This window comes from Camelus dromedarius, chromosome 4, assembly GCF_036321535.1.
Source record: "Camelus dromedarius isolate mCamDro1 chromosome 4, mCamDro1.pat, whole genome shotgun sequence".
NCBI classification, from domain to species: Eukaryota; Metazoa; Chordata; class Mammalia; order Artiodactyla; family Camelidae; genus Camelus; species Camelus dromedarius.
This window is the reverse complement of record NC_087439.1, coordinates 67,832,939-67,976,189: the sequence shown is the minus strand read 5'-3', so window position 1 is coordinate 67,976,189 and position 143,251 is coordinate 67,832,939. Positions and strand designations below refer to the sequence as shown.

The following is a 143,251-nucleotide window of genomic DNA, read 5'->3' as shown; positions in this document are numbered from 1 at the left end:
CCACCCATATTAGTAAGAGAAAGATGTGTTTGGTTCATAGATGCTTGTGATAGGCTTGAATAGTGGCCTCCGAAAGACATCCACATCCTAATCCCCAGAACCTGTGAAGATGTTACCTTACATGGCAGACGTGATCAAGTTAAGGAACTTGAGACGGGGAGATTACCCCGGATTATCCTGGTGGGCCCAGGGTAATCACCACGATCTTTATAAGAGGAAGGCAGGAGGTCAGAGAGGAGAGAAGATGCTACATCGCTGGCTTTGAAGATGAAGGGAGGGACCACGAGTCAAAGAATGGAGGCAGACTTTAGAAGCTGGTAGACGCAAGGAAACGGATTCTCCCCTGAAGCCTCCAGAAGGAACACAGCCCTGATTTTAGATTTCTGACCTCTGGAACTATAAAATAATAAATGTGTGTGGCTTTAAGCTACTAATTTTGCACTAATCTGTTACAGTAGCTACAGGAAAATAACACAGTGCTCTATACCAAAAACTTTTTCCAGATGGAACCTGGAAAGTTCAGCTGCCTTGACCCTGAAGCAAGATGCCCAGACTGAGCCACAGCACAAGTGGAGAAAGAATGCAAGACGATGGCACTTTTTTTAAAAGAAAGATTTGGCATCATCTGCTGGACTCTGTTTCATGATCAACTAATAACGAGATCATTTGCCATCTGGTCACGAATTGCACCTGCAGGTGTTTCCAAGCATAGCAGGAATTTTTTCTCTTGGAATAAACTTTAAAAGTTCTCATTTTTCTTTTGTGCCACTTCTCCCATTGTTTTTATTGACTTTTACTTACATTTTTGCGTATTTATATAATAATACTGACAACTATCACATAGCACAAGCCTTCTGTGTATCAGGCACTGGCCAAAGTATTTACCTGCATGCATTCACTTAATCGCCACAAGAACCTGTGGGAGTATATACTACAACTATGCCCATTTCACAGATGAGGAAACTGAGGCACTGAGAATAAATAACTTTCCCAAAGTGACACATCCAGAAAGAGTATGAGGCACCCTTCAAAATCAGGTCATGTGGCTCCAGAGTCCATGAGGCTAACTGCTGTGCTATCTTGTCCCTTATAACAATGAACTTCCTCAGAGCTAAGACCCACTTTTATTCTTATATTTACCTCCCCACTCCCACGCTGCCATGCCAAGTACATTTATTGAGCTCCTGTTATTGCTAACGCTGTGGTAGACACTTTCACATAATCTCTACTATAACCTCAAGTGCCTTGTCCTACAAATACTAAAGTGGGAGAACCCCAGCTCTATTGTCTTTCCAAACCACCCTGCTGAATTCCAGACTGAGAGCACTGGAGTTGGAGTCAAGAGCCCTGACTGGAGTCTTAGCTCTTCCGCTTATTACCAGCTGTGCTACTAATGCCAATCTCCTCACTACTTGGGTCTCTGTTACTTCACCTCGGAAATGGGGGTGATGAAACGTAGCCTGTAGGCATTTCAAGCTTCTCCCGGATGGGGCTGGTGATACATCACAGCTGGGACACAGAGCTAGTTCCCAAGGCAACAGCCGTTGTCTGAGGCTGGCTGATAAAGCAGAGCTCTGGAGGGCACTCTACTCTTTCCAGAGTGAAACCCAGCTCTGGCCCCCCTTCCTGGCCTTCTCCAAGAGGAACCACCATCCAGTTGGAGATCTTAGAGATGACTTCCTCCCTGGGAGCAGCAATGCATCACCTGCCCCAACTCCCGTACCATTCATTTGGTGCACATGCTGTTTCTCCCTCCCTCCATCCCCCAACCAGGGTCTCACTGCCACAGGCATCAGCAGCAGCTTAGAGAACCTCACTGTCACATGGGGATGGGGGCAGGAGGCTAATGCCTAGCTGACCCTTTCCTTCATTGTGGTTCCAGACACCTACCCAGGCACTGAAGGAAATGTGAAGATGAAAGGCTACGGGACCTTCTTGTCTGAAATAAAGGAGAGGGTCCCAGTGCCTGGGAACTAGACATACCACCGATTTCTACTACTTCTCCAACCCAAGGATAAGGGAGAAAAGCAGCAGCCCAGGGCAACCTCCAACCTCAGCTCCAGGAACCAGGAAAGATTCTCAGTCACCTACCAAATTATTTAAAACATAATTCGAGAGGCCAAGATGGCAGAAGAGAAACACTTGAGCTCATTTCCTCTCATGAGCACACCAAAAATCACAACTATCTGCAGAACAACCATCACTGAAAAAGACCAAAACCTACCAGAAAAGATCTTCCACAGCTGAAGACAAAGAAGAAACCACAATGAGGCAGGCAGGAGGAGCGAACTCACAATGTAATCAAGTCCCATGCCCCTCAGGTGTGCAACCCACAAACCAGGGAATAATTATAGAGCAAAGGTTCTCCGGCAGGAGTGAGAGTTCTGAGCCCCACGTCCGGCTCCCCAGCCTGGGGACCCTGAATCAAGAAGAAAAATCCTCAGAGCATTTGGCTTTGAAGGCCAGTGGGGCTTAACTGCAGGAGCCCCAAAGGACTGGGGGAAATAGACACTTTACCTCTAAAGGGCACACACAAAATCTCACGCACACCAGGACCCATGGCAAAGGCAGTCATTTGATAGGAACCTGGGCCAAACCTACCTGCTGGTCTTGGAGAGTCTCCTGGGGAGGCAGGGGTCGCTGAGGCTGACCCTGGGAGGGTAGACGCTGGCAGCAGCCGTATTTGGGAGCTGGTTCTCCCATGTGGACGCTGGCGAACACCAGGTAGGTTCCTCTCTCGCTGGCTCCTCGACACCGAATTAACGCCAAGACCTGGCCCCGCCCATTAGCCTTTAGGCGCAGGCGCTGGGACCCCTATGGTCAAACAACTGATTGGCTGGAGACACAGCCCCGCCCATCAGCAGACCGGCTGCCTGGCCACCTCTAGACCCCGCCCTGCCCACTAACAGGCCATCACGAGCTTCAGGACACCCCCGACCCCGTAACTAACTGTGCACCACCCCCAACAGTTACCTAACGCCAGCTCTGGGATCTCCTGGCCCTGCAGCTAGTCTCCAGGACCCAGCTCTGCCTGCCAGTTGTCCAGCAAGGCTCTCGTTCAAATTCGATGGAGATCAAAAGCTTTGCACACATAATTCAGGATTTTAAATTGTTTAACTCTCTGGACATTATAATATGAAATTCTATGGCTTGCTTTTTGGACACTTTACTTTCAAGCACACTTTTGTTCCTCATTATATGTGAATTAAAATAGAAGATTGCCTCTATTATATCAGGTAAGAGATTCATAGCTACTTATGGACTTTACAAGGGCAGGCTATAATCCCTTGGTTACAACTGCTATAGCAGAACAATTCCGTCTGGCTCAGTGTTTCTCAGTGCTGGCTGCACACAGCATCATTTGGTTGAGACTAAAGGAAGTATCAGTGTCCATATCCCATCCTAACTAGGAAAATCAGAATCTCTGGGCCAGGCTTGGTTTTTTGTTTGTTTGTTTTTTGTTTGTTTGTTTGTTTTTAACTCCTCCGTTGGTATTACCAGGCAGCCAGGATTGGAATTTCTGGTTAAGAGCTCAGTCTTTGGAATCAGAAAGACCCACGTTACTACTCACTAGCTATATAGCGACAGCAGGTCCCCTGAGCATCCCTTGCCTTAGTTTATTTTTATTCATTTGCAGGCCAATAAGAACAGTAGCACTTCAAAATTTGTTCATGTCATGAAATACAGAGAACATTAAAATATTCGTAAGAGCATCCCAGGAACTCCAGGAACCGGTAAACAAATGAGGAGAGGTGACCTTCTCAGGTGCTTCAGCTCTCCCGAGGGCTGAGGGGATCAGTACCTATCCACACTGCGTGGCCTTCAAGGCGTGCTGGTGGGGAGGCTTTGCAGAGAAGGGGACGAAGGGGGATTTTTACCAAGTCATCCCGTCACAGACTATTAGAGTTAAAGGGGGACCTAAGAAAATGATCTCTTCTAACTCCTTTATTTCAAAGAGGAGGAAACTGAGGCTGGAGAGGTGGGGTGACTCACACAGAGTGCCAGATCCACATTGGAGGTTGCCTTCGGTCAAAATCAAACCCCTGGCCAGGAGGTGCTTACCCTCCCTTTGATCAGAGGGCAGTCACAAAACAATGCTTCCACGTCTTGTCAGCAGATCTGACTTAACATCACTCTGGCGATTCACCACGTGGATTCATCAGCCCCAATCTCTTCTTGCAGCCCAGGAGACTGACTGAGAGACAACTGTCTTAAAGCTCGGGTACCTGTGCAGAATGACAGCCAGCAAGTTTCTTTGCTCTTTTTCTTTTCCTTTTCAATCTGTAAAGCTGCAGTGAGTGAATGTGTACAGAATTAAAGCCAGGAGCGCGGGAACAAAGGTATCATCGGAGAGCCGCTCAAGACTGACAAGTTCACCGCTCAGCATGTTGAAATCATTTGTCTAGCTGAAGGATTGTTTTCCCTCCTTCAGGTTTATTTCAGTTGTGGAATGGTTGGGTTTGGGAAGGGGGGCTGTTTGGGTCCTGACACTTGAGCTGCTTCTGCACTGCTGATTCGTAACAGACCCTTGATTCTGGAAAGGCTGGTTGCCTGGTTTACTTACAACTCAACTCCTTCCCCCACCCACCCCCTTAGTTCCACTTCCCCACGCTGCATGGAGAGGAAAACCCAGAATGCAAAATAGAAAATGTGCTGGTGACAAAGAAAGGCCAAGATGCCACTGGTTACATGGGTTTGGAAGTGGAAGCCAGGTGCATTCTCTCCAGTATGGCTGCAGACTGTCTTTGAAACAGATGTCACCCACTCCTCCGCCATTCTCTTTGCCTAAGGGAGGCACTGAGCTCCAGAATGGGAGACAATAGGCATTAATATCCATTGGAATGACAGCTGTTTATGACTCGCTTTGCTCAGGACACGTGTCCCCCAAGCAGAATGATTAGCGCTCCGGCAGAATACGATATTTGTGGGTAATCAAAAGTGAATGACAAATCGTTTGGACTAAGGGGAGGCAGGGTCTTCATCAGCCTTTCTGGAAGTTCCCACCAAGAATAAAAAATGAAGTGAGCACAGAGCAGGAGCCTCCTTCCTACTCATAGCATGGTGGATTTGTTCAGTGTATCCTGGGAAAACTTAGCTACCTCACCAGGGTGTTATGAGGATTAATTAATGTTTGTAAAGTGCTTGGAATTCTGCTGAAGAAATGTACCTTGTCGGTGCAAATTATTATCATTCTATAGTGCCTTTCATCTCAGAATCTCAAAGTGCTTCCCCAACAATTAATTAAACCTGACTACACCCCTGTGAGGGAGGAGAGCATCATTCTGCCCTCACTAATACAGCAGAGTTTCTGCCTGAGTCATAGAGTCTAATGTTCAAGTTGCCCTCCAGGAAGGAGAGAGACCCCATTAGCGAGCATCCCTAAGTGCTTCATAATACATGAGTCACTAACAATGCAAGGCAAAGTACTGTACCTGATTCCGATAGCTGTAAGGACTTGTTTAATTTTGTTTTGTCCCTAATTGTCTGGGCTGCTTGTTTTATTTTTCTCCCTCCCCAGTAAAGCAATAAGGTGCTTGTCAGATGAGAGCCCAATTAGCAGCTGTAACAAGTTACGGTGTCCTGATTACACCATCTAATCCCATTCCTAAACACCTGTAATCCCAGTAACAGGTTGCACCCTTCTCCCACTGCAGACACCCCAGAAGAAGTTGACTTACCTTCTACAAAAAAAAATTTAATAGGATTGTTAACAGGATGGGCAGTGAGATGCCATGTTAGCAATCTCGAAGCTGCAGGCTCGTCTAACATGTGAGCATCTCAAGCATGTATTATAATTCTTTTTTCATTACAAGTGCAGTAATTCATAAGCACAGATCTTTTGTATTGGCTCCTTTTAAATCAAGTGAGCATGTGTAGCATTCTAGTGTGTGCTGGAGACAAATCAGCCAGCAGAGTTCTCACCAAATGTGTTTTAAAACAGAACTTTTGGCATCAGTTCTGGACAGGTTTTAAGACAGGAATTTTCTCAGGAGGCCAACATTCTAGTCCTGAAAACCTGGGAGGAAAATCATGATTTCCAACTCTAATCCTTTCTAAGGGGTTGAGTTGCTGCATGACCTCAGAAGCATTCCCTAAGCTCACATAAAACTCCCAATTTCTTTGATGTTCATCTCGGAGCTGGAAGACCTGGGTTCTCAGCTGAGTTGACCACTTACCAGTTATGTTACACTGGACAAGCCACTCACGTCCCTGAGGCCCCATTTCCTCATCTATAAAATGGGAATAATTATGGCTGTTCTGTATACTTTTTCATGTTGTTATGTGGCTGAGATCATTTTTATGTAGGAGTGCTTGTAAACCATGAAAGCTGTACAAGTGTAAGTGGCTCTTAGAGCAGAAGGCAAGTCACCATAAGAATCCCACAGTTATAGGATGACAAACCTGTTCGTAGTCATAATCACACTGAGGTAGCCACCTCCAGATGTGGCATACTTAACTGTTATCCATGCTAAGCAGCACTGATAAGGGAAATTGAAGAGCTCTAAGACGTGAAATTCTTGGGCCTTGTCAGATGGGTTGTAGAAGTTAAGGTTCTGTTGCTCTGGCTTCTTTTCCACTCCCCCACGCCCCCGCCCCATCTCCTAGTCTGCCAGTTCCACTGAGGATTCCTTCCCAGCACTGTGTAGTCATGATGGGGCTTCATGTACCAAGCCTCATCCACACCTCTCTACAAGAATGAACACATGACAGAAGTTAGCAAATCAGAATACTCCATCCTCTGGCCAAAGAGATGGGCATCCACTCAGGCATGGCTAATTGGAGTGTCTTTGCAATGAGTGCCATTCAGATGTTGGGAAAGAGAAGTCCTACTTCTATTGAAATTGCAAAGCTGGAAGGATGTGGGTTGCCTGCCACTTGAACAAAGCCCATTTGGGAATGTCACCAAGCAGAAGGGAGCTGAGGCGAGAGAGATGATTACACGTAGTAGCTGCAGTACAGGTGTGTACTGAGGGGCAGTGACTCCTGTGGTACAGGTGTGTACTACGGGACAATGACTTTACTCCTTGACAACGTTACTTGGGTCCTGGATCTAGCTGTGCCTAGGTGCCTAGGTAGACCCCTGATTTCCTGATTATAAGAGCCACTGAATTCCCATTTTACTTGAGCTAGCTTCCTGGTCCTTGTAATAGTATAAGACTTGATTAATTCAGGCATGAACTTACCAATGAAGTATGGGTGAGACTGATCAGTTAGTTCCCCCTTGGAGGAGGCTGAGCCATGTGACCCCAACCTCCATGACTGGATGAAACAGTTGCTTTGTGAATCTTTTCACAGAACCTACAGAGTTGATAAAAAGGTGATTTGAAATGACCGTGTTTTTTTTTTAAGTGATTGTAGTTAGCCTCCTCACAAGTGAGTTGGTCATCACTGGAAATTTGGAGTCCATTCTCTCTGCCTCCTTCTCATAAATTAACCCATATTATCAGCCAGTAACTCTTCTCCTGACATTAGTTCCTCTGTTTGGGCTCCCCCTCACTTCCACCCCTGCCCCATCAGAAGTCTTCATTCTCCTCTCCTGGCTCCGCCATTTGCATCAGCTTATTCTCTGTCAGGTTAGGTGCTGTCCCATGACTAGACTGAAAGCTCTTTGGGGACAAGGTTGGAGCCCCTAAAAGTATAGCACACTGCCTGATATGTAGTGGGATTCTGCATTTACTAAATCGATAATGGCTGTGACCTACAGCTCACTAGATTTAAGGGAAAGCTGAGGCACAAAAGAATGACTTGTTTATTCTGTTTATTCTGAGATCAAGCTGATTGGTTAGGCCAGTCAAAATATTTAAGTGTAACTGGTGTGTATGTGTGTGTGTGTGTGTGTGTGTGTGTGTGTTTTAACTCATTCACAGGCTTTTTGCTGACTGGGCTAGGGTATATATATATATATATACTGCCAGGGTACATCATTATGAGCCCCATCTCTGGTTCCAGATAGCCTGAGTTTGAATCCAGACACACTGTATGATATGGGGTTAATTATTGCCTTTCTGCATCCTACTTTCCTTATCCATAAAAATAGGCCAAAAAAATAAAGTCACATCATTATTGTAAAAATTAAATTGATTTGCGCCAGTATGAGTTAGAACAGTGCCCAGATCCTAGCAAACATTTAATAAATGTAAGATAGTATTAAGAGTGCAATCTAGAGGGGGAGGGTATAGCTCAAGTGGGAGAGCCCATGCTTAGCATGCACAAGGTCCTGGGTTCAATCCCCAGTACCTCCACTAAAAAACCAAATAAATAAATAAACCTAACTATAATTACCTTCCCCCTGTAGTCCTCATTCAACTGTCAGGCCGGGGTTGTGGGTACAGAGTCCACCAGCACCTCTCTGCTACACGAGGGGCGCTTGAGAGTTCTTGTGACTGTTCTGTCTGAAATCAGGGGCTTGTTTCTCCACACTGTCCTAGGGGGCTGGGCAGCAGGTGGAAGGCTCATGAAAGTCTACAATGGTGTGTCAACATGGTGAGTCACAGATGGCATCTGAGATGTGGTTCTGGAAGCCAAAAAGAGGAGACCGAGGGTGCCCACCAGGCTTCGTTGGGAATCACAGAGCTCTTCTTCTTGTGCTTGTCAGTGTTCTTCTGGCGTGTCGCCCTTGTGCACACTTATTTTTCTTTATCAAATCCCGATGGTAAGTTCTCACGCTCTCGTTTTGGACATACACTTTTACTTTTTCACCAGTGTTTCTCCCCACCTAGCCCTGACCTGATCTTCATTTGCATCCCGTTGCGTGCATAAGTTGTGCAGGAGTGTCAAACAGATGAAATGATTCACAGGGAGAGTTTATATGTCCTCAGAGGCCTCCCACAAGGTAACTTCTGACCCCCGTGCACTCCATTCATAGAGCTTTAAAATTTGTTCAGCTTGCTAACGAGTGGGAGAGTATTTACAGAGGAGGGATGAGTCAAACGGGGACCATGAACAGATGGAGAAAAGCCAGTCGTTATGCTTCAAGTACATTTCCCACATTGGAACGCACCCATCAAAGCCTGGCTGTGTCGACTGTGCAAGTCACCCACATAGTATGAAACTGGGTTAATTTACTACCAAGCGCTTTGTTTCTCCATTGCATAATCACTAATGTGCCTCCAAAGAGGCAGTGTTGGAATGTAAGCCAGGGCAAGGAGCCAGCCAGACACGAGTTCCAGTCCGCAGCTTTCCTGCCCATCCTCCAGGGCCATTCTGATCTATGACAGGGACATACCTGATGCCGCTCTTGTCTGTTGACTTATCTTCCATGTACCTCACTGGTGAGGTGTGTGTTTTACCGGCCAGGTTCCAGAGCATGCTGGAGACACATAACGGGTAATTGACCTGGGGCCTTAGGGTGTGGAAGCGACTCCCAGCTCCGCCACCCTGTATCCTGCCTGCTCCCTTGTGGAAATCGCTGCTCTGAAAACAGAACTCAGTGCAGCCTGAGAAGGGCCAGGAGAGGACGAACCTCACCGCCTTTCCCTCCAAGGCCTTGCTGTGCAATCTCCCGCGAGCTCCAGGAGCAAGTGTCAGCCACCCACTTAGCCAGCCCTAAACACCTCAGCTGCCTCTACGGGATGCGGGAAATTGCTTTCAGGGATAGATGCATCTCAAGAAATTTGGCTACAAAATGGATTTCTATAAAGAGAATTCCATTTTCTCCTGGTTTTCATTACAAAATTGGAAAATTTGTCACACTGGGGGAGAAAATCCTCTCTGGAGACTAAAATGAACATTTGGGATGAAGAAAACAAAATGTAAAGCCACAGCAAGGGCACGTCTCTCGTTGGAAGGCACTGGTGCCTGCTGAGAACCACCTCATGCTTCACTTCTCCTTTTAATCATTTCCAGCATGTTGCAGAAGTGTTGGAACTCATGAACCTCACACTCATTCTCAATCCCTATCCCGTCTCCCGCAAATCTCTTAGAATTGTCCCCGTGACTGAAAGTCCCATTTCCATGTTCTTGTACCTCTCAAAATTGGACTGTTCACTCCTATTAGTCTGCGTATGACACCAGGCTGCAACATAAGATTTTATTCATTCATTCATTTATTTATACCCTGCTTCATTCCTATAAATAATTTGATGTGGCTCACAGGGATAAAGATGATAAAATGGTATGTTTGCATTTCAGATTTCATTCTACTTGTTTGCCCTAATTAAGTCAATTTTGACATTTTAATGTCACAAGTTATAGCATTAAATAATAAATATTCATCTATTTGAGTTGAAAGAGTTTGAGAGGTTATCTAGTCCTACCTCTCACCTAGTGTAGCTTCTACCATTCTTGTCCGGAATGAAATGGGGAGATATTTCTGCCCCGACTGTGTGACAGATTAATGAGAAACTGCCCAATACTTTTCTCATGAGATGGTCCATGAGAAGTCCTCATTTAGGACGTGAAGCTTGGGGAGTTTCCTAGTGAGTGAAGAAAAGTTTGATTCTGTCTGGGAAGATTGTCACAAATAACCCAGGTCACTTCCCACTGCCCCATCAGACAGTGTGTTTTTCTCTCAATAGCTATACCTGAGGCATTTCTAGCTTATTTTCAGTTTTTCCTCCTTTTAATGAAGGTTCCTGGAAAAGCAAGTCACACACACACACCCCACACACATGCTGCCAGACAAAAACTGCTTACCTCAGTGTCACCCACTCTCTGATTCAGTGGAATTTCCTGGACTCTGTCCACAGAATCCCCGTGCCCCAAATTTCCCCTTTTCTGGGTCACTTCCTTCAGTTATTTCTTCTTTAAAAACTTTGTAACTATGAATAAGGCACCGGGTCCTTCCCTTTACAAGGGGTGACCACAGCTCCCCTTTGGGGCAGGGAAAACGTGGGCAGGGACATTGAACTGACAGCTTAGCTGGTCAGCTGGTTGCCAGAGACATCTCCTGATCTCCCTACCCACTTTCTGGGGGCCAAGGACACCTCCTTCTGGCAAGGACACATCCTCCCCCAGGACTGTAGTAAGTCCCATCCCACCCACCACATTGTTCAGGATCACAGGGAGCATCCTCACAATGTCTAGTGCATTTATATAATCTGCGTTCACTGGAGGATGCTGTTGTAAACCCAAGGTCTCCATGACTTACAGCACAAAGGTTTGCGTTCCGGTCCCAGCATGCTTCAGTCAGGCTCACCTGCAGCTTGGCTCTGCTCCTTGTATCCTCCCCGTGTTGGGATCCAGGCTGATGGCGACTCCTGGCTGATGCATGCCATGCTCACTTAGGGTAGAGGCAAAGAGCAGTGGTCCAAACTCACGCTGGCTCTCCAAGGGTCAGCCTGCAGGTGACCTATGTCACTTCCATTCACGTTCCAGCAGCCAAAGCACATTCATGGCTGAGACTGATGTCAAAGAGGTGAAGATGGACACCACAACTCAGAGAAGGCACTGCCCACCGCAGAGCAAAGAGGGTTGTATAGTCCTTCTGCAGCAAATGTGGTGAATAATTGAGACCAATAATACAATCTGTCCCAATTGGTGACACTGAAGTTTGGGGAAGGCTCCCACACCTTTGTTTATCCTTTTTTCCAACTATAAAGTATCATGGAATTTCACTGTCTAGCTTTCAGGGGCATCAGCTCACTGCTATTTCTTCAGGCAGCATTGAGTGTCCTCCACAGAATTTCTTGCCCTTCTTTATACCACACTCTTCACTGTCTCCCTCCCTCCTCACCACACACACACACACACACACACACACACACACACACACACACCCCTGAGTCGTCTTTATTCTCCCAAATCCTCTTCCTCCCCTTCACTCCCATGCTGTAGTCCTTCCCAAAGCCTCCTCCTTCTGTGCCTTGGAAACCTTTAGGGGAACGAGGCACAAATGCTCTTGCCCTGTTGAGTGAGGTGTGAAGAAAGCCCCAGGTCCTTCTGGTGAAAGAAAGAAGGAAAGACACCATTTGGGCTGGATGGACTTCAAGGGACACCTTGAAGTTCACGCCCTCTCTCTGAGCGTCTTTAGTTATGGTCAACCTTCGAAATGAGTCAGATATCTCACACTGCAAGAGTTTATCTTCTGCCAGTGGGTTGCCCTGAGTTTAGAAATGAGTCTAATATTCTCCCTGCTGGCAAAGCTTTCACACCTTCTCAGGCTAAAAGGATATCTGTCTCCTTCACAACCTTTGGTTACATATAAATTACTTTTCTGTTAACTTATCCTTGAGAGACATGCCCAGTGGTTGCACTTTTAAGATTTCTCAGTGCGTGTGCGTGTGCGTGTGCGTGTGTGTGTGTGTGTGTGCACGCATGTTCCCTTTTTTTGTTTGTTTGTTTTTGTTTTTGTTTTTTTGTTCATTTGTTTTCAGCAGTAAGTGAAGCACGTCCTGCCACTGGGTCAAGTGCAGGGTACCATCCACGTCTGTTGAACTGTCTCACCCCTCCACCTCCATGCTCTCTGCCAAAAGTGCCACTATTTCTATCTACTCAGGAGCTTCCTCCTGCCCAGAGGTGCCAGGTACAGATGAGCGTTTTCAAAGTCCTGTGTTCATGGGTGCTTCTCCCAGCATCGCACTGGTCCATGATCTCACATCACAGGTTAAGTCCCCAGCTATTTCAGGCAAATAGCCCAGGGTTGTTACTGCCCACTGACACTTCTAAATTTATCTCCAAAACAATGCATATGTGCACCAGGAGTTTCACTTTTAAGTTTGCCAAACTGTCTTTCTCCAGCCTGATCACTGTTTACATCACCGAGGCTCCCCAATGAAAAGACTCCTATATCAGAATGGAAAAGAACTTTGAGACTGGCCCAGATCAAGACCCTAGCGCCACTCAGGTATGCCGTTGTCTTGGTTTCCATCCAGAAAGGTCACAACCTTTGACCTTCATGATGTTTGCATTTCTTCCCCTGTGCCTAATCCTGCTGCTTTGGGACAAAGGGTGCTAACCTGTAAATTGTCCCGCTTTTTCTTTTAAAGGGTGGGGGACCATTGAAAATCATGTAAAGCCAACCAGCTCATGAAAGAACACACATGGAGACAGGGTTATTGACACAAATGGCCAGCGAGCTCCAGCTCCATAGACTTGTGGAGGAGAAGGAAGACGGATCTTCTAGGGAGACCAGTCTACCCCAAAGCCCTCATTTTATAGAGAAAGACACAGAAGCCCAAAGCGTCAAGTGAAACTTGCTTGCAGGGCTGGGGAATGAAAGAAAGTAGGCTTCTCATCCCTTGAAGCCACACTTTCTGTTTTACCATGTCCCGTCCTGGGGTTAATTTTTTTCAGTAATTTTTTTTTCAGCAACAACACAGCACCAAGATCTTTGAGATATTTCTATTTTTGAGAATGTTACATGATAAATAATGGATACTTACCCCATTTAGACAGAAGTTGGTTTATTTAACTTAGTTCCCATCAGAACTAGTAGAAATGACATTCAGTGGTTCTCCACAGCCCAGCACACCCTATCTGCTTGTTCCTGGAGCGCTCTACCACACCGACAATGTGCAAGTCATCCTTCGGGCGTGTGTCTTACTATCCTTGAGTGTCAAGCCTGGGTCCTTCCCTCTCATGTTCACAGCCTACCTGTGATCCGTGCTCACAGATATACTGAAAGACAGGCACAGCCCCAACCACCCCCCAGGAGCAATTAGGTGCTTAGTAAATGCTGTTGCATGGTGACATGTTTTTACTACAGTGGTGATGACTGTTTTTTTTTTTTTAAAATCAGCATCCTGGAGACAGACCCCAGTCTGGCCAGCTGATGCTGATTTGCAAGATTTCTTTTGGAAGCTGTTCCCAAGTCCTTCTGCCGGCGTGTGAGTAAACAGACCATGTGGAGAGAGGTGGGGAGAGCTGGAGTTTGGACTCTGAATGTTGCTCTGTGGTGAAAGTACAGAGCTTGGTGTCAGAAGTTTAGAGTTTAATTTCCTGCTCAGCCAACAACTCTTTGTGTGATAGATAGACTGGCATCCTGTACCCGTAGGCAGAAGGACTGTCGACACAGCTCTGGAGCAGGGGGGATCTGTTTATTTTTCAATTAGCCAAACGTAAAGGGTCTTGTCTGAAATACTTAGTGAGGATCTCAGACTTGACACCCCTTCCACTGACGGTAGGCATCTCTCTCCTCTTTAAATAATCCTCCCGTCACCACATTTTAAGAGAGTCTGGGAATTATTTTTATCAACTCTAACAAATATCACAGCAACATTTGCTCATGTTGACTTTTTAAAATTGTTTCATTGGATCTGGGGTTTCTCTGTACATGTTACCCTTGAACAGAAAGGATCAAAATACAAAAGCTGTGGTAGCAGTATTTCTGATGGAATTGCCCTGGTGAGTATTTTAAAAATAGCAGCAGAAGAGGCTTTGATTTTTATTCCCATCACAATGTTGCAGGAGAGTCTAAATACTGCTTTGCATTTGTTTAACTGAAAGCTGCCATTTCTCAGTGTCGGTGGCGTGTTGCATCTCAAAATGATGAGCGCAGTTTTAACTTCAGCTACCACAAAAAATTATGAGTCTTAGCATATTTTCATGAGACTGTCATTGTTGAAATGATTCTATGAGAGATTCAGCAAGGAGGGGAATCTGCAAAAGCTGGAATTACGTAGAGAAATGTGTGGGATGGGTTTGCATTGGATATGACTTATACTTGGCCAAAAAAAAAAAAGAAAAAGAAATGTGAATACATTGAATTTTCCCAGTCTGGGCAAACTCTCATTAATAATGGGAGTAATAAAACAGCAATAACCATACAAATAAAAATTACCATAAAGTGATGCAAAAGCCTTTCATGATTTTTACCTATTTGGATCTAAACAGTAGTTTCAGAACTGATTCCAAGCAAATATGCTTTTGTTAGTTTTTAGGTCAATCTAAATGTATTGGGCTGGTCAATGCTGGGATCTTTATTCACTTTAAAAATATGGACTTCCTTCAAATAGTGCCTTCTTTTAGATTGTTTATGATATACTCTGATTCACAAAAATGTGATCTCCTGTACTATAGCTCAAGAGCACATTTTTGCATGAACCAAGGTGCCCCACGATGGAAACACAACCACGGCCGTGGTGTTGGCCTGCTCTGGGTGAGCAGCTGCTCTGTGACTGGGACGCCGGGGTGCTGCTGTTTCTTCTGGGTAGACGTGTGTCTGCTCTGCTTCGGAAAGGCAGGAGGGGCTGGATACAGAAGATTGGGTGTAGCAACCCTAAACTCTGAGTCAATTTGCCTGGCCACGGATTTTCAGGCAATTAAGTAAATGGACTTGAAAATTAACTCATGGGCACGTGCAATGGGCCCTGAGCGGGTCCGTTGGCTCTTGCCTTTCTTCAGGATGATGTATCATTGATTTCTCAATGGGATCGCCTTGGTCTGGTTCTCCCATCCCAAGGGGTGTCAACTTTCCAGGCAAGAAAGGAAGGAAGACTTGGGTCATCTCTTTCTAATCAAATGTATGATTTTAAAAAATGATTCTGCGACTGAGAAGCTTACTACTTAAGCCACTTAACTAAGGGGAAAAAAATCTGCATTGAAGTAAAATTCCTCCTGCTTTGAAAAAGTTGACTTAAACGAAAACTCCCAAGGCCACTGTGAGGAAGGCAGAATTATCTGGCTCCCCAAGGACAAAAAATAGAAAACTTTCACAACTAATTCTTTTCTTCTTTTAAACATCCTAAAGTTCTATTGAATTACAGTTATAAGTAGGAAGAAGGCAGTTTGCCCTACTTGAGAGAAGAACAAGTTAAGCCCCCCCCACCTTTTTCCTTAAAATTGTAACAGAGATTCTAAGAATTCTAAAAAAAGGAAGTTCCTAGCACCACCAAGGCAATATAATTTTGAATTTGGTTTGTACGTTTGGCTTTTTGGAAAACATAATAAATTATGTTGATAACTTTAGTAAGTTATTTGGTAATTCATACTGCTGTATTTATTTCAAGACCTAGTGCATAAACCTCATGTTTCCTTTCATTCAAAAAGCCTTTGTCCAGCACCGATCATATGCCTGAAACTGGGATAAACACTGGGATCCTCTGATGAGCAGTGCTACTATTTATTCAATAATAAGTAAAATCAATCAAGAACTATGCTCCATTGGGCTCCTGCTATAAAAATTGAATAGAATCATAGAATTTGAGAGCTTAAATATATTTTAAAGATCACCTAATCCAATGCAACTGATAGAAAGAAATGTATTTTACATGTGACCCAGAACACTTGTGTTTATGTATGTTTGAAATATATATATATATAAATGAAAACAAGTTTAATGAAACAATACACACTCTTACATTATTCTGATCTATTGCATTTTTTTTAAAAAATATTGATCACAAATTTCTAAGTTGACTTCATAACCCACTAATGGATCTCAACCTGGACAACACTAAGGTAGCAAAACTCCTTATCTTAGAGATGAGAGATTGAGCCTGTGCTAGGTCACTTGCTTATTATAGAGCCTTTGCTTAATGGAAAGACTAGCCCAGATTTCCTGTCTGCTGTTTACTGGTCTCTACCACATTATCTTGTTTTCTTTTCCTTTTAGAACTCACTATCACCATCTGAAATGATCCTGCCCATTGTTGGCTTGGGTGTCATCTGTCTCTCCTACTAGGAAGTAAAGCCTCTGAGAATAGCCGTTGTCACCGATGCACTTACCAGTATTCCACCCATGCAGAGCCTGGCATATATCGTGTGCTCAATAAATATGTTTTGACTCATTAAGGGCTCAAAACTGGACCCTGCTTTAGATTCACCTGAATAGTTTGGTAGAGCCATTATTTTGGAATAATAACATGCCTCATATGAAGGAGGAAACAGAATCACAGAGTGATGAAAGGATTTGAAACAAAGCCCCCGCAGCATCAACAAAAAAGCTAGAACCAAAAAGTAGGTCTCCTGACCGGGTTCAGATCCCCGAGTTCCCTCTGACATGTCTGTCGTCTCACATTGTTAACCCAATTACTAATGTTATTAGAACGACTTGCCCTGGAACACAACTCACCTCCAAAGTGCAACTTTTCCATTTGTCAAGGGCTAGGGGAGCTCGGCGTTGGGGAAGATGAGGTCTGTGACAATAGCGTCAGTCGGGTATAGCAGCAGGAAAACATGCTTCCAAATGTGTTGAAAGGTCAAAAATTACATTTCCTTCTTCTAAATTATGATCAAATCAAATGGGAAATCAAATGGGGAGTGTTTTTACATCCTAGATTCTAGCCAAATTCTAACAAAGAGGCAAACTGGCTTTGTAATTGAACTTTCGGGGACTTGTTTAAAGGGAAGAAAATTGCTTCTGGTCAGAGAAGTTTTTGTTTAGCCAAGTTTCCAGGACTTTCAAACTTGTTGGAAACTAAACTCCAGCACTCCATGTCAAAGAAAAAGAGAATGAGATTGGGGGGGTAGTTGGAGAGAGCTTCTGATTTTAGGCTACAGGGGAAACCCCAAATTCTGCAAAATGACCACTTTGAAATAACTCATATTGCAACTTACCCCAATTCATCAAAACTCTAGTGCCCACTTGAGAAAACCCAGCTTCACCGGGCACAGGGTTAAGGGGTTCCTCCTGGCAAATGCACCTCAGGCTTCTTCTTAGTAACCCCAGCAAGCCCAAAGTGTCCCCTGCCCATCCTGGCTCTTCAGTAAATACATGAGTCTAACAACAGTGATGAGTGATTAAGAGCAAGTGCCTTTGATCCTAAAACAAAAGTTTCCTCTGGATTTTGATGAGTGAAAGTGGCTGTAGAGTTTGGGAGTGTTCTGTCTTCCGAATCAGACTTAGCAAATAATAAATACAGGATGCCAGACACTCCATGTTTTATCCAGTGACCCTAGAGCAGGGTTTCCTCAAGTTCTTGTTGCCTATTTTAAAGCTGAGGAGGGGAAGTTTGGATTAGAAAGGGAAAAGAAGACTAAATGAAAAGTGACCATATTTATTGTGCTTTAGAAGCAATTTTCCATTTCATATTATCCCAGCATAAATGTTGCCCCTGCATTCCATTCACAATGAAAAACATCAGGGTACAGAACTCCCAAGAGGGGTGGTTTCTGCCTAATGTACCCGGGGGAAAGCCTAGAAAACATTAAAGCAGTAGCCAGGAGCTTTAATGAGGTTAACCTGCTGAAACCAGGGGAGGTTTGCCTGAACTACACCTGAAAGCACTTTGATTATGGCATCAGCTTCAAAAGAAACACGGTCCCTCATTTCTGAGCTCTGCTGCACTGAGAAATAGAATTGCACCTTTATATTCAGGTTAATTTTGCTGCCTTGCTGAGGGCTGAGAGCATTCTTAAGCATTCTGAGGATGTAAGGGAAGGGGGCTGCTCCTCCCATCCCCACCCCTCCCCACATCACAAGCCCAGATGGACAGAGGCCACTCTGAACCCTTCAGTTTGGAACAGGTCCTAAGAATGTAAAGTCCAGCATGATAAATGACTTCCGGCTCAGAAAAAGATAACCTTCCACTTTCTGCTAACATTGAGCAAATTTAGGTGCTACAGGTTTGCTTTTTAAAAAAAAAAAGAAAGGAAAAAAAAAAACCCTCAATCCCTAGCCTTTGTAAATTTCTCCTTTCTTAACACATATTTCTTTAGCTTTTTAATATTAACCATTTCCTCCTCCATTTCCTTTTATTTTTATAATGTTTTACATTTATTTATTTATTTATTTATTTATTTATTTATTTATTTATTTATTTATTTATTTATTTATTTATTTATTTATTTTCCTCTTCCTCTGATCTCTCTCCTCAATTCCTTTCCTTTCACATCTCTTCCTCTTGGATTTTGGTTCTGCATTTTCTCCTGTTGTTTCCTTTTCTGGTCACAGCTGCCCCCTAATGGTTGTCAAGATCATTACTACTTAGGGCTTAGAGGAGAGAGACAGGACGGGAAAGAGAGCTGGAGAAAAGAAGCTGGGGGAAAACATAAAATATGGTTTTGCTTTTAACGTGGAACATAGTCTCAGTGTCTCCAGAAGGCTACCCCAAACCTGTTATCAATGGGAAGATGAACTGGGGAGGTGAACTGCAAAACTGTGGGGCAGGGTGGGAGGAAAGTTTACTTTTTCAGTATCTTTGGCTTGAATTTTTTTTTTAATGAGGTCCATGTACTACTTGTTCTCTTTTTTAAATTTTGAAAATAAATAGAATCCAATTCTGGAGATGGAGAAGGAGTAGGCCTCTACGAATTTTTTCTTGGTCCCTGTAGAAAGCAAGCGTCATTACAAGCCCACTCCCCATCAGGGATCTCATCCGGAAATGACGGGCTGATTGGCAGCTCAGTAAACTGCGTAGGAGTAAATATGAAGGAGGAGAGTGGGAACTAATGAAGATGGTGGGTGTGAATTAACCCACCCTGGAGGCTCCTCAGTATTAAAAGGTCAGCTCCCTGACTCTCTCCTTTCCATCATTACTTTCATGCTCAAATTAGCAGCTACTGCCACCATAATGTAACAATCACTTGACATGTAGATGTCTAATTAAGGCACCATAAGTCACAGGTTACAAATTTGAAAGCAGCAATAACCAAAAAAAAAAAAAAAAAAAAAAAAAAACAAAGCTTATGAATCAGTGGGGGTTTGACAAGATATGTGTGCATGTGAAGGAAGAAAGAGCAATGCTCACCCTGGGATGGAAGATGCACGTTTCTGAAAATTTTAGTCTATGAATTTAGTGAGAGAGTGGGAATCCTTAGCTCAAAATAAAATTTTCCTGGATGGTAAGGAAAATTCTGATCAGAACTCTAAAATTTCCCATCACACCACCTGTAAATGCCACGAAGTTACAAATAAGTTCTTGGCCTTTGTGATTGTCAAGTGGAATCTGTATGGGGAGGGGGGAGGGCGGGGGGGCTGGCTAGGAAAGGCCTTTGTCCAAAAATCCAAAAATGCCTGCTCCAAAAACCCTGCCAAGATGCCTAACACACTCACTCTTTGAGTAAAGGTACCCAAAGTAAATACTATGGTAATAGAATATCCAGTTAAGCCCGATCCATGGGTTTACATCTTCTTGGGGGGTAAATCAATTTCAGTGACTAAGGGTGGCTGTGAAATTAGGACTAAAATCAGTCTGAAATTCATGAATGAGGATAGAGTCAGGGGAGATCTCTTGCAAAAATACAAAACTAAAACGGGGCAGAAGTCATTCAAACCAACCTCTTCATTCTACATGTGACTAAACTGGTTCCAAATAGGTTATCGGACTTTTCAAGGACACCCAAGGGTAGTGGGGACCTAAGGTCATCTGCCCTGACCTCAAATGTCTACTGCCCCAAACTGCTTCTCTCCATTTAGGACTGGAGCTGAGGCCTAGAGCCTGGAGGACCATGAGGTCCCTGCTTCCCTGTGAGTGCTCTGGAAAAAATGTCCAGGAGAGCAGAGAAGGGGCACCAGGTGATAATATAACAAGCCACCCCTTCTCTTCCTCACCAAATAGACACAAGCATTTTCAAATGATGCCTCTCCTGAAACTGGGGTTCCCTTTTTGGTGAACAAGGGAGGCAGCCTCAGAGACTAACAAGGGTGTGAATTTCTAGGGATATCTTTGGGTTTGGTCTTTTGATGATCTAAACCTGAGCTGGCCGATTTGTCCAATAGCCCTTAAACCCACGTAGAATCTTTTTTTTTTCTTTGAGGGGATAGAAAATTAAAATTTGTTATAAAACCAAATACAATTTAAAACTCAGTTATCAGTCACACTAGGCATATTTCAAATGCCCAATAGCCATGTGAAAAGCAGAGACCTCCTTCATTGTGGAAAGTTGTATTGGAGAATGCTGCTCTAAAGAGAAGGGTTGATGGGGTCCTTTTCGAAGCATTGATGCCTCAAATGTATAAAAATTAGTGTGGCAGAGGAAGATCTACCTCATGCTTAAGCCGATCAGAGTAGTGAGAGCAACATGACTTCTTTAGTTTCCCTTGCCAAGGATCTCAGGGATGTTTGAATGAATTTTGCACATTTCACTTATTTTTTCCCCCTGCTTCTTTCATTCATTTCATCCCTCCTACCTGATCTAGTCTGAGAAAGAGATGAGGGACACACACAGTTTAGAGTGAAGGAGATTTTGATACTTTACGGAAGCCTGTGAGGATTCTAGGAACCCATGGAAAATAGTATCAAACAGAAACTACTAGGTGTGTTCAAATGTATTAAATAAAAGAAAAATGTTGATTGTTTAAAGACTGAGTTGGGGGGAAACCCCTATGGACCAGAAACCTGGACTTCAGCTTCAAACAAAAGAGAATAAAAAATGAAGACCTATTACATTTTAACTGAAGCTTTGCCACTGAGACAGATGCGGCTAAACATTAACTAGGGCACTGTTGTGAATTACAGATTAAGACACAATTATGTCTCATATCTCCCCCTTTCAGGGTGAAAGCTTGCTGATGTTAGGGCTCAGATAAGGGGATGCACCATGTGACAGGTGGCATCTATTGTGCAAGCATAAAACTTCTGGTGCTCTTGGAGCCTGTGTTCCCAGGAGGCAAGACCCAAACGTCTTACTTGCTTGCATACCTCCTGCGTAGTCATGCTTCCATGAGCATTTAATAAGCACAATGTGATGAACACAGATGGAAAACCATACCTGAAACAAACCTCTAGTAATAATCGATGCTTGAGTGAGTGGATGGTGAAAGGATTGGATCCAGCTCCATAAACCCCATTAGCTGACATTTTGAACAGTTTTTGCAAACCTCCTGCACCCATGAGGTGGGGTTCTTGGTGTTTCCAAAAGGCTCTTTGCTGTTCTGCTCAATAAATGTCACAAGGTAAAGCTGGAAATACCACCACAATGGCATTTTAAGGGACATGTTCTCGGTGGCTTTTTTCAGAAACTTGAAGCATCTAACCCCTATCTGAAAAGTGCCTGGAGATGAGATGTAAATAAATACTTGTCCAGGGGTCCTTCAATGGAAGTACATATTGAAGGCTATGTGCAAATATATCTCAGAACAAAGGCTCCCAATTGCTGGTCTGTTGAGTATTTGCATCAGAATTACCCAAAATGTATGTTAAAAATACACATTCCCAGATGCCACCCCAGCCTCAAGGAATCTGATCTGCAGGAGGGTGGTGCCCAGGGATCTGAATTTTTAACATTTGCCTTGGGTGACTGTGATACACCCTCCTCAGGTTGGGATGGTCTAGCTGGAAATGCCTATTTCACTGGGGTGTGGCTAGCTTACAGCTTTCTCTTAGCATCTTTTACAAACCTGTTTTATGTTCCCCACATCCCTTCTTGTCAAAGGAATGGAATGTAGGATGGGGTTACCTATTATTATTTCACAATTAAGGATAATGATTAAAACGTCCTAGGTGAGTCAGTGATGCCGCCAGGAATCTCGACTTCACTAGTTAGCTGTTTCCTAGTCAGTCTGATGTTTCTGTTAACAAGCCCACTGTTTACTTGCCTTTAGTAGGCAGGCTTCTCTATGGGTCAAAGATGTGGACTCACAAAATAATGAAAAGTATGGTGCCTGGCTCCTCACCCCTGCACCTCTGGTCAAAACCAAACCAATTGCAGCCAAACCCCTGAGATTCCAGTCTAGGCAAAAACTGGGGCTGGCAGGTCTGAGCCAGTCCCAGTCTGGAGAATTTCCCTAAAGATTCATTTTCTATAGGGCACAGATTGGATTTGCGTTTAGTTCCCAAGAGTCCTTGGAAGTCTTGGACCAAAGTCATTCTAAGTCTTCCCTGGGTCTGTGGTCTCTTGTTCAGAGTGGTCTGGGGGAGATCTGGTCTCACTCTGAATCTTCCCTGGTCTGATAAAGGGCTGTGAGCTTCTGGAAGTAAAAGCACCGCCAAAAGTGCTACTGCCAATACTGTTACCATTATTTATTGAGTGCTGCCCCCTAGAGGATTAAAAATGGTTTGGCTGCTGGGAGTCCCCAGGGCTCTAAACCAAAGACTCACCCTCTCTACCCAATTGCAGGAAATCAGGACTTCACTCAAGTGGACTGATGAGAAGTCTTGCAACAGTCACACAGAAGACTCCTGGGAAGTAAGTTAGCTTCATCTTAATGACATCTCTGAAAAATTCAAATCCATAATGCTGAAAATCAGGTCCAGGAACAGAACACTGAAACTGACCCTTCTCCCTACCAGACCAAAAACCCTCGAAGCAGCCTGGTTAAGGACCCTCAACCCTGAGACCCTAAAAGTACAAGTCCAGAGTTTCATTCCTATGGTTTCCCAGTGGGCTTCAGTTTACTTTTTCTTTGTCTCCCCTTCACATAAATTCTGGCTATAATGTTCCTGGAAACAGAAATCTTTCATACTGAGCACTTGCTAGATTGGCTTGGCATGCCTGGTGAGTGGTGGGGGGAGGTGACACTAATCGACTCTATTCATTCAGCCTCTGTCACTGTAGATAATGCTATTTGTCCTTAGGTTAGCATCTTGGCAATGATATAAGCTGAGATCTCCAATGAAGGTTCAAAATTCAAACTGCCTTGTATACTCCATTAAGTATCAGTGAGCAGTGGTCTTTCTTTCCAACTGACTTTTTTTTAAAGTAAATCTGGAGCTTTTAATAATGTGGATGTTCTCCCAAGTCCAGGAAGGAAAGAGGGAGAGAAGGAAGGGAGAGAGAGAGAGAGAGAGAAAATGAAAGGAATGAAAGGTAGTCCTCAGGCCAGCTAGGGGATATGCTCACTGGAAGACTCACCAGGCCTCGGTTAAATGCCCTTTCAAACCTGGCATCTGAGATGAACAGTGTGATATGCAGCCTGTGGATTTACACAGCACTGGAAAATCCTTCCACGGCTTGGTTCAACTGTTTGCAAATCACTTCTGATTCAATTTTGTTTTGGTTATCTCAGTGTAAATAACAGTTAAGTGGGAGTTTCAGATTTTTCAAACACTAAAAGTGATAAACAAAGCTAATGGCAAGTCCAGATAAGGGGGAAAGCCACCCAGAAGAATCCACAAGTACAAGCAAAGAAATACATGGGATAGTGAGATGTGTGTGTGTTTCTTGTCACGGAAACTTTATTTTTCTTAATCTGCAGAGTGGCAGGAAAGGTATACGCAGAGTGTTATTTAGACTTGTTCCTGTTAGAGGCTTTCTGATAATGCAGTAATAGGTGCCTAGTGAAGCAAGACAGTTTGGAAGCCACAAAGCCATCCCCAGAAACTAAGATACAAGTGTTTTCCCAACTGTTAACTCGTAGCTCAATCTAAACAGTTTTCACGCCTCCATTTAAAAATAGTTGGCGTAATGCTGTTTTCTTTCTCTCAGCGTCGTGACCACATTTCTATGGGGAAAATGTGAATAGAAGTAGCTACAGTAGCATTTCGAGAAGTCTTCGGGTACCTGGACTTTTTTGGAGGGTTGGGGGAATCCGATTCTATTACCTGAAAATTTTCTTTTAAGGAAGTGTCTCCTTTTCTGATAGTTACAAGTTAGGGGCGCTGGGAAAACTAAATCCTCATCCAGAGAGGAGAGGAGTTATGTTTGGGACAAAACAAAGGATCTGAGTAGTAAACAGCACGGAGTGTTTGGGGTTTTATTCAGCCAGGGCTGACCGTGTGTGTCGCCGCCACGCATTGCTGCCCGTGTGAACGCATGGCTGAGCTGCCGCCTGGCTCCCTACTCCAAACACCGTACGCCACCCAACTCTTCTTGTAACGCCATTGCGCGTGGCATTGTGTTGGGTTCTACGTGTGTGGCACCGGAGTCAGGGGATTGGGGAAGAAAAAGAATTTCCTCCGTTTCCCGCGGAGTCTCCCTAGGGCGGGGGCGAAGCGGCCAAGGGCAGCGCGCCCTGGAGGTGCTCGGGGGCGCCCCTTCTCCGGGGCATTACGCACGGGCCGCACGGAGTAGCCCAGGCGCGAAGGTGCCCAGAATGGGCGGGAGGGGCCGAGTGGGAGAGGGGCGGCTGGGCGGGAGCTGCCTGCCTTAACTTTGATCCGGCCGCGGCCGGGGGAAAGCCGCCGCCGCCCCGCCCGAGCCGGGTGCCGCGGCGCTCGGTTCTGCGCCGCGCGTCTCCGCGGCTGCCTCTTTAATCAGGAACACAGAAGGGGCGGGCCCTGAGCCGGCGCGTAATCGGATAGCTCTGCCGCGGCTCTGACATCCACATGCTGCTCGGCCTGAAAAGGCAGGGGGGAGCCGGAGGGGAAGCAGAGAACGCGAGCGAGGAACCAGCCCGCAGCCCGCCCCCAGCACATCCTCAGACGCGCAGACACTCGGCGAGGCGCTGGGCGAGGTGGAGGTGAGGGCGGGCGCGAGCGAACTCGGAGAGGGGCTCGCTCACTCCCAGGCGATCCCAGGCGCCGCCGCCGCCGCCGCCGCACCAGCAGCAGCAACAGCAGCCACAGCAGCAGCAGCTTCCTTCCTCAGACTCCCCTCGTGAGGCTGGCCGAGCGGGTGTAGCCGTTGGGGGAGGCTCCGGCTAGGGGAACCCGGCGAGGGCAAGAGCTGGGCGGCTGCCTCCCACTCGGGCCGTCCGGCAGTGGGTGCCTCCGCCCGCGTGTCGGTCCCGGGTGCCGGGGGATGTGTGTCAGTTTACGCCTCTGAGATCACACAGCTGCCTGGGGCCGTGTGATGCCCAAGGCAAGTCTTGGGTTTTATTTTTATTATTTTTTTCTTTTTTACGCTTGGCTTACGGGAAACATCCGTGATGTTGTAGGATAAAGGAAATGATACTTTGAGGAACTGGAGAGGACATAGATGCTTTTTTTAAAGAGAGGAAACCCGTCCTGTCTTCCCAGCTTGCTCCCTCTTTGCTGATTTCAAGAGCTACCCTCCCGGTGAGGTGGGGATCCGGCAAGAATAAAGGTGAAGACGGGCCGCCAGGATCCAGGAGGGAAACATTGACCAGTAGAAACCTTTACAGAGGACACTGTAAGGAAGAATATAAGAAAGAGAAAAATACAAAGACATAATTATACCAGAAATCTACAAAAACATCTCTGGAGAAAACAACCTCCAAAATGGATATGTTTCCTCTCACCTGGATTTTCTTAGCTCTCTACTTTTCAGGACACGAAGTGAGAGGCCAACCAGGTAAGCCCTTCAAAGTTTTTTTTTTTTTCCTTATTCATTTCAACATGCCTTTACCTTTAAAAGCTACTGCGAATGCAGGGGGCCACACGCAATGGCATAGAAGGAGGCTCGCTCAATACTGAATTATTTAGAGAGAGATCCCAGCCGGCCCTCCCTACACCACCAACGCTGCTAAAACCCAACTTTTCTCTCCTGCTAAGGAGTGTGTGAGAGTGTGTGTGTTTTGAAACATAGACAGAATTTGGCGGTGTTCAGATGTCACATATGGACTGAATCAAAGGTTTAAAAATACTACAAAGCCTTTGCATTACAGTTTTTGGGAATTTTTTTCCCTGTCTTGAAGCAGAACACATCTCCCTTGAGTTTCTTCAACCTAGCCAGCGAAATATAAATCATTTGCATTCCCTCTACTTAGCTACATTGAGCAATGTTAACTGAAGGGCTTGGGAAATACGGGAGTGTAGTTTGGGTTTTCCGATGCTGTGGATGCTTTACAGACTGTGTGGATGAGCCTCAGAAGCATAGGGCTCAGGCTGATGGAGCAAGTTATCTTGCGGCTGAGCTCAGGGCTTGGGCTGGGCTCTGCTGGCAACCAAGGTGGTTGGTCGACCAGCTCTCTTTCCCGCATCCATGTGTTTTGTGGGGAAGTAAATCATCTGTTCTTTTAAAAATTATTATTAGATAAAACAAACTGTATGACCCTTGAAGGTCTCACTCTTGTGAAGTGGTAAGAAACTTTTGAGCGCAATTTATTCTCAACCACTGCCAAAAAGGGTGTGTGAACGGACTGCAGAGAAAAGCACTGCAAGGCCCAGAACAGTCTGAGCCAATATTTGGGGGTTGGCGGGGGGGAGGCTGGCTTGGGGTCGGCTTTCTGAGAAGGGCTCTCCGGTTCCAGGGAACCCAGTGGGGTTTGTTCTGGCTTCCCCACACCACTCTCCTGGGGAAGCCTCTCTCCCCTCTGACAACACTGCCTGGAATCTGACAAAACTCTAAGAAGCTGCTACAGGTGATTGAGGATGGGGAAACCATCCCTGGAGGAAATAGAGAAAGGACAGAGAAAAAGCCTTCCTGAAGTGTCCTTACCCGGAGGTACTTCTAAGGCTGCCACCTCAGTGGTAGGACTAACCTCAGGCAGCCTCCCGGGTTCTACCTCATCACAGCGGGCTAGTGGGTCCTGTGGGAGCCTGGGACTCTGGTCCACAGTCCCCAAGAGCCACACACGCCCCACCTGAAGCTTGGGTGTTTATCTGAAGGGGAAGGAAGATTCACAAATGCCCTTGTTATCCAAATCCACACGTTTGCTGCTGCTTCTCTGCCGTAACTGGTCTTCAGAGCAGCTGCAAATCGTATCAAAGAGATGGGTGCAGGCCCCACTTGGGGAGATTTCCTGTGGCTCCCCATTCCCTATTGCCTTAATTCTAAATTCCCAGCTTGAAGCAAAATTAAATTACCTCTCACAGACCTGAAAGCTGAGTAAATTATGTATGTTTGTGTTATTCGCTGTGTGTGTGTGTGTGTGTGTGTGTGTGCGCGCTTAAGATGCCCACGGTACATTATGTATTCAGGCACGGACGCTGGTAGGCCCTGGAGCGCGAGTACGCGCACACTGGCGCACACACCGGCGCGTGCGTGCAGACACACACACACACACACACACACACACACACACACACACACACACACGTACAACTTAAGGTTCCGTGTGCTGTGCGGAGCGGGAGGGGTCGTGAATACTCTGAGGCTATCTCCTACCCCAGATGTTCGCACATCTGTCCCCGAGCGCTGCGCAGAGTGTGTACGTGTGTGTGCGACACCCGCTCAGACCCACTCCCGCTCTGCCACCTGCCTCCCGCGCTCTCCGCAGAGCCCCCTCCCACCCTAGCCTCGGGCGCGCTGCGTCACTTCTAGAGAAGCCCAGAGGCGCGGAAGTACGGGCAGGTCACCCTCTACGAGGCCTCAGGCAGCCTCGGACCCGGGGTGGGACCTCCTGGTGGGATGCGGAGCTGGGACCCGCCCGGGGTGGATATTTTCCAGCCCGCGGAAAAGGCGATCGCAAGCCGCGAGCCGCTCGGTCTTTCCGTCGGAGAAGCCGACTGGCACCGGGCGAGCTGGCAGCGGGTAGCAAAGGGCGAGGCCCAGCTAGATCTCTGACTCACCGGTGCGCGCCGGCCGGAAGGGGATCGGGCCCAGCCTGCGGCAGCGGCTAAAAACCCATTCCGAGAAGAAGTCAGGGGCAAAGGGAGGGCGAAAGGTGCCAGCCAAGGAGCAATTGAGCAAATAACCTCGCAGACACCATGCGCGACTTCTTGTACTCTCTGGTAGCTAAGAGGCCGCGTGGGTGTCGCGCACCAGGCTCCGCCAGTCTTTGGCACGCCAGCTGCCCTGCTAGATAGTGCCGCCGCCCGCCTCCCTCCTGTCCCGGCTCGGGACTTGGGGTAGCTCCGCGAGCCCGGCTCGGAGCGCCCCCTCCTGCTTCCCGCGCTCCATACTGCACTGCATTCCCCATCGCCGCTTCTGGAGAGCCGGCTCTGCGGGGGTGGAGGTCCGAGCGCTGGCCCAGCTGCGTTGCGGGAAGCCGGAGTGGGATTCTGAGCCGAGGTCGGAGCGGGGCGGAAGGAAGGCAGCTGGAGCCGCGAGGATGCGCCCAACTTGCGCTGCCTCTGGTAGCGCCGCGCGCCGGGCGCCCGCCAGTGCGGGCGAACAGGTGAAGAGCACGCGGTGCGCGGGCATCCACGTGGTGGGGACGTTGTGGCCCCCCCCCAGCCCAGCTACCCCCACCCACCGCTGTCTCTGACGCCGCATCGATCTGTTTGGGCTGCGCAGCAGAAACAGAGCCGAACGATCCATAAACATTCTATTAGGGAAAAATATTCCCAGGGAAAGCAAAACCGAGGCTCAAGCCTGGGTGAAGTGGCCGCCTGCAACTCCTCCAGACTTGTCCCCTCCTCCTCCTGACTAAGGACACCCCCCGGGAGACGCTTGCGGCATTTCCTCATTGCTGCCCATTGCCAGAAAGTTAAGTCGCTGCTGCGGTTCTCTGCCTGGGAGAAACCTCTGCAGTAGCGGCGAGTTCCGCCTCCCCTCCCCCGCCGCCTCACTCTTTGCTTTTCCACTGGAGAAAAAGAAATATTCGCGGCCAATGCTTCATTTTCACTGATTGATTCCTTTTTAATATCAACAGAAGTTAATGGAGGCGAGGCGAGCTGTAATTAAACGGCTGCCTCCACCCTTCGCCTCGGGCTCGCGCACCGCCGTTTTCCCCACCAGGTCCCCCGCACCCGGTGGCTGGGTGAGGGGCGCCCGCAGAGCTAACGTCTGGGGGCTGGCGAGGGGTGGTGGTGGAATGAACCGGTCGCCCCTCCGGGAACCGTGGGGATATGAGGATGGGAATCAGCTTTCCGAGCCAAGTTTAGGAGATTCGGCTCAAACGTGTCGCCGCTTCTGCGGCTCCAGTTGAATTTCTCTGAAAGGGGAGGGGATCCGCGCTCTGGTTTATTGGCGTGTGCTGAGGCTCCTCTCCCTCCCTCCGCCTCCCTTCCTTTCGGTTTTAGACAGAGAGGAGAGCCCCCTGGCGCTAGCCATTCCCGGTCAGAAACTCTCCTTTGCTGGACTTACTCGTGGTCCGCGGGGAACTGGGTTTTGCTAGGAAATAATTCAGGCCCTTACAGTGGGTTTCTAAAGATAGCGGCAACTCCCAGCCCTAACTAATGTTTCCCCACCTCCGGCACACACCGCTTGGGGCCAAAAGAATCCGGACCCTGTAACCAACGACCTCCCACCCCTCGCCCCTTGCCTGTAGAGCTTTGATCTGTACTTGGGTTTTAACACCATTGCCATGGACACTGGCAGACACGGTCAATTCAACCTTTCGTCTGGACTGGATGATCAGATAAGAGGTGTTAAATTGGCTGTGGGGGAGAGGTCTAGGTTCAAACAAATCCTGAAAGAGAAGACAGGACAGGCTAGGCGCTGGATAAGAGTTTGAAGAGGCTTGCTTTTTTAGCCTGTCTCTCCAGATTGCAGGATGGCTGTGGGTAGGCATAAATATTTGCAAGCAGAGCTATAAACTCCTGGATTCTGCACAGACAGCCTGCTCTAGGCTCTGGGGACTGGTCTCGTCCCCGCATATAGTGGGTACCCAGTCAACTTTACCCCATAAGCAGCCACTGGAGGTGGTGAAGCTGGGGCCAGTTGCCAACGGAGCACACAGTGCAAAACAGTGGAAAGTGGAGCGCTCCCAAGGAGGGCTGCAGGGCAAGCCCCTTCTTGTCCAAGTTGTGCCTGGTAGAATTGTGAATGCCCAGGCAGCGCTGCAGGTCTGGACTTTCATGTCATGCTGTGGAGCCCTCAGATTAAGCCACAGAGCACCCAACTGGCAAAATGAAATGTTGGAAGGCTGCAGTGCCTAGAACCCCGGGCTATCCAGCCAGGACTCCTGCTGTCTACCAAATGGCTCTCATCTCCTGCTGTTCAATATATAGTTCACATGCTGCAATCGAAAGGCCAGTTCCTATCTTCCCGCTGTAGACATGGCTTGGAGTCCAAATGCCAATTCATATGCAATGAGGCATGAAAGCAAATAACAGTTGGGGAGAGGCCCCTGGGGGTCAGTGGGAGAGACACCGTGGACTCGATGGTTCTGAGGACCCTGCCTGGTGTTTTTCTTTTCACTCAACTGTTCATTAAATCAGTCAAGAGAATGAGCTGACTTTGGGTGACCCGAGTATGGGGCACACTTGTTAACAAAATTAACAGAATTCAGAGCCAGGTTCACTGGAAAAGAATTTTCAGAATATATTCCCCAAAGGTTTAGTTTGGAAAGACTTTAGGAAACAGAGATGAGACTTTCCTTTTATAAAAGATGGAGCAGAGGCATGATAACTTTTTAATTTCTTGCACTGACGAGAAAGGGCTTGAAAAGTGGCATCTGGGTAGTAGTTTGTAGTATCATTAACATATACGAGATATTTTATCGTCTGGCCATCATTTGCCACTGAATAATCTTTGAGGCACCCTTCTTGAGTGGCAGACTTGTGTTTGATCCCCAGAAGTGAGTCTTTGTATGGTTCCTTCCAGGTAAGAAATTTACTTTTTTTTTTTTTTATTAACCCATTCCTGGAAGATATTGCAGAAGTTTGTGCTGGGGAGCCTACAGCCTTTTTCAAAGTTTTATCTGCCTTGATGAGAAACTGCTGAAGGGCTTAATGCGCTCATTAGCTAACAGGATTCAGTGGGGTTGGATTCCAGGACACAGTGGCCTTGTAGCATGGCTGGCCCTTCAGGAGAAAGCATCTTCTAAAGGTTTAGGAAACTGTCAAGTTTAGATAAGGCTGAGCTCCAATCCTTCGGGACCTTGGTTGTATTAATAAGGAGAAATTAATTTTTAACCACTGGGAACATTGCCAAATTATGTGACCTTTGGCAGACCAGCTGTGCTATAAAAATAAATCCCCCATTTCTGAAAATGCTGCTCCTATCCAGTAGAACAACAAAACTGTGGCATTTAGGATGGGGAAGAATGGCAATGAGGAGCCAAGAAGAAGCCCTCGGATGTTGTGACACATAGTTTCAGACTTGAACACCCTGTTCACACCCCCTACACCCTCCCCCAAATGCACACCCTGGTTTCCAGAACGCAGGGAGGAGGGCCAGGATGACAAGGACCCCAGTGCCTGTGTACTGGGAGTGGAAAAGGTGTTAAGTGCTTTCAGCCCACTCACACCCCAGCCTCAGACACATCTCTCATTGTTCACACACGGATTCCTCGCACCGGGAGAGAAAACGGAGTTCTCAAACAGGCCAAACATTTATCTTTCCCTCCATGCCACTAAATTCTGTCACCGAAAAGTTTGGGGGGAGACCTTCATTGGCCTTCCCAGCTTCCGAAGCATTGGAGTCAGACCTCCGGGTTTAAAATCCAGTGCGGCCACTCGCCAGGTCTGTGATCCAGAATACTTAATCTCTCTGTACCTCAGTGTCCTTATCTGGAAAATGTGATAATAATAGCTCCGTTATAGGGTGGTTGTGCCACATGAGATGACACAGTACTGTTCAGGACACATTAAGCCATCTATTCAGAAGTCATTTAATCTTCCAAACAGCTTCAGTAGGGTTCACAGTATCTGGTGATCATAGAATGGTCGAAAGCACACTCTAACACCCTTGTGATAAGTTTATGTTATTTGTATGAGTTTTTTAATAAGTAAATAATTACTCATTCTCAGCTCTTACCCCACTAAACCTTTGTCTGGTTTTATAAGCGTCAGATTAGCTCTCGGCACACTGTTCTTCAGAGGGGATGCTCTCTGCTGGAGAAGTCTCATCTTAGATTTACATCTCTTTGCATTTTTTTTCTCACCTTGGTCTTCCACTTTCAGTTCTCGCCTCTACTGATTTTTTAAATCTCTCTCCTTTTCTTCCCCTTCCTCCTCTTCCATCCTTCATCCCTGAAAGTGTGCTCAGCAGGGAACGCTGCGTGGAATGGGCTCCCTGAATGTGTAATAACTTCTACTCTGGCATTAAGGCCCTTCAGCAGCTGAACTCAAAAAAAAAGTCATCATAAAGACAAAATAGCTTTTACCCAGCAAGACTCTTAATAATCCCATTTCCCTCTGGGTCTTCATAAAAGAGTCATGATCTAATCCAGGAAAAAAGGGAGGAGGCTGGGAATAACAGAAGGAAAGCGGGCAGTGGATGGGGCTGGCCCCCTTAATGCACACGGCCAGTGATACCCTGCTCACCGCCTCTCCAGATCCCGTGATAGCCAGTGATCCGGGTTCTGGCCAGTCTTTCAGCGAAGAAGATAAAGGGAATTGCAAATTACTGGACCAAGCGGCAGCAATCATTGCTTTGATAAAGGGGAAAAATAAAACAGATGTGCCTAAAAGGCAAATTGGGGGCATAGGAAGGGAGGAAGGCAAATTGGGGAGGGATGGGTAGAGAGGAGTGAATGGAAACCCAGGAAGAGATAATCTGTTCCCGGCAAACAGTTTGGTGATGAAGCAATACTTTGAATCTTCCTGGTGCTACTGACTGAAAACAAATCCCTAGAACTTGCCTTTGGCAGGGTGAGTGGCAGCGGGGCCAGGGGTGGGGAGCGTGTGGAGTGAGGGGGCAAGAAAACCCTCAGCTAAATTAATTTTACTATTATTAGAATTAAAATGTAATATCCTTTGAACTCCATTGTTATTACACAAGGTTACTGTGTCCCACGAGACAGAGCTCACGCTAGCTCCACCTTGACCTATGACTAGGTATTAGGAACCCAGACAAGGTATCTGAATTCTCGGTTCACCAGAAAAAACATTTGCATTTCACAGCAGCTGTGGATTGGGAAGGAATGGTAGTAGCTGGATAAACAGAACAATTTGTGACAAAGCTTTCTTTCTTAGAATTTGTGATACCTACTGATGCTTTTGGTATTACCCTAATGAACTAATTCATTAATTCATCAAGCCTCGTTGAGTCTGACCTTTGGGCAAGGCTCTGGGTTTGATCCTATAAGGTCTACCAAAGATGAATCAGGTGGTCCAGCAGAATGGATGAGGCTCTCGCACATCTTAGGAGATGCTGAGGAGCTTCAGCCTCAGAGGCTGGGAAAGCTTACTCCTGGTGTGGGAGACCAGGTGGGGCGGAGGTGGCATGCGAGCCTGGACTGGGAGGGTAGGTGGGATTTAGAACGGGGAAAGGCATCCCGGGGGAAGGGGAGGTGGGAACAGAGAAACGGACACTGGGTTTGTTTGGGGAACACTCAGAAGCCACAGTTTAGACGGTGTGGAGGCAAATAATTGCAAATAAGCTTGGAAACAATCGCTTGGGCCAAATGGAAGGACCAAATTGTTAGGCCAAGGGGTTTGGATTTCATTTACTAACCAATAGGGAGCCATGAAGGTTTCAACATAAGCCTTCAGTTAATCAAAATAAATGAAAAAAAATTATATTACCTTTTTGAGAGACCTTAAAATTATTCTTCTTCTATTTCCTTCCCCAAATGTCTGTTGAAATGGTCAAGAATTGTAATCTCAGATCTCTCATCAATGGCATCAAAATTGCATTTGCAATGAGGGCTGGGAAAGAGTGGACATAAATATAAACTAATGATATTATATTGGCTGCCCTATTGGAATTGCATTTGTTTATGATATAAGATGACAAATAACAAGGTTACCACAGGTGGCATGATTCGAGGTCAGGGGAGGTAATCACATCAAATGTACATTTTAACGATTAGATGAAGGTTCATTTTTAGAATCCAGATTGAGGGAGAGAGAGTTTCCAAAGGCCCTATTTCCAGACCCAATTTCCAGTTCTCTCCCTGGTGAATTCGTTGGAGGTGTTTTAGAAGAGGAAGTTTGCCTCATTCTTTACTCCTTTTTCCACGCTCAGGCACTGGCTTCCTCTCCTGCTCTCTGGTTTCTCTCCTTCCTGCCCTCTCAGATGGTTCTTTTATTCAGATTTTGAACTTTATCACTGCAGAAGTTCACAGGGATTTCCATTTGCTGTGCCTTCAGGAGTGTATCACTCACTGCCACCCAGCACCATAAATTGAATAGATTGCATCCCTTCCCAGTTGCCTTAGGAAGTGGTCAAACAGCCACATTCCTGGGCTGATGGATTGGCTCATTTCTTCCCAGCTTAAGCCAAGATACAGATTTTATGAGACTGTCTTGTGACAGGCTGAAGTCGCTTTGAATAAAACAAAATCCAACCTCAGCTCAGAGAAATCGCTCTTAAAAAGCAGCTTATCCAGGGTTGGTGAGCAAAATTTGGTTCCAACCCTGAGCACAGGACTTAGATGATTTGAGCAAGAGATTAGAAGAAACTCTTTTTTTGATTTTTGGCCTTTCCTTTCATGCATCACTGTCATTGAGATGCTCACACACAGAACTGTGTATCCCTAATGTTTATAAATATGTAGCCACACACTCAGTTAAGAAAAGAAGCTCATGTCAGTAGAGCTAACGTGATTGAAAGAGACATTTGAACTCTCCATAATGTAAGACAGATAGGTTCATTCGAAGAATCCCGGAGTTTTATTTCAGGCTTACCAAGCAGATGAAACAGGAATTAACACCTTGTGTAAATATCTTATTGTCTAGAAGGGTAGAGAATCTTTTTAATTTGGGGTTCATCTATGGGTTAGAGGATCTTTTCTCCTCCTCATTGTATAGGCTTTGAACTTTAAAACTAGAACTGACCTTTTAGAACCACACCCCTTATTTTATAGAAGAGAAAACAAAGGCTCAGAGTTGTTGACTAACTTACCCAAGGTCACACAACTTGCTAGTGGGGAGACCACACTTGAACACAAGGCTTCTTACTAGTTAAGTGGCAAAGTGACAACCTTCTCTTTTTAAGTCAGAGAAAGAACTTTTTCTTTTCCTTGCTACTAACGATTAAATAAAAACAATACTGTGGAAAAAAGGAACAGGATGGGATTAGGCTGTGGATAAAGAATAAATTATAAAGTAAATAAAGTATATTATTTTCAGGAGAAATGAGAGTGACTGCTTTTCTCTACCAGGTGCCCTTAGGTATATATATGAAATCGATGTCTTCTAATCCTTCTATTCTTTCTCTTTAACTTGGCATTTTAAAGTAGTAAGAGTGGGGAGGGTATAGCTCAAGGGGCAGAGTGCATGCTTAGGATGCACGAGGTTCTGGGTTCAATCCCCAGTACTTCCTCTAAAAGTAAATAAACCTAATTAATTAAAAAACATTTTTTTAAAGTAACAAGGGAACTGAGATCAGTTCAGTGGGTTTCAGACTCTGTTCCAAGAAGCCCCAGTATTCTTACAGAGAAGCCCCCTTGGTGGGGGGACTTGGAGACAGAGACACTGTACTGATTCTGGTTCCCCCCATCCCTACACCCAAGAAGAGCTCCACTCTTAGCTGCTTTGCACATTGGAGTTCTGCATAGAGTTTTGGTCAAGGAAAACAACAAACACCTTTAAAAAGAACTTTGAAAACGACACACTTCATTCAGCCCCCTCACAGAATTACAGTCGAGGAAGGTCACACGGAGTTAAGCATCCACGTGCTGCCTCCCCTCTTCTTGCTAATGTCAGCCCCCCTCCCCTCCTAGTAATCTGGTCCCCTCACCCCAGACCCACCTTTGACAACAATCTGACTCACTAATCCCAAATCCAGCCAGCCTAAATTCCCCCGTTTTTGCCAAGGACTTTTTCCTTCAGTTCAGCTAAACCAAGTGATCTGATTATTCTACTGTGGGACAGCCCGCAGGCTGTTGCCTGGTGTCACTGGCGTCTCTGGTGGCCATCGTGAAGTAAGCCACTGTAATCTGATTATTTAAAAGTCTTGGCTGTACAGTGTTCCTTTAAAACAAATCCAAGTGAATTTCCCTAGGAAACAGACCAGATTTTTTTAAAAGATCTTCTTTTAATCCTTAATAAATATGTCCTAAAAATAAAATATTACTGAGGAACCAGTGCTTCATCTTAAATTGGGTTCTGTAGGAGGCTGAGTTCCTTCTGAAGCTGGCAGAGTGCCTTAGAATTGTAAGTCAATGGGTACAAAATCCCTGTATCTGATCCAGGGCCAGGTTACCCCCAGGCAGCATCAGATGGTACTTAGGTCATCAGCCAACAAGGGCACCAGAGACAAACAAAGAGAGAGACAAAGAGGAAGATATGGATGTCAGAAATAATCTGACCTTTGATGTGTCAAATAAAAACACCTTAGTAGTCATTGCAGGGGGGAAAGAAAATCAGACCTTCGTGACTTTAGAACTTAGTATTCCCTTGATTTCAAATTACATCTGGGGATCACTTGCATCCTTTCATCCCTGGGCCTCTGAGGTCTTTATCTGGCCTGACCTGGCCCATCCCATAGGCTTCCCTCCCAGATGTAAGAGAAAACTGCTCTGAACAGTCCAGGCCTGGATTTGCCTACTTCTCTTTGGAAAACAAGTTTGCCCCAGGTGAAAGGTATTCACAAAATAGTTAAAGAAAGAAGTCCCTTGCCGACTTGCCAAACAGGCTCAATAGCTGCAACTTCACAGGGTCAACCTCCCTTTTCTGTGTGGAGATTGGCCTAAAGGGGTTTGCCCTTGAGTTCAACTCCCTTTTGGCTGGACCGGAGTCCTCTGAAACAGGACAGAGAGCATTTATGCTGTTCCTTTAGGAACACAATAAAGACCTCCCAAGCCACGGATGGTGTAGCTCTTCAGAAGAAAGTCTAGCTCATTTCTCCTGGGGGTGTGTTTGCATTTAAGAAATGAAGGGTCCCCACACCTGGAAATGAAAGATCCATTTTCAAGAGGAGCCGAGGAGTAAGTGTGTTTTCCTTACAATTGTTACCGATGATAGATTTCAAGAATTCAATTCTCTCCAAGAAAAGCAGAGATGGAAATTCTAGTATTTATCTTGGTGGATAGATGTCTTGTGCAAATGATGTGTGATATTTTATGAGAGGGTGTGAAAGTGTGTACCGGACTGAAGTGTGAATTTCTAATATGTCTATGTACTGGATGTATGTTCCATATCTATGTTTGTATGTGTTTCTGAGTGTGAGTGCCAGCCAAACAAGAACGTGAGTTTATAAATGTTTGGATATTGAGAAGGTTAACTACATGCAAACAAAGCAGATGTTTTAATGAGTTCTTAAATATTTTAATAAGTGCCTTGATTTTCCTCAGATAAAGAAAGAACAGGAAAAAAGGAAACGAGTTACTCCTTTTTTTCTCCGGTTAAGTAAGTTTTAACAGCAGAAAATGCAGACTGTTGGCCATGAGATATAGATAGTTTAACTTTTTTTTTAAGTTGGGAAATGATTACTCCTAGCAGTGTGGGTGAGAAATGAAACCTTTCTATGAGGAACTTTCCTGACTTTATTGCTGATCATGTGTGCCTGGTCTAATTGCTAAAAGCTTTAACTTGGAGGGCAGGGAATTTCGGGAGAGAAGTTCTTCTTTCAAGAGTAATGGGAGAGAAGTAGGGAAGGATGACGAAAAGAGGGAGAGAGTTTGGATGATGTGGTTACTACACTGGAGCTCAGCTCGGATTCCCTCCGATGAGTTCCAAGGTGAAAAGTGTGGTTTCCAGTGAGTGGGGGGCAGGGCTGCAGTTTTCAGCAAAACAGTCAGTAGAGGAGCTGTGCCCAGTAGAAAATTTCCTCTCCTGCCAGCTTGGTAGGAGCAGCTGGTTATCACAGTTTCCACACCTCCACCTTTACAGAGGGCCACTCTCAGCCCCATTTCACGTGCATGAGCCATGACCAATGGGCCACAGTCTGACCTGCTGGAAGATGTTGGCTGCCCAGCGTGGCTGAGTGGTGTGGACACCCGGAAAGTCACTGCAGGGTGGGCTGCTGAGAACAGGCGGTACCCTGCTCACTGCTGGCCTCATCTCCGTCTGGGCGGGAAGGCTGGGCCCATTGTCCTCCTGACTGGGGAGGGTGCAGGGTCATTAGTTAGAGGATGCTGTGGTCTCTGCTAGCCGGAGGAAATGGCCTGCTTTTGTTTTCCACCCAGTAGGAAATGGAACCTGAATCCATTAGATTCTGGGCAGTTCAGCTCGGCACAGTTTGAGCTCTGGGAGGCGCGATGCCTAAAAGGCTACTTGTGTAGGTTTGTGTACCCCCACCACCATTGTGCAGTGCGCCCATCTTTTATGCATTTAGAGCCTGTCAGGCTGGTAATCTAAAGCAGAGGTCTGGAAGACGGTAATGCCAGCAGACACGGGGAATAGGAGAGTGCACCTGTAGAGTTAAAAAATGCATGACCCTTTCCCTCAAAGAGGGAACACAGGAGAGAGCCCCGTCCTGTAGGGTAGCTGCTGAGATGGAATGCATAATTCACGGGCCCATGCTGCTCCATGCAGATGGCGATATTAAATCGTGATTGATGCTAAGAGAGGCGCACATCTTCGGAAGGTCTCTGAGAGGCTTCTGAATATTTCCAGGTCTCTGGTGCCTTCCTGGCTTCTGTTCTACTGCAGTATTAAGCAAAACCCCCCATATCCCAGGAACCCCCTCCTGAGGGTGACAGAACCTCACTCTCAAATACATGAAATGCTTCAAATGTCATCGCCCACCTTTCCTGCCTTTGAAGATCACCCCCTTCCCTCCTGGCCCACAAGAAGCTGTTTACCTCCAGCCGGGCACTGCTGGGCAAGGGGTGGGGGAGGGGGCAGCACTCCCCAGCAGCGGCCTTTCCAATGGCTGGTGCAGTTGGACAAAGCAGCAGCACACTCTGGTGGCGGTGACCAGGCAGGAGGGACCGCGGGCAGAAAGCAGGGAGAAAACACAGGCGTCCACTCGGCACAAAGCACTTTTGTCAAAACTCTGAGGTCAGAGCCAGTGGATTCTCTAATGCAGATTTTTCCACTTGGTGTATAATGAAATAATAAATCAAATTTGTGGTGTATATGAAATTAAGTGTTTGGGAGTTTCGCTTTTTCTTTCTTGAAAAAAAAAGTTGAAATCACCCTCTAGGGCCTGTTCTGGCCCAAAACTAAAAATGCTTCCTTCGCATCACATGTAATTGTTACCAGGCTCACTGTGGGTCGGCACCACAAAACCACTATTGTCAGTTCCCAGAGTCTTCTTGCTGCCTGGGCTGGGAGACACCAAATAACAAGAAGGATTTATGAGATAAAGACAGAGATGAGCGGTTTGAATGAGAAGGAGATGGGCCAGGCAGGGGAGACAGGAAAAGGCAGGGAGGCATGTTAAGTTTACAGCTTTCTTGGGGTTTTTTTGTTTTTGTTTTTGTTTTTTAAATCTCAGACCATGTAATTGGGAATGTTTATGACCATTTTCTGGAGTATTTTCATTTGAGGAGTGTGTGTGTGTGTGTGTGTGGTTGGGTGAGTGGTGGGGGCGGGGATGAGCTGAAATAATCTCTTCCACTAAATGAGTAAGTAGGTTAGTCTTCTGGACTGCCATAAAAGGTCTGTAAAACAGTTTTAATCAGCCACTGGTAGAGAAGAGAAACAAGGAGAGGAAAAAAAAAAAAAACCCCAGGCTGTAACATATTTGAAGTTCTTTGCTTGTGTGTCTTCTTTTCCAGACCCACCCTGTGGAGGTCGTTTGAATTCCAAAGATGCTGGCTACATCACCTCCCCGGGTTACCCCCAGGATTATCCATCCCACCAGAACTGCGAGTGGATTGTTTATGCCCCTGAACCCAACCAGAAGATTGTCCTCAACTTCAACCCTCACTTTGAAATCGAAAAGCATGACTGCAAGTAAGCGCCATCCTGTACAGCTGACATCCACGAGACACACCCTCCCGCCCCCGCCCCCCTGGCTCCCGCCCAGTCATGGCAGCTCCCCAACCCCAGGACCTGCTGTAGTGGGGCCTGGCCCCTGAGGGAGACCTCAAGAGGTTTATTTCTTTCAGGGGAACTAAAAGCCTAGTTGATCCCCTAGTATGAAGGAAAGCGCCTTCTTGAGTGAAGAGTAAAGAGAATACACCCTAAACTCAAAGGCTAGCATGGAGGAGAATTCCACGTGGGGGAGGGGGTGGACTGAACAATGCCAGCTCTTGACTTGGGGATTTACTTCCCCCTGGGAGGTCTCCCCATGTCCACCATCACTACCACATGTAGGAACCCCAGCGGCTTCCTTAATAAAATAGTAGCCAGTTCCCCAAGTGGAGACTTCCTCTGCGTCCAGCCGTGGAGGATCAGGCTGTTATTTTGTGAAGTAGCAGCTGGTTTTCTTAAGAAAGAGAGTGAAACATCTCAGCCTATACTGGTAGGTCTAAAATTCGCACTGGTGCTTGGTATTAGTGCTGTGCAGGTTAGAGTCTCAAAGCTGGTGTCAGGGACTTATTTACAGTCTTCTAATTGCTTTATGAACATCCATCCATTTGGTTCTCTCAATGGCCCTGGGGAGGTGGCACCATGATGACCTCCATTTTGCAGATGAGGAAACCAAAGCCCAGAGAAGTTAAGTAAGTCACCTGAGGTGACTCAGCTGGGCCCACAACATCAGTCCTGCCACCTTTGAAATGTCTAGCTTAGGAGAGACCCAGTGGGTGTTTAGACGCCTGCGAGTGCTTTAGAAATGCCCTGTTAACACCAAGGTCCCTGCCGTCAAGGTGAGGGAGGAAGCAGCATTGTAACGTCAAGAACGTGAATGCCCTTTGTGCTGTCCGGTGGGCTCCATCTTAGAGTCTTTCGTCACTAAAACAAAAGTGAGAGTTTTCCATGCAGGAAAGAACATGCCAACAATCCTGTCCTTCTCCAAACACGTGCCTAGAACATGCCACTGCTCTGATGGGTATTCCATGGCCCCTTATGATTCATAAATAGTCAAGCATTCTTCGTGACCAAGGCATTGTGAGGACTGAAAAGTTAATACAGGGGACAGCCGGCCGGGGAGGGGGGCCAGATCTGGGCCAGCGCTGCCTTGTGGAGGACACAGGGTCCTCTTTAACTAGTGCTAGACTGCCAGGCATAGGGGGGTCAGTGTCATCGGTACCCTCCTAGGACTCCTTTGCACCTTTGTAATGACTTTTTCCTAACCAGAGGTTGTCTTTCTTGAAAACCGAACGGTTTCCCAGATGAACCCTTCATGTGACAGTCATAAGATAGAGTTTTTAATCCAAGATCCAGTTCTGACTCAATGGAGGACATGGGGTAACTCATCAGTTCCTCTTTGAATGAGTTAAATGCACAGCCAGTGCACATTTGCACATTTGCACTCAAGGCTGCCAGTTCCCTGCCAGTGAACTTTACCAAAAATTTATGTTCAAAGAGCATCTGTATAAGGTATAAGGCTCCTGCTGTCTGGCCGGTTGGCACAAATTGAGGTGTAATGTACCGAGAGCTTAGGTCTGAGCTCGGAGAAATTTGACTAAGCACCTCTCTCCACTGAGGGCCAAAATCTGTTATGCTTATGCCTGCAAATCTCCCAGGGGAATTGCTAAGAGGTCAGCTCATGTATATTCATAGTGGCAGAGAGAGAAGGCAAGGCTTTTGGAACGGAACACTCAGGAGCTGGTGAGCATGGCTTAAAATATGTCAGGAAGCAAGAAAGGCCAGGGCAGCACGCTCCTGCACCGTTGGGGGCTGAGCCCCAGGGATGGGGCCATCACAAGGCCTCCGAAGCCCGCTGGTGGCAGAGGGACAAAGACGTTGCCTCTGGCTGGAGTTGGAGGAGGGGAAGCAGGCAAGTTCCAGGTTATTCTGAAGCTACTCGAGTTTACCATCCTTACTAAGTAGCTTTCTGTTTTTCTCCCCACTCCTCCATTCCATACTTTCAGCTGGAACTGAAAAGTTCAGGAAGGTCAGAAAAAAGTCTTCCTGGGGTCTCCTTCCCCCAGTGCCAAAGCGTCAGAAAGGCTCTGTTGGGGTCAAGCCTCCACTACTTAACCTCATCCCTACTGCTCTCTGCCTCCGCCCTTTCTCCCCTACTCCCCATTTCTCTCTTACTCTGATTAATTTTTGTACTTGGAAAGGCACATCCGGTTCCCTCCATCTCTCACCCTGCAAGGTATTTTTAACATCTTCCTTGCCATGTGCATTCAGAGTAAACGGGCTTCTTCCTCCTCCCTCTGCCTTGTTTGACTGTCTTGTGAAGGGAACAATTAATCTAATTGAAGTCCTGGAAGTTCTGTCCTATTGCTCCTCTCTCCCGCTCTCCTTTTCGTTCCAAGGGAGCTCCTGGGTTGGGAAAGAACTTACTAGCAAAGGAAATTAGTATTCTTCCAACTGTCATTTCGGGTGCATGTTTCAAATTGGATTTGGCTCTCAAAGCCCATAGGGTGGATACTTACCAAAACTTCCCAAACAGTCCTTCTGATGAGAGAATGCAGCAGCAACACCCCTGCAAAAAGGGAGTGAAAACAGGGGGTAAAAAAACAACAACGCAGCCCCACTCTGGAGTAAGGGCAGTGGTCAGCAGGCCCAGCCTTGCCCTCGTGTTTTCCCCTCTTCTTCCTTTGTGCAGGATTTACTGCAGAGATGGCCCCATGACCTGGGAATGGGCCCGGATGTGAGAGGATCAGATTGGCCAGTGGTCCCTAAGCCCTTGGCTCTCTGTCCCTTGAAATCCACATCCCAAAGGTGGAGGCCGTTGATGAATAAACCCCAGACAGACCGACCTTTTCCCCTAACCGTTGCTGGTTAATTTCATTTCATTTAAGCTTGCTGTCTGCTTGGAAACTTTCACTCACCAGCCCCAGCTTTGCCTGAGTCTGCCATCCAAGGCCACCATCTGCGGTGAGCTCCCGACTCCTCCCTCTGGCCATCCACAGGCATCCAAGCCCCCAGCGCCCATAGGCTGCTCTGGGGCCTCTTCCCCGACTTTGAACAGAAACCAGAAGCCTCCGTGGCCTTGCCCAGTCCGTGCGGCTGAGGGGCAAAAGGGCAGGACTCAGGGCCATCTGAGCACCAGGGGAGAAGCCACGTCATCCCCTGCGGTGGGGAGAGGCTCCTGTCCCTGCCTTTCACTCGGGTCATCAAGCCACTGAACATTAGGGCTTCAGAAATGTATGCACATGCACTCGAATACGTTTTCCATTTCTGAGATCTCAGAATATGTATTCTTGAAAACACCCACCTGCGTATGATACACAGCTTCTTCACGCATCCTCACACAGGCCGGGCACCCCACCCCCTCCAGGAGGCTCAAGTCAAACCAGAATCAGGCGGTAGGTACAGCCTAGTGGTAGAGTGCACACTTAGCATGCACAAGGTTCTGGGTTCAATCCCCAGAACCTCAATTTAAAAAAATTTAAAAAACTACTCTCCCCACCCCTCAAAAAATTTAAAAAACAAAAAACAAAACAAAACAGTCAAGAGTCCTTGATTTTGCCCGATCCTTTTAAGAGCTGGTCATTGCCAGACAAGTAGCTTGAAAAGCATGCTTCAAAAAGAGCAAAACCTGCTAGGAAGACTTGAAAGAACATTTCTTAGGCTGAAAAACCCACAAAGAAGTCTATACTAATGACTTTCTGTGTGTGTTCCACACAGTGAGATCTCATTTACCGTGCAGCATTGAAATTCCCAGATACTGAAACACTCAAGTTCCAAAACTTCCCGTTTTGAAAGATTCCTGAGGAAGAACGTCCTCAGTCATGTGCCACACTTCCTTGTTTTCTCAAATAAAAATAAAGGAGAGTCAACTTTTTCTCCATGATTCAGGCTTCTAATTCTAAACTTGACTTTTTGTGACAGAGGCTGGGTCATGTCATATGTGGATCGGGTAGATTTAAGTATGAGATTTTGTCTATCTTTAAACTCCCAGGCCTCAGTGTCCTCACCTGCAAACCTTCGACAATTAGAACTACTTTGCAAGAGTGCGGTGTCTTGTTTAGGCTGATGCACAATACATTAGCAACTGTGTTAGCATCTTTGTTCTTTGGGGAAGTTTGTGACTTTTCTGTCAATATTCTTGCTGTCACTCTCGGTTATGAGTATGCTCTCTGACCTGTTCTCACTCTTTTATGATGGCCATGGATTTTGCTTCAGGAGGCTTTGGTGTCTGTTGGGAAGTGTTCAGTTCTGGAATTGAAGCTTTGTCCCAAGCCAGTGCAATCTCAGGGCCCGCGTGTCTGGTTTGCTTGAGTCAGCTACGCTCACAGCAGTGCAAGGACTGGAGCACTCACTCTCTCGGGGACAAAGTGCATTAGCTGAGCTGCTCACCATCTTCCTTCTGAAACCATCGCACTGCCCACATTCTGGGTATTTGAGGTTTAGGGAATATTTAGCCTCTGCGTGTCCTGGATAAACAAAGAGCTCTTGGATTTATTTACGGCCATAAGAGTCCTCTAAATCTTAGAAGATGTGTCTGCTTCTCCCAAAGTAGGGGATGCTATCTTAGAAAGGGAGCACTTTCACAGGTTGATAAGTCAACTGCAGGAAACAGAGGGAACATGCCAGACCTCAGTAAGCTGGCGCCTCCCCGCCCAGCCAACGAGGATCCCCTGCACTCAGTAAACACCCTCCATTGTGGTCAAACAACCACATACACCTTACATCTGTATGAGACCCCGTGAGGGCCTGACACTCAAACTCCCCTCCCCCTTACCTCCAGCATCCTGCTGCACGCCCCCTTCCCTTCTCGTTTGTTGTCCTTGATTCCTCCAGTTCTTTTAGGGGCTCCTACTCCCCGAGCATTGCTTATTGCCTTGATTTGCTTGCCTTTTTTCCCCATGTGCAGTCACCTGTGTTCTGAGCATGTAAATTCTCCAAGGGAACAGACCACATGTTTCTTATCTCTACCCACTGCAGCGCTTAGTCCAAGAGGGGGCTGAGCAGGTGCAAGCAGATGATTATTTCAGTGATATTTTTACATTTGAGTTGCCTGGATGTAGGTCAGCATGGCAGGAACCCACACTGGAAGGCTGACAGAGCTGTCTTCCCTCGTCGTCCACCTTGTGATGTGACATGGTGACAGCGGGCGGTTAAGACATGGATTACAGAAGTTACTAAGCTCTCTGGGACGTGGTCTTTCGCAAGCGAAATGGCTATAGACCTTCCATTCATTCCTAGTTATTCAACATCTATTATGTGCCAAGCATGACGAGAGCCTTGGGGGTGCAGTGATGAGTCAGTAAATCATACTCTTTCCCTTATGGAACTTAGAGTTTGGGAGGAGGAAGCAGGTAAAAAAATACGGTTATTGATGATAAAGCTACCATATCTAGAGCATCGCCCGTGAGCCTGGCACTTTGCCAAGTCCTTTACATACATCATCTCATTTGATCCTTCTCACAAAACCTTGTGAACTTATTGTTTCTCTTCCTATTTCACAAATGAAGAAATTTGGGCTCAAAGAATGTAGGCAGCTGGCCCCAGGTGCCGCTTTTGGAAGTGGCAGAGAAGGGGTTTGAAGGCAGAGTAACCTACTTTGCAGTCGGTGCTTTTTCCTCTCATGCTCTATTGCCTTCACCAACCTCATGCCTTCTGGCAGGGACATGATATGGGCATGTTTTGTGAGCCCACAGCATTGGGATCCAGCCTCAGCTGAGGAGATCAGGGAAGGCTCCTTGGTGGAGGTGATGCCTGCACCAATCCTTAAGAAGTTAGCCAGGCAAAGGGGGAATATGTATGGCTGGTGGCCCAGGCGAGAACATCATGTCAAAGACAAAAAGGGGGGAGAATTTGATGCTTTCAGGAACCCCAGTAACAAAGGGCCATCCTTGTGACAAACCCCTCTCTCGGTGAAGAGATGCCTAAGCAATGCTATTTATTTTATTTCCTGGCCAGATGATTCCAGCAGCTCAAGGAGGGGCCGGGGTCAGGAAGCAGGAAAAGACTGAGATTATGGGGACTCTTGGCTGTCTGACTCTCCCTGGTCAGAGTTTCTACAGTTTCATACCCTATATCCAGCCTTCTCCTTTCCTCCCGTTTAATGCTTGAAAGTAGGGTTTGGACTGGGAAAGTCCAGGTAACACTCTGGATTAAGCCCTGCTCATCAGTTTACTCCTACGGAAGACTTCCTCTGAACACAACTCTCTTTGCTATGAATAAAGGGCATGAAGGCACATTGCCCAACTAGAGCTGTGGCTTCAGCTGGTGTCCGCCGAAGTCTCTAGCAATCAAAGCAGAAGTGAGAGTTCTCTGTGGTTCAAGAGGGCATCTTGCACTCAGGAGAGACCCTGGGGTTGATTATTTGTGACACTGTTACAGATTTACTGCTTGCCCAACCACAGAAATATTCTGATTCCCCCAAGGAACCCATGAGCAGCAATCCTTTCCTGTATTGCAACAACCCTGCTAATGACAGAAACAGATCCCCCTCCAGGTACGTGGTGCAATAAACGGGAACAGTCCTGCTGACTTGGGCTCAGCTGGCAGCCAAGCCCACACTCACCAACCTTGACCAAGGGCTCCACCCAGCAACTTAGCTCTCTGAAGAAGTGGGAAAAACACGGCAGACTGTTCTCCTCCGCCTACCAAGGTTAAAGAGCAGTTGGGACAAGGGTTATTTTTGGCAGTTTGTTTTTAAATATGCAATGTTGCAATCTCAGCTCTCCAAATGCAAGCTTCACTGTGGATATCCTTCCTAACAAACGCATTTTTATCTTCTGATTGAGAAAATCACTTGAGATTTTCTAGTACACAGTCCCACTTGTTCTGCCTCTCAACCCTGGCACCTTCTCTGAACCCAGAGGTCCCAGAAGGCCAGCATCTCACCCCATGTAACTCCATGTAATTCTCCCATCTAATTACACCGGGTGAGAGTCAGTCTTAAGAAATTCAGTGGGAGCTCTGGGTGTGGAGGGGATAAAAAGGAGAAGGAAATAGACCAAGAAGAGAAATTAGATTTTTTTTAAAAAAAAAGCAATTTGTGTGTTTTGCTGTAGTCATGAGTCCTTTCGGAAAAAAAAAAATTCTCTTTGTTTTGTCCTTCTTTAGTGGCAGGGCAATTGAAACCTTTGGATTAAGAGAAACTCAACAGATCATTTAATTCCATTCTTCTACTTCTGCCTGGATCAATCATCCCTGGAAGAAAAAAATACATTAGCTGCCCTTGTCTTTCCTTCTAGAAAAGAGCTTCCATAATCGTCCTTCATTACAAGACCTAGTGCCTCACAACTTACTTCAGTTGATTGCAGAGGAGAGGGTTGTATTTAATTTACATAATCAAAAAATTTTTTTTTCCTAGAAGGAAAATCCCTGAAAAATGTTAGCAGGTTCAAAATAAAATTTAAAACAAAAAGAAGAAAGAAAAACTGAGTTGGTCTTACGTTTAGGAGAGCAGCAAAAAACTACATGATAAAGGAAAATCCACACGATTTTTTATGCCTTTTTCCCCTGGCTTTGTAGCCAAGCATCTTGGCTGTCTCTATAAATTTTTCTGTTCTGCCCCATTAGGGACTCAATTGTACGTTTGTAGGTGGTGTGGAGGGACTGTCAGTTGGACAATAATAGCAAATATTTATTGCTCTTGACAGACATCGGGTGCTACTGTACCAGGAACTTCCCATGTTTTATTCTTATAATGACACTTTGGGGCTGGGACTACTATTACTCCCATTTGACAGATGGGGATACTGAGGCCCAGAGAGATCACGCAGGGAGTAATGGTGGGGCTGGGATTTGAAGCCTGCTGCCCAAAGCTGCCTTTGTATACCTGTGTCCATATGCTCAGAGCTGTCATCTGCTGTCCCAAGGCTTAGGCATTTGAGGCCTCTCTGATTTCCTTAGATATCCTTGACAACTCTTTTCTTTTTTTCTTTTCTCTTTTTTCTACCTTTTCTTTGCCTCTTCCTGCCGTGTGGTCACCTCTGGATGCCGACAGGGCAGTCAAGGAGAGAGACAGAGAGATCTTTCTGTGTCTTTAAATACAAGCTGGAGGCCTGCCTCTCAGTCAATTGTCTCCTGCCTCCCTGTCACCTACCTCCTACTCCTCTGGTCCCCTCCAGCCCCCGTCAGCATCCTCTTCAAATTCCCTGCCATCCCCGCCACCACCTTACTCTTCATCTGGAATCCGAAGATGTGAGGGCTAGTAATAGAGTGTCAGCGGAAGTAATTGATTCCTCACACAGAGAGAATTCTCCTGCCTTTAGTGTCAATGGAGCTGAACCGGCGTCTTGGAGGGTGAGCGAGACATGTAAACAGTCCATGGCTGAGCTGTCAGGGCAAAGCCAGATGCACCAGCGAGTGAGCGAGAGAGAAAATGGTGGAACAAATAATTGTTTTATTGGAAAGGAAAGGAGTAAATATTTCAGCCCAGGAACTGGCAGTTGGAAAGAGACGGTTGAGAGCTAGGAGCGGGAACAATCTGTGCTGCAGGTTTTAACGGGAGTTTTCCTTTGTCTCAAGGTAGGAGGTTTCACCCCCCCCACCCCCCATTATCATCATTATTATCATTAAAATGATTACCGTAACAATTACAGTTGATGAGCCCTCGGTTTTCTAGAGCACCTTTCATCTAAAAGTTCAAAGTGATTTATCGATGTGTCATCCCTTGGAGAGCCGTAGGAGGGTAAGATAGTATTATTATTTTTTATTATTGTTGTTTTGGTCTTCCTGCCATGGGAAGGAAACTGAAGTCCAAGCAGATACATGATTTAGTCCAAGCCTCAGGACAGGCTGCGAGGTTAAGTGTTGGGGTTCTGACTTCTCTTCTGGGGGGTCGCTACTGCCCACAAGGGCCCTTACCCTCATGTGGCCCCACAGCTCGTCCTGGCCACCGACGCTGCCTCCCCAAGCGGTGAGGGCCCCGCTGGCCACTGCAAGATGGTAGCCATCCCACCAGCCAGCCATGCACAAAGCCAACAGCCTGCTCTGGCTGTGGGATAAATAAAAGTTCTTCAAGGTCTGACACACACTGCTTCCGTCCTGTGAGGAGGCTTCCTGCAACCTGGTTCCCTTTCTCGTAGAAGCTGGTGTCCTTTCTAGACAGATTTCTTCCTGGTCTTACAGAACCTGCAGCCAAGAACACCCATCATCCTGAACCTGCACAAGGGGCAGCCAGGTCTTTCAGAACAGAGGGACTTTCCTGTGATGGGGAAAGGCGGGGGCTTTCATGTGCACTGTGTGAACAGACCTGCTTTGGCCCTCACAGCCACAGTGCCTTCAGAACACAGCCATCTAAGCAAGCCACTTACCCAGTGGCGGTTTGGGAGGTGGGAGCAGTTCCAGCTGACTGGCCACCAAGTGCTACATTCAGAATCTCCACCCTGGCGTGGCCACAGTCCCTTCCTGCTTGAACATTAGTGCTGGCCCGTCATTTCCACACGACTGTGCTTTTTGCACAGGAGTGACAAGTTAGCCCCTGGAGCCAAGGAGAAGCCCTGAGCTCTGTCACCTGAAGCTCCGGATGCATGAAATGTGAGGACAGGGCCCATCACCTCTGCTACCTTCTCCCCAAACTGCCCCCTGCTTGGATTTCCACATGGCATGTTTTTCAGACAAGTTTTGTATTTTTGGACTTTTGTTATGGAGGCTGGATACCAGCAAAGGTGGAGAGAAAAATGATTGGGAACCTTCGTCCCTGGGGGGAAAAAAAACATAAAGGACTTTTTTGATGTGGTGATTGATTCCCTGGTGCCCAGCACACATCGTTCCCAGCAGGCTTCCATTTTTCGGACAGATGGGAAGGTTATGATTCACTCTTACAATTAGACCCTCTGGGAGCAAGGATTCGTGAGCGATGTCCCAGAGGGAACCATTCACCCGGCCAGGTTCAGGTACACTGCCAGCACACCAGGCCCAGAAATGCTGTACAATGATTCCCCCTCAGTGGGTTCCAGATACTTTCTGCCCCTTCTGGTCAGCCCTGAGAGGCACAGAGCCATGATCCCTGTACCTATTTATGAGATGAGGCAAACTGAGGCATGCTCGGTTGACCTAGGCCAGCTTAGGACAATTCAGCAAGTCTCTGATCCTGCTGGGATTCGCCTTCCCATCTCAGCACCAGGCTACTGGTGAATGGGCATAAATTGTACGCTACTCTTTTCTACTTTTTACTCTGATATTATTACAAAATATGAGCAAGGGGTCATTTAAGCTGACTTGGGAGAGTGAGGATTTTATAGATGCATAGACAGAAAGTAACACCCAACAGTCATGCTGAAAACAGCCTGCCCCAAAGCCTTAAAACTTCACATGTCTCGAAAATCATTCCTTACATAAGCAAACACATTCCATCCAAGCCGACCTCCAGAGTACTTGCTGGTCCAGGAGCAGAGCAGATGTGTGGCCACACGGCCCGAGGAACATGCTTGCTGGGGAGCTGGTCAGTGGAGGGAGTGGTGTGGAGCCAGAAGGTCAGGGGAGAAGTGGCGCAGGCTTTGTTGTGTGCCCTTGATTCTCTGAAAGTTCATCTACAGTGACACTTATCAGACTCTCTGTCTGCAGCGGCCGCCTTCCTCACGTTGTGAGGCGTTCTTGGCAGCCTGTTCCGCCAGGAACAATGAGACCAGCGGGGCCCTCTCCATCATCCTAGGGCTTCTGCGGAAAAACAACCAGCAATTATAAATAGATGTTATTCGTAGTTTCCATTTTCTTGCCTTCAAGGTTTTTTGGAATAATTCCTTCAGTTTGTTTTGGGTTGTTCTCTTCACATACTTCCTTTGCTGGGTGGTCAGATTTCCTCCCTTCTAAAGATCCCTGGTGACCCTGGCTGTTGAGGGGATTGAAAGTAAGCTCAAAATATCCTAGATCTGGGGTGGGAAGAAATAAAGGAAGAAAATGAAAGTGCCAATAGCCACTACTAAAAAGGCATCCGCCACCAATGCAAAACACAGACAGATGCAGTCTTGGCACTGTGTGAGTCCTTGGAGTTAAATAATAAATAATAATAATAAGTTAGATAGTACATAATAATGATGTGAAGTTAGCAACGGCAACAAATAATAATAGCAGCAGCAGTAACAGCTACCCTCTGTTTACCGAGCATTTACTACGCGCCGGGCCCTCTGCTGAGCTGTTGACAAGCATTAACTCGCCAGATCCAAGGAGGTTGAGTACCTAGGTGTTCCAGAGCCAACAAATGCAGAGTGGGGTGGGGGTGGTTTTGAACCCAGCCTGGCTGGCTGGTTCCAGAGCCTGGGCTCAGAAACATGAGATTGAAATGAATTCTCAAAAATTCAAGTGAGGAAGCGCTGCTGATGAGTTTGGACGGGAGGAGGATTTTTAGAAACGACCCTCCATTGTCACCGAGGTTACGGGGCCTGGAGACTGTCTCTAAATTTGACTTTCCATTACACAGGCGATGATAAAATAGCTGGTGCCTCCCAGGCACTTCCTACGGCACCCAGTGCAGCGCCGGGCTTCTATCTAACTTCATAATCCCTTGCAACAGTCCCAAAAGGTGGGACTTATTACTAACGTTTTAGAGATGAAGAAACTCAGAGAAGATAAATGCCTTGTCTGAAATCATATCACTAGTAAGTGCCAGATACTAGCTGGATCTGTCCATAAAACCCACGCACTGCATTTCCCAGAGAACACACACCCTTATTGACAGATACGTTTCTATGTAACAGTGATAAAATTTTTTTGTTTGATCACAGACCCCTTCCCTAGGAAAATGTGTGTACACGCAAACACACAAAATTCCCTCATAGGATTATAGGGGTTCCCCAAACTACTGAAACTTATCTGTGGACCCTACTGGAAATCCATGGGCTTAAAATATGTGCTCTAGCTGATACTTTAAGAGTGTATAAATACACCGGATACTGTTTTCTCACTCGATGGGCCATATGTTCGCATGTGGGTATGTATGTGCTCTTAAAAATACTCCACTTACAAAAATTAGCATGTTATCCCATCTGAACACTTACAAGCTAGATTTCTACTGGGTGAGTCTCGACACCATGAATTCCAAATCTACTCACTGCTTCTGCCGGTGATTTGTCTATTAAATTTGGCAAGTCTTATAGGCTTTGTTTAAACAAAGCAGCATGATAAAAAGAGCAAGATTCTGTGACATCTCTGAGACAGAGTGGATTCTTTGCACCTCGCACCTTCTAGTGTGATCGTATTCTGACAATCTGACCTTCCCGCTGCTCTCCAATAGTCATTCAACGATGCAGCCAAAGGACAGATGTGAGGTCAGTGGGCCCTGGAGTAAATCCTGCCTCTGAGCTTTCCGCATCCTGTGACTTTGAGCAGGTCACCTGGCTCCCTGAGCCTCAGTCTCTACATCTGCACGTGGACAGGAGTCGTATCAGTGTCTGGTGTGTATCAAGTGAGGGTTAAATGAAATAGTATCTAAACGAAGCGAGGGTCCAGCCCACTGTGAGTGCTCAGTAAATGAGAGCTTTTCCCACTGATGTCCCAGCTTCTTACTAAACGCGTGATACCAATGAAAGGGAGAGATTCAAGGAAATGAAATTGACTTCTTAAAAAACCTGAACTGACAGCAAGCTGATTTCTCCATAAAAGCTGAATGTCCCTACTGAGCCACAGACCAGGCCACCTTGCTTTGGGCCTGAACTGTCCAGAGACTTCAGCATTGTGCAGACCTGCCTCACAGCCTCTTGGGGTCTCAGGCAGCTTCTTTGTTGGGCAGTCATACATGACAGTGTTGTTTTCTCCTCCTGTTTTCCCTGCAGGTTTTAATGTAAGGATTAATAAGACAGTGTTTGTAGATGTCTTTGAGCTTCCTGGAAGAAAGGCACTCCAGGAGGTGATAAATTCTCTGGCCTGGATAATCTACTCATGAAATATGGAACTTTGAAAGTGTGAGAAAAATCTCAAATCACTTTGACAGCATTTTAATTATAGTTGATTTGTTTGCCGCTAATAGTGAAAATGCTGTCAGCATGATGTGAGATGTTTCTTCCACTCAAAATGGTATATTTCGTGTTTTTGAGTCATGAGGCAACATTTTGGTTTCCAGATACAACCAGAATAGCTCAGTGAGCTTGCTGGAGCACAAAGGCAGACAATAAAATGGACCAAACGTATCAAACCCCTCAGAAAGCAGAGTTCCTTCTTCTCAATATATAACACCAACCTCAGGGCCTTCATTCATTTATCTTCTCAACAAACAGTTAGTGAGCTGTCTTGTGTGCTGGGCACCATGTAGGTGTTATAAACTCATCCGTTAAAAGATGGGGTTCTCATTCTCATGGTGGCTACTGTCTAGTGCAGGACAGAGATCCTAAACAAATAATCAGGTTTATTGACAAGCCCTTTACAGATTGTGGTAATAGCTAGACAGGCGATGAGAGGGTGGTGAGGTAGAGAATAAGGGAATGCTAACTGAAGTAGGGGGCTCAGGGCAGGCTTCTCCGAGGAGGTGACATTTGCACTTACAAGCATAAGAAGGTCCCAGCCATAGCAAAAGCTAACAATGTGTTTCAGGCAGAGGGAAGAGCAAGTGCAAAGGCCCAGGGGCTGGAAAGAGCTTGCCACGTATAAAATGTGATGGCTTAAACATTTTATGATGCAAGGAGCGTGAAAAGAGGCATTGCCGGGTTGGCAAAGGTTGTGGCTTCAGGACTTGGGCAGCACAGGTGCTCGGACGTTCTAGACAAATCCCATAGAATGGGCACAGCATTCTTCCTCAGAGCAGCCAAGTACATACTCTCCCTAGGAGATAGAAGTCCCCTCACGAGCAGTTCTAGGTGGCGTCCCTAAAGGTGGACTCTGGAAGGGGTTAGACGTCACCGGCCGTGGGAGAAGGGCCTCCACGTGGTGAATCTTCCAGTGCAGGCTCGGCTGGCTAACCAGCCTCTGGTGGCCTTGCGGGGCAGTGTCAAGCTTGGATGCAGTTAGGGAAAGTAGAAAGCCTCTTTTCACGTTTGCCTAGTGGTGAGAAGAGATGAGACTTGTTTTTCATACCTCTCCTGCCGACTCTTAGAATTAATTCCACCGTCAAGATTCCCATGCCCCTAAACGAGGGTTTGGGGAGAGAAATTAAGACTTTGAAGGCGAGAAAGTACAGAAAGTGTTCTCTAGACAAATGTTCCACATGCAGATGTTGGAGTCTATCAGGAGAAAAATAAAAAGGCACCATTGTAGAAAGGAAAAAAAAAAAAAGGAACTGGGATAGAGATGGCGACTTCAGCTTCGGAAAGTAAATAAATAAATAAAATAAGAAAAGGTAGTGTTAAAGCTTTGAAAGGAATTTTTTCATCTGAGGGAGATTAGGAATAATGAAATGCAAACACAATAGTTAATACGTCTGTTAGCTGGTTTATGTTTCCTTCCGGAAAATGAGTAAGAGGGATGGCTTTTCGAGTTATCCTCCTTGACTGTCGCTGGGGTGAGCTCTGAGGCTGTACCCCAGACTCCTCTACCAAACAAATGCTAGATATTGGATGCTAGATGCAAAGCCATATTTATTCCTAAGCCTCTGCTAGCTCTACACAAATGAACCTGACAACACGGAAATTTCTAAGGAGATTGACTCCAGCTGTAGCAAATCCCTAATAATAAAAAAATTTCCCCAAATGAGTCAGTCACACAGGAGGTAAATGAGACATTCTCTGTGGAGTCAGCATGTCATTTGGCGTGTGCCCTTTATACAAAAAGCCCAGCCGGAGGACCTGGTGGTTAACTGGGGCTTGTCCATGGGGAGAACCCAGATCCTGAAGGGAAGGGGGATTTTAGCCACCAAATTGTCACCCTGGGTCGCTTTCTCTTCAAGCAAACCTGTTAGGAAAATCCAGTTTTCCTAAGAAATTCAAGTCAGGGCTGATTATTGGCTTCACAAAAGTATTCACCAGTGGAGTCCTTTAAATAGCAAGCTCGGAGAGAAAATGTATGATTGATTGATTGATACAAACCTTTTCCGAACGTACATTCCCTTCATTAGCTGTGTGTGTAGATGTGTAAGGATGTATTTGTAGCTGGCCACATTACTCGAGAGGATTTGGGTGGTATCCCCGTTGAGGACATTGGAGAAAGTTTATAGCTCTGACATACGCTGGGTTGCCTTGCTTCGTGGCTGATTCTGTTAATCCCCTTAATTACTCTATGGGTGATTAGGCAGCCAGGTAAAACCCTCCACTTCTGATGAACAAGCCAGTGGGATGTCAGGGCCCCTCTTTGTCCTTCCTGTAGAAATTGGCAACACGAAGACTGGAGCTATCTAGTGGTCTTTAAAAAAATGCTTTTCAAGCATTTATTGAGTGTGGGCGATGGCCCCGGCACTGTTCCAGGTGCTCTGATGCGCTTTATTTAGCCCTCACTGTGCTTCTGTGAGATGGCTGATGATTGTGGTCATGATGATGATGATGGTGATGGTATCTTTCATCTGCAAAATTATGAGAGCTGGATTATTTTCCTCAGCTCTTCTACTTTGACAAAATTCTGAAGGGAAATGTCTTCATTTTATATACTTTAAAGAAATGCAGGCTCATGGTGAGCAATTCAGATAATGGGCGAGAACAAAGAAGGAAGTAAAAATTACCAATTAGCCCACCATCCACATATCTCACCACTGTTAATATTTTAGTGTATCGTCTTTCAGACTTTTTCTGTATGTATATGCAAGGAATATGTATATATTTTAAAGCATGCTTTTTAAAACATCTACTTTTTTCAACTTAATAAATAGCATGGACATTTTTCCTTAAAGGCAAAAAGAAAACTAGAGTTACAGCACCAGTTACTAGAGCAGTGGAGTATTCCATTTTATAAATATCCCAAATTGACTTACCCACTGCTGTTGTTGGACATTTAGACATGATGCTGTTTATAAACAAAGCATCTTTTCACTACACACACACACCCCCACACCCACACACACACACACAGATCCATATACATCTTTGCACAATTGTCTGATTACTTTCCTAGGAAAAATTCCTAGCAGTGGAATTGCTGGATTAAAGAGTAGGTACCCTTGCTGGAGTAAAGTGTTAATATGTACCTAACATATTAACTTTTGTGACATTTTTGCCAAAATGCCTTCCAAAATAATTGAACAGATAAACATTCTCTCTTACACTGAACCTCTACTCGCTCACTCTATCTCTTAGCGAAGGTCGTTTCTGCTCTAGTGTGCAGCCTCTTCACCTCTGAAATGGGTGTGAGAATACAGGCCACAGTGAACGCTCGTGAAGCACACGCTAACTGCCAGGCTGTGAGCTGGGACACTTTATATAGATTATGTCTGTCATCTACATTTCACAAAAACCCTAGAAGAAAGGTTTGACTAGCCCTGTTTTGCTCTTATTTTTCCAATTTCTGAAAGATTGAATAACTTGCCTGAGGGCACCCAGCTAATAAATCTGAGCTGAGTTCTGTCTGCTTCTGGGATAGGGGTAGGGGATGCTGATACCAGGCCTGGTGAGCCGGGGAACGTCTGCTCCATGAATACAGGTGCTTCTCAACCATTGTGCACACGGGTAAGGCATCACCATTACTCAGCTGAGAATGACTGTCCAGCAGGGCTTACCTCAGTGTGGAAATAACAAGAAGGGGTTTTCCAGAAGATTTAGGGGAATTTCCTTAGGGAACAAACTCAGTGTCTCTTCACTGTTATTTTAGAAGTGACTGTTTCCAAAGTCAGCACCATCTCCTACACTGAAATCACAGACCTCAACAGATTCCCCCACCCCCATGGCCTTTCTCAATCTGTGGTCATCTCTCAAGAGCTCCGGAGGGAGATGCGGCCATCTCGTCTTCTCCAGACTCTAACCACCTCCTGTGATTCTTTGGCCTATAGGAGCCCAGCCCTCTGGGGCCTAAGAATGAACGAATCCTGGTTCACTCCTTAGACTTCCTTCGCAGACCTATTTATTTGGAAGTGGTTGAGTGATCTGAAATATGGCTCCCGGAGCCTCAAGCCACTCGGGCTCCAACAGCCACTTCTGCAGCCCGCCAGCTGCCCCAGACCCTGTGTGTGTGGTGGGAGGTGGCAGGCGCATCCCAGGGAGGGTAGCCTTTCTAGTCCCTCTCTTTACCCAAAAGGAAGCAATTTTGTACAGGTTGTTTTAACAGGCTGATGCAAAGTAAACAAACGGAGGGAGAGGGAGATGGATGGTTTTCAGTAAATAATGGTACAGGGGCCAGCAGTTTGAGGGATCTGGTGGGGAAGAAATTTTCCACCTTAACAGTTGTGACAGGAGTATTCCCTGGGAGCCCAGAGAAGGAGCACAGACTGAGGACGGTGAAGATTGTCAGAGGCCAAATATGTGCATCTGTACAGATAAAACGGCACAGTGTGTGCGTCGTCCCGTGAACCTAGCCAAGGCTGTCTTTGAGGAGTCATCCCCCACCCAGGCCAGTTTGACGCAGTCTGAAAGGAGCTCCGGCCTCAGCCCAGGGAAGGCAGCCCGCTCTGCCTCATGCTGAGGCTAATAGTTATGTGCTTATAGATGCGGGATCCCCAGGGAGTCACCCCCTGCTTTTGGAGAAAGATTTTTATTGCCTTATCTAATATGGTGCTGATTCCTTTTAAAAATGTGTTGTTGACTAGTCACTGCTGATGTGAACTTTGCAGAGTCATATCCAGGAAGGAGGTGGCTCACAGTTGGGGAAGCTTTGTCACTAACAGTTAAAGGGAAGAGAAAAGAGGATGACCCAGGAGAAACCTGAGACATGGGGGGGGATCAGGAAAATAAGTGTCTCTGAAACATCCCCCGTGCGCCTGACTCCGTGCCTAGCATCTGCCCTATGTTTTTTCATTCCATCTCCATCCCAACCTACCTCAGTGGCTATTTTTATCCTCATCTTACAGATGAAGAAACTGATGCTCAAAGGGGTTAAGTGACTAGCAGAGACACAGAGCTAAGAAAAAAAAGACTAAGATTCAGAGAACTCATAATGGAAATAAACATGTGCCACCGAACAAAGAAAAGAAAATGTTTGTTTTGAGACATTTGATAGAATGACGCTACTGCTCTTACACGTGCAAGAGATAAGGCCTTAAAATCTAGCCATCCACTGGGGTGCTCATTCTCTGTGGTTTTCATAAAGCAATGCAACTTCCTATATCTATGTTTGCCAGCCTCCAAAAGCACATGTAAGTGCCCTTTGTTTATCCATCTGGAACACCTGAATGTCTAGAAGTGAGTGGAGAGCACCTGAGCTGGAGGGAGACACTAGTCCTTTTCATCTCCTGAAAGCGACCTTTTCTCATACGTGCTCCTCTGTGCCATCCCCACCTAGGTATGACTTCATTGAGATTCGGGATGGGGACAGCGAATCCGCAGACCTCCTGGGAAAGCACTGTGGGAACATCGCCCCACCCACTATTATCTCCTCCGGCTCTGTCCTCTACATCAAGTTCACCTCCGACTACGCCCGGCAGGGGGCAGGCTTCTCCCTGCGCTATGAGATATTCAAGACAGGTCAGTGTGGTCATGGGGGGAGAGAAGATGGGACTCCGTGTCTGGCCGTGGGGCACTGGATGAGGGACCTGCGTCATAGTTATGTGCCCACAAATGGAGCCCAGTGGGTGGACACAGGTGGTAAGGGTTCTAGTTTTATCCAACCCGATAAGCAAGTTGAGGGAGGAAAGAGGGGTTCAAGTGAAATTGGAGACAGCCTGAGATGAACCCAGTTTAGGTTACCAGCCAACATAAGAGGGCAAGTTGCTGGGTTAATGCTTGAGTGTTTGTGGCAGCAAAAGAGTAGGGGCACCTATTAAATAGAAAAACCCTTTGGAAAGAATTTGACTTTTGTGTGTATTTAAAAAAAATCACAGTAATCTTCATGGTAAAAACAAAACTTGGTTGCGCTTCCTCCTAATTACTTCATGGTTTAATATAGCCTTTGGAATTACATGGGGCAGAAGGACATAATCTATTCAGTCTTGGAGTCTCTAAAAATCTTACTATGACCCTCACCCCCATCCCACCACCACCAGTGGGGTCATGTAGTAGCTTTTATATTCAGATACAGCTCCTGGAAATTCCCCTTGCTGATCCTCTGTGCCGTGACTACCCATTGAATCCCCTTCCTAAAGCCGATGAAATTGACACCCTGGAAAAGAGAGCAGGAAAAGAGGCAGAGAACATTACATTTCTTTTAAGTTGGCTGCTTGCTTTCCAGTAGGTCCGCCTTAGACTACTTTAGACCTTGAGAATATGGGCCAGTGCTGAGTATCCATAACTGGGTAGAGACAACTTTCATTCACAAGACGCTGCTTCAGCATCTCCACTAAATCACTCCAAGCAGTCTGCCCTTCCCTCCGATATGTGAGCTCATGATCTTGAGGCCAGGTGAAGCTTATCCTCCAGTTCTCCCCTCACCCGCCGCCCGTCCCCCCACCTCAGGGGCTCTCGCCCCATCTACAGTCTACAAGTGTGTCTCCCTCTCTGGCAGCCTAAGTTTTACAACTCGTGGGCGGAGTCTGCTGAAAGGGGAGGCTGTCAGCCTTGTCATCAAGAGGCCCAAGTCCGGCGCCTCTTGAGTTCAGCGTGAGGGGAACTATTCATATATATTTTCTTTTTCGCCAAACAATTCTCGAAAGGAAGTGGTTGCTGCTGAAAGCGCTTTTTATATTCACTCTGTCTAAATATTTGCCCAGTTTGTCTGCCTGAGAACCAGATCGCAGAATCCAATGAAAGGGTGGGACCAGGGCAGGAGCCAGGACCATCCCAGGGCACAAGTCCCAGGAAGGTCCACCTGCCATGGGTCATGCTCCTGACGACAGAAGGTCACAGGGACTGACAATCTGTGTGTCCAGTGGCTCAGGGCAAGTGTGAGGCTCTTGAATGGCCTGATCCACCCTCCCTCGAGTCCTGTGCAAGATTCAGACTTGTTACAGCCCCCAGCACTGATGGACCACTCACCGTACCATCCTCCGGTGGGGCGCGGTGGGGAGAAGAGAGAAGGGAATAAGACAGGGTGCTTGCCCTTTTCTGGTGGGGGAGACAGGTGTGCAAACCCGCAGCACATAACGGATGCACAGCGGATGCTGTTGGATGAATATGTGTAAGTAGATATGTCAGTTGAAAGGAAAACTCTAAGATGAGGCAGAACACGTAAGTGTGAAGCACGATGAACATGCTATGGTTATGAAACTCAGGAAGCAACCAAGTGGCTTGGCCAGTGGGGGATCTGGGAAGTCTGCTAGACAGCAAGGTCCCCAGTGCTGAAGCCACCACTCGGCTCCACTCTGCTGACCACGAGGGGAGAATTGCTCCAATCAAGGTCTTCCGCTGAGCTGACCACTGGAAGTCAGAACAGGGGTGAACAGGACCATTCAAGCTCATCTCTGTTTCATGCTTCCCAATTTAGTATTTCACAGAAGATGATGCCACATTTTCCAGAAGTCGACATCAAAAAAAGTGGTTGTTAACTCTATCCATCAGGCAGATTTGAAGAGTCGATATTAAAAGATAAAACACAGAAGAGGATATCATCACTCAGCATTGCTGTTTTGAGGAGAAGCTGATGGAGGATTTTGAATAAGGCAGCAAGTCTGTGGACTGCCTAGGAACAACAGAGCCAGCCAGGGAAGGTGGCGTGGGCACGGAGAAGCGGGGCAGTCTACGTTAAGGACTGGGATTACCTACAAGGAAGAAAGAGATTCCTGCAGTAGGAGATAAGCACAGCTCCGTCAGCAACAGCCCTTCTTCTGGGGAACGTAAGAAAGGGAGAGCCTAGTGGCCTCGGAGCCGCCATTCACACCTGCCATTATGCCCCTTAGAAAGAGCAACTCTCACATGAAAGTCACCCCTCAGTAAAGCACAGACACACGCGGGCAGAATTCAAAACAAAGGTGTTTAGGGAAATGAGCCTTCTTCCTGGTGCCATGTCCCGCACCCGCATCTCTACTGGTGGAGTCCTAAGAGAAAAATACACAAAGTTACATCATCCACAGAACATTAAAGAGACACATGAGCATGCTGAAGAAATGCAAACAAACACAGCTATGTTTGCTAGTCAGATTCATAAAGAGAAAGAAGGGGGAACTGTAAATGCAGATCTGCAACCGTACAGAGGGCTCTGGAAGCCTTCGACAGCACATCGCCCAGGCAGGGCTCTGCTGCATGATTATACCATCAGAAATAAACCCACAATTCGGTACAGATGGGGGCAAGTGGCTGGAGAGGGAGGTTCACGTCTGCCCTGAGTGAAGTGGTTTATAAAAGATTTTATGTATGACCAGACTGTCCACATTTAAAAGGGCAAACCAAACAACTCGCTGACTTAAGTAATCTCAAATCACCAAATCATGAGCAGAACAGAGAAAGGAATTTAAAAATAATTTTTAAAGTAACATTGGAAACTGAATCACTGAAAAATGTGGGGATTTGGTATGTGTGTTTGTTTTCTGATTGTCTTTGGACCAAGTTTCCAGATCAAGTTTTCTTTCCTGGTGCCCAGTGACATTTTGGAAACAGAAATCTCTGGGGTCATTTACAGATGGAGAAACTCTGCAGGGCCCCCTACTCTCACTTCCCATATTGAAGGACTGGATTCACCTTTTGTGGTCAGACACAGCTCAACTCGGGATAAATCTACCATGTTTTCAATAGCCTTATGCATGCAGATTCTTCTTCCGCTTGTGGAGTTGGTGTAAAATTTACAGTGGAAAACCACAGAGTGGGCATTTTTCATACCAGAGTCCTTTGGTATGAAATCATTCACTGCGGCTGAAATCCCCCAGCTTCTATGGGCAATCTCAGTGTTGCACTAACTCGAGTATTTGTTGACTGAGCTAATTTTTTTAACCTTTAATCCTTTTAACACATTGCAGAAAAGCATCTTGGATTAGGTAGATATCTGCAAGACTCCGCTCTTGTCCCAGGCTTGGCCACCCTTTTCTGAGATCTCTTCTCCACGTTTGATACTCAGCTGACTGCTTTGTGACACTGTACAAAGAATGAGATGGTACAATTAGAGACGGAAGTGTGATTGTAATGGACGGGCTTGATTTTTCTGCATAAAAAGGATCAAACTGTTTTTCTATCTGATTCAAAATAAGCCACAAGATACACCCATGTTTAGCCATTTATCAGAAATAGTTACACACTTTTTTCTCCTTTTTACCTTTAAGGACGTCCAATTGAAAAATTCTCTCCAGTCAATTCCAGAACCACAGAACCTTGGAAACTGTGGGTACTTCAGAATTTCACATTTTCCAGGCCTCTCTTGGGCTTTCAAAGTGTCCATTGTGGAAGCACCTGTCCCCCCATGGGTGAGAGGGACTAAAGAAAGATTCCGCTATAAATTCCCTGCTCCGAGGGGGTGGGGATTCCCCTCGCCTTGGGAGAGAATGACAATAGAGCCAACTCTAGGAGGGGATGTCGGATGCCTCCTCTAGCTCTGGAAGCAACTTGTGAATAGAGTTAATTTCCTCTGGCAAAGTGGCCCAGCAGCTATAAACACTAACCTTTTCAAAATTCCTCCCGGCCCCCTGAAGACCTGCCAGCTGGCTTGGCTTTGCTAAAGGGCCTCATCCTGGATCACTGAGGAGGCCCTCAGGAGCTGGAGTCCTGACGGTAAACAAAACTGGTGGCTCCGTGGTAAACAAACTCGGGGGAGGGGTCGTCTCCACTCCTCCTCCGGGCCTGGCTGCCCCTGGACCGCCCTGCCCCCATGATGCAGTGCAGCGCCTCTGGGATTCAGCATTAGAGAGCCTCCAAAGAATTCTGAAAAGATTAGCTCTCATCCCAGGGGTCCCGGGTTCCCACCTGGCCAAGGCACAGTGCTGGGGCGAAGGGTGGTGGTGAGGTGATGGCCTGCCCGGTGGGCAGGGATATTGGCACTTCCCGTCTGATGCTAAAGAAAGTTGCAGTCCCCCTCCCCCGCTTATTTGCATGGCACCTTTTCCAAGTCAGACCTTTGCTGCTTTCCAGAAAGCCGTCATCAATAAAGAGACTCACAGAGGGGCGGCTGCAGGAGCCGCGGATAAAGACATCGCTGCGGGCGAAGATCAGTGTATTGACATCACATAGTTATATTTCAGTGGGATCCCCAGAGGACACTTCCTGCCAGTAAACACCTGGTTTATCTAGTATTTCTGTGTTTTCTGCTTCATGCTTGGAGGGCCTATTATAAATCCTGCTCCCTTTCCAAATTTTAAAATCAGACCATATCGTGCAATCAGTTATAATTGTGCAGCTTTTACGTTCATCGTGTTAACTCGAGAAACTTCTGACTCTGTGGAGCTTCTTGGGCCCGTGGTCTGGGCTGCAGGACTGTCCCAGGGCCCTCCCTGGCAAGTGGTAGCTGGGTTACAGCACATGGGGGTCCTTTCAGTGTGATTCCACCTAGAGGCATTAGGAGATGTGCTGGCTGTAATCCTTTTACGAGTTCCCTCTGTGGTCCAACCCTGTACCAGGAGGTGAATGTGTGCAGCATTTAATAAGGTGCCTCCGTGAGCCCCAAGAAAGCGGACACAAGAGCTGAGGAGAGAAACAAGGCCACCCGCTCCCCTGCCCCCCCCCCCCCCCGCAAAGGAACCAGAAGTCTTCCACATGTCAATGCACTGCCACATTTTTTCCAAACTTGCTGCTGGAGCGGCCTTTAACATCCCCAAACCCTGCTGTGATCCACCAGCTACAAACCTCAATTGTTAATTGTCTGGCCACTACAGAGCTGCTCGTTTTAATATAGTCAGGACATGAATGAGACCCGAGCTCGCCTTTGCCCCTCCCCTGAGGCACCTTGGATCTTGGAGGGAGACGGGGGCACTGAGTTGGCTCTGGTACAATAGGGGCTAGTGTTGAGGTCAGCAATAAATAAGGGGTGACATTGTTTTCCCTGCTGGCAATCAGCAAGCCTTCCTTAAGGATTGAAATAACTTACATTTCTGGAGCAAGCAGCTGAGTAATTGAGAAAGAGGACTCTGTTCCTCTTTTCAAGAGAATCAGTCTCTCTCTCCCTCTCCCTCTCTCTGTATCTCACACACGCTTCTTTCTACACCGCCCCCTCCCAAACCCTCAATTGCTGCTCTTACTCTAATATGTAGAGCAAGCCCACTGGCCTCCCCTAATTTCTCTCCTAAAGATGATCTGGCTTAAGGGCTTGAAATGTGGATGTGAAAAGTATGTTGCTTCAAGGGCCACTCCAGTGGAAACAAAAACTTCGTGAGTAGGGAGATTTGGGCCCAAATATTTAAATAACCCATGCGACAGAGGCAGCGGAGAAGGGCATCTTCTTCCTCTGTCTTATATACAGGCTGTCTTTTATATACAGGCTCGGAAGATTGTTCAAAGAACTTCACAGGCCCCAACGGGACCATCGAGTCCCCGGGGTTTCCCGAGAAGTACCCACACAACCTGGACTGCACCTTCACCATCCTGGCCAAACCCAAGATGGAGATCATCCTGCAGTTCCTGACCTTTGACCTGGAGCATGACCCTTTGCAGGTGGGAGAGGGAGACTGCAAATACGATTGGCTGGACATCTGGGATGGCATCCCGCATGGTGAGTGATGGCGCTGTCCCTTGCCAGGCACTTCTCCGTGTTTTCGCCTTTGCCTGTTAATTGCTTTAGGAGCAATAAAAAAAGAGAACAAAGACTTTAAAACTCCTCAGGGGTTATCTGTGACCCTTGATGACTTTCTCTTCTTATCCTTCACCAAGGATGTTTTCAGAGAGATTGCAGAAAGGCAGTTTCCTCTCTTGGAGATATTTCCTTGGAGAAGGGTAGAAGGAGACTGGGTAGATACCTGGATGAGCATGAGAAAACCTATAGGTAATGTTCTTTTCTGCTCGAAGGCATCAGAATTGCCTTGGAAAGTGACTCAGTGACCACCCCCTATGCCCAGAGGGGACTCTAGAGCCGGATTGACTAGGTTTGAATTCTGGCTCTGTCCTTCCAGCTCTGCAACCTTGGGCCAGTGACTTAGCCTCTCCATGTCTTATCTGTATAAATAAGCTGCTATCATTATTATTACTATAATTTTATTATCAAGGGGGGAGGGTATAGCTCAGTGGTAGAGAGTGTGCTTAGCATGCATAAGGTCCTGGGTTCAATCCCTAGTACCTCCATCAAAATAAATAAATAACCCTAATTACCCCTGCAAAAACAATTTAAAAATTAAAAAATAAATAAGCACTGAAACATGCTGTACACCAGAATCTGACACAACATTGTAAACTGACTGTACTTCAGTTTTTAAAAAGCCAAAATAAATAAATAAGTAAAAAAAAATATAATTTTACTATCATTTCATATATATAATCAGAGATGTTAAAAAGGCGCACCTCCCCCCCACCAAGGCCAAGAGGAACCTTGGCCAATATAGGTCTTGGGTAGTCAGTATTGGCGAGGAAACCAGTCTTTCACATTTATAGTTGTTCTAAGTATTTTGCACTGTAAGGGAGACTTGATGGCTAAGCTATTTCATTTCCTGAGAAAAGCATAAGGTTTAGTCCGGAAACTTGGATTGGAGTCCCGGCTCTGCTATTTCCTAGCCATATGAACCAGGAAGTCATGTGACCTCTCCAAACCTCAATTTCTTCCTCTGTAGAGCAGGCGTTATAATGATACCTTTCCAGCCCGTCGCCCAGGGCTGTGAGAACAGAATGCAGCCAGGTCAGTGAAAGCACTTTGTTAATGTGCAGGAAAATATTAGACATTGTTCTTAAAACATATCTCTGGTTGTTCTTTTATGCCACAGCATACAGAGGGATGCTCGACTGAACGACTTGCAGTTGTGGGAAGGGAGAATGTATTGCAAATGGAGTTTGTCATTTCCGTTTCTGTGACCTCTCTTTGTCCTGCATGTCCAGTTGGCCCCCTGATTGGCAAGTACTGTGGGACCAAAACACCTTCTGAACTCCGTTCCGCAACCGGGATCCTCTCGCTGACCTTTCACACGGACATGGCGGTGGCTAAGGATGGCTTCTCTGCACGTTACTACCTGGTCCACCAGGAGCCGCCAGAGAGTGAGTTGGCCAGTTGTGAAACTCTGTCTTGTCCTTCCATCAGGGCTGCGAGGGAGAAGAGAGGCTGACCACTGCAAGAGAAAGAGATGGGAATTCTACAGAGTTCTCAGATGCAGTGGCATCTGAGTTCAGGGGATGGGAGCTGTATCCTCTTGCGAGGCAGAGATTAATGAAAACAGAACAAATGTTAATCTGGGTGCTCATTTGTGTTCCAAAAATCAGTTATTCCGGAATGTCACAGGACCATCTCAAGCCTCAGAATGAAAAGGGGGTTAGTTAGGCTATCCATATAAAGTCCCCTCCTGTGCTAACATTTTTTGAGTCTAGGGCCATTTTCCTTCCTTTCCAAGCCTCAGTGGCCCACTGTCAAAAAACTGAGCAATTTTAAATCTCTTCTGTGTACATTTTTTTTTTTTTTGGACATTAAACATCTCTGGCCCTGGTTAGAGTTTCTCTGACTAGCTTGGTACACTGCTTGGACTTTCATTTCATACTTTCAATAAACAGTTTTTTGAGCTTGCCTGTGTGCCAGGCACCATGCAAAGCATAGAAAGTATAACCCTGACCCTAGTGGTCATGAAACTTGACATCTAGACCATCAGTCTCTTGCCTGGAGCTACATCTTTAAACCAGCTCCTCTTGGACATGTGCTCCAAATGTGCTGCCATTGTCACTGAGAAACCCAAGTGATAACTTGAAGGACTGAAGGAACGCTTTAAGGATGATTAGAGCTGGGGGGATCCTGCCATGGTCGCAGACGCTTGCCACACGCATACCTACAGACGCAGCAGCCTGCCCTCCTGGAAAGCTGACGTGTTTTGCTCTGGGTTTTGCTTTTTTTTTTTTTTTTAAAGAACTCATAAAGATTGAGGGAGAAGAAAACAGTATTGCGAGCTGCACTGCATTCTGCAAATGGCCAGCACGGTCACAGGGCTACAGCATAGGTTTGATACCTGAGAAAGATTGCTTTTCCTTCTCTGACACATGCACACACAAATACTGACCAGTGTCTGTGGGATCCATGGCGAGGACAGCAGTTAAGCTGACAGCGCAAGGCCAGAGAAGGTGACTTCTGGGTCCATTTGCCCAGACAGGTGATGCGGGGGACTATAGAGGGGCAGGCGTATTCTCACAGAGAGGTCTCCCAAAGACAGGTATTTATGGCTTTGTGATGTCTGTCTTCTGTGCCAGAACCCACGAGACAGCCGAATGAAAGAACGAAAGCAGCAAAAGTGCCTCCTGGGTATTTATTAATAAAGCAGGCTTCCTGCCGCATGTCCGCCCACCCACATTGCCACGAGTCTATCACCCGTTTACCTGGATTTCAATAGTGGTGCATCTGGCATCTGTGAGCGTTCGTAGCCTGCAGCACTAACAGTTCTTGTGCTTTTGATTGTCTTTTTAATTTGTATGATGATTCTTAGTTAGCCACAGCCTGATTTCTTTTAGGTCAAAGTTAGTTTCTTTCAGACCCAGAGGGATTGTCAAGCTCTATGACTTGGCGCAGTTGTTTTTAAACTGTGAGTGTATAATTAGGTCTTTGAGATGAAGGAGTGCCTGCAAGGACTCATCCCTAGAAGGGAACAGCATTCTGGGAGTCCCCGGGTGTTGAGGTTGAGAGACCTAACTCCGCCTTGACTGTCTCCATCCCTTAGACTTTCAGTGCAATGTCCCCCTGGGAATGGAGTCTGGCCGGATTGCTAATGAACAGATCAGTGCCTCATCTACCTACTCTGATGGGAGGTGGACACCTCAACAAAGCCGGCTCCACGGTGATGACAATGGCTGGACACCCAACTTGGATTCCAGCAAGGAGTATCTCCAGGTACTTAACTCAGATACCAGAGGGTGTGCAGAGTGTGTGTGTGTGTATTGGTGGGTGGGTGGGGGGGAAGCTCCTCCACTAGGGTGGACAAAGGACACAAAGGAAGTAAATACAATATACTTGAGGACTCCTTTCATCCATCCATCCAAAGAAATCCATGCTCCAGGCACAAAGACACTGTGCCAGGCACTGTGTGAAGTGCTGGGATAACATGACGAGTAAGCGGGACACTGGCCCTGCCCTTGGGAAGATTACCAGGCCTTGGAGAAGCTGTTTGGCCGGGAAGCTGTTTGCCCTATCACCATAGGTATCCGAGGAACTTCGATAAACAGTCCCAGAGCTTGCTCATTCTTGGAAGGGGGAGGCATCAGAGACTCAGGGGGCGTTTTCCTAAGGGCAGGCTGGTTGAGTTGCTAGCTGAGCACGGCTGCTTCTTCTGATCTTTGCTGTTTGGAGGGAGCCCTGCCGGGAAGGTTTTGCCTGTAGCTATCAGGGGAACACGTGGGAAAATGGCACAACCAGGAATGAAATTCTAGTAGTCCTGATGCCCTGCAGCATCTTTTCAGACTATTTGCTTTGCTTCTGAATAAGACTTGCAGCTCATGTTAAATGATCCTCCCTTGCACTACACACGGGTCCAGCTCTCATCCCCAGGGAAGAGCAAGCTGCTAGTCCCATGCTAAAGCAATGACTGCTGTTATGACACATGGCAGACAGCCTGGTGACCCCCTGACAAGCCTGTCCTAGCTCTGATGCGAAGTGGTGACCCCTGCTCGGAGAAGGACGTTGCAGGGCAGACAACAGGAGAGGGAGAAAGACCTCTTAGAGGCTTCCATGGAGCCCACAGAGGTCCTGACAGCACAACTCTAAGGCCATCTGTCACCATCTCTCCTCTGCCTCTCCAAAAGTCCTTCTCATCTTGCAAAGCTCCCAGAAAGTTCTCCTTTGTAATCAGCATTCCATTGGTTGTAGTCCTCACTTTTGGTCCTTAATCATATACTTCCTCTCATTGCTCTCCACCTGTTTAACGTAGACAGCAATTCGTACCTCTTCCAATGCTTAGTAGCACTGAGCACATATTAAGTAAGCAATAAATGCTTCCTCAATCAAATTTTACCATTGCTGGCTAAATTTTGATCACACAGAGATTGCCATTAAGAAACACTGTAGCCAGCAAAGGCATGACACCCGGCAATTTCCAAATGGGTTTGGTGTTGTGGGAGGGGAGGTGCCTCAAAACGTTGGCCATATCCTCCTCATCGGGCAAAAGGTCAGGACTTGGTGCATAAGCCTAATTGCTTGGGCAGACTCTGCATGCCCTTTGACCCCTCAGTGACCTGAGCAACTAAATACACAATGGAGAGCGGGACTGAGGGGAGGGGAAACAGCCGTGGGATGAGGCTTCTACGGCTCGGGCATCGTAAGTGAATTGGATTGAATTGGGCTGGATCGGAGTGGAGTGGAGTGGATTGGATTTAGCCATTGTTCTCTTAAAACAGCATTGCTTTTACTGTCCAAGGCAGGCTGTGGTTTAGTAAGAGGGGTCGTAGTTCTAGATGGTCAATGACTTCTTTACGGTAAACTCAATCCTGTCTGTTCAGATTTGAAAAAAAGAGAGAGAAAAAAAGCAAGTTACAATTTCATAGGTGTCCAACCTCGTAGGTGTTAAAATAAGTTGAGTTTAACTGTCCAGTGGCTGCAAACTGATTCCTGATCACCAATACCTGTGAGTGAATCACAGACATGGGTTGTGAACTAAGGATTATCTATAATCGTGTCCTTTGCAGAAAAAGCAAGATGCTGCCCTGTGTTGGGAGTCATGGCCCCCTTACTTCTCCATCTCTCTTTCTCAGGTGGACCTACGCTTTCTAACCATGCTCACGGCCATTGCAACGCAGGGAGCAATTTCCAGGGAAACTCAGAATGGCTACTATGTCAAATCCTACAAGCTGGAAGTCAGCACGAATGGTGAAGACTGGATGGTGTACCGGCACGGCAAAAACCACAAGGTAAACCCATTCCCCATCCTCGCAAAGGCAGCTGGGATGAGGCGGGTGGGGTGGGGCAAGAGGAGTTGCTAATCCACCCCACGTGGAAGAGGAGGCCTTGTTCGTTTCCGGTGAGGCTCAAATAATTGATGGAGGTACTGGAGACGCTGGCCCGGAAAATATTCTTTCTTATGCTAAAGTGATTGGAAAACACTATTTCTCTGACAGCCTGACTGCTGTTGCATCTTGCACAGCAGAGAGAGAAAGAGAGCTCGAAGAGTGCTCTCTGACTGCAAATGAAGGAGAAAATGTGTTCCCAGTCCCCGTCTCCCCATACAGGATTCATTGAGCATTTATGGCCTGAGTCCCTTCCACATGCTGAGTTAACAATCACAAAACCACATGAAACTGCAGTTCAGGAGTTACCGAGATCTGGAAATAAAAGGGCACAAATCCTGAGAGGGAGTCACAATGTCTCAAAGAAGAAAGAGAACAATAAATAATGAGGAGAAATTCGGTTTGTTGGGGAGGGGATCTGAACTGGCCATCATGCTTAGCAGCAAGGCATTGAATTCTCTCGGCTGGGGCCCGTCAGCGTCTGCGGCTCCCAGAGGTGTGTCCGTGTGGGTGATGTGGGGCTTTTGTTGTACATATGGATGAATGTCTGACACTCAGCTCTCTTAAGACACGTGGCATTCTGGCGGTGAACTGGCCTGCAGCTGGCGCTGGTGTTGTATGTACTGGTTGGAAGGTACACTCAGCGTACGGCAGGCTTATTAGAAACATCCAATGGTCCTCCCTGGGTGGGGGGAGAATTCTGTTCATTGTAGGCTGGCTCTCGGGTCTGGAAGGAGAGTGTTCATCCTTCCCTGAATGAAACTGGGGACAGAGGGAAAGGGTCTGCTCAGTCCCAGCAGCCCCCTGCTCTGTCAGGTTGTGGATTATCCAGATGGGACACAGGTGGCCAAACCTGGAGATGCCAAAGGTCTTTTCCAAACAGAGTCTCCTTGGCTCCTGTCACTGCGTCAGGGCAGCTTGCTCTTGCTGGTGCAACTGGAAACCTTGGACCCAGGAAATCTTGACCTGTAATGTTGGTACTGTTTCACTCAGGAAATGTGAGATTTTAAAGGAGTGCCTTTTTTAAAATTAAGATCGCCATAGTAACATGGCACTATTCATCTGAGCTCATGGCTTCTAGATATTACCAGGTCTCTCTCTCCTTCCCTCTCTGACAAACACACACACACTTACACACATAGTTCTCCATGTCACAGATTAAGAAAGTGAGATACTTAGCAATTGAAAGACTTCCCCACCTTGACATGTGAAGCCAGGTCTGGTTTCTCAGTGACTCTTTTGTTTTAGGAAGGGTTACCAGATATCCCATGGACGTGGCAAGCCTGAGTTGACATTGAATGCTGGGAGCACTGTGGGCTGAGTCCTCATCCCAGCCCACTCCTTTGCACACCCTCTCTCCCCACCAGCCCTTCTCAGTAAGAAACTAGCAGGACGCGCAAGCTCAGCCAGGCAGGTGAGGGCCAGCAGCTGGGTTGGGGTGGGTTCTCGGGGAGGAGGAAGAGGTTCATCTGATCGCCTCCCCGTCCAGGCTCAATGACTAAGCAGCGCTGGCCAGAGGGATACTGTAGCATAAGCTGATTTTAAAAGCACGCAGATGGACCGGGATGCTATTTAAAACACCATTTGTAGGAAATCTGCTTTTGGAAATACCTTAGCACTGCACATTTTGATAGAATGCTGTCCTCCCTGGCTTTATCCCTGGTATTTGTGGTGCAGGGAAGATATTCCTGAGAATTGAATCTAGTTCTCTGGGTTCCTTTGGAATCATTCTTCTCAACTTTTGCATATCAGACACATCATCCCCTGTCTTCTCTCTCACTTTCTCCTTTGCCTCCTCTTCTCTCTCTTGGTTAATTTCTTTCCCTAGGAGCCAATGGGTAATTTCATTTTGTTGTTGTTATTGTTGTTCGTTTGGCTTTTTTAGTGAATCAGTCCTGCCCACATAAAAGGCACTGGGGCAGAGGAAAAGCCCTTTCTGTCCCCATTAGAAATGCACCCTCTTGGTACCTAGAAGGAAGCAGGGGAATGGAAAGTCTGACAATTAAGCACTGCCACCCCCATGCTCCCTTGATGCCCCGCGGGTGTGGCGGGCGAGGGAGGAGACCTGCCCAGCCCTCACCTCCAAGGGTGATCTCTGCTGCTCCTTCATTAGCAGATCAGTTCCCAGATGTCTGTATTTAATGTGCAGATTCCGCACCACTCATGCTGCATCAGCGCAGCTCTCTGGCTGTTCGGGTTGAAATAGTTGAGTGAACCGTGCCAAATAGATTTGTCAAGTCTGCTGCAGTCTGATTTGATGCCACGAAGGGGAGGTGGGGTGAGGAGGGGACTTGGGGGCTGTGGGGGGAGAGGCTTCGTCTGCGCCGGGCACTACCACTGAGTTTCTCTTTGTAGCCACTGGAGGGTGGGCACCGCGCCAAGCGAACTGGTGCTAAGTGGTGGGCTTGAAAGCAAAATTCAGACAGCTCGACCTGTGAGCAAAGCACAGCGGAGGGGGAGGCCGCAGCGCTCTCTGCTCCAGGGGGAGCGGGCAGGGGGAGGGTTTGCTGATGCAAACCAGTGCACAGGGCATGAGGAGGGGATGACATGTGGGACAGACATGTGGGAACTCGAGTTCAATTCCCTGGTCACTGTCAACACCAGTGCAGGATACCGAAGACCAGGGAGTTGGGGAAGTCGGAGAAAAACAAGCTTAATGAGCACTCAGGGTGGTGGGCGATGGCTGTGCTATTCCCTTGCAAAACATCATTTACAGTTTGGACCTAGGCTGGGCTGAGGCAAGACCTGAGCCTGTGGGGGAAGACCTCCTCATGGCCAGGAAGCAAGGAGGACTCAGGAACGCTTTGCCAGCCTTCCACAGCCCATGAGCAGCCTCTGAGTCTCTCTTTCCATCCAACAGGTAACAGTGAGGGTGCCAATGAGAAAGGCATTACTCTGTCGCTGGGGGATTTGCAAGCATCCTCCTGGCAAAGTGCAGCCCAATTATGTGGGCCACATGTACAGCACATCCCCAAATCCTTATCCAATTCCACATGCCATGAGAAAAAGGAACCTGTGATTTTCCTGTGGGGCGGGCCCTCCTTATGCATATTTATGGCGTAACCACAAGGCAGAGAGCTCATCCGCCTATTAGAGCCCATATCCAGTCCATGTGCTCCTGAGATTATACAAATTGCTTCACATATATTTCTTCGGAAACCACAAGCATAAAACTACTGCTTTTGGTTTCACCAGCTGAATTAATAACACCCCAAACACAGACACAACATTGTAAACACAATTGTAGAAGGTTCACGTATGTGTCTATAATTATAGGCACAATTATATACGCACAAACCAAGGGAGGGGTGTGGAGAAAGGTGCAAAAAGCTGGAGAACACAAGGCCTTGGCCACGATCCTGCTCACCATGGAGATGCTGGTTTGGTGACGAGTCTGCACTGGAGGGACTGAGATGGAGGCTGGTATCAGGGCAGGAGGGCAGAGGCCATGCCCTCATACGTCTCAGCAAAAGCCCTCGTCTTCAGTTCTCCCTTATTTGGTAAACATGGGCATCTTTCTTGTTGACACTGCTCTGGTTACCTTGCTTTCAGTCACAGTGTTGCTGGGCTGTTCTGATGTATTTGGAAGAAATTTGTGCTAAAGGAAAGAGTCTGTCGGGGTGTTGCATATATCCTGATGGCTGGATGGAGGATGGGAGAGTGAGGACAGGAATGAAGTAAGGTTTAGGTCCAGGAGTTCTCAGAATTACCCCATAATGAGTGGCAGAAATGCTCTAAGCTCATCGTATTAAAGTAATGATGACTTCCAAGGGGCTTGGAGAGCCCTCAGGCACTGGGTTATTTGCTTCAGAACTTAACAGTGTTTCAGACTGTGGAATTGAAGCTCTCCAGAGAAGTGACGTGCCCCAGGGACATGGAGAAGTGAGGAGTCCCTGTGAAAGGCTTTGACCCAGGCAGGTGTTCCCACGGTCTGATCCAGCCCTGGTTTGTCACTTGCATCCAGAGGGAAACTGGCTTCCTCGATGCTCAGTCCAGGCCAGGGGACGAGAAGGGTGCGTCCTGGAGAGTCTCTGTTTCATGGAGATTGGAAGGCAGGTGGTGCTCAGGCAGCATGGCTCTGAGTGCTGAGCTCATCACTTTGGAGTTTGGGCTCCATCATCAAATCCCAAGGATGTAGAGTTGAATGAAGTTGCTTTGCATTTGATTTGGCCACATCCCTTCTGAGCAAACAAACACCCCACTGCAAAAACCCCCTGCCCTATATTTATTTTCCAAATTAAAACAAATCAGTGTGAGAGCTGTTGGAGAATTTAAAACCTTCTGCGAAACTACCAGAGACTTAGGGAGGAGAAAGAGTGACATCATCAAAGCACCCCAGCCCCCAAATCAGTCGGCTAACAGACCCATGCAGGGCCTTTTTTCAGATCTTCTTGAATGATGCGCTGTGTGACCTTGGAAATTTCTCTTCATAACTCTGTGCCTCAGTGTCTCTGTCTGCCCAAATGGAATGGCGCTGTAGCTACTGTTGGCAGAGCTCCTTGGGCTCTGTAGATGGAAGGCTCTCTGCAGATATAATTAATGTATTAGACCCGCAGAGCTCTTCTTGAGCAGAAGCAAGTTATCAATTTAAAAAGTAACAAGACCCCATGGGATATTTATCTGCCTCTTTAAAATCGTAGGTCTGGAAGGGACCTGATAAGTCATCCAGACCTCTCCGTGCATCTGATGGGGCCTGTCCTTGAGCTGCCTCAGATGAGCAGTACCCCCTCATTCTTCAGTTAGGAATGCAATTATTCGTCTGATGAAAATTTTTGAGTTTTCCAGAAGTACTTAAAAAAAAAAAAACCAACTTCCTGGTGGATGACTGGCTTTCCCTTTTCCTTTTTATTGTAGTAATTTTGTTCATCATATATAAGATTAAGACAGTGACTCAAGTCGTCAGCTCGTAATGGTACCCGACTTCAGAAGTCATGAATATGATTGCATCCTCTAACCAAGGTTATGTGTGTTCAGAAGAGGGCCAATGGCCTTTCCAAATCCAAGTCCCCCAGTTTATCTGCCCCCCTCAATTATAACCAAGACAAATCCAGGGCCCTAGATAATTAAGTTTGTCCCTTATCCATTTGCCGTGGGATGATCTCAGACCTTTAGCCTCTCCACTTAGAAAGCTCAAGGGAAAATTTCATTATACATAAGCTTGGAACCTTTTCTCCATCAGGCTCCCGTGGCTGGCTTCACCCAATTCCCGTGGGTGCTGAATTGTCTCCGGGCGCTGAGGCCAGCCTCCTTGGCGCTTACAGCCTTGATGCTAAATTCCTCCTGCTTCCCAGGCCACCGCTGTGCCCAGGGTCTAGTGGGACCGAGCAGATAAGCAGGGGATGTGGGATGTTGACGAGATTTTGCTTGGGCTGGGAAAACACTGGCTGAGCGCTAACCCAGCGTCCCTAGACGAGCAGGGGAGCGAACACCTCACCAGGTGGATCACCAGGTTCTTTGCATTTCTCCCTGCTCCGTGGTTTACTGAGATCCCACCCAGAAGAGGAATGCAGGTGGCAGATGGACTCAGCAGCCTCATTCCTTGTACCCTCTCCTCTCTATTTTTCCCCACCTGGAAGTTAAAGGTGCCTCCTTGAATAATGTGGTGGTGTGTTTTTAGGAGGTTTTTTTTTGCGTAGGGCACATTCCCACCCAGTTAGAATGTCTGTTACTGCCCCCACCCCTGCAGTGCTCCAATGCTCCACTCTCCCCTATCCCATCTCTCCTCCAGCCGCAAATCCCTGGGCCGTCCTCCTCTCCTCTCCTCCCCGATGCTTTCCTGTCTCAAATCCTGAAACCCTAATCCTGTTAGTATGCTGTGTTCCAGGGCTCAGCGTCTCGATGGGGGTAACATAATCCTGCAGTAAATCTAACAGGCCCCACAAGGCATACACAGATGAGGGTGTGCACATCCCACCCCCAGAAAGAAAGCGGCCTCCCCTGCCCCATGCCCCACGACAAGGCCCTGCTCGTCCATCTCCTCCTCCACGTCAGCCAAACTGCTTGATGACAAAAACAGCCCCAAAGTCAAGCAGGAGGAGACAGGAGGGCACCGTGGTCATAAATGAGCATTTAGTGGTTAGGGAATTTCTTTGCCCTCTCCTCCATCCCTTCCCTTCCCTCCTTTAAATTCTCTCTCTCATATATATATGAGACAGAACCTTCTGATTCTGTATCTGGCTAACTTCCCACAGTCACTAGAATGAAAGCAGCTTCAAAAAAATTTTAGTCTTTAAGGAAGAGTTTTAAGAGAGAAATGTCAGGACCATGATTTACAAACAGGAAAAAAAAAAAAAGTCCATTACCTTAACATCATTTTCCCTGAATGCAGCACCCCCACACCCCCACTCTTGCCTGTTTGGTGCAACAAATTAATTAAACAGGATGGCATTCATTGATTAACAATTTATTTCTACGTGTCGCCCTGATGGCTGGTTTTAGAGAAAACGCAAGTGTTGGGTGGGGGAGGGAGGGCTGGCACATGGTTCGGCAGTAGGGGTGAGTTGGCGCACTTGTTTCAGAGATGGTTTTTTAAAATGTGCTACTGGTTTCCCCATCTCTGCCCTCCATTCCTGCCGCCTCCCTCCTTGGCCTGCTTTGTTCTCTTCCTTGAGTGTTTGTGCCAAGCAGATTGAAAAGGAGAATTTTGGATGCAATGAAACATTTATTAGTGGAGAGAAATATTTATTAAAAAAAAGAAAAGGAAGAAGAAGAAGATTTCCAGCACAATTTCTACCCCAGGGCTCCAGCACTGTGTTGTCTTTGAAAAATTTCCTGCTTTCTGCGTCGTCCCTGGAGCTGGCCGCGTTCAGATTTTTACAGCAAAATAGAAATAAACTGTAGGTCACTCCGTAGGCGTGTGCAGATGGAATGCTGAAGCCCTACTCAAGTGGGAAGCCATGCACGTAATGAGGGCCTGCCCCGCTGAGGAGGTTAAACAGTCAGGAACACCGCGAGCCTGCACTGTCTCCACCAAGGAGCTCAAAGACTTTGACAGGCGTGGACCATCTACATTGGCCTGGGCACCCGGATGCAGATGGCAGAGATGGATGGTCTGCGGGAGGGGGATTTAGCGCTGGCAGAGAATGCCCCTCCTAGAGGCCTCCAAGCTAGGCATTGCTGTTCTCAGCAGTGCCCGAGTCACTGCATAGCCTTCAAAGAGGACTTAGGGAAGGGGTCAGCAGGGAGAGGTGGCTGTGACCAGAAATAGGGTGAAAATCAGAGAACAGATGACCTCAGAAGCCATCAGGGATGATTTCTGGTTAGATGTTTCTTATCAGAGTTATATATATGTATTTTTCTTTTCTTTTTTTTTTTCCACATAGTATTATAGTCCATTCCTTATGAGCTCACAGGCCTGGTCAAAACATGTTGATTTTCTTTTCCTGGGGGGAGAAGTGTGGGGGTTGCAGATAATAACCAAACTGGGATATTGGATAGCAGCCAATTTAATTGGCAGATGCCCCCCCCCCTCCCCCAGAGGTGCAAATCAGAAAATCCATGAAGTGCTGCTAGTTTCAGATGCTGTCTTACTGAAAATAAACCAAAGGTCTCAAGAATCAATTGGAAAGTGTTGGATTGCATTCAGAATTCAGCGAGGCACCAAATGGATTCTCCAAACCACTTCGTGCCCTGAATTGTTTTTTAAACTTGGTTTACAGAGGTGCACTTGCAGAAATCTTTATGTTCGACGTAGCTTCGTTTTTTTTTTTTTTTTTTTGAATGATTACGATATAATCAACACTATCCCCACCTCTAAAGAAAGCTAGAATCACCTTGAACACACTTCTGGGTTTCCTTCGGGTGATAAAGCAACCAGACTAACAATTTTTCTTTTAAAATTAACAAAAATATACACCATCTGCGACATTCAGCTCTTTAAAGCAGATGTTAAAATGCAATCATCACGTTTGAGATACGTCTATCTGGGTGCACCATACGCTGACAATTCACTGAGTTTTCTCAGCAATATGGACACCTCACTGCCAAGTTATAGCCTGAAAATTCTTGGCCTCGAGGTGGGACGTGGGAGTCAGTGGCTTTCAGAACTTGGACTCCCCCAGTTGAACGAAGCCCCATTTGTTGCTTGTGACAAAGCTTCTAGTCTAACATCTGTCCTGGGTGTCACGCAGGCATAGGAGCCAGCAGGGAGGGCTGGTGAACCTTCGGGTCTATCTACAAGCCTGTTATTGACTTTATTTTCCTAAAGGAGAAACCAAGGTATCTAAGGTTTATTGATTTGCCTATAGTCATGGAGTGAGTCGGCAGGGACTAGGGAGTAAAACCAATTTCCTGGCATCATTTCCCAAGCACACAGCCCCTTACCTTGCAATGCCTAGACTGGAAGCCAAGAATCCATCTCAGAGAATTTGATCAGAAAACATATGAAAGGTGATTCTGAAACCACAGAGGCATTGAGAAATTCATAAAGATGTATAATATATGATAGCATTTACCAGCTATAAATAGGGAGGTGCAGGGAGAAAAATAGAGACCTTGTACATCCATTGGGTCAGGAGGGATAGAAACTGCTTAATATTTCATTAAAGATAGAGTCTCATAAACTGCACTTTGATGTCTTTGGGCAAAAGACAATACGGGAGGACTGAGGTATTGTTATTCATTACTCTTTGTTATTAATAATTTGAAATGTGATTGAACCAAAACATCACAAGGTATATTCTCCCTTTGAGTGGGGCACTCACCGTGTGTTCTGGGCACTATTTGACTTTTTTTTTTTTTTTGGTGGGGTTGGGAAGAGGTAAGTAGGTTTATTTATTTATGTATTTTCTGATGGAGGTGCTGGGGATTGAACCCGGGACTTCATGCACACTAAGCATGTGCTCTACCACTGAGCTATATCCTCCCTACTATGGGCACTATTTGAAGGGGGTGAAAATCCACGGCACTTGTCCACAAAAGCACTTAGTCTGTAAGGGACAATGGGAACTAAAATGCGCTGTTAGAAAGTGGACACTCCTGGGACACTTCTAAATAAGAAACTCTTGTGAGGAAAGCCTTAGAATCTGGGGGCCAGAACAGACCTTACAAATCAACTGGTACAACCTGCTCATTTACTAGAGGAGGAAATTGGGGCCCGGGGGAGGTGGAGATATTTGCCCACACTTAGGAGCTAATTAACAGCAGAGTCTGGCTCCTGGTTCAGTGGTGTTTGGACTTTTTTTGTTCCCACTATGCCCACCACAGAGTGAGAAGTATAGAAAAAGTTTAATAAAAATAAGATGGTATTCCTTCAGCTAAGGGTCCAAAGAGTGGAGGGTAGACATGAACATAAGGTCAAGAGCAAACAAAATGCCAGGAAGGATCTGGGCTTGGACGTAGGAAGGATGATTTGAGGCCACGTTGAAAGAGCCTTCACTTGGTTCCAGAAGAGTGAGCAAAACGGAATAGCAGAATGAAGCTCAATTTGAGCAACCAGGTCACGGCCTAAGGTAAATAAATTGTGGGCTTATCTCCCTTTCTGACTGATGCCACTGTAGGCAGAGATCCAGGGGGCACACCCAAGGCCTGAGGCCACATGCATCCATGCAAAGGCCAGCCCCCCCCCCCCCCCCCCGCAGACATGGACCCCCGTGCCCACCCACCGCCAGCCTCCCAAGACAGTCCAAAGAATCAGTCGTTCCCTGACTGGGGAAAGATAGAGAAGGTTTCTTGGTGTTGACTGCCAAGGCTGAGAAATGAAGGGGCCAGATAAGATAAAACTGGGTATTAAAAACACATAAGACGTGCTGGGTTTCTAAACATTACCAGCGTGGTGTGTGTGCTGTGGATTAGCAGCCATGTTAAAGTTCAGATCCACTCAACGCTCTAATTCTATATTCACGTGGAAATCAAGCCCCCCCACCTCATATGAACTCCTTAGCATCTCCTGATGGAGGCCACACACCGTCACCGTCCTGGGGGAACAGGCCAGTGGTGGCCCCCCGCTGCTCACAGCACCTGTCCCCAATAAGCAGAATGCTGCATTTGCTTCTTCCCTGCCAGAGCAAAACAAAAAAACAAACAAAAAGCCTCTGCCTCATGTTGAATTCTAGGAGAACTGATTAATCTCCTCCCCTTGGATGCAGTTCCTGCAGCCCTTTCCTCAGAGCTGATGAGAAAGCCAAAGAACGGGCGTGGCGTGGTCTGGGCTTTCCCAGGCCCCCCTTGCGGTCGTCCCTCCCCAAGATTAGATCACAGAGGTTCTGGCATCTCTCACTTCCTTAGGTCTTCTCCCAGGTGTCTGGCTCTAACCCTCTTTCCTTCTGCTTTCTTGCCCCTTTTTCTTCCCTTGCTTTGTCTTCTCACCCCTCTTTGTCCTCAATCACGATGCAGGAAGCAGCCAAACAGAAACTGAGAGGGATGGGTGGGCAGGCAGTCTTGCCTCGGTGCCCGCTGCGGGCAACAAGGCTGCAGAGGAGGAAGCTGGCGGCCTGCGGGCTCGGGGGAGCTCCCCTGGAATCGGTGGGCTTAGCATCAGGAACTAGGGGTTTCAGCAGAGTACAGTGGACCAGGGGACACCTGTTTCCTCCTCTCCTTAAACAGGCCACTTCCCCTCACTTGGTTGCCAAAGGTATGATGTCTCTTAGCCTTGCCCCCCACCATCAGTGAGGTGCTGTTAAATGGCTCTAATTCTGACCTTTGCAAGTGGGAAATATCAAAGGTTCGAGGTTGCCAAATGGCAGAGTTCCTAGTTACAGTTCCTAAGGAAGAAAGGACATGTTGTTAATTAGCTCTCAGCTCCCGTGCCGTTCTTTGCTGTTACCCAGAGCATGCTTCGTTGGGATTATAAACACACAGGGAACACATCACCGAACAGCAGCTCTACCTCCATTCCACCCATGCTTGGGGACCTTACGGGCTCCATGATGCCTAGCCACCAACATAAACACTGCAGATTTATTAAAAGAGGTGAGAGTCAAGGGAGGAAACCACAAGCCTGAAGCCTAAAAACACGGCAAGGGCTCGAGATCCAGACAGACATCCCTGAGCCTGTTTGTTCATCAGTAAAGTGGAAATAATAATACTTACCTCCCAGGGTGTTGTAGGCTAATTGTGTTTACACAGTGTCTGGCTCAAGGGTATTCAAATAGACCAAGTCCCCATTCCTCTTGTCCCAGCCTTGTCAGTGCCCAAACAGCTCCCACGCTGGAGGTGCCGTGAGCTGAAGCATCTAGTCCCCCTTCCCAAGAGGATTTGCTAGTCTTTGAAGCCTTGGCTGTGAGTAGACTTACAGTCACCTGGTTGTTACAGGTATGATTTGGGAGGGATGGTTGGCTAGTTGGTCTTTCCCTCCATCCTTATCCAGGGAAACCAAGAGAAACTCATGTATACTTGCTCCAGCTACTTTTTTTTTCTTTTTTTAATGGAGAGCACAAAAAAGCATAAGATCCATATGGCAGTTATTGATTGAGGCCATCTGGTACGCTAGAACTTGCTCCTACCATCTTGGATTAGAAGCTACTCCGAAAAGCCTTTCCTCCCAGAAGAGATGCATTGGTCAGATGGGGACAGGGATGGATTTCATTACAAGACGGGCACTGCAGTGAGAGGAAGCCAGAGCAGGACTCCGACGGTCTGTCTGCAACCCTGACCCTACAACAAAGACCAGAAAGAACCAAGAAAGTGTTGATTGACACAGGGGCATGAGGGTAGATGGTGCCCCCTACCCTCTCACCCGCCACATGGAGCAGGGAGGCCTCTAGGTAACTAACAAAAACAATTGTGAAGCCCTTTGTAATTATAAAACACTGCAAATCTTTCTGTATGCCTGCAACCTGAGGAAGTGGGAAAGTCAAGTTCAAGCTAGTGAGTGAGGTCAGCTAGCCCTAAAAGATGACATTTCTGCTCCATTTTTAAAGGATACCCTACTTTTTCTCTTTTTTTCCCCCCACCTCTCTCTTAGTTTCTGAAAGTTCACAGCCCCTTCCTCTGCTTTGCTGTCAAGCCCAGAGGCAACATTTTCCTTCCCTCCAAAAGTTTTTGTGAAGACCGTTCATTATTTTCAAGTTAGAGCAGTATGAGAAATTAAATTTTTTTTTCACGGTGTTTCCGAAATAAGCACTGAACAACAAACCCACTGATTATTTTTAAGGTTGAGAGAAATAAAATTGAACAGAACTGACCCCCCTCAATCAAAGACTGCTCACGTGGCTCAACCGCACGGGGAAATTCAATAACGTGGACTCGCATCTCATGTTACAGGTGTTCCAAGCCAACAACGATGCCACGGAGGTGGTTCTGAACAAACTGCACTCGCCGCTGCTGACGCGCTTCGTCAGGGTCCGCCCTCAGACCTGGCACTCGGGCATCGCCCTCCGCCTGGAGCTCTTTGGCTGCCGGGTCACAGGTAAAGTGGGGCTCCTGTGATGTCGGGAAGAGGACTGTGTCCTAGGCTCTGCTCCCCTTTGAACCCTCTGTAAACCGATGGCTTGGTTTTACCTGTAACTCAGTGTACAGGTATTGAACACACACTGACTCTAGACTCTGCCTTGCTGGGTACCGCTTCTTCACGCACACTCCCCTCATTCATTCACTGCGCGTGTACTGAGGGAAGACCTGCTGTGTGCCAGGCCCCACACTGGGAGCGGGAAAGGAACAGGAGAAGGGAACTAGCAGCTGGGGTCTCTGACATCATGGAACTTCCAGGCTGGTGGGCAAGATAGATAATAAGCAAATGCAAGCCCAGGGATGATCATACACTAAGATGCATGTGTGTAGGTAAAGGACAGGGTGCTCTGAGAGGGACTGAGGGGACTTCGTGGACTGTTGACTGGAAGTATGGGGACAACCTTTCTGAGGATGTGACTCTTAAGCTGGGGCGTGAGTAAAGCTGATGATGACTAAGTGGAAGGGCGTTTTGGGTAGCGGGAACAGCAGTAAAGAGCTGCGATAACACTTGTGGAAGTAAAATCCTAGCCCCAGGAAGGGGTCCATCTAGTTGGGGAAACAATCACCAGGTGACAATTTAGTGCTCAGCTGAGCTCCCCTGCTCACCGCCTCCAGGGGGGTCATTGGGTGTCTTGTCATCAAAAAAGGATGTGAAAGTCCCTGGCTAAGCATGTGAGATGCTCAGCCATGCCAGGTGCTGTGCTGCGAGTTTTGTAGACTAACGGAATCCTCACAACAACCCTCACAACAAGAGGTAAGTACTGCTATTAGCCTTCCTTTAGATCTAGGGAAGCTGAGGCACAGAGCACTTCAATCATTTTCCCAAGGTCACACAGCTAGTAAGTGACAAAGCAAACGTGAATACAGGCAGTCTGGCACCCAGTCCGGGCTCTTAACCACAGTGCTATCCTACCTTGAAATGTAAAGAAATCAGTTCTGACTTAATGTGTTTGATAGTCAGGTTCTTTGACAGCTCCCTGCTGATGGGGGTGGTTCCAGTTAGGAGGGTACCAGCAGAACCTCCTGTATCTTCCTCCCTCTCCCCAGATGCCCCTTGCTCCAACATGCTGGGGATGCTCTCTGGCCTCATCGCCGACTCTCAGATCTCTGCCTCCTCCACCCGCGAGTACCTCTGGAGCCCCAGTGCCGCCCGCCTGGTCAGCAGCCGCTCGGGCTGGTTCCCCCGGATCCCTCAGGCCCAGCCGGGTGAGGAATGGCTTCAGGTGGACCTGGGAGTGCCCAAGATGGTGAAAGGTGTCATCATCCAGGGGGCCCGTGGAGGAGACAGCATCACCGCGGTGGAAGCCAGGGCGTTTGTGCGCAAGTTCAAAGTCTCCTACAGCCTAAATGGCAAGGACTGGGAACACATCCAGGACCCCAGGACCCAGCAGCCAAAGGTAGGCTGTTCCTGGAGACTCGCTAACCTTGCCCCAAACAGGGAGGTTGATTTGGGGGTGCTGCTTTCCCGTCTTGACGGTCATCACCAACCCCTATAAGCCAATAAAACAAATATTAACTGAGAGCTTACTTTGTGCCCGGCCCTCTGCTCCATGCCTTATTTTAACCCTTACAACATCTCTAGAAGGTCGATCCTTTGGTCACTCCCATTTTAGAGACGACAAAACTCAAGCTTGATGTCACACTGAAGGTCCCAGAGCACCTGTGGTAGAGCCATGATTCAGACACGAGTCTCTCTCCAGAGCCAAAATGCCTAACCACTACTCAACACTGCCTTTCTAGTAACTTGGGCCCTCTATAGCCTCTTTTAGATAAAGTTTCCCTGGAAATGTCCAGACATCCAAAGGGGATGTGTTTCTTGGAGGCTCAACTATAGAAACTGGGGAATTTACTTCCAAAAACAACTGTTTTTCTGAATGTTACTGCATGCCTTTGTATTTTCCTGGTCTTGACTGTTTAGATCTTTCCTACTTGTCACTTGGAGGCTGGGGAGAGGCTAGGGAAATTTACTCAGACCAAAGTGCAGGCCAGTGCAGTGCACCCTCTCCTGCCTTCAGAGGCATGAAGGTCAGCCTTCAACACGGGCCACGGAGGAGCCCCAGGAAGGGGAGAGGACATGACACCTCTGTCCCTATCCAGGTTAATCTCCCGGTCAGCCAGACATTCCTATCCTCATTGCTAAGTTACCCCTGGTTTTCCTCAGAAGAGCAGGGCCCCTAACAAGAAAGGGGTATCACATGTCTCTGTTTAACCCCTTTGCTAAGCAAATGTTTCCATTCTTAATGCAGAAGTGAGGGCTGGGTTGGAGGTTTTGTAATGCTGATGTAAACTCTCAGCTCATAATTCCAGAGGCTTGGAAAGGCTCAGGGCTTGGTAACTGGAACTTTCAGCAGATGGAGCAGAAATTGGACCACAGGCTTCCCCAGGGACAGCTGACCCTAGCTCTTCCGGACCATTCTGGGGGCCTGGGAAAGGAGATGGTCTTAGCTAGGATCAGAGCCTGCCCTCCCCATGACAGTGGCCCCCTTTCTGGAATTGTGAGCATCCTGCAAAACGAGGTGACTCACAGGCCCTGGCACACCTGCACACCAACATTCCCCGAAATCACTGATGCTCGGGTGTGCTCTGGGTTGGTTCCCCCACCTGGCTTCAGCCAAGGCAGCCCCACGGGCATCAGTTTTATGTAGCATAGTTCTAGGTGAGGTTTCTTTTAACAAAATTTCTTCCACTAGATGAAGGCTGGGGGATCAGGGAACACCGTCTTGGACCATCAATGTGTGACCAGAGGAAGTTGTCACTAGCCTAGAGAAGGGTTGGTCCCTTTCCCTTCAGCCTCTCAGTGACCTGGGACTTTCTAAATCTAGGCTTTCAAGCTGGGACTTTTTAAATCTAGACTAAAGCATCAGGGAAAGAACTTCTTTTTCTGATAAACTGAGAACTTCAGAACAAGCACAACAGTGTAAACCCCCTTCTCTCCTCTCTAGCCAAATCCCGCTTAAGACTCATTCAGACCCTAATTCTTTCCTGAATCCACAGTTTCAATCCCAGAATAGAAGATAGAACCCAGCAATTACCGCTTTCATCTGTGCCCTGTTTTCCATGTTTCTGGGACCCTAACTACCTCCTAAATGAGTAAAAGCCTTGGTCTGAGAGTGGGGCTCCCCTGGACTGTAATGTCTGGTGACCATGCATCAGCTCTGCTGCTGCCTTCTGGTTGGTGTGAGGGGTGGGGAGGGGCATGGGGAGGAGGGGCAGCAGTGAGGGGGGAGGAGGGGTCCTGCTGAGAAGGGCTGGGTGGCCTGTCTCCCCTGCAGCTGTTTGAAGGGAACATGCACTACGACACCCCCGACATCCGGAGGTTCGACCCAGTTCCGGCGCAGTACGTGCGGGTCTACCCTGAGCGGTGGTCGCCAGCGGGGATCGGGATGCGGCTGGAGGTGCTGGGCTGTGGCTGGACAGGTAAGGTCCTCTTCCCACTGCAGTCTCACCTCCTCCCACTGCGGTCTCACTCACAGGGTCTTGTGACCTCGGCTTCCTGGGATGCCCCGGGAGGAGGTCAGACCTCCACGGGGACAGGGCGGAGGGGCAGCCGTCGCTGGTGACATCCCATCAGCTCAAAACCCGGCAGACCCCCCAACCCGCCCTGGATCCTGCCAAGCTCTGCCTCAGACCATGGGTACCTCAGACCACAGGTACTCTGGACTCAGGACAGTTTCTCAAGGGATGTGCTTTGTCTTTTTTAAAGGCCCATTTCAGTCCTCCAACCCGAGTCTCTCAAAAACAAATCATAACCACACGCCACCTACCCAAATTCAATTAGACCCTGACTCTTCAGGCCAGAGGGCTGTGGCTGTTGATTTAGGGAAGAAAAAAACCCTCATGATAATAAAGTAATCGGTTTATGTCTGAATCTGGCCTCCAGATGTCAGTGGCTAAGAGACTGCATTTTCATTTCGAAGCCACATCTGTAAAAAGCATTTATGAGCTCAGGAGGGACCCTGGTGCGGGGGAGCTGCTGGGAATAGGACTTCTTCCCAGTATGCGGTGTGCACAGGAGCCTCGCTCCGTCCCACCTCCCCCACGCTCAGGCCCTGGGAGCACCTGATTCTCCTGAACGAGGATGAGGCCCACCGGGCATGCCCACCCTTCATGTTTCCCGGGGAGTGCCCATCCTTCCAAATCAGGCCCCACCTTACCTGTGGGCATCTGCCCTCCTCCCCGGACAGCGCTGGCACAGATCTCACAGGAGCTGGGGCTTGCTCACCGCCTGCCAAGCCAGTGCCAGCAGGGGCGCCAGGGCCCCAGGTAGCTCCATTTTCCTGTCTGTGCCTTACCTGTCAGCAGCTTACCCAGCGGGGCATTGTGAAGGATTAATGAGGGCATGTCGGAGAAGTGCTCTGGGCTCCCAGGGAGAAAAGTGCTGCCTGTGTGCCCATTACGATGGCGCAGAGGGGGAGTCCCGTCGAGGCACGCAGGCTGGGAATTGGGCCCAAATTAGCCTTTCTCACCTTTGGATGGAAGGCAGCCCCAATGAACACATTGTAGTGGGAAGACACTTGACTCCCCATCATGTCGGTGTGAGGCCACGGTTCCCTGCAGCCTGCTGAGTGTGCGTCACCTGTCCTCTTGCAGGTGCTGAAAACTGCCCCTCCAACAGTGACCCAAGCTGGCTTCTTACGGCCAGAATCAGAGGGTTAGAGATGCAGGGGACGTAGGGGCTTCCAGGCCAGTGGCTTTCCAACATTTCTGACCATCATTCAATTTAGAATAAATTTATATCACAACCCTCTTGACTTACAAGCAGGCATGCACACACACAAGCGCACACACACACACGTGTGTGTGCATATGAGATATAGTATTAGTGCCTGGACTCGGGACAGATTGCCAAGCTCAAGTCCTACCTCTGCGATCGCTGGCTGCTTAACCTCTCAGCATCTCAGTTATCTTAGCTAAAGAATGGGGTTGACTGGGGTACATGTACACCCCCCACCCAGGATTGTTACGAAGAGTCAATAAAATAGTGGATAGAAAGTACTTAGCCTGCTGCCTGGCACCTAGTAAGCCTGTTATAACAAGTAAAAGTGACTGAAACAAAAGTTTCCTCCTAAAGCAGTGCTCATCTCTACCACGTGAGTGCAGCCTGAAATATTATAGTCCAGATTTTTAAATGCTAGTCAGGACCCATTAAAATGATCCACAACCTATTAACAAGGGTGACATGCAGTTTGGAAAAAAATCATAGATCCAGGCCAATCTCTCTCTCACAGATGGGGAAACTGAGTTCCAGAGAGAGGAGCCGCTTACCAGAGCCGCTCAGCCAACTGGGGGCTGACTCACTTCCCTCCCATCCCTGGCACCTCCTGCCACGCCTCTCCCAGGCGGCCCACTTTATGACCCGCTGGACAACTGCTAATGGCCGTTTCCTCTTACTACCCATCCTCCACCAAAGCTGGCCCTGATCACACAGGCGATGGTCAGCAACAGGTTTCTCATTTCAAAGTCCTCCCAGCCATTCCTTGGAAGATCAGAGTAGGGGCTTGTTACCCTCTGTCCAGCCTCCTTCCCTTTGAAGTCTCTGACATCTGGTTTCAATTGCCGCGGAGTGTTGTAGTTTGATGGGCAGTTACCTCTCAGTGTCCAGTACAAGCACAGTGGACACGGAGGCCGGCTGCCGTCTCCTCGCTTTCAGTCACACACCCTGCCCTCTCGTTGCCTCGCCAGCCCCCTGCGCCCCTGGATTTAACACTCTCCCCGCCCACAAGGTCACCCCCTCTGCTACCTAACATTTCCAGGAATGGCTCTCCCAGGCTATGTGGCGTTCTGCTGTTCAGATTTCCACTCATTTCTGCAACTCATCCTTGCCCCCTTCTTCACTCCTACCCCCAGAGGAAAACAGGGAAAATAATGGGCTGGGTTGAGCTGCCACAGCTAAAAAATTTGATGGGGTGCTACACCTGTTCGTTTGTGTTTCAAATGCTTAGTCCTTGCCTGGCTGCCCGTAGTTTGCTTTACAATAGAGTTGGAGATTCTATGACACAGTGACAAATTCGAACTTACAAATTAGGACGCTTTGAGGTTATTTGCTATTTATGGTAAGCAAGAGGCAGACACGGCAAAGGGAAGGATGAAAGGTTATGTGTCTAGTTTTTAGTAGCAGAAAGATGGGAAGTCGACTGTGAAAAAGCTGTTCAGTGTATTTAGCCATTTCCTTCGGCTCCTGGCTTTATTAACCAGTATCCTGAAGGATGCCTGACAAAGGCGTCTGATCACGTACAGTGGTGCAAAGGGACCACATAGAAACGGGCGGAACCGTGCTCGGGCTTATTCAGGGAGTCTGGCTGGAGGGCAGCTCTGGGATGGAGACCACACCCCACAACACGTGGGCCTGAACACCAGTCACCAGAACTCCTTCTGACCCCACCCAGGGCCTGACTCACAGTTTCATTCAGTTCATAAAGGTTGCTGAATGAATGATGGGCGTGAGCTAATAAACAAGTGAATGGATGGGTGAATGAATCACCGAGAGCAGGTCCCAACTGCCTGCTTGCCCCCAGGCCCAGCCAGGTTTGGTCACATGCTACTTGTAGTATTTTGAATAAGTTGCCAACATTGACAAGTCTGGAGGTTTTCCATGGGGATTGTTTTGCTTCCTGGGGCAGGGGTGGGGGGGGGTATTTTTTTTTTTTTTTTTGCAAGATCTGGCCACACTGGGCCACTGCTTCTTGGAGTCTGCTGGAGCCAGTCAGGTTGGTGGCCTCCTTTAAACCAGGCGAACAGGATCCCTCCGCCCCCTTCTCTCCCACCCTTTACTCTCCCAAACCCTAGTTGGCCATCCTTCCTTACAGCAGCTGCTTGCATTCAAGAAGCATTTGAAATTGCCACACCCTGACCTAAAGGCACAGCCCCTAGTGGTTTCCACCAAATGAGTCTGAGTCCCTTTGAGCCCGTATTCTTTCCCATCCAGTTTTGTGCAAACACGAACAACAGTGTCTGGGGTTTCCTCTGGCTTCGGCCATTGTGCCTGATGATTTTGTAATAGGTGGGCCCCCAGGTAGCTTTGGTTCAAAAAAGTTCCTTCTGACTCCGAGAAGGCTGAGAAGGGAAGGCCTATTCCCTATGCAGGCAGGGTGTGGGGGTGGGGGCGTGAAGACATAGCAGTGGCCCCCTGAGGGGCCGTGCGCGGATCGGTGTTTTCCGGAGGGGGAGTCAGTTCGTTTACCCAGATTTTTTTTTTCGAGCCATTTTTGATGGGTGTCGTTCACTGTGTGTGTCGGTGCATCACCTGATGTCTTAAACAGAGTATATGGTTGGACCCTGCCTGGGGTCATCGTTACCCACAGTCATTACTGCCTGGCGGGGCCTTTTGTGCTGGTCTTGGGGCCTCTGCTGTGGAGTAAAGAGGGTGGGTTTGTGTGTGCACCTCTGTCACTGCTGTTTCTGCAGCTTGGGGCCGTTCTCCCACAACTTAGGCCGTGGTCCTGACTTCCTCAACAGCACACAGAAGTGACTTCAGGAGTGTGTGTGTGTCTCTCTGTCTTGGTTTTCCTTTTTCCTTCCTTCTCTGCAGGCCCAGGCTTGGAGAGGAGACAGTATTGGAATCTTCCTCCTGCTGGGTTTCAACACGGGCCTATCACACAGCATTCACTTCCCTTCCTTTGCCTTTACGCAGACTCAAAGCCCACAGTAGAGACACTGGGACCCACCGTGAAGAGCGAAGAGACCACCACCCCGTACCCCATCGACGAGGAGGCCACGGACTGTGGGGAGAACTGCAGCTTTGAGGATGGTGAGGATGGGGCCAGAGTCTTATTTCATCCAGGGTAGCACGGGGGCCAACCAGTAGGCTGGCCCATGGCTGGGGCAGGGACCCGGGGGCCCCCTGGGTCAGAGGTCAGGGAGGTGCGGCACATAGGGGCTGGGGGCAGTGGCCGTTTTGAATCAGTTGAGAAGCATTTAGGTACTGGAACAACCAGGACAGACTCAATGGTCATCAGCTGAGATAAGGATCTGTCCAAAGAGGACTCCTCCTTTGAGAAGCCTCCTTTCTTAGCCCTCACTTCACATCTTTAGAGTCCACAGCCATGATCTCTCTTCCCGCTGAACTGTGAAGTCGGGTCCCCATGGTAGAATCCAGTGACGATCTGGTGTCGTCCAGGGGACTTGGTCATGGAGCACGATTGTTGGGTTAACTCAGCGGCTAACCGTGACTTAATTGCATTTCCCTATGTCTTTCACCACCACTGGCTGAGGAAGCAGGACAATTATGACAGTTAGATGGTGCATCTCAGGCTCCGTGAGGTGAGTGCAGGTCAGTGACAAAGGCGAAGGGGCCAGAAGGCGTCTCAAGTATTCCTTCAAAACTCAGGGCCTCCTCATTTCAGATCAGTCCCTTCACATGGGAAATCTGTGTTACTTTCATTTCATTGTCTACGCATATCTAACTTAGACACAAACACTAATTGGCAGAGCCCAAAAGGACATCACATCGTAAATCTTCCTGCTAAGGTCACAGAGCACGAAGACATTCCTAACAAACCACAAATTTTGGAACACCTGGCATTTTTGGCTAGAATTTAATGCCCGACAGCCTCAATTTACAGTAAATTACTGATCATTATTAAACACTCATTAAACCAAATGAGGGAAGATGGGTGAAGAGGCTTGGAAAGTGATGGAGACATAATAATGTAGCACCAAGTCAGGAGGCAGAGGGTGAAACCTGTGGAACTTGCAGCCTTAGCCACTCAACAGTATTAACAGGAGCTGCACTGTCGGAGTGGACGGCTCCCAAAAATGGCTACAAAGAAGAATGGGGGAAGAGCCAAAAATAAATGCTGAATCTGTGTGACTGCAAAATGATAATTTAATGCATATGCTTTTAGGAATGTGCTTTTGTACATTGCGTGGGCGGGGGGAACCCTCTTGGTCAGGGATAGCTGAATACAGAATTCTGACATTTTAATGAACTTCTTGTTGTTTTATGAAGAGGAGAAAGAGACTTAGAGAATCTTCCAAGACATGTTTAAAAGAGTTTGAGAGCCAGCAGGGGAACGCAGTCATTTATGACATGGTGTTGGATTAGCAGGGTCAGCTTGGTGGAGGGCAAAAGGAGCGGGTTTCATCTAAATGGCAAGCCGAAGGAAAATTTCAGGGTTCTGCTGAAAACTTTCAGAAGTTTAATATAATTTTCCCGTTTATAGTGGTTTGTTTCATTTGAGGTTTCTTTGGTGGTTCCTCCCATCTCTCGCTCTCTCTTTTTTTTTTTTTCAAAAGATCTCTTTGTAGAATTGGGTTCCTGAGATACAGAGTGCATATAAACATTAGAGGGGAATTATGGTTTATTGAATTACTCCATATTTTTGAACGGAAAAATAGAAATTTAGAAATTGTCAGGAGAAAGGGATGGTGAGGGCTAAGGACTGAGTTTTCCAAGCCACAGGTTGACGCTTCAGTAATAGATTCCATGTGTTTCTTCTCGACTTCAAGCTGACTTTGGCCAAGGGTGGGCAAATATTAAATAAGCTCTCTTGGGAAGGGGAAGCACGAACAGGGCTCTGTGTGATCTGTCCCTGAGGCTGGCAGTGTCCTTCCCCTCAGAGGTGAGCCCTGTAGCAGCCCTCCCCGGGGTGTGAGCAATTTCTTTCCACCAGTCTGTTGTTCCCTTTAGACTTCCTAACCTGCATTCTAGGCCTTCCCCACGGAAATTCCTCTCTGGGAACCCTGAGAAGGGAAGTGAAAAGGCCAAAGACCCCACTTCCTCCCTGCCACCAGCGTTAGCCAACACTTTTCCGCTGTCTCTGCAGCCACCGCCTGCAAGAATCCAAATTTGGGTCCCCATTTCCTCTCTTTCCCCTGCCTCTTCCCCAGCCCCACAGAATCACATGTCTGGCACCAGCTCAGACTGGATTTTTAGAACTGAGTGGAACCTCAAAAGAAACTTGGGTTCCGTCTGTTAGCTTAGAGGTGGGCAGCCAAGCAGATGTGGACAAGCGTTGTGTGGTCTCGCCTTAAATTTCCATTCTCTGCTGCCCCTGGAATCCTGGCCCTTGGGCACTCAGTGCCACGTGCAATGATTTTCCCTCCTGATCAGCGCTGGGCTGGGCTGTAGGCTGGTCTGCCCACCCCTCCACACCCCATTTTGCCCTAACATGCCAAGTTTCCCGCCTGGCAGTGCCTCCCCACGGGGGGTGCCGAACTGACTGGGTCTTCGAGACCTGTCACAGGGAGGTGAAGGGGAGCAAACAAGCCTTGGCTTTCAGGCCTGGGAAGGATGAGACCAAAGGCTGACCCAAAAGCCAACAATCACCAAGCCGAGTTAAATGAATAAGCAACGGGAACCACTTCTTTCTCAGCTGTCTCCTTAGGCCTTGCCAGCCATTCAAATAGCGCCACCGTGGCTGTTTTCAGAACCTGTTTCATTTGCCTTGTTTTGGGTTATTTTTTTCCCCCGTTTAGACAAAGATTTGCAGCTCCCTTCAGGATTCAACTGCAATTTTGACTTCCCCGAGGAGCCCTGTGGTTGGATGTATGACCATGCCAAGTGGCTCCGGAGCACCTGGACCAGCAGCTCCAGCCCCGACGACCGGACGTTTCCAGGTAAGCCGGCCGCGAATTAACAGATGAAAGAGTTAAGGCCAGCCTGCTCCACGTCTTTCAGCCCCAGATTCCCTGACGAACTTCCTAACTTCCCGCCACAGAGCAGCCCTCTGCTCTTTGCCCACAAACCACCAGCCTTGTCTTACAACGTCACCCTCCAGAATAGCCGGTTGGCCGTTCTGAGCCCTGTCTTGTGATTACAGTGCAGCCTGGAAGCAGGGAGGGAGTGAGAGAGGCCAAGATAAAAGACAGAGGAAGAAGAAAGAAAGAGCAGTTGGGAGGGCCCAGGAGAGGTGATGAGTCAGTATCCCTTTGTTCCCGTGGCCAGTGCTTGCTGCCACCATCTCAGAGCCTCCTGTCAACTCCAAGCTGAGTATTGTTCCTAAAATGGCTCATGGGGGAAGCCCTGGCCTCAAGCCAGACTGGTCCTTCTTGGAGGGTACCGTTGCTTCTGTAGCATCCCAGTCGAGGGCCTGAAACACCGCCACATCCATGGGTTTCTAGCAGAGCTGCCTGCCACTGGCCTCTCGAAGAGCGTGGCTGCCAGTCCTTGAGATATTGTGAAGCCGCCCTTTGGGTTTCAGAGAGCCACATTTCAGAGCCTCTCCGGCACTACTGAGAGGTAGAAGCAAAGGTTGTCCACTCTCCCCACTGTCTCATGTTTTCACAGTGTTGTTCTGGGAAATGTTTAACAACTGGCTCTCCAAGTTAAAAACAAAAATACCTGCTTTGGAATATTTGCCACTGTCCGTGGGGTAAATCCTCCCACTGTGGTTGAATTCAAGCCACCAATGTGACATCATCGGAGGTGGCGTTGAGAAGGGCAGCAACACAGCCTTAGATAGGTTTTTTTCCATTACGCAGATACAATAGACGTAAATAATTTGGGCGGCATAGATACCGGTACAGTGTGCTAAAATCACTAGGAAGTGCTGAGATTTGGTTTTTAATAATAGCTTTATATAATTTAATTTTTAATAACACTTGCCTTTAGCAGCTGGCTTGCAAAATTCCAGAAAACATAACAGTTGGCTTTCACCAGCCAGTGGTACACATTGCTCCAGCACATCACATGTTAGCTTTCAATTTTCCTGGACCTTAGGTCTGCATAAACATTTGAGAGGAAAGGGGTTAATTCTGAAAATTAGTAGATCATATGTTGCCTGATTAGAGAATAAAAGGGGGGAGGGACCTCCCTGCTGCAGAGGCCCCCAGAGATGCTCTGCTGCCCCTCGTGTCCCCTGTCCCCAGGGGATGGCAGTGGGACAGACGTTAGGAGAGCACCGCGGGCCGCCTCCTGACACAGCCCGCACTTGCTTTCCCAGAGGGTCACAGCGTCTGCTCTGGAGAAAAAACATTTTCATATTTCAAGTGTTTATCTCTTCAGCATTTGAGTGCTCAGGGAGATTAATATCTGAAGATCACCACGGCCTCGGGCAACAGGAGAGAACACTTACCCTCGTCCCAGCCTTAATCACCCTCCCCCTTCTCGTTCACTGCAATAATGTTTAATTAATATAATGAGCCTCCTGCACGCTGGGAAAAAAAAAATACTTATTTTTATAACCCAGCCTGGATTTTTCATTTCATTTCCTCTCCTTTGAGACTTGGCCCAATTAATTGGTGCTTTTTCCCAACCCCCACTTTTTATCCAAACGTAAAGAAGGTTTGTGGCTGTGTATGTGTGTGTGTGCATGGTATTTATAGGTGTGTATTTGTGGGTTGTGTGTGTATGTGTTTCTTTCTTAAGGTATTTGTGTTTTTTATGTGTATATGCATTTGTTGTGTGTTCTTATGGGTAAATGTATGCGTGTTTGTAGATATGTGTATGTGTGTATTTGGTTTGTGTGCATGTGTAAATCTATGTACGTGTTTGTGTGTGTGTATGTTTGTGTGTGTCTGTATGTTTGAGTGTGTTTGTGGTTTATATGCACAAGCGTGTGTGTGTATGTGTAAGGTGTGGTAATGGGGCAGCTTGGCTGAGGCACTTTGAATAAAGGGATGCAGAGGACACAGTAAGGGGAAATTTCCTGGCTCTTATCCATTGCGCCCATCTTCAGGTTCTTTCTAATAATTCAGCTTCCTCCCTTGCACTCTCCTGAGCAGATTTTCTCTAAGAATGTCTGAGGCCAGCCCTGTGCAGGCTCCAAGGCCACCAATTAGCACATGACACTTTGGGGGGAGCTTGAGTTCCTCTCCCTTTGACGCCGTTCCCTCCGCCCGCTCCTCGCCCAGCCCTCACCCTCCCCTGATGCCCCAGCGGCAGGCGACCTGGCTACTGGCTGGGGATCCTCATCGCTGCCCTCATTTCACTTGAGTCATGACACCCTGCGGTTCGGGAGGGCTTTTCAGAGCACTGTCACGGAGAGGGCAGAAGCCCAAGCTCTGGCTGGCTGGTGGGGATGGGGAGAAAATTAGGGCCACAAGGCACTGCTAGAGCTCATGTAGTTTCTCCCTTAAGAGTTATTTTCCTCTTCCAGAGGAATCCCTCAAGTTTGGGAAAGTGGCACTTGGACACTGCTCCCAAAAAACAAAATCTTAATATTGTTTTGAGAACCCTTCCGTCCAGCCTCTGATGATTTAAAAACTCATTGGCTGTACTTCCCATTTCCCTTCTCCTTACAAGACTCGATACTGGGCTTTAGGCAGGAGAGGATAGAAAGCTCTTTCTGTTCAGGGTGGTCCTTTCTTCTTCTTCTTCTTTAGAAAAAATGGGGGCCCTGCGGGGAGCAGTTGGGAGAAAGGAAACAGCTGTGCTTGGTTAGGGGCAGGGCCAGTGCCAGTGGGTTCAGAGCCCGGGACCTTCCAAGTCAAACCTGGAAGCCACTGTGCCACCCACCGATCACCACTCACAAAGAGGAGACCGCCCCACTCTTTGAGAGAAGTGTGCTCTGTGTTTTATCCCCTTATTAGATATGTAAACAACAGTAATTACACTTAAGGAAGGCGGCATCTCCATCCAGGGTAGAGGGAGCCCAGAGGAAAGAAAAAAGGAAGCAGCCGTGTTGAAATATCAGACACAGGCTGTTTGATTAGACGTGTCTGTGGAAACGACTTAAACATTCCTTAGATGTTTTCTGATTTAGTTCTTTTCTCATGTTTTGTTTTGTTTTTCTTTTCTTTTCCTTTTAAGTAAGCACTTAGCTCTGTTCTTTTGGCTAGTGGTATTGGTTGCTTAAGGCTGACGAGACACCCACTGGTTTTATTCCACTGTTTTTGTTTTTCAAGATAGTCTTTCGAGACACTCAGAGTTTTCTTTTTTTAGCTTGTAGCTTAGATGCCTGGAGTGTGTTCCTGCCGGCCCCTGGGGGCCGTGTTCCAAATCCAGTGACCCCTGGTGGTTGTAGAGGAGCTCGTACCACGTTCCCTGAGAAGCCACCTTGCCTTTGCCCTGTACCTACAGGGACACAGAAAATGTCTTCCCTAGTGGGAGCTGCTATATTTCCTACAGACGTTCTCTGGGGTGTTGACCATAAACAGAAAAATTTGAGGCCGATCAGATTCAGATCTTTAAGGAAGGCAAAACCTCCCTGAGATGCTCTGGTGAGCCCGTGGGTCTAGAGCTGCCCCATTTACCTGCCCTGCTGACGTGGTAGCCGCTAGCCACATGTGACTATTTTCATTGTAATTACTTAAAATTAAATTAAAATTAAATCCAGATAAAACATCAGTTCCTGCATCACACCAGCCACATTTCAGGCTTTGGTGTAAACCAAGAGGCAAGTAAGTAGGAGGTTGTGCCTCCTCTATGACCCCTTGCTGGATGTGTTCAGTGGCTGGTATTTTTGTCACTGTGTCATTCGACCTCAGTGAGTAATCATAGTAAAGTAAGCGAGTAACATAGCATTAGATAGTGTAGGAACTGTTTTATTCAGTCAAAAGAGTAAACACCAAGTAATACCAGGAATAGTAATGCTAATTGTTTTACTATTATTATGATGATTATCGTCAGGAATGAGACAAGAAGACCAGAGATAAAGCTTTAGAATCTTCAAATGCGTGTTCTTCTCCGTATTTGTTGACCTCATGCAGTGTGATTACATATTACTTCATTTCAGTAACTCTAAGTCACGGGAGTGACATATAGAAAACAGGCAAAGGCGATTCGAAATAGCACGCGATTATAAGAGGACAGAGCTTTGGCTACCTAGCAATTATATGTTTATCGGATTGAGAGACCAGAACCTTTATTCTGGGCTCAAAAACAAGCTCAAGTGAGAGCTAAGTCAAGAACACGATGTTCTGAAATACTCGAATTTTACAAATGGCGGCCGTTCCATCAAATGTAAGTGCTGGGCCTGTTGACGTCTCGTAGAGCTGTTCCAGTGCAGGCTGAGCCACTGAATAAACTCCATGAGAGTGGAGAACCAGACCTGTGAGTCACTGTGGGCTTACACACACGAGAGGCTCAAGTGTGGGTGGGTGTGGTGGGCAGCTGGGCACAGAGAAAATGACTGATGAGCGAACTTGCTTGCAAGGGGCTTGATTTTGGGTAGTGAGCTAGCAGTGACTCCGTGGATTAAAAAGAAACTCTGTGAACTCAAAAGACCTTCCTCAGAGGCGGGACCGATGGCAGCAAACAATTCAGACACTGGATTGGCAGGAGCTTGAATTGCCTTCAGAAAGAGGTTGCTGTGGCTTGGCAGGGCACAGCCACTATAAACACAGAGACGGGAACGTCTCGGGCTTAGACCGTGCTGGATAATTAAAGAGCAGGGACAGCTTGGCTAAAAGAAAGCCAGTATTCAAGGAATAACTTCAGCTGGAAAAGGAAAGCATAGAGGCCCCTCTGTAAGGAAAGTAGGACAGAAAACATCTCTGACTTTGTAGAAAAGACAGCAGGAGAGAGAAGAAGCTATTATTCCTTTTTTTCTGAAAATCACGATTGGTTGAGTGTGTAGATGGATAATGAAGGGGCAGAGTGATAACAAGACTGACTCAACCGCAGACAGCTGACACGCAAAGCTGACATACCAAAAAAATAGCCGTTCTAGAGACTCCTGCAAAGCCCAGGCCTGAAACCTCAAATGTCCACAAAATGGTCAGTTGTAAACCTTGAGCACATCCCGCTGAGTTCATCCGAAGTCAGTGTTTCCTTTAGCCAGTTGTTAATTTGAGGACCTTAGCAGAGATAGACTGACCTTGGGAGGCCAGCTGAGGGGCTGACTCCTGTTTTAAGCATGACCTGTACAGAGACCATCTCTCCCGCTGCACTAAATCTTCTTTCAGATGGTGGTTCTGGTAGGAGGGTGCGATGCTAGCCAGGAGATGTGTGTGTTGGGCAGTTGGTGTGTTTGGCTTTACGATAGCCAGGAGGATCAGACTGGTGATTTATTTCAGGATTTGGTAAGGTGTCGGCGCCATTAGACTCCATGGCTGTTGGGCCAAGAGCAGTCACATGATCACCCGGCACTCAGGCAGCTGAAGCCAGATGCGGTCGTAAATCGCCAGGTGAAATGTCAGGAGACCCTTTCTAGAGACAGCAGCAGGTTAAGACGCCTGCATGACCTGGTCCTCTGCACTTCCTCTCTGCCCTTCTGAACCCCTCTTGTTCATTCCCGTGCGATTGTTTTCCCTGTGTCACGGGCAGCAACAGATGTTTTGAGTCAAGGACCTAGCAAAATGCTTCCCAAGTATGTCAGGTCCGGGAGGAGAGGGATTGGATCTCTGGGACACTTTTTTCTTCATTCTCTTTCTGCGACTGAATGTGTTTCCTTTGCACTGTTTATTTTCTGGAAGCTATCCATTGCCGACATCACTGCCATCAGCTACAAAAACAAGACAGCCTCCAGTAAGGGCTGGTTCTTAGCTGGTTGATTGTCAGGTTTGGGGACCTCTTCACCATCCTTTAGCTTTTCTCCAAAGCCTAAGTAAATCTACAAAGCAGCCCACCCATGCCAGGCCAACCTTTTGCTCTACCAGGTAATCGACAGCCACGGCTGCTTAAAAGTTCCTCTGGGTTTGGCAGCGGTGGGCCATAAATTAGAACATCCCAGAAGAGCAGACTTCACTGATGGCACATGTGCTTTGCTCTCAGCAGATAGATGGGTGCCACGACTTAAAAGAACTGAAGCCCTTAGCTTGGAGAAGGGTCCGTGGAGACCTCACACAATAAAAGGCCTGGAAAGTGGACATTTAAAAGAGACAAAGGTTGTGCTTCCTGAGGAAGTGAAGACCAGAGTCTTAATTCTTCATGAGTGAAAATGTTTCTAAGGCAGAGGACAGAAGTTGGCTGTGCTCCATCGGGCATGGAAGGAGGACATGTGTCTAAATGACAGCAGGAAAACTTAAAACTGAATTTAAGAAGTTCTTGACAGTTAGGGTTGTGACCTAGAAAACACATTGGCGGCATGGCCTATGGAAACTCCTCCTCTGGAGAATTTAAAGCAAAGGGTGGACAGCTGTTCTGGGGATGTTTTCGGTGTGGTTCCTCTGGACAGCAGGGCTGGCCCCATCTAAACCGTCGTTTGAGGTTCTGCTTTCATTCCAGAATCATGTATGATTTTGTTTAATCTACAGTAGATTGACACAGAAGACACATGGTAAACAACTTGGAGCTGGCTGGCTTCTGGGGTGAGGACAGATCTGGGAACCATTTTATTCCAGAGGACATCTTTACTGTCCTCAAGCCAAACCTTACTTCCTTTGAGGCTTGGATTGGTCTTCCCAAGTTATGGGCGCCCTTTTGATCCTTTCCTTTCTTTAAAAAAACAAAAACAAAAGCGAAAGACAAGCATAGGAGGCAGTGATGGTGGTAGAAATAAAGATTGTAGCTTTTATAGCACTTCTGCTGTGTCCCTGTTCCTGTGCAAAGCGGCTTATAGGGCTGGTTCCATCTCCTCCTGCTCACAACCCTGTGCAGGATTGCTGTTATTATATCCATTTCACAGATGGGAAAACTGAGGCTTTCAAAGATTAGTGAGCACGAGGCTGGGATTCCAGCCTGGGTAAGAGGCAAGGCTCTGATGATTTTACTCAGTCCAGTCAGAACTCTCTAGCTGTGGTCTGGGTCGCATGACTTCAGTTCTCTGGGCCTCAGTTTCCTTTTTGGTAAAAATGGTACTTACTTCACAGGGGAGATGACATAAGGTGCCAGAGCCCCCAGGGTGACAGCTGGTGCGTCGAGGTGCTCAGCTAACACCAGTTCTCTTGCCCCTGCTCCTCCTCTCTCCCTCTCTGGGCTCTTCCTGGCCAAAGCCATTCCTTCATGATGTCCTGGTTCTAATCAGTCCACTCTCCATGACAGGCAGGGACGTTTTGCAGCTCAGCGTCCCTCTGACTGATGTCTACCGCTAATTCCTTAAATTTACATATCATCTTTCTTCCCTCCAGCTCATAGCACTTAACAGACAAGTAGGGCACAAATGATTTAACTACGTGAAATGCAGAGGCCTGCTTGTCTTGAGATTCTGCAAACTAGTGGATTAGCTCGGATGTCAGCACTGAATTATGATCCTTCAGCTGCTCGTGCTTAGCACGCCACCAGCATTAACTCCCTGGCCTTCCAGGGGTCCTTTAAATCATGCACAGTGATTATCATCTTCTTGTGCGAGAGAGAGGGGAGAGGAGAAGGAAGGAGGGTTGAGGAGAGGGGCCAGCTCAGGTCCCCAGGAGAGGCAGTCTGGGAAACCTTTGGCCTGGCTGTGCCTGAAGTTTTAGCCACAGGATGGGTAAATAAAACAGACCCGGATGAAATCCAGCCAGCCCGGCGCTTTACAGCTCCACACACACTTTACTTACTAAATTCTAGCCATTATGCTATGATTCCCCCACTGCTTAAGAATGTAAATTCACACAAGTGACAGTATTTCTGCCAAGCAACTTTCAGGCAGCCACTGGGTCTTATTTGTGAAACTGGTAAGGAAGGAGGCTGAATAATAAGTCTCTGAAATCTGGTTTCCTTCATATACGAGGTGGAAACAGTAAAAGCTTGGAAATTACTGGAGCCTGGGAGCTCCGGGGGGTTCTCACTGGTGGCTCAGTGGTCTGGATGCTCCCACAGGTCAGCCTGTTATTATTCATTCATCTCACCTTTGGAAAGGGCTCTTGGCTCAGGAGAATGGGCGGGAACTGTGAAGAGATTATATGGACCTGAGGGATTACCAGAGGTGAGCTGATTCTCCCTCTGCTCTTGCTTCCAACAGACAGCCTCGTAGCATTCTTCATCCATGTGTTTGTCATTCATTCATTCGTGGGAACAAAATTTTCTTGAGTAATGGCAGGTATACGTCACTATCTAGGGGGAGGGAGAAAAAGCAGTATTAACCACTCTATGTGTAACACCAGGGCCTTGTAGTCTAACCGTGGTGACAAGAAAGACATACACAAAATAGTTAAATTATAGTACAAGGTAGTGGGTGGTTACTTGCTGAAACGCATGAAAAATGGCCTCAAGTCTTTTTAAAAACAGGGTAAAATCAGTGGTACAGTGCGTAAATGCTCCAGTTGTTAAGAGAAGAGAGGAATTAATATCGAAATGTGCCAGATTGGTTAGGAGAAGAACTCGCAAAGGAGGTGGGATGTCGGGGGAGGGGGAGGGGCGGGGGTAGGGGGGTGGTAGGCAGAGAATTCCAAGTAGGAGGAGAAAACTGAACAGCGCCCAGCAGAGAAGCCAGTTTGCTTTGAATAGAGTGTGATTGATTGCCCGGTCTTGGGACAGGGTACTGGGGGCACAGCAGTGGAAGGTCCTACTGCTTGAAGGTGGGAAAACCTGAATTCAAGTCAAGCTCTACTATTTACTAGCCTGTCTACCTTGGACAAGTCACTTGAACCTTTCTGAGCCTCAGTTTCTGCATCCTGTGCACAGTAAGATTAGTAAGACCTAGCTCACAACCTTATTACAATGATTAAGTTATGAATACATATCAACATGCCTTGTAACCTGTAAAGCAGTATGCAAATATGACATAATTATTATCATTAATAGCAGTTGTAATGAGATCTGATAGGAGAAGCATAGGTTTGGAAGATCTTCGAGTGTCTGGCTGTGGCACCAGTACCTCCTCCCTCAGCAGATCACCGTCATTAAAATTCTCTGCCGCAGACAGCAGTCTACTTATCTGTGCTGACTTTAGTCTTGAAGAGGTGCCATGTTGTGGGGTATTAGACCAGCATGGTTCTGGTTGGTGAAGGAGACTCAAACTGGAATGCCCACTATGCATCCTAAACTGGGCTAATATAACTTTAGGGGAGGGTAGCTTCTAGAGCAATAGTCCATGAGAGTCTAACTGGGAAGGGCTTAGGGGAGACGGGGAGGAGGGAGAGAGGTGGCCAGGAGGAGGGAAGGAGCTATTCCTGGGCTCCTGATGGGAGGATTGTCACAGACTGCTCTCACTGAAAGTATGGTGTCAGCAAGGGTAAGAACAGCAGACCAGCGGTCCAGGAAGTGCCCTGTTGATTCAGGGCTCTGGAGGGCTTGCCTGTCCTTCCCTGCCAAGCCCAGCGTGTTCCCAGTCCCCGTTGAATAAGAAAGCTCTGTGCATACATCTCAGATTAACATGATCCTGAAGTGTCTGGTGTGCTGGTGCAAAAGTGCCCTTGCCATCTTGCAGAAGTGTTCAACGAAGATGTTTCGGGGCCAAAAAGAGACAGTGAGATTTTCCTCCTCAGAAGCCATCTTATTCTCTGTGCACGTGGCCAGAATGCTCCTGCACAAGCTGGATTTGCCAGTGCAGGTCCCCAACCTGTGTCTGGAAGGCATGCGATATGCCAACAGGAACAGGAACTCCATCTTCCACATAGTACTTGATATATTTAAAAGCTAATCAGCCAAAAGATACGTTCTTCTAACATTTGGCTGGGTGAAACCCTCATTTCCCAAAACATGTATATGCTCTGCTAAACACATAGCCCTTGTTCGTGATGATGACAGCACCTGTTTTCATTGGGTCTGTGTTTGCCTAGTCTCTGAGAGAGGCCAAGGTCTGGCCTCCCAGGGTGGGCAGACAGGGGAGTCGGGTATCAGGCCCCCTGAATCACCCCTACTTAGCCACCATTCCCTGTTCTGCTTGAAGTTGATGCTGGGCTTCTGGGTTACAGTTACTAAAGCCCAGGCACTATCTGGAGACAGAAGGTTTGAAATGTCTTCCATTTGGATGGTGCCCAGCCAAGATGATAAAGGCTTGAAGCATAAAACACCCGGCCAGAGTCATCCTCTATCCTAGCAGCCACTTCACCCCCTTAGAATTCATTCAGTTCGTTAGAGTGCACTGGCCCTTTGGGTAAACCAATGATGAATAAAACGTGGGTTTGGCCTCTCAGACTCTAGGAGGAAAGACAAGCACAAACACAACCAGCCCAGACATCAAGCCAACAGGGCTGGGTGCCATACGTAAAAGGCACAAAGGAAGTGATGCAGGGAAGAGGCAGGAGGGACCTGCTTGACGTAAAGACTCAAGAAAGGGCTTCAAGAGGACACAGGATTTGAATTGGGGCTCTGAAGGAACCTTAAGAAAGGGACCCAGGGCCTGAAGAACAAGTCTATACATAAGCAAAAGACCCCCCAAACTCTGGTCACAGCTTTTCCCTGAAGGGGCCACAACTGCCAACTGGTGTCTTTCCCACACGTTTACCAGGAACCTCTGTTTGGGTTTGTTTTCCCGCCAGATGACAGGAATTTCTTGCGGCTGCAGAGCGATGGCCGGAGAGAAGGGCAGTACGCGCGGCTCATCAGCCCACCCGTCCACCTGCCACGGAGCCCCGTGTGCATGGAGTTCCAGTACCAAGCCACGGGCGGCCGCGGGGTGGCGCTGCAGGTGGTGCGCGAAGCCAGCCAGGAGAGCAAGCTCCTCTGGGTTATCCGTGAGGACCAGGGCGGCGAGTGGAAACACGGGAGGATCATCTTGCCCAGCTACGACATGGAGTACCAGGTGGGGTGGCGACGGGGGACGGTGCGGGGATCCAAGGGAATCGTCGTGATCTGTGTTTCAGTATTTCAGAGGGCCGGGCCCATTCATCATTAGGGAACGCGGTTAAGCGCCGCTGTGTTCATTGTGTTTCTCACGTTGCCATGGCAACTAAATGACACTCTTATTTGTTATTCAGAATGTGCCTATCTCTACACCCAGACTTGGTTCTTTGTTCCTCCTGTTGCCTTTTATATTGCTTAAATCTTCTCCGACAAATGTTTTTCTCTCCATTTTATTTTAGATTGCTATCAGGTAGGCTGACAAACGGACACAGAAGGCAGGGAAATAAACACAAACAAACCCTCCACACACAAGGCAAGAGGCCTGTGGAGCCCCTCAGACTGGGAGGAGGAGAGGGGAACAGCCCCCCAGCCCTGTCCCAGCACGTGTGAACGCAGGAAGGGGAGGGGAGCTGTTTTGTGCTCAGTGGCCAGCAGACCAGAGAGACTCCTAAGTCAGTGGTTTCTCTCCCAACGGCTCCAGGAGTTGAGTTCTATTATCTCCTGCCCACAGAGCAAGAGACTGAGGCACAGACGGGTCTGTGCCTCTGTGGCTGCGCCTTGGGGAGGAGTAGGAACGCAGTGGAAGAGGTGACGGAGAACCAGCCAAAGCATTAACCTGCTCCTCCCTAGACGAGAGGCAGCAACAGATGGCTGGTGAGGCAGCCAACTGCTCGCTCAGCTTGCCAGAGGACATGTGCTCGTTTGCAGAGAGAACCTAGGGAGGGCGAGAAGGAGGGCTGACTGGAGACCACAGAGCCCAGGGGCTCCTGTGTGCAGCCTGCAGTCACTGTCAGGCTTGTAAGGCATCCTGAGTTCCTTTCCGCCACATCTTCGTTCCCACTCACGGACCTCGATGCGCTGTGCGGCCAGCACCTGTTGGCATTTCTGTCTCACCCACTAGGCGCTGAGGTTCTCTGGGCAGAGGGTCTTGTTTTATTAGGTTTTAACTGTCGTTGTGCCTAGCATGTAGTAGGTGCTTAGTAAACTAGTGGTGAAGGAAAATCACTTCCCTTCGAGTTGTCATCATGAGCCATAAGATCGTGCTACCCCCAAGGCAATTCAAACCTGGATACTACGTGTCTTACCTTACCCCACCTGCTCACATCCTCTGAGCTTCCCAATACCTGGGTTGGGTGTTTAGAAGATTTATAAGGAAAAAACCATCCAAAAAGGCTGGGGAAATTTCAGCTCTCCTTTAAACACGTTCTGACTGTGGTCCTTTTAGACAGTATACTCTAGTCACTGGACAACAATATCCATCACTTTGTTATATATATATATATATATATATATATATATATATATATATATATATATATATAAAATCCCCTCAAATTTGCATTTGATTTGAACCAACTCTTTTCAAATCAAGATTTCAAGCACCATAGCCATGTGGTCAACAGATGTGTACCAGGTGCAGCAACACACACACACACACACACACACACACGTGCACACACACACACATTGTAAGCCGCAGTTAACAGAAAATTGGAAATCTTTGCACTGTTTGGACCAGGAAGCTCAGTTAACCATGGCTCTTTTTCTTCTGGCTTCTAGATTGTGTTCGAGGGAGTTATAGGAAAAGGACGTTCGGGAGAAATTGCTATTGATGACATTCGGATAAGCACCGACGTCCCGCTGGAGAACTGTATGGGTATGTGAATATCTGTCCCTTCGAGGCTCTCCCGAGGGCTGGGATATACAAGAGGAGGCAGTACATCATTTTCAAACACAGCTATTACCCAGTGGTTGGGGCAGCGCCAGTCTATGCAGGAGGCAAGGTGTGAGCGCCGTGTAGCTTAGGCTGCATTCAGGAAGGGAGCGGTGTGAGAGGAGGTGAAGTCTTAAATCCCCGTTCCCATTCAGAAATAGACATGCAATAAGTATATGGAGATTCAGGGTGCCAAGACTCCAGCTTTTAGCAAAGAAAATGCTAGAGGATGAGAGCAACTGCCAGTCAAAATTACATGCTGGAAAGGCTTGATGGATTTAATGGAAGCCTTCACTTGGGAGCAAAAATAGTACATATGTTGTCTCAGAGTGATAACACAATTACCCACGCAGTTCTTTTACATGAATGAATTGCCAGGCAAACCATGGCCTGTGAGGTAAGAGTTTAGATTCTACTTTGGAACTAAGACCTCTAATGCCCAAGGTCCCAAAGTCATAAGGTTAAACACTGCAAGCCAGGTGACCAGCACAGGAAGGACACTTTCGCCTTGAACAGAAGTGCTGAGTAGCCAACCTACCTGCGATACACACATTTTCCCCAGTTCACCCCAAGGGCCACCTCCCCTCAGAGCCATGGATATCCCCAAAAGCAAGAGGAACCCTGAGAAGGAACGGGACCTGCTTTTAGTCTGCAGAGTGACTGTAATGACTCACCACGTGCTTCTCTTGGCTCTTGGGTCCCGGGCAGGGAGCATGTGCCTGGTGATGTCAGAAGCATTTGGGACTGCCCTATCCCTTCAGGCAACTCTCAGAGCCCAGGCATCTAAAAGTAATCCAGGCTCTGAGAAAGTAATCAGTGGTAAGTGACTGATTACAATGCTTCAGGGACCTGTTACTCTATAAAGGACTTTTTTGTTCCAAAGCAACTTTGAGAGTCTTGTCCCCGCCCACCCGGCCCCCATGCTGATAGTGTGTCAGATGTGGTCTAGAGCATGTGGAGGACATGGGGTGCTTCCCGCGGGATATTACAAAACAGCTTGATGAAAGTCATCTTCATCCTATTCTGTGTGCACCCTCTTTCTTCCCCTTTGCTAACTCAAAATTCTTTCTATTTTTTTTTCTAGAACCGATCTCAGCTTTTGCAGGTGAGAATTTTAAAGGTAAAAAAAAATTTTTTTTTTAATTTCTGCATGTCTTTTCCTTCCCCCTATGTAATGTGAATTTGGTGAAGGCAATAAACCTCCAAATTTGACAAAGCTCACAAGAGAAACTAGATGCCACAGCTTCCCACCGCTAGATGGCACCAACAACACCTGTAGGTGCAGGGAAAGGGGGATTGAGATCCTCGCTGTCTCTTGTTTAATTAAAGTTTAGAAACCTATAATAGAGACAAATAGGTTACAGATAAACCTTTCAGCCTTGCACTGTCCAGCGGAGAGCAATGAGGCTGAGATGCATGAGTGGTGAGAAAGAAGAGGCTGCGGGGAGACGGAACAAAAAAAAGCAGCAGTAAATTAAAAGTGAAATGAGGTGGCAATGATTTATTTTCGCTTGAAGATGCTTTCTTTCCAGTTACGGGGTACCAAGGCAGCGGTCTCAATTAACCCTCAGTGAGGTGCGCTGCGGGCAATTTGGGGAGGGAAGGAAGTTAGGGGAAAGACAAGGAATGATAATCCTAAGGAGGAAAAGTTGCAGGATTCAGGAGCTGGTGTCCAATAAGGGAAAGAAGGAGGCACATTTGGTGACTGGAGTTAGAGCTCTTGAAATACAGGACTGAAAAAACAGAAGAGGACCTTTTCTCCCTAATGAAGTACATAGAGGGCAAAGACAAGGGAATTTGGGATGCTTGCCTTATCCAGGGAGGGTGGAAAGACCTCCAGGGTTGGGTGATGCTCATGTCTGTGCCATTTCATGCAGTGGGTTTCACATTTTGCCCTTTTTGCAGTCTTCTTAGTTGACACTGCGAAAGTTTCCACCTGAGTTCCAATGCTAAGCATTTAGAAGCCACTCTATAAATGTTTCACTTGAGTTGACCTGGGTGTAAAAGCACACCCAGAGACACTCACCCTCACCTAATGACAGAGCCCAGTCTATGCAAACAATCATGAGTGTTTCTGTGCCCTGTTTGTATGGGCTGGCCTGAACCCCACAGGTGCTGGCAGTTCAGAGATAAGGGAAGTCATTTTTATATCTGAAGTCTAGACTTGTTATCTTCACTCTCATTAATCTGCCCAGCTCCTGGCTAGAAAGAGATGAATTCCTGGTTTTCCACCTAGCTGCACTCTCTGACTCCAAAGCATCTCGCCCAGTTTGCCACCAATCCCCCACAGCCTAGGACAGGAGATGAGGCAGCAGAATGGGGAACGACAGACCTAGAGAGAGTATCTTTTCTTTCTTTCTCACCCTTCCTTGCCTCCTTGACCCCCATCCCCTCTCCCCATTGCCCCTTTTAAAGTATTGAGAGTATTCACGTGCCTATGTTGGTTCTCTTGGTGTGTGAGATTTCTGTTAACATGAATCTTAAGTATTGGAAGGAAAGCTGAGGTCAAAACTGAATGTTAAAGTTGAATTCAAGTTCTGACCTTCAGGAATGATGATGTTGGGGAAGTAAAACCTGCTTTTGTTGTTTCACTTGATTTTACTGATGGTTGAGACTCAGAGCTCCCAGGAAAGGCTGTTTAGGGGACTCACAGCCATCGCCGCAGACGCTCTGCGGGGTGAGCACGCATGTCCGGGTCCGTGACTGACAAGTGCGGTGGCCAAGCGCTTTGCTTCCGTGAGAGAATCAATAAATCAGAGCACATGTGCTCTCCTGGAGGCTGTGTTTACTGTGAGGCTTCACAGGACAGTTATGTTCTCTTGTAAAAATATACATATAAATAAAATATCAGAGCCGCAGGGCTCATTTAGCCAGAATAAACACAGAGCTTAGGGACTTGAAGGTAAGGATGTCCAGTGTGCTCCCGATGCGCTGGTTTGGGGGTTAAGCCAAGGCAGCCCATGAGTGGCATGGATTGGCCCACGGCTGTTGTCTTGGGAAATCATGAGCATCCTTGGAAGGAGGAAACCGAGGGGTGGGGAGCAGAGACTTGGCCAAGGAGCCAAGAGCAGGATGGGAATTGGGACTGGACAGTTTCAATCACAACAGCAAGTTTTACGTGAAACTCCTGACGTGGTAGCCGTGTGAACCCAGGGCCAGGGAGGCGTCTTTGGGGCTGAGGCCCCTCTGACCTCAGCCTGCACCTCTGTTCTGACTTGGCGAAGCCTTCCATCTGGGAGGGAAAAGAGGACCATTCGCTCTGTCTAACCTAGTGACCTCCCCTGGTCAGGGCAGCGGCAGCCCTCGCTTGGTGGAAGCGCAGATGCTTTGGGGATTAAATCAGCCTTTTCACTCAAAAAGAGAAACAGAGAAATCAGGTTTGGGCAGGCAGGATCTGGAAAGTTGATGGTGAAACCCTATTAACAACAGGCATACACATTGTTAGTATGTTGGGTTGTTTTTTTTTTTTAACTTGGGTTGTTTTCTTTTCCATTATAAATTAGCCATGAGAGAGAAGTACTCTTATTGTTTAGAAGAGACCAATGTATACGAGGTAGATCTTTACAAGAATGCAGTAAAAGTGGCCTCTGGACCGGGTCATATTAGATTGCCTTAATCTTTTATATTTTGAAGTGTCTTTCATTTTCTGCCTCTTACTCATTTCTTGCCATGAAACATTTTCTTTTTATTCAAGTCGCCTTGTGTTTTCTGCCTGGTGTGTATACTTTGATTGTATCTGGGGTATGAGTCAGTATGATGAGAAACAAGTCATGGAGAAAAAGAGAAAAGGGACAAGGAGAGAGAATGAATAAGCTGTGTTGTCATGTGATGTTTAAAAAGACTTTTTCTTGTTTTAAACAAAGTAGACTGGGTGTGCATTTTTTTTCCTTTTTTCGTTTTTTTTAAGCACTGGCTATAAACACAGTGCCGTCATGCATCTTTTTCTAGAATTTGAGCTTTAACAAATGAAAATCTGTGCAAAGGAAAGGCAGGGGAAGGAACCGAAAAGTGGTGTAATTAAGGTGATGGATTACTTTTTCTTAACTAATACTTTCGTTTTTCAATAAAAGTAAAAAAGAATAATAAAGAAGCGAGTAAAAATATATAAAGCCCATAATCAGAGTTCTGTAGTTGTTAACCAGGTGGTTATTTTTAGCAGGTCGCAGTAAAAGCAAGAGTTCTTGTTCATGTTAGAAGCTGTTGGCTTTGAACAAAGCAGGAGCAGAGAGACAGTCTGGTACCCTACCCGTTAGAGACCCGTGGAAATCCCAGGCACGGGTGGTAGCTTGAGGGAAGAATTCCGAAGTACTGTGTCTACCACGGATGGATACGAAAAGGAACATCAGTAGCTCCTGTTCACGGCTGTGACCGTGGGTTTTATCTCAGACCAGTTCTGAGGACTGTGGGGCCCGTCTCTGGGTTTCACTCTCTGCAGTCCTCTGTGGTGTTCGTCCAGGTGACACCAGGAGAAAGCGAACATCGCAGGCTGTCTTGTGGGCACAGAGGGGACCCATTTGGGGATAATGACAGGGCTGGCCTGGGTTGACCCTGTACATCAGGTTTTCAGTTCTGATTATTTGGTACCAACTGGCCCACCTTCACCCTTTCCCACCCCTACCTATCTCTCCTTCCATCCCCACCCTCATCCCGATCTCCATCAGCTGTCTCCCCACGGCTTTGCCCACCAGCGTGATGACCCCATCCCAGGGCACATGACCTGGGGTTGGCCTCAAATTCCCTCTCTCTGTGGCTTCCCTTCCTCCCAGGACCCTCTCTACCAGAAGCACTTCTGAGATGCGGTGAGGGTTAAATGGCGTTCCGTAACCCTCTGATGAAAGGCAGAGAAGTATTCCTGAACCCTGCCAGGGCTCCAGCTAGGCAGCTGTGGTGCATGACTCCACCTTGGCACTCTCCCCCTGACGCCCCCAGCTGCCAGATTCGGGCTTGGTGTCGCTGAGCTAGGAAGCCTGGATATGAGACGCGTGTGAACCGCTAACTGCCCGGCTGCCACGGCTAACCTAAGGGGACACCAAGGCATCCTTTGTGAGATTTGCCTCACAGAAGCCTGACACATCCCCTCCACAAGTTTACCACTCATCTGGACAGCTGCCCACGTCAGTTTCTCTAAGGGGAGAGGGACATTTTTTCCTCTGTCCAAGAACAGAAAAGCCTTAGTTGAAAAGAAGGAGCCTAAGTGCCACCATACAGAGAAGTGTCCGAGACTTCAGCATCTGAATTAGGAGGCGTTTTAGACAGATGTGGGGCATCAGCACAGATTCTGCTAACCTAGTGGAAACCTTCCGATGATCTTTCATACGCTGCTTGTAGGGCAAACCGAAGGAGCCGTTTCTCAGGGACATGTTGTGCTTTTACATTCTTCTTCCAAACAGATCGGTGGGCGTGGCCACATTCTTCTATTCTCTTCTGTAAACTCTCCTAGAGGAGCCAGCCTTCTCTTTTGCTTGCTGAATCTCACAAATTAAATAAACCTTTTATCCGAAATGCCCCTTCACCCGGGACTTCACTTTCAACCTACACATAAAAGACTGCTGGCAGCCCAGACCTAAAACACTTCTTATTTGCGATGAGCCTTTTTTTCCCCTTCTGAGAGAGATGATTTACCTCTGGGGTCTTTCGAAACTTTTCGTTTGGAAACCTGGGTGACTCCTCCAGGTCCGGAGGACATTTCATACACTTAGCTGTGGGAGATGCTTTCTCTCTTCAGTGACTCAGTGAGGACTTGACAGAGCCAGTCCTCAGGTTCAGACAGAAGGCAGAGGCAGAAAGGCAGAGAGCTGCTTCCTGCCACAGCCCTTCGTGGTTAGAACAGGGCCCTGCACACGTTTTCTGTAAAAGGACAGATAGTAAATATGTTGGCCTTTAGGACCCTCTGTGTCGCTGGTACTCACCTCTGCCCCTGTAGCACAAAAGCAGCAGGCCATAAGCCATACGTAATGAGCGTGGCTGGCTGTGTTCCAAAATGTGCAGAAACAGGCAGTGAGCCAGATTCGGTTATCTGAGCCTTGAGGCCCAGCACGGGCTGAGGATTTGGTCCACGTGCTTCCGGCTTCCCGTCCTGAGCCTGCTGCTTCCCAGCGGCGTGACCTCCCTAAGAGGGCTCCGGGCCGTCTCTAGGGTTTCACTGTGTGCTGTTCTGCCCTCCTCCTGAACTTTCCTCCAGGGAAACTGGAAGAAAAATCACTTCTTCTCTCAGGTGCTCAGCTCTTCCATCTGAGAGTCCTGAGGAATAAAGATGAGTCACGTGAGGCCAAAGCCCAGCACCCAGGAAGTGTTCCCTCGTTCCAGCTGTAGTCAGGGTCACATTTCCCAATGGCTTGTTAATTCAGTAACCCTATTTGCACAATAGGAATAGGAGGAACCTACCTATGGTGTTATTTTTTCCCCTTGTTTTCCTCCCATGCATGGCTCGTAGAATTTATTATTTCTCAAAATTCAACTTCTCCACCTTCACCTTGCCCCTTTCTCCAGGGAGCTCAGAACTTTTACAGATGGAAGCCTGCTCAATCTTGCAAATACACTTGGAGTTATTGACTATTTAAATGTCTGTTTCTCATTATCTCACACAATGGGAAAATTTTGTGGAGAATTAGAAGGTGGAAATTAATTTAAAAAAAAAAAAGAACAGGAGTTGAAAGCATTTTCCAACTGGAGGGAAAAAAGGTATGTGAGTAAGTGGGGGAAGTTAGAGCAATCAAAGGGGACTTTCATTCAGCACATCATCAGTGCTGGACAAGGTTGAAGTCACCTGTGTTCTTTCTCCCATCCTGGGGGACATGGCCCAGGCTGCTGTGTTGTGAAGCAATGGCCCGGCCATCCCATATGGCTGAGGGGGCAAATGGGGCTAAGATATGGCCACTTACCAACCTGGACACCTGGTGCAGGCAGCATCGGCCCGAGGGGGGCACCTTTTTTGCGATTTGACATAGAGGCACAGTATGAGCTAAGAGAATGTAGCACTTTCCAAGAATAACTATTCTGTGAAGTACCATTAGGCCATCAACATTTTTCCAGGGATTCCGCCAATGTTGGTCCAGCATGCATGCCTCCACTCATCTGTCCACCCATCCATCCATCCATCCATCCACCCACCCAGCTGACGTTCCCTGGATTGCTGCTGTTATCTGGGAGGATGATTTGGAAAGGGATTGACCCCTGTTGACCTATCACCTTCCTTTTCTCTGGCTGGCAAACTACAGCCTCATTAGCATACAGCCCTTGAAGCAGCCACAGAGCCAGATTCCAAACCGGCAGTGCACTGGCCTGTGGGAGTTGAGAATCTTTAGCTCTGGAGAATATTCTAAGAAACTCTGGACCCCAACTGCAGGTCACCAAAAATAGCTTGAGGGGGATGGGAAGATGGCTGTTAGCTGTATCTTCTCTTCTAACTCCCTTAACTTTAAAAGCATAAATTCACATAGTGTGTTTTCTCATTTCTTCAAATATACAGGGAAAATGTTTAAGGAACCAGTATGGTGTCCACCGAATAGCTTTTGTCGCTCAAATTTTCTACACGGCGATCATTTCGGGGGAGGGGAGCACTGGCAGGGAAGGGGAAGAGGGTCCTATACCTAAAGTGGAGTTTGCCTTCCAAAGCAGAGCAGAACTCGAGGCCAGGGGTCTCCCTCTGATTCAGAATATGGAATCCACGTCCTGTGAGCTCTCCTTCCTCCAGCGGCTCCCCTGGAGCATCCTCACACAGTGCCCCACCTTTGTCATAAGCAACACTCTAGGAGTAGCATGAAGGCCCTGGCTCTTTGAGCCCCCAGGGGATGTTTTTAATATTGAAAACCAGCATTTTGGATGAAGGAAAGCAGATCTTTGACCTGAAACTGTGTCGTTGTGGCTGTTTTCTGCCTGGCAAAACTGTGCTTCTGCTCCACAGCCTGCTCAGGTGCTTCGTTGGGGAGCTTGTCCCCATGGGCTCCCCACCTTCCTTTCCCCTCGCGGGTGAGCTGCAGCCTCGTTAGAGAATGGGCCTCACGGTGGAGCCAAATCGAAGGCAGAGGCAGAGCTGAGGATAACCTTCAGGGAGGAACGTGGAGCCCATCCCCGCACACTTTGTTGTTTCTCGTGTGTTCTTCTGAGCCCACATGAAAATCCAACGGCGGGATGGTTGCCAGGCAGCAGATACCCTTGGTGACCTGAATAATGAGTCGACACTAGTTCACTGTGACTGGCAAGCTGGCCATTTCCAGGAGCTGTTCTCAGTGCCTTGCTTTCTCTTTCTCTCTGTTTCTATGCATAATTTTCAATATGGTCACAAAGAGAGAAGAGAGAGGGAGGGAGGGAGCTTTCTCAGCCACAGTAATGAAATTATTAAAAGATGGAGTGGTTTGGGAATAAAGAAACACAGTAGGGGTAATGAAGGAGACAGTGTAGAAAGGGATCCTGGGGTTCTGGGATCCTTTCCACCTCAGGAGCTGTGGATGTGGCTACCCAGGTGACACATGCTTGTCACAATGCCTCCAACGCTGTGGCACTGCTGATGGCCCGATAGGCACCAACGAACCCTGCACCTCAGCAGAAGTGGGCCCCTTAAACTAGAGGAACCAGTGACTGAGAGCCGGGAAGGTGGTCAGGCTCTGAAAGCTCTTCCAAGTAAAATGCTCTCATTTTCCTAGCACTTCTGAGGAGACATCAAAAGGTCTGACTCACCCCTCAGCTATTCCCCAAATCAAAGAGAGGCGCTCTGGTGTTCAGGCTGCAGGAGTCGGCGAATACTGACTCAGAAATAGGGGTCGTCACCTCAGTTCAGTCTTTTCATCAAGAGCATTTAGGGAGCACCTTCGCAGTGCATACCCTGAGGTAGAAACCAGGATGAGAGCAAATCCTTCTGCTTGAGGAGTTCGGGGGTCTCATTAGGGAGGCATGAAAGTATAAATGAGCCTTGTCTACATCTTGGGCAGAGATACACCCACAGAGTGGGACCACTGGTGCACAGAGAGGGTTCCCCACCTGGGATATCCCGTGGATAGAGAGGATGCATCTTTCTGGCCACCACCGCTTGCTGTAAGCAGCTAGGGAGGAATTTTTCATAGGTTAAGCATACATCATTTTTCAGAAGTGAAGATCATGTCCAGTTTTGGCAAGCTCAAAAGCTCCTGGTCCCATCCTGGGCCAGATTCTCCTCTGATGTACATCATTGGGAGAATCAAGTTGTAGCACTGTTTTGCATCAAGTGGGACTCCAGCCAGTCTTCCCCTAGAGTTACCCTGGGCTTCAGTCGACTACATCATCTCCATGGCAACCAGAGGCTGGCCAGTGCATGTAGTTGCCTTCCCAATCCTCCGCTAGCTTCTCTTCCCTCCTCTGTCTTTTCCGTGATTAGAATGATCTCCCTCCCTTTGCTCTCACTTACTCACTCTCGCTCTCACATACCTACTGTCATTTTGTGCCCACATTTTTTGCTTGCAACATTCTTCCAATCAGCTTTTTTAATCTTCCATTGAATTAAAAAAAAAAATGAAGCTGCGTTAGTCATGGCTTGACAGTGGTAATTGACCTGTTTAAACAAGACCAGGCTGATTTCAATGGGCATGGAAGCCTTGGCAAACCAGAGTGGAATTCACCTTCAAGTCTAGCCAGCCTAATTAATTAATACATTGTTTGAGAATGCTGGCTAGCCAGACCAAATACTGTATTTCCACCCATTCAGAGAATCAGTCCTACGGAATCCCAGAAGTCACGTCAGCATCACTTACCTGTGTGTATTCGTGTGTGTGTGTGGTATGTGTGAATCATAATGCTTCTATATGTTATAGAGTAATTATTGTTTAACGGAAAGAAGTTTTGTAATCATGCAGCTCTTGGTTGAATATAATACTTACTGCTTACTTGCTGAATAACTACTGTTCATTTAACCTCTTGGAGCCTCTATTTCCTTATCTGTAAAATGGGTCTGTACCGTACCTACCTCTCATAAGGTTGTAAGTAGGAAATAATGTCGATCACTGAAAAGTGCTTGGAACACACTAAATACGCAGTACCATCTTATTCCGTGTGCCCTTCCCTATCCACTCCAAAGCATGTATGTTTCTTTTCTTTTTTTTTTTAATTAGTTTTTGATTAGTCTGCATGCTCTCAGCCTAGCAACACTCTTCTGTGTCTCTCCACCAGGGGGCACCCTCCTACCAGGGACCGAGCCCACAGTGGACACGGTGCCCGTGCAGCCCATCCCAGCCTACTGGTATTACGTTATGGCCGCCGGGGGCGCCGTGCTGGTGCTGGTCTCCGTCGCGCTGGCCCTGGTACTCCACTACCACCGGTTCCGCTATGCGGCCAAGAAGACTGATCACTCCATCACCTACAAAACCTCCCACTACACCAACGGGGCCCCTCTGGCGGTGGAGCCCACCCTAACCATTAAACTAGAACAAGACCGCAGCTCACACTGCTGAGGGCCGAAGCAAGGACAGCACCCAAAACAAACAAGAAAGACTACAGACACGTTGCCTCGATTTTGCACTTTTTTCTCCTCGCCTAGTCTCTGTGTGAACTCTCAGACACCTCTCTCGGGGCCCAAACCCTGTGCGCTCTTATCCATCCCGACCATTCTCCTTGGGTTCTTTTTTTTTTTTTTTTTCTTTTTGTTGATTCCAAACCAATCAACCCCAACTCTAATGCTGCATCTTGGAATATGAGAAGAGATACTCCCCTAAGCACTTCACAACTCAAGGTTCAGCTGGTTTCCTTCCAGAGACTGGTTCCCTGTTTCTTCCCCTTGCCTTATCCCATCCCTCCTCTCGGTGGGCAGTCCGCCAGGAGACTTGAGGGGAAACCCGGTCTGTGTGTTTGTACATAGTAGACATTTGCGTGTGTGAATCTCTCTGTGTGTGCGTGGATGTGAGAGAGAGACTGGCTCACTGGGGGTCGGGGGGGGAGTGTGTGGGTGTGTTCAGAGAGGGCCCCCTTTAACTCTTGTGTTGCTTCTCCGGGGGGGTACATGTTCCAGAAAATAATATACTGTACTAGTTTTGTTTACTTGGAGAAGAGATTGAAGCTTTTTGTTGCCTTATCTAGCTCTGGCTGGCTTTCTGTTGGCTACCATTGTCATCTCCAGGTACCTAAAAACTCGAGGCCACGTGAAAGGAAACGTGGCTCTCCCATCCCTATCCCCACGCCCAGCCCGCCTGACCCAAGAGAAGGGTTCCCCCAGTGCACTCAGACACGACCCCTTGTCATGTCTCTGGCGTCTTTGAAGTAACAAGGTAACAGCCATTGGGTGCAGGCGGGACTCCTCTCCTTCCAGCCCTGAAGCAAATCTGTCTCATGTGGCCTTATAAAGAGAAGCTCATAATGAATGTTTAGCTTTTATCGGTTAAGTCCAATCTTGGAAGAAGTCATAGAGAAAAACAGATCTGAGACTGATGTAGGAACAGCAGTAGCCTGTTAAGTTGGGAGCAGGAGGAGGTGGAGGAGAACAGGACTGAAACGTTGTCTTTAAAAAAATCTCCTCTCCCCGGGCGTTCTTTGTGCCCTACTTGGGATGGGGTTGAGTATGAAGGTTAAAAAAACATCTTCTTTGGTATTATATTGGTCATTGTAATAGCATTTGTAAAATATGGGGGAAAAGGGATCATTTGCTTTCTTTCCATGGTGTTAATGTGTGCCCGAATCTATAGCCACTAAAATATAAGGCTGTTCACCTGACTTCTTTGAATATTATGAGAAAAATAAAAAGTTACCATATTTTTAAGTGTACCAATGTGCTACCCCTTAGAGCATTCATGGCATCTGGCAAATACGCCCTCATAGGCTGGCCTGGCATTTCCAGATGTTGCTGCATGGTCAGGAGAAGGTATAATGAAGATAAATCCGTTGCTGCCCATTTGTCCTCTCTAAGCAATGCAGGGAGAGGGATGTTAGAGATAAATTGCCTAATGGTACTGTACGAAGGATGGATTCAATAATGAAGTCAATTTCATTAGAAAATGCATGTTTTAACGAGATTCTCAGTGTCCTGGGGCTCAGCCTTGTGGGTGCTTATTTCTTACCTCCTGCTAGGAATCCACTGGGGAAGTATAAGATTCTCTCCAAAGATGGTTGCCTTGGCCGAAAGCCTCCAGGTACCTTCTGAGAACAAAATACTAATGATTTTTTGGGGCTGCTTGGGAGTGAGAGACTTTCAGCATTCTTTCGGCATATCCACATAGGTCTCTCCAACGCACACACACTCACTTTTGCATCTGGTTTGTTTCATCCTGAAAGAACGGTGTTCTCCCACTCTTATTCTATTTCAAAGAGCTACTCTGTCTCAACCACAGCAGCCCTGCCAAGAAAAAAGATGAAAGGCTAGAGCATGAGCTACCTTGAGATTTCAAGAAATGTCTTACCCCAGCTGAAGATGGGGAAGGAAAGATGGGGAAAGGGAGGAGGGGTGGCAGGATACCGTGGATGCCTTGTGATGACTTCCCTGCCAGTCACTAAGGCTTTTTATCTCAAGTATCCATATCCAGTCGTGCGTTTGGCGCCAGACATTCCCTTGAAATGACTGACATCCCAATAGGTGCCCCACGGATGCGTGGTGTCAGGAAATCTCAGCTGGAAAATCCAGTCAGTGTAGCAACTGAGTTATCATATACCCTTGAGGATTTCCCTTCTTTAAAAGAAGAGGACAAGAACTTTGTGAATTTGCTGTATCTTTATCTGATGCCCCATGTGGCATCATCTTTATGTACATGCTGTCGTTGAGAAGATGAGATTGCTCGAATCTTTGTGAATCCCATGATGCAGTTCAGCTAGGGATGTCACGCTTCTCTTTCTCTCTGTGTGTGTGTCTCTCTTTCTCTCTCTCTCCACCCCAGCAATTCTCATAGTATTATCCAGGTACTATGCTAAAAGGGCAGCTCTTCTATAAAATGTCATGCCTTGCAGCTTATAAAGCAAAATTGTGTACTTCATGGAGGGAGAAGAAAAATGGACTGGACAGGTGAATGCATGCATGCATGTGTTTAGAGTTGCTTCTCAGAAGACAAAGGGGTGATAGCAACTATTAAAATATAAATGAATGAATGAATTGAAGGTCTAGCTCAGGCCGGTAAAATTTTTGCCTTAGTGGAGCTTTCATGTTAACAGCTCCAGGTGGGAAACCCTTACCTTTGGGGTAAAAATCCCTTCTGCGATATTACGCTAATAATTGCTATTCCCTAATTGCCAGTGAAGGCAGAAAAAGAAAAAGAAAAAAGAACTGTAGCATTGCCATTGACAAAATGAAATGCTGAAAATAAAGTAAAATTGTCTTTTCCCTTGTCCTACATTTTTGGGATTAAAGCCAGAAGAGGATAGGAAATCCAGTAATATTGCTGAGGTTGATATCCCGTGTTTAAAAAGACCCTGTCTTTAAAAGGAAACTAGCAGGCAAGTAAACACCTAAATAGTCAAAAATTACCAAAGAACAACAAGAAAACGTAAAGATTTTTACTTCCTATTCTTAACCCCTCGCCCTATAACTGTGACATCTCTTGCATCGCTCAGTTGCCTGTGTGTCAAAATAACTTGTGGACGTTGGAAACTCTTTGAAAATGTATTGTGTGGAATGTAATAAAATGATGATATTTTTATACAAACATCTGGGATTTTTTTTTTTTCACCTTTGCTTGTGAGAACAAAGTTGAAATGTAGGCTTTGAACGAACTGGTGTTTCCCAAGTTTACACATCGCCCTGTGAGCCACAGGGCGTGTCTGTGGGAGGCAGGTGGGTTTTCTCCCTGCGGCTGAATGCCAGCTTTTCCTTCTTTTATTTTTATGACTGCTTGTTAGGAGTTTTATCCAATTTGTGCAGCTGAGCCAACTTTTATGATTGGTGTGGGATTTTGCAAAAGTTGCTAAGTGCTAAATTGCTCCATGTGATTCCACAAAATTTCGCTTGATGGCAAATCCCCGGAGATTGGACTTTGCTTTCAAAGGGCCCCTGGGGGAGTGGGAGCAGCGAAGCTGAGTCATGTCCTCAGCGCTGCGGAGACAGCTTCCTTTCAAGAAGAAGTGGCAACATCTTACCCCTTGCCTACCAAATTATTACCTCCATGGGGACGTTGAGCTCCAATTTATGAGCAGTTTCCCAGACAAAACGGGAACTTGTAGCATGTTCAAGGCTCGAAGAGATTCCAGGCTTCATTTCTGGAGCAAATAATGAAGATAATTACATGATTCCTGCAAACCTGGAAATATCATGGTGGAACATTTTATAAAAAGAACATTCTATTAAAAACTTTGAGGAGAGGAACTTGGGAAATTTTACTCAAAAAACCAGATCTTGTTGACAAGTATTTTTCTTTTGCTTCTCTTTCTTGGGTAGTTAGTAATATAGTTATAAAAAATATTTCTATCAGAGGAGGATTGGGGGCAAAAAAAATTTCAGAAAGACAGCCTCTTAGCTGTTCAGTGTTTCTAGATGGTGCTCAGAAAGAGGTTGTGGAAGGATTTTCCACCACCCCCTATTCATGGGTACATTAGAAGCATCCCATCAACCCAGGAGCCTTCCTCAGGGTCTAAGAACCATCCTTAAAGGTCCATGTCCAGGAGACCCTATTTCTGCCAGAGTCCTGCTTTTCTTCCTCACTAGAGGATTCAGGAAGGAGTGCTTTTTACAGCTATAAAACCCGCTCAAGTGATGTTCAAGGAAACAGGCTTCTGGGTTTGCAGGTCTTACAGAAAGCTCTGTCAGTCCAGAAGGCTCAGGATAGATGTCACTACCTGTCCTCTGCAGGAGAATAGAGCAGAATGTCCATGATTAGAGCACTGTTTGTTCCTCTCATGACCAGTGTCATTACCCATTTTGTCTACATAGCATTTGGTTATCCTTAAAGCCATTTGTTCCCATTAGTAAAGGATGAAATGAAAGCTTCTCGGAAGCATTTATTTCAAGCAAAGAGCCAGGCTCAGTCAACATTTTCATGAACTGGCCTGGGGCCAAATATGCCAGAGTGAATTCAATTAGCCATCGCTTGCGCTCCATTAGCATTACTGGTTTTGGAGCCACCTTTGAGAATTTCATCACTGCTTTTCCTGCCTTGCTTCTAATCCCGAGGCTAATTCTACAGGTTCTCTCTCGTCCCCCAAAGAGCAGGACTCTAATCTTAGGCGACAAAACCAGCACTGTTATCAGTATGGTATTTCAGACCTAACCCAAGGATAAGTGGTACATAAACTGTATTTCCATGGATCATAAACACCAGATGTCAAGGCCCAGTATGGCCTGTCTTGGCTCCTGCCTGGCCCTTTATGACGGTTTAAATGTGGGTTCTTGCGGCTGAAGGGAGACCTGCCCTCCTAGCGCAGACCCCTGCAGCCCGGCCAGTCGGCTGTGGCCCGCTGTTGGTTCTCATCACCTCTCTTCGCTGACTCTGCAGTTGTTTTGCACAAACGTTGTGGCCTTTCTGTAATCTTTGATGAAAAGAGCTTCATTTTTAAGTTTTAATTTGTCTGCGTTGTGGGCTCCACGTCTGAGCCAAACTGCAGATCTGGAGGTGCGGCTTGTTTTCTCTCTTTGTGCGCATCACTGGGGCTCCCGCAGCTGTAATTTGCCTTTCATCCACTTCAGTGATGGCCCAAAGAAAACACAAAACAAATCCAACCAGAGGAAAAGGAGGGCCAAGGGGAACACCAGCTGATGGTCTTATAATCAGCAGGGGAAAGATCGCCTTATATAAATAAATTGAAAGCTAGGAATGGTGTAGGATTTTATTAAGACTGACATAGATCAAATGCACTGGAGTTTGTCTAGAGGTTAGATATAATCAGAAACCTGTGCCCTTAGAAGGCATCAGGCCACAGGCCTCAGAGATCGTTTGCACTGTGTGGCATTCTGTTGGGCCCCAAACTTGAGCACAGAAGAGATACAAGAATCTAGGAATTCCCCCAAATTTCCCCCTTTCAGCATGGTTTCTGCATGGCACAATGCAGAATCTCAGTGCTTCAGGGCAAACAGCAGACACCATTCTTGCCCCAAGCCTAGAAGGCAAGAGACCAAGAAATCTTCTCCTCTCCCATGTAAAGTAATTGTTCTTGAGCTTTGCTGTCACTGACCTCCAAACTCCCAATAAAAACTAAAGTCCCACGGGCATTGGACCGAAAAATAGGAAAGGCCATTCAAAGAGTCAGCCACAGATGTGCTGGAGATAGGACTGGGGTTAAGTGGGGAAAACACCAATGCTTAGAGGCTCATGACCAGAGTGGTTATTGATACTGAAGAAGGTCACTGGGGGAAATTTTAGGATGATAACTGGCTAGGTTTCTTCTCTCTCTCTCTCTGTTTTTTTTTTTCTTTTTAATTTACAAGTTATACATGACTACATCCTCAAAAAGTACAAATAATTTTTTTAAGAAACAGAAGTCCATGTCATTGTTAACCAGTCCTACTCTCCTTGCCAGAGGCAACCATGAGAAATTGTTCGAGGTATATATTTGCAGGCCTTGGTTTATACCTTTACAAATAGATATGGCCATGTCTAATGAGGTAGTTTGGTTTGGTTGGAGTTTGGTTTGGTTTTGTGTAAATGGTATCAGCATTTGCTCACTTTGCTGGATAACTTGCTTCTTTTCACTTGACAAAGCCTCAAGGATACTTTGGTGCACACTGACAGGGTACCCCATCCTTTTTGGCTATTGCCTAGCATTCCGTATTGTGTTGACGTACCATAGTTTATTAACTGCTCCCCTACTGGTGGGCATTCAGGTTGTGTCTAGTTTTTCTGACTATGATAAACAGTACGGCAGTGAACATCCTTGAGGTTGCCTCTTTGTGCACGTTTCTCTAGGATAGACTATCTGGGTCAAAGGGTGTGCCTGTTTTGATGTTAATAGATGCTTCAAATGGCTGAGGTTTACCTTTTAAAGTGAACCTGTCTCCATTTGCGAGGGTAACAAACTAGTGGACATCCTGCATTGTATCACCTGCCACGTGCACAAGACACATCTCTGTGACTCTTTTTCTAAAGCAGGTGGAGTGCTTGCAAGAGAAGACTTTGGGCAGTTTTAGCTGAAGGGAATTTTAATCACAGGGCCTTTTTTTCAATGCCAATTTGTGGAGAATGCAGGCCGGTTCGTAAATGGCAGCTCACTGGAGCTGGGGCAGCCGTGGCTCGGGAGTGAATTCTGTCCCTGGGTTTCACAGGCAGAGCCCTGTTCTCCATGATTAATGAGTTCCACTTGGTTTCTTCAAGGAGTGACTATGCTGTGCCTTGCTGTTATTTATTTATGTCTTCTACTAAAAAATTCATGTAAAAAACATCCTTTAAGGTCAGTGCACAGTATTGTGCTGCAGACTAAAATATTCCAGCAGCCACAAGTAGGCCCACGTGCCAACAGAAAGTCTTCAATGGTTGGGGCCTTGAGCCCGAGGTCCCCATGATGGCCCTGCAAGGAGCAGTCCTGCCTGGTTGAAAGGAGGCATCCAGCTTCCTTCCAAAGGGGTTTGGGGCTAATGTGACCCAAGGAAAGGTACTAGGAAATGAGGTGGTTTTCCAGGGGGCAGTTTCAGTGTGCAGGCAGAGCTGCTAGCCCCAAGTGGCTCTAGCAAGGCATGGCAAGTGGAAGAGAAGCCAAAGGACCCATTTGTTCAAACACCATTTCTCCCCTGATTTCTGCTGTGTGCTATGACCACGGGGTCATGTCATAGTAATGTGACTTTGACTCTGAGCACAGTGGATGGGGCGGACAACCATATATGGGCTTTGCAAGCTTTCTCTGACCTGCCAAAGATCCAGGCCTGCCGCCTCTGGGGCATGAGGCTTGGGTTTCACTCTTGATGGCTCAGGGAAAAAAAAACAGCAGGAGAGTGAGGTGTAGGTGAACTAGAGTTATGTCAGCACACACACACAGAAGCTTTGTTTAGTCTTCTATGTGTAATTGTGCAAAACTGAACCCTTGAAATATCATTAACTGACATACCTGAAGGCAAAGGCTCTGGTGGAGAATGGGCGTGGGGGTATACACGTCTTGGCTTTCCACCACAGCAGGTCCTTTCTCAGGCAGCAGGACTCTTCAGCTGGAGGCTGGCCTGGAGTTCTCTGTAACCTGCTAGAGAGCGGCCCACCCCAGGAATGAAGGGGTGCGGACAAAGGCCTGAGCCCGAGGTGGCCTTGACCGAAGTCCCATCGTCAGTCGGCCTGCTGGGGGCTCGTTTTAGCACAGTCTGTTCAGCATCTTTCCCTCCCTCTGCATCTCTCTTCTGCCACCAAGGGGCAGGGAGACAGGGCACAAAGACCCTGGGGGCCTGCGCGGCCTTCGGCATTGCTTCTCCAGGGCAGCTCCGCCAGCTGCTGCTGGGGTGGGGAGGCAGTCCGTGGGGCCTAGGCGGGGCCCAGCGTGGGTTGTCAGAGGAGCCCCCGAGATGCCTCTTCAGCCTCAGCTACAGACCAAGGGTGTGAGCTCAATAACACCGTCCACAGGAAGCCCCGGCCCTTTGGCGCCACCATCTCTTTCTGGCTCTGAACTCCTGATAGGGTCACCGCCCCTTCTCTTCCCTATGGAGGACCTGCTCCACCTGTCCGCCTTTGTGTCAGGTGTCGTTCATCTTCAGCCTCCACCCTCCCCTTCCAGGACCTTCCCCCCTCTCTCAGTGGCCCCTTTCTTCTCCTCTGGCATCCTTACCCCTTCTCTGCCTCCCTCCACCAAGGCCCACCGCAAGGAAAGTGTGTCAGATTCCCGACACGAAGGCTTAATTGCTTACTTCCTGCAAGTAGTTGCATTTTTACAAGAGACCAAACCTAAATTCGGAGGAATTATTCTCCTATGTTTATAACCACCATTCTCCGTCACCAGCAAGCTTAGGGGGGAAATCATCTCTTGAATGAGCAGAGAGTTTCCTTTTTGGAACCCCTAAAATCTTATTATAAGGTTGTGGATCCTTGTCTTCAGAAGAGCCCAGCTTTTAAGTACAGCAAACTCTCTTGGTGAGATATATGTGTATAGAGAGGGGTTTTTTCCCCCCAAAACCAACAAAACAGAGGGCAATCTTTAAGAAGATACTGTTTTTCACACTGTTAGTGGCTGCAGGTTTGTTTCTTCTCCTCCATCCTTCGACTTGTCCCAAGTTCTACCAAACCTCTCCATCTGAGTGGTGTTTCCTTTATGCACACTTCTTGAACCTTGGGACTGGACGAGAGGAGAAATGTTAAAGCTTATAGAAGAACTCCTTGAAATGTGAAGATAGAAGACTTTTCCTAACATCTCAAGAAAAAATTTGAATGCAATGAGGGAGGGGGACACTTTTTTCCTGAAATTTTCTGTCTTTTTCCCACCTTCATACCCTAAGAGTAGGTAGCCAACAAAAGAAGAGCCTATTTCTTGTTAACATAGCCACTTATAGTAATGGGGAATAGCTCTGATTTTTCAAAGACGTAGAGCAAAGAAGAGAGTCCAGAATTTTCCCCCATTAGCATTGCTGGGTTCTTCCAGCCTACACAATCATGCAGCCTGTGTTTACAGCTAAACATGTCTCTGGCTGCATTTTTCTTGTTTTCATGCCATTGTTGGGGCTCCGTGGAGCCGTTCTGGCCTCAGCTGCTCCTCCGCCTCCACACTTGAAAGTATTATTAGGTCATTTCACAGCCTTCTTGTCGCAGTTGGTATTTCCAACCCCTTTTAGTGTTTCCTCGTGATTATTCAACTAAAAGTAATAGAAAATCATGTTCAAACTCTTCTGCTATCACAAATCCAAGCCCCCTTTTCTTTTCCAGCTGGAAACCATTTGAAAACGCCAGAAGAATATTTTTTCCCATGACTTTGCATAGATTTGGCTAAAGCTCAAGAGATAAAAACCTATGATAGAGGATCTTCTGGTGGCGTTTCTAAACCCAGTCCAACCCCAGCATGGGATGAAGGGCTCTCAAGTAGCCTGACTCGAACAGAGGAGCTTTGGCAAGGTTTCACACTACATCTGAACTTTTGGCTCCTTGTAGCAATTGGGGATGAACAAACTGAATTAGGGAAATTAAGTGTGGTGGGGAGTGAGAACCTTCAGCCAATACTACAGATTAAACCAAATTAAACACTTTGAAGGGCCGAGAAACATCTCCTAGTCCTTCATGAATTCTCATTTATTTACACCACAGTGTTGCATTTCCTGCTGAGATCCAAACAAAATGGCTGAGAGAATTTTCTGAAGGCTACGCCCATCTGAACGGTCCAGTGATTTAGCTGTCTCAGGGGGTTTGGGAACTTGGAATCCAACTCAACAAGGGCTCTCAGTGGCCAAGAGCTAATCCCCAATAAATCACAGCCCCAGACAAGGTGTGGAAAATGTGGCTGACTCTCAGTTCTACTACCGATCTTTTCAATGACTTACTGCAGTTTCTGCCTTGCTTCCTCTTTAAAGTGGAAGCGATGACACCTGGTACCTGTGAAAATGAATGATCGCCATGATTTCCTGTATAAGAGTCTCTTCAGTGCTTGCTTTAAAGGCTGGTTGCAGTTTGGTGGGCGAAGGGGCTTCTCACAAGGTTTTATCAGCCCTGACTTGGCTAAGGTGAAGGCTTAAAACTTGGGGCACAACTTACTCACTCTGTCAGCTCCTCACTTGCCTGTTAGCAGGACTGGTTCCCAAGCCAAAAGAGCAAGTATTGAAAATATGGAACCTCATGGCTTCCCCTTACTTGTCCTTTGCATGGTCTTCTTTTTCTACACATACCTTAAGATGGATGCCTTCAGGACATGACCACGTCCTGAAGAGGGCAGACCCGGGGTGAAGACTGGGGCAGGGAGCTCTTTTCTGTTGAAGTCTCCTTGTCTACTTCAGTCAGCAGCCCTCTTCAGAGAACCCTCATCAGAAAGACCCTCAGGGTTTTCTCCTTTTCTTCCTGTAAAGATGGTAGAATTCTCGACCAGGGAAGAACAGCTGTGCTGACCTGACAGAGGGGCAAACAGAGACTCCAGGAGGTCAGTGACTCAGCCAGGCTCTGATACCTGGGTGGAGGGGCAGAGCTCTGCCGAGAAGGAGGCAGCCTGCTCCTAGGGCAGTGCTCCTCCATATCCCCTGCTGCTCCCCTTCCAGGACTGTCCTGAGAGTGTCTCTGCTCCACGTTCCAGACCCACGGGGAGAAACGTAGCTCCTTAGAGTAGGTTCAGTTTGTGACTGGGTATGGCTGTTCACCATTCATGCTGTAGTGTTGCAATTTACTGCCAAGGATGCTAAGGAGTATTCTCCTCTTCCAGGGTGGCGGGAGGTCCTAGACAGTCCAGGGAATGTTTTAATATCTAGCCACCTCGGGTCTTTTGCTCTGGAAAATCAGGATGATAGGAATAGGTGAGACTTTGAATCACTCTTCACTGGGTACCTGACCCAACTCTTGGTGATGCTAAGAGAAGGAAACTGGGGGACCTGAGGGGACCTAAGGAAACAAGGGGACCGTTCAGCCTGAGATGAAATGTCAATGTGAAAATGACCAGGTTTGGTTAAATTGGGGTTTTTTGTTTATTTGTAAAATAGTGGCTACTCTGCTCACTCAATTACTCAAATTCTGTTAAACCCCATTTCAGGCACTCCTGAGTCCTTCCTCCTCTCACAAGGCTGGTCTGCAGCAGCTGGTGGTGGGAGGTGGGCAGAGACCTGCTCTCCTGCAGGGAAATACAGACTGGAAGACTTGTGATTGGGCAATCTCTTTGAATTCCTCAGTGGATCTGATAAAAATGAATTCAAGCCCCAAACCAAGAGAGCAGTGTATGAGTAAAAAGGCTCAGGTACCATGTTTGAAACCATCCCTATCCTTCAGATAGATAAAGGAGCCAGGACTCCCCATCCCCACCTCCTGCCCTTGCATCAGCCTCAATTCCACAGCCCCCTCCTCACTCCCACATTTTTCCTCCTGGCAGCATCCCAGTCCCATTTGCCCAACCCCTACCCTGGACTCAGCCATCACTTCGAGTTCCTCCAGTAACATCCTACTGTCTTTTATGCTATCTTGGCATGGGCGAGTCTTTGCTTCTGAACCACACTGAAGGGCCTTAATTATAGACACCTGGACCCATACATCTTCATTTCCTGAAGTCCTCTGCATGGTTCCAGGGCATGTAGGAAACCCTCTTAATAAGTGAAGGTTGGTGGTTGATTGGTTGGTTAGTGGGTGAATGAAGACTGCCCTTTGAAGAACAATGCAAATCAGCCTTCCCTCTCCGGGTGCCTACCACAGGAAACATGAAGCCCCAAATCTCAGGTCACTATGCCTTTACATTCATGAGATATCTCCGCGAGTTCCCATCGAAGTGGTGAGCCAACAACGCAGGCAAACAGCCAGAGAACGTGTACCTGCCCACCGGCGTCAACACAAGGCAGACTCTTTGTTCTGCTGGAGTGGGGCGGTGGTGAGACAGGATAGTTGCACTGCTTGCCCACCCCCAGAATTTGAGGGAGTTGAGGGGAAAGGGTCTCCTCTAACCTTAATACAGTGCTGAGGGTCAGAATTCAGGTTTTGGAATCAGGATGGCCGGAGACTGAATCCACACAGGGGCCAGAAGGAAATAGGGTCACATGAGCACAAAGGTTGAAAGTGGAAGTCGTGTGGGTGGTAAGTTCCATTCCTGACCTGTGTTCTCCTAAAGGTGTGGCCTGTTCCAGTCTCCCCCATCCGTCTCACACAAACATACCACCCACTGAAATAGAGTCCTGGAGGGTCCTTTCCGAGTTTTAACTTATTAAAAAAAATTAATTCCAGGTCCCTGGTCTCCACATTCTTTGCCACCTGCCTCACTTCCCCAGCTGGGTCTCCATCCTCCCCTCTCCCTTCCCTTCCCCCTCCCTTTCTTCCTTGAACGACAGGGACCCAGTGGACCCCCACACTCCCTGCCAGCATCCTGTGGAAACCGGCTGAAGTTTACCTCCCGGGCTCAACAAAAAAGTAAAGTGGCTCATGAAGGGCAAAGAGGGTTTTGAGAAAGAAAGCTCTTCATCAAACACAGATATCAAGAATATCAGCAAGGGGACTAGAGAAAATTGCTATCAAAGTAAATTGCTTTTTGTACAAACGTTCCCTTTACTGGGGTTTTCCCCAGGGTGTCATTCTTTCTTTAAGGCTTCATGAACAGATGCGCTTTTGAAAATGTTGATTAACTTATCCTTTTCTCGACCCCTTCCCACTCACCCAAACTCCTGCGAGTGGTGATTATGCAAAAAGCCAAGTCAAGTCTCTAAAGGGTTCTTCACCTGAAGTAGCCTTTGATCTTCCAGGTGCAGGAATCTCAGCCACATCTGGGCAATTACTTTCATAGAACCTTTAAAATGGACCCGTTCTTGGGAGGTCATCTCATCCAGTCCTCTGCCTGCAGAGACAAGAGGCCATGATGTCCGGGGACAAAATGTTCTCATCGTCATTACCATCCTTTTACCCTTTTTCTTCCAAGATCAATGCCACATCCACTCCTTTCCAGCCTGTGATCAATGGCATCCTAAAGACTTCTTCCCTGAGGGTATGAGATGGAGCAAGATGCCATTCTAGCCTCCAAGACTTTGTCACATCCTTGGCAGAGGCTGAATCCCTAAAAGCAAGAACAGGATTTGGCCCAAAAGTCACTGGCAGGAGCCCCGCAGTTTTCGTCCTGGGCTGATTCACATAGTCTCATCCAGTGTGCTGCGTCCTTTAACTGTGAAGGTGTTAAGACATATGAGCAGCCCATCAAAATGATTAATTGTTGGAAAGGTGATGGCTTTCTTCCATGTTTGTTTTATCATAAGGTTAAAATAAAAGGCTTTGGGTTGATTTCCACAAGCCCGATTGGATCCCTATGACAGACAACACTGCCTCTTGTTGCTTCTTGTTCACAGCCTGCATGGTAGAGGCCTGGGGAGCAATGCAGGGGATGGGCATTGAGGTGGGGAGGCTGGTGTGGCCTGCGGGTGCCGGCTGCTGTGCTATAAACATGCCAGGGACAGGCTGGCTGTGTGGAGGAGGGGTGCCGCACGGCATCCATCCTTTCAACTGGGGTCTTGGCAAAGTTATTTTCTGCATCCCTTACTGGTGACCAAGAGTGTAAGAATGGGCTTTTAGCTCTTTGGCCAGGAATGAGGAAGACTTCTTTTTTTTTTTTTTTAACTTTTTTTATTGATTTATAATCATTTTACAATGTTGTGTCAAATTCCAGTGTAGAGCACAATTTTTCAGTTATACATGAACATATATATATTCATTGTCACATTCCTTTCTCTGTGAGCTACCATAAGATCTTGTATATATTTCCCTGTGCTACAGAGGAAGACTTCTAACATGATGAAAACCACTGCCTCCAGAAAAAGACTGAAATTCAAGTGTGGCAGTGATAGATCGAGCCTCAGTTCAGGTCATGGTCAAGTAGCTCTTCCCGGAGATGTTGTGCCAATGAGGGAGAAGTTCAGGCTGGTCTGAAATTCTTTTTTTCTCTCTTGTGTAATCTTTTAGCCATTTGGGAGTTTGGGTTTGTTTTAAGGCTTGATTTTTGGGTATCAGTTTATAGTGTTGACATCAAAGTAGTTCACCTGACTTTGGGTTGAATGAAATTCCTAAAGGGCCACATATGTTCACCGGGACCATCTTGAGCTCCCAGCCAGGACAGGCATCACTAACTTGTGAGGTAGGAAAAAATGACAAGACCCCACTCTTTATATTTGATTCTCTTTTTTAATGTTTTACCATTTTAGACAGGTAATTTCCATTGGCTCTGATTTCTATAAGATGGACAGCATAGTGAATAGAAACCTGGATTACCCCTCCCCCAAAAAAATTATCATAAAAAAAGAAGAAGTTAGACAGTGATAATACTGAAGAAAAATTCAGAGTGAATTAACTTTTCTCTGTTCAAGCCTGGGCTAGTCAGACTGGATGCTCATGTTTGATCTATTCTAAACAGTGAAGAAAGCCAACGGGAAAAACAGAATAGGAAGGAAAGAGAAGAGACCTTAGCACGGATATGTGGAGGTGGACAGGCATTTTAACGTTCTTTCCAGTTCTGCTGTTACATTAAAACATACAATGATGAAACCTGACTTCCTTAAATACCATCCATTTATTTGAAACCCAAAGGAGAAGGACTCTTGTACTTTGTGTCCACACAGATGCATGCATCTGAGGAGGGCAGGATGTTATACTGAAAGAACTCGCAGTCCTGGCAACTGACTGGGCGTGAGAGGCTGTTGAAGTTCCCTTCGATAAAATTCAGACCTATATTGATAATAAACAACAGTCATTATAAAGACACAAGTGAGAGTTTACTCGGCACTAAAGATCTTTCTTATTGTTTCTGTTCTTCTGGTTGCTGTTGCAAATAAAGACCAATTATTTGAAGGGAAAAGTCTCTAGGAATGTACATACTAAATGATCCAGAAGATTCTTTAGCTGCCCACGATGCTGGGAGTCATTCTCAGAAAGGTTGCATCTCTGTCTTTTAGCCATGGCATAGAATTTGTTATAACTCAACTTTTATGTTTTCTTTTTCCTTACAGTGGACATCCCAGAAATACACGGGAGAGAAGGCTACGAGGATGAAATTGATGGTGAGCTTTGCTGTGATTTAGCAGATAATCAGGAAATTTGAGTCTGGCTATAAAGACATCAACAAAAATAATGCACAGGGTATTGGAGGGCCAGAATTTAGAACTATCAGTCAGAAATACAAGTGACAAGAATCCAGAGAGGAAAGAAGAAACCATCAATTGCTCTGTCAAGGTCAAATTTAGAGATTTAGAAATTTATTGAGTTCCCTCTGCCTAATCTGAAACAGGTCTCCCACTTTGGGCAACTTTTGACACTGATGGACTTCAAATCTGAATAAACCCTTTTGAAGTGAAAGTCAGGCTCCTCTATACATGTCACTGCTCGAACCCACTGACCTCCTCCCCAAAAGGGCTGGGTGAATGAGCGTAACCGTGAATATTCCCTCAGGCTGCTGTGGTTTCCAGGCTCCTGGCTTGCAAGGACCTTCTTCACACTACCCAAGACTCCAAGCTGGGGCTTGTTGCAGGATTTAGGTTTCTCGTCCACACTGCCCACCCTGTATTTTCATATTTATTCCAGGCTCTATTTTCCCACTTCAAATTCCCGTACTTCAAGAGACTGAAGTGGGAGTCCCTACTAGGGGGCCCACTGAGCAAACATGCAGATGTAATTTCTTCCCTGGACTCAGAGCAGCCCGGGTCTCTCTGGGTGTCCCTGAGTGCCGGAGCTGATCTCCAAGAGAGATCACCAAGGTTCCCCTCAAAGAACAGCTTTAGACCAAGATTGATGTGTTTGAGAAGAGCAGTTTATAGAGCAGCTGCTTTTAACCTGACCTTAATCAAACACTTCAAGTGTAGTTATAGAAACAGAGCGACGAACCCAAACAGCACCTTGTTAACTGGATGCAGGCACTCCCCGCCAAGCCCGGTCTAACGCTCCTTTTATGGGCAGAGCTGCCTGCACACACGGCCCCCACAGAGAGGCGGCGATAGATGGAGCGGCAGAAGCCCTGGGAGGGGGCAGAAAGAGTCTTAAAGCCTCAGTTTCCTCATCTAGTTTTAAATTTTATATTATCACCCTGCCTTCTTCATGGGATTGTTAGGAAATCCCATAAAATCAGACATGGGTGTGGCCGTGCCTTGGCCACACCATAGAAATATAATTGTATTAGTTTGCTGGGGCTGCGTAACAAAGTACCAGGGACTGGGTGGTTTAGACAACAGACTTTTATTTTCTCCTGTTCTGGAGGCTGGAAGTCCAAGATCAAGGTGTCAACAGAGTTGGTTCCTTCTGAGGGCCGGGAGGGAAAGATCTGTCCCAAGCCTTTCTCCTTGGCTTGTAGACGGTCTTCTCCATGTCTGCGTGGCATTCTCCTACCTGTGTCTGTCTTTCAGTTTCCCCTTTTTAATAAAGACACCAGTCATGCTGGATGAGGGCCCACCCTGAGGAACTCATTTTAACTTGTTTACCTCCAAAAAGACCTGATCTCCAAATAGGGTCACATTCTGAGGTGCTAGGGGTTAGAATTCAATACCTGAGTCAGGGGTGGGGAGGGAACATACTTCAGTCCAGAGCAGTGAGGTAAGATTTATACCAAGTGAAGTCTAGTGGCTCAAAAATAATCTGCTGCTTGGAGGGCTAGGAGCGCTAAATTGGGAAATTCATCACATCAAAATAGTCTCAGCCTGTCCTTTGATTTAACCTAAAGCAGCTGGAAGTGAGGGGTGAGGAGGCAAAGAAAGAAGGGTGCCCGGAACACAAAGCCATCCTAGGTGCTTCAAAGGCACCCTGAAGTTTCTGTGAAAATCTGAGCTTACCTGATATGAATCAAATGATTTATATATTAAATATTTAGACTATGCTTACATTGTGCTGGACACCAAGCACTTTACAAATATTAATTCATTTAAACTGCCTAACAACCGGTAATGTAGACTTTATCAGTATCCTCATTTCACAGATGAGAGAACTGAGGCAAAGAGAAGTTAAGTAACTTACCCAAGGTTACACAGCTAGGGATGAGGCAAGGCTGGGCTCTGAAGCCAGGCGGCGTAGTTCCAGAGGCCTACTGCTTAGCCCTGGGCTCTGAAGGACATCTGAACTGGGCTGGGGAGCCTACATTACTTCACCCCGAAGGAAGCAGTGTCTGCAATCTGTCGCGTCCTTTATGTCCTAGATGACTACGAGGTAGACTGGAGCAACTCTTCTTCCCCAACCTCTGGGTCTGGTGCCCCTCTGGCCGACAAAGAAAAGAGCTGGCTCTACACGCTTGACCCCATCCTCATCACCATCATTGCCATGAGCTCGCTGGGCGTGCTGCTGGGGGCCACATGCGCGGGGCTTCTGCTCTACTGCACCTGCTCCTACTCGGGCCTGAGCTCCCGCAGCTGCACCACGCTGGAGAACTACAACTTCGAGCTTTACGATGGCCTCAAGCACAAGGTCAAGATGAACCACCAGAAGTGCTGCTCGGAGGCCTGACGCACTGCACCCAAGTCACATCTGACATTTCATTCCAGCAAGAGGGGCTAGTGAAGATTACCGTGGGTTTTTTGTTGTTGTTGTTTTTTGTTTTGTTTTTCCCTTTGGAAACTGAATGCCATAATCTCGATCAAACCGATCCAGAATACCGAAGGTGTGGACAGAACAGACAGGCGAGTCGAGGGAGGAGGGCAGATGCAGCCCTGCGGGGGGTTATGACCCACCTAGGACCACGTGGCTGAGTCGTTGCTGGGACAAAGACGGGAGCTCATCTCTTTGGGGTCACAGTTCTCTTTTGTTTGTGACTTTGTTATTATTACATTTTATTTCTTTGGTCTGTGAGCAACTCAAAGAAGAGAATGATCTTTCCAGTACAGAGCAGTGATCAATATTCTCCACTTTCTCTTTCTAATCAACATTTGGAAAGCAAAGGGTCTTTTCAGACTTTCCATCTTTGGAAGAAAAAAACTCCACCCAAAAGCCGTCCAGTTTATCCTGTCCTCTGATCGTCGTGTGACTTATGGGATTTGCGGGCTGTGGGTCCCGCCAGCCAACTTGACAAGCTGCCGTTTCCAGTCCCAGCATTTCAGTAGGATGTTGTTGCCTTTAACTTTTTTTATCCAGGGGAAAATTGCCATTTTAGGGTCAGCACGAATAGCTCTTTCTTACATGCAATGTAAAACAAACCAGAAAGGAAACTTCACACGTCAGAATCCATAGGAGCGCCTCCACATAAGAAGCGGACAAGCCTTAACGTGCTTTGTGAATAGAAGCCATTCGTTCGATCTAGAATTTGTGGCTGTGAGGCTACTTTGTGGGGCCTCCGGTGGTGGTTTGGCTTTTTCTTTTCCCTCCTCCTTGTTCCTCTAAAACATACACGTACACACATGCACACACACACACGTATCAGGTCTCCAAGCCCCAGGAAACGACATTGTTTGACAGTCTCTGAAATGGGGCTGGGGAAATACAGGCTATTAGTATGTTTTCTCCATCAATGAGACTAACTGGTGACCACTGGACCAGGAGAATGGTGGAGACAGAAAAAGAAGTCCATCCTCTGTAATCATGTGATCAGGATCACATGATCATGAGCAGACTATAAGAGACATTCTGAGAAATTACTCTCTCTGATGGGCTAGAAAACACTGACTTCTTCTTAGGGTTCCAGCCTCCTTGTCAGCCTTTCAGAAGCATCAGAGCTAGGATGTATGTGAGCTGATTCTAACCAGAAGTCTGCAAGCACTAGGGACCAAAATGCTAACACTGCTTCAACCTCAGAGAGACCTATGTTGTCACACACACACACACACACACACACACACACACACACACACCCCAATTTATGTATTTTTTTATTAAGTGCCTTGGAAAAAATGAAGAAAAAGATGTATTTTCCTTCTATGTAGAAATCAGTGACTATCATACAAGTTAAGGCGTTCCTCTTCCCTAACCCCACAGTTCCACGTCCAGTTGCCCCCTCACCGCTGATCGTACTAATGGAGTAAAGCCCTGCCACCCAGTGGTCGTCCTCGCCCAACACGACTCTCAACTACTGTGGAAGGGGAGGCCTTAGGACTATCATGAAACTGTGTGAAGGAGATTGTCCGTGTCCAGATCCAAATCTTGATTTTACAGTGACACCCAAGGATTGCCTGTGTGCTGGAAATACACTGGGAACCTGACCGGTATGCCCAGCCTGTGCTTATCAGTGGTAAGCTGTCAGGCCATTTTTGCTGCTATGGTCACCCATAATTTCATTTGTCTCAGACCCAGGTGAAAGGGGAGGGGTGAATGGGACTGGTCGGTTCCTTAAAACGTTAACTTATGGAAATGCTAGTTCAAGTGGTAATGTCACAGTGTTTTGTATGCAGAGAGGGAGAGTTCATACTGACAGCTATTTATTCACATGTGTGTATGTCTTTGCCCACCTTTGAGTTCTCTGTAGCTACTGTGTATGTGAATGGTCACGTGGGACTCAGTGGTGTTGTGACTTTGACCTAGGGCCCGAGTGTCACTGCTGATCTCGGCACTCGTTGGCACAGTGGTAGTTAGAGGTGAAAAGCAAAGCTGTCAAGCCCAAAGGCTTAGCTTCAGGCCCCCCTGAGCTGGGCATGCAGCAGAAGCAAGTTCTTAATTAACCCATCTTCCTCTTCGCCTTCCCGTGTAGCTCAGTGTTCAGGAAGCTAGCAAGTCCAAGGGTTTCCAGAGTTCGCCTGCAGAAAAAGAGAGTTCAAAAGCTGACACTTGGGGTCCTGGCTTTCTCATGTCCCATGGGCTATTTTACCACTCCCCAAAGACCAGCCCTGCCTCCGGCTTGCAGTTCACCTCTAAGTTACATACAACTCAACCTGCATCCCTTTAACAGTCCTGTATCCCTGGTCACCACTGGTTGGTTTGAGGCCCTGAGTAGGCTCGGACTGCTGAACAAAAGCAGGCCATCCAGGGCTACATGTAGATACCTCACCAGCACTGGAGGCTGGTCTGCTGTAAGAAAGACAGAGGGGTCCAATTATAACCTAGCCAGGGGACACCCCAATGCATTTGTTATCTGTAGGTAGGCTAGCTGACCCGTCTCCTTGAGTCATTCCCTTTGGGAAACCCAACTCACAGTATTGATCTCCGTTTTTGCCTTGTAATGAATGACACATTACCTCCACGCTCTCCTGGGCTACGCAGTCAACAACGGCCCCAGGGCTGCTTCCTCTCTTAGGTGGGGATGGGGAGTGGACAGGGATATGGGTCCAAGGAATGAGCATGAATGGCGAGAAAACAAGGGAAGAAGTTAAACTGTCAAGCAAAAGGTTAACGTTTCCAAGGTTTTCAGTTAAAGGTATTTGACCATTCGCTGGCTGAGCCAGATCAAGGGAACTTGAGAGCTTTTACTGTGATTCTTCAATGTAAAAAATAAACAACAATGTCAAACTGTGTTTATATGATTTGTATAAAGCCTTTTTAAGATTACTATTTAAATAAACATTATACCAGAGATATTTTTCTGCATGTTCTTTGTTGGAGACAAAGAGACTTGGGTTCAGGGTGACCAGATCATCCCAGTTTGCCTGAGACGTACCTGGGTTTTAGCACTGAAAGTCTCGTGTCCCGGGAAACTCTTCAATCCCAGCCAAATCAAGATGATTGGTCATTTTCTTGGGACAATGTTTCTCGACACTTTTATGTGAAGTTAGTAGGTAGACCAGCTAGCTGGCTTTTTAATGAAAATATGATGGGATGGGTAATGGGCTACCTGGCATCTATGGAATCAAAAATTCTGGGAGGAGGGCCTAGGGATTTGCATTTTAACAAGCCCTTCTGGGGGGTTCCAATGCACTTTCAAGTTTCAGAACCTCCTGTCTCAGAGAAAGGCAAAGTAGCCTGGCTTCCCAAAGTGATTAGGGATTTTTCACCTGTAGGTTATTGGATTCAAGACAAACTAGACTTTGGCTAGAGAAAGCTAAAGGAGGTCAAGGACATTCCTAAATAGCACAAATTTCCAGGGAAGGAGGAAGGAAAACCCTTACTATGAACTTCCTCCCCACCTCCCTGCACCACGACACACACGCAAATGAGAAACTTGAAGCTGTGAATTGGAGCTGAATTTGCCCCAATCCTGAATCTCTGTTCGCATTTGGTTCAGTTTTATCCAAGAAATGTTTTTTAGCACGTCCTGATTTTGTAAGCTCTTGGAGATTATGCTCCAGTGAAGTGAATGGAAAGCAAACAGTCAAACACTGAAGAGGAGGACTGGTTATGGTAAACTCAATGAAGGTGATAAATAGGTAGCTCTGATAGAGAATTACTAGATATTAAAGATATGATATTTGTGTAACTTGAGTTCATATTTGCAAAACATGGGATTTGGGTTAATTATATTGAATACAACTTATCTGTTTTATAGTCAACAACACTTATCATGAAACCTAATGAATCTGATATAATACAATATATCTCTCGGAAGCTTTTTTTAAAAAAGAATTACCAAGGCCACTCCCTCTAAAGGGTTGATCAGGGAAGGCTTCCCTGAGGAGGTGATATTCAAGCTAAAACCTGAAAAGATAAGGAGTCGGCTAAGCAAAGTACCTGGGCAAGCTTTCCAAACTGAAGGAACAGCATATAGAACAGCATCCTGCTGTGGGAAAGAGTTTGCTGTGTTCCTAGGACCACAAAGCAGGGCAATGAAGGCATAAAAACAGCAGGGAAAGGTATCGAGGCTGGGGAGCCAGGTAAGATTCTTTAAGGTACAGTGAGGAGGTGCTGTCTAACCTGCATCACTCTTTGGTCTTCCTTAACTTACAGAAAAAGCAGCCCCCAAGTGCACCCCCAACCCCATTCCTCATTGTTCAGTAAGGTCACCCCATGGTATCTCTGCAGCTTCCTTCTCGGCCTCTCTTGTGATCTTTATGATACCATGTGTCTCCTGAGATGCCAGCTTCTACAGTCTTACTGACCCTAGCGACAATAACAGGTTAAAATGAAAGTAAATTTCTACTTTCCCTTCGTTGAGCTTGTGGGTATTTTTAAAGCCCTAATAAACCAATAACTCCTGGTTCCTAGCCATCCAATGTTTATATAAGATCTTTTTTTTTTTTTTTCTTATCTGCATCCTTCTGGAAATGTTTATACAATCCTCAGGGGAGGCAGTGAAATGAAGTTGGAACAGGCCCATCCTTGAGGAAAACAGGACCCATCTGGACGCCGAGGCGCCTTTGCCCCCTGCAACATTGGTGGTGGTGACAGGGGGAGGGGAGCTTGAAGAAGACATGGAAAGATGCCTATTTCAGTTCTCACAGGCTTCAGGATCCAGTCGTGGGGTGAGCCAAACGAAACTCCTAGGGAAACGTTTCCCCTGGGGACAGGGTGTGAGATGAGGGGGTGCCGATCAGAACAGGAAATGCTACCTGTGCGGGTCCCCGGCACTTCCTTCCCTCCATAAGTGGGCGTCACAGAAACTTTAATGCCTGTTCCCACCAGTAAAAGGGAGGGTCCGAAGAAACCTGAGGACTGAGGCAGAGGTGCTGCTTGCCCCGGTTTTCCCACCTCTCTGAAGGCCCAAGCCTGTTCCCCACCCACCGATGCCAAGGCCGAGGCCGGTCCTCTTCATCCCTTGCTCTTCAAGGTGACCCTGTGAGGAGCTCCTGGTGGAAGGACACGCCTTCCCTGGTCTCCCTGAAGATGGGCCGAGGAACCTCCGAGGGAGCCACGGGCCAAGTTGTGTCTGTAGCTTGTTCAAAGAATGACACCTGTGTCCGCTCTCTTCCTTGCCAGAAGACCCCGGACAGTTGGGGGGTGGGGCACTGTTGCTGTCACAGTCAGCTTCTAAGTGTTGAAGAGAAAGAGACCCTTGGCTGCAGGTGAGCTGCCCCTCATCCCTCCCTCTGCCTGGTGGCATCAGACGAGCAGGGTCCCTGTCTCAGCAGAGGACCCCCACCACAAGCCTGCCTGGCCTGAGGGTCAGCCAGACCCATGTGCACACAGAGGCGCCCAGAAAAGCCCTCCACTAGCAGAGGGGTAAAGCCCCAGGGTGTGGGCTTGGGGGCACTCGGTTCTGGGCCCCTCCTCACCAAACCAGCAGGCCTGGGCAGCTGTGCTCTGGTGTGGACCCTCCTCTACCTGGATTCAAACAAACCTCTCCTGGAAACCAGGGCAGTTCTGTTTGCAAAGGGCAGGCTGCCACCTCTATAGCTGCCCAGGCTTCTCAGAACCGTCGCAGAGCCAGGTTGCCGTGGTTTGGAGCACAGCTCCGCTAATAAATCTCCATCCCGAAGCCCTTGACTGCCTCCACTGGGAATTGAAGCACAGCCTCTCAGAGCGCCCGCTGGCAGCCCCGCCGCCTTGCCAAGCCTGGCGCATAACTGCCCTGGTGGGGCCATGAATCCAGGGCCCTGGCTGGCGGCCTTTCTGGATTTGCCTTCTTTCCTCGCCTCCCCGACCCCCCATTACCCCCTCAACTCACCTCTCCTTGAGCATTGACATTTCTATTTCCAACCAACTTTTTAAATCCTGTGGGAGTTCAAAGAAACCTTTAGAGGTATTTGCAATCCACCACTGCTCCCCTCCCCTTGAACTTGGACGTGCTAAGGAGGTGGGAGAATACTGGTCCCAGAGCCAGGCACCCAGGTTTCTCAGTTCTGCCTCTAGCTCTGTGACCTTGGGAAGGCCATGCATATCTTGCTTTGCCCAGGTATAAAGTGAACATTTGGGTTGAATGAATTTTGAGTGGGGAACTCTGACATCCTAGCTGATGGAGTAGTTCTGTTCGGTTGTCTGAATCTATGCTGTACAAAGCAGTGAGCATAAAGCTTTGCAGATGCCTCCCCTCTGCAGAGAAGCTGGGAGCACATCTTCAGGCTTGATTCTGCTGTGGAGCTGGCCCAAATTCAAGCTCCCTCGCGGCAGAATTGCTCTCTTTCCCAGAGCCCTTCACTAATAGCTATTTACATAGAAATTCACATGCTTACTTGTCTGTCTCCCACCAGCTCTTATGGGAAGAATATATGCATGCATTCATTCATATAATCAATGTGTTTTGTGTTAACGCCTATTCTGTGCCTTGCTAGGTGCCGGGAGACAATGATGCATAACAGACATGGTCCCTGCCTTCAGGGAACTTACGGTCTAGAGAGCGAGACGTAGATGAATCAAATAACCACACAAATCTGTCGTGACAATCACGGCAGGAACTATAAAGTGAAGTTTAGGGAGCTGTGAGTGTCTAAGAGGCTCAGGGAAGCTGCCTCTGAGCATCATGACCGACAGGAGCTGAAATCCTAGGGTGAGTCTGACAAGTGGGAAGGGTGGGAGGGAGAGTGTGTCAGACAGGAGGGCCAGCAGGTGCAAAGATCCAGAGGCAGAGGGAAACCTGACTGGAGCAAAAGCGAAGGGTAATGAGAAGCATCTCATGTACCTTTGTATAAAGACCCCCAACTCATACCTGACACTCTGCAAGGGCAAAAAGTATTTGTTGAATGAATGAATGAATGACTTGTATAAACGCCCCTTTCTGACAGGCATCAAGCTGCCCAGTTTGTACAGACTAAAAGATAAGTGTTTTAATTCTTCCTTTTTGCTACTGTGCTTCACATAGTGGAAAATGTAGCAGTAAGTTTCATAGAGTCTGAACTGAGAAATTATGCCCACAAGTTCCAGTATGGAGATAGGCACTACTTGTTTCTGTTTATATATAATAAATTAAGTTATATATACAGATCAAAATACTGTTAGAAAAGTTGGAGGATTGCCAGATTTAACAAATAAAAATATCCTGTGAGCCACTATGGAGAACAGTATGACAGTTCCTCAAAATATTAAACATAGAATTACCATGTGGTCTCAAAAGAGTTGAAAGCAGGGACTCAAACAGATACTTGCCCACCAACATTCATAGCAGCATTATTCACAGTAGCCAAAAGGTGGAAACAATTGAAATATCTATCAACAGAGGAAGGGAAAGACAGAATGTGGTATGTACTTACAAGGGAATATTATTCAGTCTTAAAAAGGAATGACATTCTGTTAAGTATTACAACATACATGAACTTTGAAAATATTATGCTAAGGTGAATTAAGCCAGACACAGTAAGACACATGTTGTATGATTCCACTAGTATGAGATACCAAGAATAGGCAGATTCAAAGAGAAAGTAAATTAGAGGTCACCAAGGGCTGGCAGCGGGGCAAAAATGGAGTGTTATTGTTTAGTGGGTACAGAACTTGGCATGATGAATAAGTTCCGGAAGTGGATAATGGTGATGGTTGCACAACATTGTGAATGTTTCTACATTGTGAATTGTACTTAGGGTTAAAATAGTCTGTTTAATGTTATATAAATTTACCACATTAAAAAAAAAATCTTTCCTTCAAAAAAAAGTCCCATGTAATACTTGGGACATACCTAAACTGAAAATTTATTTATTGTCTATTTGAAATTTGAATATAACTGAATATCCTGTACTTTATCTGGCAACCCTAATTGAGAAGCTTCCTCTTCACCATGGGTTCCCTAGAACATTTCCAGGTTTCAGGGGCCATCCTTTCAAAATCCAAAATCAATGCCTGTGGTCTGATAAGAATGTGTACAACCTAGACACAGAAAATCAGGGGGGGGTGCCTGTCCTAATTATAGACTCAGCCCTAGACAGAGGCCATGGAGTGACTCCCTCAGCCCTCACTCACTCCATCAGTGAAGAGGTAGAGATTAGAAATCTTGGTTGGGTTTCCCATCTGTTGTTTAATCATCACAATCCACAAATGCAGTAAAAGCTGGTTATAAAGCCCTTCTTACAATTGACCACGTGGCTAGAATTACAGTTGCAGATGGCGACGCTCGTGCGTATGACTCAGACGATAGCCTTGTCCCCTGCCATCAATGCATCTTCACACCAGAGTTGGTAAGAACCCATGGGGTGCCCAGATGCCTAATTGTACTCCCATTTGCACCCATGTCTTCTCCATGAAAGAAACTGCCTGCACAGCTCATCAGGCAGCAAGAAACAACAGGTGCAAAAGGCAAAGGCCACTTTGGAACCATTTGGACCAAAGAACACGGCTCGGTGTAACAAGAGCGCCCACAGGCTTGGCACGCCCACGCTGATCCTCCTGCAAGATGGGCCTGGAAGCAGACCACAGCCGCCGTGTCTGTGGCTGCCGCTCCAGGTGGTCCCACCTACTCCTTCTCTCAACCAAGACGAAAAGGCAGCTGGGGAGGGCATCGCATGAAGAGATGGGTCGTGTCCAATTCATTTTTACTAGGTGCTGACAAGTCACTGCGAAAGTCTAGAAATGTGTAGCACAGCAAAAACACACGGGTCACAATGCACTGGTGAATGATTACCAGAGGAGAAATTCATTACAGGCTGCTCTCAGCTCCCATCACATACGGAAGTGTTACATTAACAAGATGGAAGGTCCCTGCGGTCCCCTCCCCAACACAGCCCCCACTGCCACCGCCCGCCACCCCACTATTTCAATTTGTGTTGCATGGTGGGAGCAGAGCCCAAAGGCGGGGGAAGTTAATTCAGCTATACTAATCAAGAAGGGGGTCACGGGGGCAGCCAAAGCCAATTGAAGCAGATTCGGCCTGCATGCCACATGAAATTCTTCCCTTGCAATCTGCACCGGCTGTGACCACTGCAGGCTGGCACCTATCTATGGCATTAAAACAGAAGGAGTCTTTTTTTTTTTTTTTAAGCTGTTTGTATAATTTGCTTTCCATCTTAGATGTGTGTTTCCCCATGGAAGGGCCTGGTCCTTGTGCTTGTCGACTCCCAGATTCCCTCGTGTTTCTAACCTGTCCTGACATAGACTCAGACAGATGTAGAAGCTAGAAGGTGCCAGCATACAGCCAGTGCTGAATACTGTGGAATGGCTAAGATGAACAAGCTACACTGAGTTTGGAGCCGTTCTGGACCCAGATCTGGGGTGATGAGGACAGGCAGTCCTCATTTTGTGGTGGCCAAAGGGGCGTTATAGATCAAGTGGCCTTCAAGTCCTTGCTAGTCAGTGCCACATGCCATTATTGTCTTGTCCCTCTTTCTAATCTCTCTTCTCTGATGACCACTTCCCATGTGAAAGAATCACAGGCCACAAATGGAAGATTAGCAGAGATTCAAAAGCTCGAAGACAGACGGGTCAATAGTCCTTTAATGAGATTTCTGCTCCTTCAGGATGCTGTCCACATACAGCGGGGCCAGCCACTGTATCTGCTTTCAAAGTCAAATACACTG

The 143,251-nt window shown here is 47.2% G+C and overlaps 1 protein-coding gene and 1 long non-coding RNA gene across 5 annotated transcripts in view; both read left to right on the top strand.

The window, feature by feature from the left end:
* LOC135321220 (uncharacterized) overlaps positions 1 to 710 on the top strand; it is a 5,522-nt gene extending 4,812 nt beyond the window's left edge. The window contains exon 3 of the long non-coding RNA XR_010380787.1: positions 504 to 710. This is a non-coding gene — a long non-coding RNA (uncharacterized LOC135321220). The remainder of the gene's footprint in view (positions 1 to 503) is intronic.
* A 24,293-nt stretch (positions 711 to 25,003) lies between these two features.
* Positions 25,004 to 136,522, top strand: NRP2 (neuropilin 2). Of its 4 annotated transcripts, none has more exons than XM_031451947.2 (17): positions 25,004 to 25,953; positions 39,986 to 40,163; positions 58,455 to 58,636; positions 64,440 to 64,670; positions 65,981 to 66,136; positions 67,792 to 67,961; positions 69,815 to 69,970; positions 82,268 to 82,412; positions 83,501 to 83,850; positions 85,726 to 85,870; positions 90,084 to 90,200; positions 92,870 to 93,010; positions 103,616 to 103,878; positions 105,480 to 105,576; positions 106,718 to 106,753; positions 131,057 to 131,107; positions 133,225 to 136,522. In XM_031451947.2, the coding sequence occupies exons 1-17, from the start codon at positions 25,881 to 25,883 to the stop codon at positions 133,527 to 133,529; spliced, it is 2,796 nt and encodes a 931-aa protein (XP_031307807.1). In that variant the 5' UTR covers positions 25,004 to 25,880; the 3' UTR covers positions 133,530 to 136,522. The 4 variants fall into 4 exon arrangements, with proteins under 4 accessions (XP_031307807.1, XP_010990353.1, XP_031307809.1 ...); XM_010992051.3 differs by having other exon boundaries at positions 25,005 to 25,953; positions 106,718 to 106,738; XM_031451949.2 differs by lacking the exons at positions 131,057 to 131,107; positions 133,225 to 136,522 and adding an exon at positions 115,771 to 119,219 and having other exon boundaries at positions 25,005 to 25,953; positions 106,718 to 106,738.
* Positions 136,523 to 143,251: the final 6,729 nt, after the last annotated feature.

What these genes read in the sequence shown, in the direction of transcription:
- NRP2 (XM_031451947.2), top strand. Translation starts at nt 25,881, where the DNA reads ATGGATATGTTTCCTCTCACCTGGATTTTCTTAGCTCTCTACTTTTCA. An exon ending in CTTTGGCTGCCGGGTCACAG is followed by an intron (nt 82,413 to 83,500) that starts GTAAAGTGGGGC and finishes CCCTCTCCCCAG; the next exon opens with ATGCCCCTTGCTCCAACATG. An exon ending in CCAGGACCCAGCAGCCAAAG is followed by an intron (nt 83,851 to 85,725) that starts GTAGGCTGTTCC and finishes TCTCCCCTGCAG; the next exon opens with CTGTTTGAAGGGAACATGCA.